A 144,179-nucleotide genomic window follows, 5' to 3' on the forward strand; every position below is an offset into this window, starting at 1 on the left:
TTTCCGCCCCTTAGGGTTTTCCTCCACCTAGGGTTACCGCCCCCTAGGACCTAAGGTTACCACCCCTTAGGGTTTTTCACCTGCCTAACCGCAACTAGGACTTTCCTGAAACACTTATTCAACACGTTAGATCACCACAAACTTAACTTTGAATCCTTTGCCATTATCAAAACTAAGGTTCGATCGTCGGATGCTTCCCGCACCAATATGAATCAATTCAAGAACTGCACCGATCGATTCAAACTCAAGTGAAGCAATCTAAGTCGTTGATCGTGACGCGATGGTTTCCAACGGATACTTATGAATCGATCCAAATATGACTCCGATCGATTCACGGCGACGACTACGTGAGAAACGACTAGTTTTCTCAACGTTTAAAGGCATGGAAGAAAAAGAAAAGATACAAGACAAAGAAACATATACTGTTCCATTACTCTCCAAGGTCTCAACTCTCTCAAGTGCTCAAGATCTTCAAAAAGTGCTCAAGTTCAAGATCTCCATCTCGCTACTTTCTCAAATCTCACTCTGCGAAGAAGAAGCATTTTTAAAGCCTGTAATCTTTCGTTTCTTCTTCATTGTGGTGAGTGTGATCCTTTACTTTGGAGAGGGAGAGTTGTAACCTTGTAAGGTTTCTTTACCTTCGGTGTGATTCCGAGAAGGAAGGTTTTGATAGTGGAAGAGTGGTGAGTGGTGTGAATCCTTGGACTAGTCACCTCCTTGAGGAGGTGGATACCAAGTAAATACAAGAGTTAGCATTGCCTTCAAGTGTCCGCTGCGAAAGAGTAAATTGATCAAGAAAATGAAGTGAGCCATTCACCCCCCCTTCTAGCTCAACCGATCCTAACACTTCAAAGCCAAGTTTCATTGTTAGAGTTAATTCAATATCAGTGGTAAAGAATACATGCATATGCTTTTTCCAAGTGGCGAAATCCCCTTCGAATTTTGGCGGGTGGATGCTTGGTCCGGCCATCTCTTTGTTGTTTCAGATGGCAGTTAGTCCTTCTGAGGCGTCTCGGCTCTGATACCACTTGTAGGACCGTTGGGCCAGCTAGAAGGGGAGGGGGGGTTGAATAGCCCTGAATTAAACAAAACCCTTTCTTGAACGATTAAACTAACACTTCAAAAATAGATTAAGCAGAAAATAAAGCATAAAGACGAGGCACCGGATTTGACTTGGTTACAACCAGGGAGGTTGTTAATCCAAGGAAGATGGTCGCACTAAGAACTCCTTCAGGCGGAGAAGCCTTGTTTACAGTAGTGTAGGCACAGAAAGAGAGAAGCTAATCTAAGTAGTGGAAGCACACAAGTGTTGTAACAATTTCTAAACTGATGAAGAGCTTCTGGACCAAGGCTATATTTATAGCCTTGGTCGGGGCGCCTAGAAGGGGTTCCGGGTGCCTTGGGGGGGGGGGGGGGATAAAACATTATCCCCAACGTCCAGATCGCGTTTGACGCGATCTGGTCAACAAAACAGGTCCGGGCGCCCCGGGCGCCCCGGAGCTGAAAGTCAACAGTGGTTGACTTTTTCGTCCGTGACCTCTGCTCTGGTTCGGTTCAGCTCGGTCCGGGTCTTCTACTCCGGGTCCATTCGCTTGGGTGATCTCTGTCATCCGGAAAAGGCTCACCCGAACCCAACTTCCGGTCTTCTCGAGCGGGCTTCCCTCCGGCTTCTCGTCCCTCGGAATCACCGCGTATTCCCTTCTCGTCCGCCGGCATATTCATCCACAGTCTTCGTCCCTCGGACACACCGCGTGCCGTCCTTCTCGCTAGCTGCGTCTCTTGCTCCCTGAGCAATCTTCCGCTCCGGCTTTCGTCCCTCGGAACCGCTGCGCGCTTCCTTCTCATCCGTCGGTGTACTCTTCCGCAGCACCTCGTCCCTTGGACTGTCGTCCTTCTCGCTAGCTGCGTCTTCTGCTCGACTACCTGTGCTCCTAAGCTCCTGCACACTTAGACACAATGTTAGAAACACACAGGACCTAACTTAACTTGTTGAACACACCAAAATAACCTTGGGGTTCCAATCATATGATGTTGTGAACAACATATGAGTAACTCTTCAGGGGGAGAGTTTTTGATGTCTGCCAAAGGGGGAGAATGTAAGGTTTAAGTTAGGCCCTCATTACCTAAAGAGGGAGTTTATCCTCTAGGAAAGAGGAGAGAATGAAGGAAACTCTCATTTATGCTTTGGCATGAAAAAGAAGTTGAGGCTATGAGATTAGCCTAACTTAAAGGTATTGTCAAATATCAAAAAGGGAGAGATTGTTGGTGCAATATCCCTAGGTCTGGGTTGACCAAGTTGACTAAGTTTGAGTTGGCTCAAGCTTGAGTCTTGATGTGTGAATTTCGATGTTTGACAATATATGGAGATTGCAGGTGCAATCGTCCAATTGGGGAGATTGTTGGTGAAATTCCCTTCTAGTCAAGGATTGACCAAGTTTGATGTGAATAAAAGTCAACTAGGTCAAGATTGATCGATTACTTGACTGGAAAAGTCCTAACTGGAGGTTAGGCGAAGGTAAGTCCAACAAGAAGGTTGACATCAGTAAAAATCTAAGTGGGTTAGTGTTGACTGGACACTTGGTGATGAAAGTTCCGGTGAATGTAGCCGGGTAGTGGGAAAATCCTGGTGAGTGAAGCCAGGTTAAAATCCTAGTGAGTAAAACTAGGTGAAAGTCCTAATGAGTGAGAAGCTAGGTAGGTGAAAGTCCCGGTGAGTGAAGTCGAACAGTGGAAAAATCCTAGCGAGTGAAGATAGGTAAAAATCCTAAAGATAGGTGAAAGTCTTGGTGAGTGTTGCGAGGCAGGTAAAAGTCCCAGTGAGTGAAACCGGGCAGTGAGAAAATCCTAGTGAGTGAAGCTAGGTTAAAGCCCTGGTGAGTGAAGCTAGGTGAAAGCCCTGGTGAGTGAAGCCAAGCAGATGGAAAGTCCTGGTGAGTGAAGCTAGGTAGATGGAAAGACCTGGTGAGTGAAGTCAGACACGTGGAAATCCAGGTGGATCAAGGTTGAACGGACACCTAGTGTTGGGAAATCCAAGTAGGTCAAATGTGTGACTGAATACTTGGCACAAGAAAATCCAGATGGGTCAAGGATGACAGTACATCTGGTGGAAGGAAGTCCAAGTGGGTCATGGAGGGCTGGACACTTGGCATGAGACGGTAATTCCAAGTGGGTCAAGGTTGACCGATCACTTGGCACGAGGAGAAAAGTCCAAGTGGGTCAAAGAATTAACCGAACACTTGGTGAAGAAGTCCCAACAGGTCAATGTTGACCGGATGTTAGGCATGAAGAGTTCCAACAGGTCACGGTTGACTGGATGTTGGATTTGGGAACTCTTGAGCTTGAGTTAAGAAAGTCAAGGGTGTCTAATCTATCAGCTGATCGATTGGGAGAGTATTGCGATAAACAGAAGCCCAATCAATCAGTCGATCGATTGGGAGTGTTTATTGTGAGCAAAGAATGTAGCCCAATCGATCGGCCAATTGACTGGGCACCGCCAATTGATTGGTTGATTGATTGGGAGTTGGAAATCCTGTGCGACGCGAGAAAGGTTGAATCGATCAGGCTATCAATTCAGGCCTTTCCTGCAAGAGTACAGAGATACTCTGAATCGATCAGCCCATCGATTTAAGCTCCCCAATCGATTGACCAATCAATTGAGATATGATCATTGCGCAAGTAGCGAGTTTTGGACAGCTAGGATGGCGTGGATTTCACGTGGCAATCGATTGGGAGCAAGCTCAATTGATTGGGATCCCTAGAGGCGTAGTGTATAAAGCCAGGCGAGCTTTCTTCTCTGTAGTTCTTCACTTGATACTTTCTTCCAGCGCATGATCTTCTCCGACACTCTTCGCTAGTTCTTGGAAGCTCTTGTGGACAAGTGCAGCTGCACTTCCAAGGTTCAAGAGGCGTTCTTCAACAACAAGGTCAAGCAAGAAAATGTTTTTCTTTTGTATACTTGTATTTTCTTCTTGCATGTGTTGTATCTTGTTGTGTGAGTGTTGCACGAGGTTTCTCCACCTCCGGTAGTTACCAAGAAGGAGTATTTTTCATAAGGCAGAGTGTGTTGTGTGTGGATCCTTGGATTAGTCATTTCTTCTTGAGGTGAATACCAAATAAATCCTTGTGTTAGCATTTTCTTGAGTGTCTTCCACTGTAACAACATGCGAACGAAGCTATTCACCCCCCTTCCCCCCTCCCCCCCTCTAGCTACAAATCGACCCTAACAATCTATTAAATCAAAATCTGAATCGAATCAATTAAATTGATAATCCATTTAAACTATATTTTTATTGGAGTTGAGAATTTTTCTCCTTAATAGGTAGCACACATGATGATATTGGCTGTAAGGATGAGCCTTCATGTTTATTTTCCCAATTTATAAGTAGTTAGTAAAAAATTTTGGTAGGACCGGATCAATTACTCTAGATTCAATATTACTTGATCTAATTAATTATTAATTTTACATATTTTAATTTGATTGGATCAATTAAAATCTAGATCCTACCAATCAAGACATTAATCAAAAAGATAATTGATTTAATTTAATAATTTAAAAAATTAGATAAAATAAATATTAGTTTAACCAAGACTTTGATCGAGTTAATCAAAATCTTGATAAGATGAATTAAAATCTTAATCTATTCAATCAAAATCTTAATCGGATCAATTAAATTGATAATCCATTTAAACTATATTTTTATTGGATTGAGAATTTTTCTCTTTAATAGGTGGTGCACCTGACAATACTAATAAGTTTATAAAAAAATTTCATAAGACTGAATACGTCATTGTTTATTTGACCTAGATAAATATATTTTTTATATATTTTGATTGGATCAATTAAAATCCAGATCCGACAAATCAAGATATTAATCAAAAAGATAATTCAATTATTCATATTCAATTACTAATAATTAAAATTTAATCCAAAATAATAAGATTTATAAAAAATCAAATAAAAGGTTTTCGATATTTACAAAATAAAAAAAAATAGTTTTTAAAATTTAAGAATTTTAAAAATTATTTGAATTTTGAGAATAAGTTTCCAACTTTCAAAAATAAGAATTCAAATTTAAGAAAAAAAATGATAAGTTTTGAAATTTAAAAAAAAAAAATTTAATTTAAAAATAAAGAAAACAAATTTTCAAACTTTAAAATTCATGATTTGAATTTTAAAAATTCCAATTAGAATTTTAAAAATAATAAAAATTAGTTTATAAAAATTTTAAAAAAAATTGAAAATCAAAATTTGAAATTTAAAAATTTAAAAGATAAGTTTTTAAAGTTTAAAATTTGAGAAAATATAAGTTTCAAAAAATTGGAAAACCAAATTAAAACATAAACTAATTTATAATAAAAAAATGATAATTCAAGTTAGCCTCATTGATTATTTCTGGGGTGACAGGTTTGGTCTCACAAAAATTTTTCACCGATCACTAGGGTAAATTAGGAAGCGCACGCAGTGGCTAGCCCAGAAGTCCAACATCATTTGGTTACACCCTCCATTTGTAGAAAAAATTCCTACAAATACGTCGTAGTTGGAGTTCGAATTATGAGTACCTGAATGACAATCTGAATATCCTACTATGATATCATGACCTCGGGGACAACTAATTTATACTAAGTACCTTATGATTATAGAACTAATTAATAAAATATACTTGAGAAAATAATAAAATTAATAAAAAATAAAATATGTTAATATGGGTTGGCACATTCGAAGGATAACATGAATGTATCAAATCAACAATTTCATATATTATTAGAAACTAATTTTTTAATTGATTTGCTTTTATATATTTACTTGATATGCATTACATGTTTGGCATGATACGTGCTATAATCATGCATATTTTAAATTAGTTACTATATGTCATGATACATGCATTCTATCCATATGTTAAATGTTTATCTTAGAACAAATAGTTAGTGAAAAGAGGTTTAACCTTGATAACATGATATCAATAGAGGTTGAGATGATAAGGAAGCTTGTCGATGCATGTCTAAGATGAATGATGAATACTTTACATGGTGCAATCAACTTTGTGGATCTAGCTAGAACTACCTCAGTCCAATTTGGACTAGTAAAACCAATACTTAGTACTAAGTCCCTTAGGCTAGTCATTTTGGAAAAACTTTATCTTAGGCACGTGGTTACTTTAATGATATCCCCTATAATTCATCACAACCTAGAAACTTATTCTAAAAACACTAGGTTTGAGGATCCAAAGTTAAATTTGAACCTAACACAAAATCAAACTTCCTTGGACAAATAATTTAATTTAATCAAATAATAAAAACTCATCTCACAAGACTTATTAAGCTATTGTGTATTGTATATACTGAGACATATATAATGAATGAAATGTGTATAAGGTCAATACATTTAGATGTAAGGGATCGGTCACATGCAGAGGAGGTACATTGGATTGTAAGACTATGAGACCATGTGACAGAGGGAACCCTTACATTCTATGGCATTCCCTTTAAATAGGGATCAATTCTCTACTAGGGAAATTAATTAGAGTTTTAGGAGTTGTTTTTTCAAATTAATATTAGGAAATGACTGACAGAGGGTATTCCTTTAACTGCACTATTTAGGTTATATCTTTTACTTAATTACATTAATCTATCATTAAAAAGTAAATCAGATAAATATAGTGATTGTATGACTAGGGGGCCCTCGGGTATCCCTTTAACTGGACTTTCTAGAGTTATTTCTTTACTTAATTATGCTAGAACTTGGGTAAACTCTGTGGTGTGACTTGCATGGGGTTGTGTCAAGCTTTAGTTAGAATCCCTACATGACTGTAAACATAGAGTTAGGTAGATGGACAATGTATAAGGACATTAACTAGTATCATAGTGAAACCGACATTCTAGAATCTATCATCCTTCACTCACCTACGCTTATTCTCTCTCCATCTCTCTCTCTTTTCCTTTCTCTTTCTCTTCTTGTGTACATGACCATAAACCACCTTCTGATTGTATAGATAATTTACCGTGTGAAGTCAACTAGTACTTAATCAACAATCCCTGTGAGATCGATATTTTTATTGTTGGTACCCAAGGTAGTTTTGATGTGATAAAACAAGTTAAGTTATACCTGTTGTGTTTAATCCTGTGTCTAAGTGTGCAGGAACTTAGGAGCACAGAAAGTCAAGCGAAAGACGTAGCTAGCGAGAAGAACAGCATGGGAGAGAGCTGACGAGCTCGGTACGTCTAAGGGATGAGGTGCTGCAGAAGAATGCACCGGCGGACGAGAAGGGAGCATGCGGTGTTTCCGAGGGACGAGAAGTCGGAGTGGAAGATTGCTCGAGGAGCAAAAGAAGCATCTGTCCGAGGGATGAAAAGCTATGGAAGAGTATGCTAGTGGATGAGAAAGAAGCAAGTAGCGATTCTGTGGGACGAGAAGCCGGAGCAGAAGTTTGCTCGAGAAGGCCGAAAGTTGGGTTCGGGTGAGCCCTATTCCTGATGGCCGAAATCACCCAAGCGAGCGGAGCCGGAGTAGAAAACCCGGACCGAAGCAAGCGGAGCCGAAACTAGAGGCCCAGAGAGAAAATCAACAAAATGTTGGCTTTCAACCTTCGGGGTGCCCGAACCAGTCTGGGGCGCCCGGTCTAGGCCGGGGCACTCGGACAAGTCCGGGGCGCCTGGAACCCAATTCTTAGCCATTTCAACGTGGTGTTTGAACATTACATCAGGGATAGAATTCTATCTCATTCCAGGAGCCTGGAACCCTTCGAGGCGCCCCGAGCAGGGCTATATAAATAGCCCTGCTCTCAGAAGCTAAAAACAATGAAAAATAGTGAAACGACACTTATAGACACTTTCTATTTTTGTGCTGTCATTACTGTAAAGAGGTTTCTCCGCCTGAAGCAGAAATTATTACATTTTACTTCCTTGGATTAGCAACCTCCCCGGTTGTAACCAAGTAAATTCTCGGTGCCTCTGTCTTTTAATTTCTTTATCCTTCTTATGCAAGTATTCTTTTGATTAAGCTATAAGTACGAGAAAAGTTTTGTTTTGTTTTCGTGTAGAGGCTATTCACCCCCTCTAGCCGACCGTCAAGGGTCCTAACATTTATTACTTAATAACAACCGTGCACTTGTGGGTTGCACAATAAATTTTTAGCACTGTTACCAGGGATTATTTTTTATTAACATTAGTTTATTAGCATTTGAGTTACTCTAGACATTTTTCTTTATTTTTTTTTTAGTTTTGTAATTTTTTTTACTTCTACATGTCTATTTTGTTCTAATTAGTATCACTTAGATGGACATGTTCTCCTTGAACTCAAAGATGAATGTTCAAACTCAATAGTTCGACCAATCAGATGCTATGAATTCTACTAGTGCTTATTTTGAACTTTGTGGTGTAATATGGAATGTAATAGAAATTTTCCCAATACTTATTACCCTACATATAGAATAAGGGGAGAAAAATGAGGTGTCCTTCCCGATTACAATGAGTGGGTGCAAAAATAGCAATATTGTGAGGTTTGTGAAGAAATGAGACATATAGTTGAAATTGTAGCAGGATTTGCAGGTTGGAAAATTTGATGAATTTTTTTTTTCTAAAACTCAAAACAACTAGGACATAGAGAATGAAGGCAATATAGAATCAATTGAAGAAGAAGATTTAGTTGTGTCTACCAATGTTGTTGATACTCATGTTGCTAATTTTGATGTTGATATTTTATATCATACATATGGTTTTGTTATGGATGGAAGCGTAGGAACTTGTGATGTGGAGTAATGGCCCAAGAATCATTTTCTTTGGTCGCACAACCACTTGACATAATGGATGTATTAAGATTTGAACAAGTTGATAATGAAAGTGTAGGGACTTATGCATTAGAGGCAAAGCCCCAAGAATCACCTCTTTTTGTGAGACCTCCACTTGAGCCAGAACCTTTCTTATCAAAATGTAAAACCATGTTCGATGATTTACTTACTCTAGTGATTGGTAAAATTAAAGTTAAATTTCATTTGATATATCTACTACTACTACTAATCAATTCTTTTTCGAGCATGTTGGTGGTAGGATATATTTTGCATAGCATTCAACTAGACGACCTCATGACGAGCTTTTGAAGGAGAGCATATTTATTAAAAGACTAAGAACCCTTGACAAAATGGTTCTAAAATATTTGATGCCTCCTAGAGCGTGATTTAGATATGCTAAAAAAGAGGTCAAGCTAATGACCTTAAACAAGCACTTCTAGGAAGGCAACCCAAGTTCAATCTTGTTTTCATTTTTGTTTTAAATTCTTTCTAGTTTCTTTACTTTTTTCATAACAACCCTAATCCCTCTACTTAATTTTTCTTGTATATTTCTTTATGTAGGGTTTGAAGTTATAGAGGAGTGTAAATCACAGATAGGGAAGTATCCTCAGAACATGAATGTCTCAACCATTCAGAGCTCATTGCTTGGTAACTTCTCTAAATTCAAAATCTCCTCCATACTATATTTTATGTTTTCATTGGGACAATGAAAATTTTAAGTCTGAGGGGATATATTATATTTATATTAGTTTTTGTCATATTTATTTTTGCATAATAAATTTTTTTCTAGTTGCTTCATTCATCACATCATGATTGTTTGTTCCATAATGAAAAATAGTAGCATGCTTGTTCTAGATTTCATGTGATTTATCTTTTCCTATCCATGATAGCATGAGGTGATCAATGTTTTTACTATAAGAGTTTAAGTATGAGTCTTATTTTAGGATATCTATACACTATACCTAGTTTGATGGCAGATAACTCTGAAAATAGTCATGATTCATAGAATTTGATTAGTACTAGCATTTCTGTGGTGATTTCTCAAACTATATTTTGGCTACTAGATGAGGCTCAAATCATATCAGTTCATTTAGAAAAATCAAAATATCCCTACATTTACTTTCATATGCATTTGTATTCAAGTGTTGCATCTTGCAATCACTTAGAAAACAATTTTAAAAAATGAATAAGGAATATAAAAAAAAAGTTATCATGAGTGAAAGCTAGCAAGTTATCCCTTTGAGACTGAGTTAGGTTACTAGGGAAATAGATGTTATGTTTATCTTAATATCGAACATATCTTTGAGACTCTGGATAGATTGAGAAGGATGAACCATGCATGTGACAAGTAAGTGGCTATCGCTGGATGCATAAGGTGTAAGTGCCCTAGGTTGGTTTTGATATAATCACTCGAGTCAAGTTAGGTCATATTTTGTATTTAATCCTTGTATCTAAGTGTATAAGAGCTTAAAAACACAAGAAGTTGAGCAAAAGATGCAGTTAGCGAGAAGGATGGCACGAGAAAGGAGCCGACAGGCTTGGTGCATCTAAGGGATGAGGTGCTGCGTAAGAGTACACTGGTGGATGAGAAGGACGTGCATGACATTCGAGGGACGAGAAGCTGGGAAGGAAGCTTGCTTAAGAAGAAGGCCAGACTTAGATTTAGGTGAGCTCAACTCTGATTAGTCGGAGCACCACCCACACAAAGAGATCAGTTAAGGACCTTATCTGCCTCATAGAAGGCACCTTCCATGGGTTGGAAGGTGCCTTCGATAAATAGTATTAAAGGTGCCTTCCAACTTATAGAAGGCCCCTTCTAGTGACTATTAGCTGAAGATAAAGTTTTATCTTCGGTGATAAGATTTCTCTGATTGTAGGCACCTTAAACCCTATTAAAGGCGCCTTCCAATTTGAATATAGTTTTCCAGGGGATATAAAAATACCCCAATAGCTAGGAAATATTTAACAACTTATGTATTAATCTCCTAGCAACTTTCTGAGCTTTTCAAAGAGTGCCATCAAAGGAGATATTTTTAGTGGAGGTATGCAACTGCCTTAGATTAATAATCACCTACATTGTAACCAAGTAAAAATCTTAGTCTCTTACTTAGTTATTTTTAAGTTATTATTTATTATGTAATATTTGGTTAACTAACCCACATATGCTAATAAGTGGTATCAGAGTTCAACTACCTAAGAAGGACTAACCGCCAACTGAAGCACAAAGATGATGACTAGATCTAGCATCTACCCACCTAAGTTCAAGGGGGAGTTTGAGATATGGAAGAAATGCATGGAGGTATTTTTCAAAATAGACTTTGAATTTATTTTAATAATTAAATATGGTTTTGTAGCTCCTAAGGACCAACAAGGAGCTAAAAAAGAGGAATACTAATATATCAAAAAAGAATAAGCTGATTTCGTAGCAAACGGATAAGTCGAGTTTCACCTGCTGAGCGTACTTCCACCCTAGGAAGTCAATCAAATTGGAGCTTACAAATCAACAAAAGAACTTTGGAGGAAGTTCCTAGAGCTACATGTAGGAATGTCTAAAGCAAAGCTTGTGAGACAAGACCTGCTTCGGAACCAAACCAACAATTTCTGGATGGAAGAAGGTGAAATGTTTGCTCATCTATACGAAAGAATCAAGGAGCTAATTGTTGGTGCAATATTCCCTAGGTCAAGGATGACTAGGTTGACTAAGTTTGAATTGGGTCAAGCTCGAGTCTTGATGTTTGGGTTTCGATGTTTGACAATACATGGAGATTGCAGGTGCAATTGTTCATGTGGGGAGATTGTTGGTATAATTCCCTTTTTGGTTAAGGTTGACCAATTCAGATGTGAAGGAGAGTCAAGTAAGTCAAGGTTGACTGGATACTTGACTGGAAAATCCTGATGAGTGAAGCTATGTGAATGTCCTAACTGGGAGGTTAGGCAGAGAAGAAAATCCTGGTGAGTGAAGCCAGGTGAAAGTCCTAACTGGGAGATTAGGCAGAAGGGAAATCCTGGTGAGTGAAGCTAGGTGAAAGACCTAGTGAGTGAAGCTAGGCAGAAGGAAAATCCTAGTGAGTGAAGCCAAGTGAAAGTCCTAGTGAGTGAAGCTAGGCAAAAGGGAAGTCCTGGTGAGTGAAGTCAGGCAGATGAGAAGTCCTAGTTAGTGAAGCTAGGCAGAAGGAAAATCCTGGTGAGTGAAGCTAGGCAGAAGGGAAGTCATGGTGAGTGAAGCCAGGCAGATGAGAAGTCCTAGTGAGTGAAGCTAGGCAGAAGGGAAGTCCTGGTGAGTGAAGCCAGACATGGGAAATCTAGGTGGATCAAGGTTGATCGGACACCTAGTGGAGATAAGTCCAAGTGGGTCAAGGATGACCGGACACTCGGCACGAGGAGAAAAGTCCAAGCGGGTCAAAGGCATTGATCGGACACTTGGTGAGGGAGTCCTACCAGGTTGAGGGTGACCGGATGCTAGGCATGATGAACCAACAGGTCATGGTTGACCGGATGTTGGTTTAGGGGACTTTGGACTTGATTTTGGGCAAAAACCATGAGCTGGATCGATCAGCCGATCGATTGGCTCATGCCTAATCAATCGGCTGATCAATTGGGTGAGTCCCCATGACAGGCCTCCTACCAATCGATCCACTGATCGATTGGGAGAAGCTTTCAATCGCACAGAACAGCTCTGAATCAATCGGCCGTTCGATTCAGAGCCTCAAATCGATCGGTCGATCGATTGGGAGCTATGATTTCACGCAATAAGCCCTGGATCAATCGGCCGATCGATCCAGGAAATTCCCAAGAGCACAGAGGCACTCTGGATCGATCAACCGATCGATCCAAAGCCTCCCCAATCGATTGGGAGTAATCCAATCGATTGAGATTCGACCATTGGCACAGATTTTAGCCGTTGGCGTGCGATTCCTTTGGCACTTCTTCGATTCCACTCCACGGGCGATCACCGCAGAGCTCCACAGCGATCTTTTCTTCCTCACCGCCGGTTCTTGAAGATTCTTGGAGGCTCATCCAAGTCAAGAGGGGAGTTGCAACAAGAAGAAGAATAAGCTAGGGTTTTCATTGTAATATTGTAAGATTCATTTGTATTTTGCTTCTTTCTTTCTCATTGTTGTATTGTGAGGTTGTAAGGTTTCTCCGCCTTCGGTAGTTACCGAGAAGGAGTGTTTTTATAGTGGAGGGTGCGTGAGTATGTAGATCCTTGGACTAGTCTGTTGGATCGAGACGCGCTAGAGGGGGGGTGAATAGCGCTCGCGGCTATTTCATTTTTTGAATCGCAAAACTATCGGAGTAATTAAAACGCAACGGAATAAAATAAAGAAACACAAACAGAAGGACACAGAGAATTTTACTTCGTTCGGAGCCTTGATCGACTCCTACTCGAAGGCCCGCGATTCTTGATCGCTTTGCGTGGGCAACAACTATAAGCTCGATAAAAGGATTACAAGATGAAGTACAAGTAAATGCAAAAACTAATTATACCGATGACAAGAATAGAATCTCGGAGCTTCGGGTCGTCGTAAACTTGTAGCAGTAGTTTCAGGCATCTTTCAGAGCAGCACGTTGGAGACAGAAGGCTTGGAAATTGTTGATTTGAGCTGCTGGTCGAGATCCCTTATAAAGGGTATTCAAGGCGCCTTCTACTGTTCACCAAGGCGCCTTGAATGAGCCGAGTCAGCCGCGGAGATAAGTGCTGAACTAGTCGAATCTTATCAGGTTCAAGGCGCCTCCAACCTCTCCAAGGCGCCTTCATCAAGCTGTCCAAGGCGCCTTGACTTCCTTCAAGGCGCCTCCAAGCTTGCTTCGCAGCCAGCTCAGGTTTTGCACCCGAGGCACCTCCAAGCTCCTTGGAGGCGCCTCGGACACTGTTCATCCGAGGTTAATCTTTTCACTTTGGTCCCTACAAGATACATTAGTCCCAAATATACCCTGCAACACAAAGTTAACACATAAAACATAATAGATGTGATAATGACAGTCTTTGGACTGTCCGAGTCTGACTTCGGATTTCCGACCGGAAACCCTAGGTCGACCCGACGCCTACTGTTCCCTTTACGGGGAACGCGTCCTCACCTACTCCACTCAGGAGATTTACCTGGTGCCAGTGTGATCCTCCAGATTGACTGGACTTTTGCTCAGCACTCGACGCTTCCGGACTTTCTGCTGGACATCCGCTTCTCGGCTAGTCCAGTCTTTCACCTGGTTCGCGACACCAGGACTTTCCACCTAGGGTTACCACCCCCTAGGACTTTTGCCTGAAGCCATCGACCTGCCAAGACTTTCCGCATAGGGTTACCTCCCCCTATGACCTAGGGTTACCACCCCCTAGGGTTTTTCCCTTTGCCTAACCGCAGTTAGGACTTTCTTGAAATACTCAAGCAGACTTGTTAGATCACAAGGTACCTTAACTTTGAATCCTTGGCCATTATCAAAACACGAGTTCGATCGTCGGATGCTTCCCGCATCAACATAGTCACCTCTTCTTGAGGTGGATACCAAGTAAATCCCTAGAGTTAGCGTTGTTGTGTTGGTTCTTGTATTTTCCGCTGCACATCTTCACAAGAAGCGAGCAATGACGAGCACGAGATCGCAAGAGCTATTCACCCCCCCCCCTCTAGCTACTTTTTGACCCTAACAAGTGGTATCAGAGCAAGGTCGCTCTTCACCGGAATCATCGCCGAAAGGGGCAACAAAGCTAGTGGGTGAAGAAGTTGAAGCAAATTCATCAAAGTCAAAGAATTCAAGAAGCTCAACTTCAAGATGAAATTTTAAGATGGACTCGGATTCAACACGAGGGTGCCTCTACCATTCACAATAATGAGCTTCGATCTTTGGAGATCAAGGATAAAAAATTTCTTGATGGTGGAGATAGAGCAATGATTTTCTCTCATGGAAGGCTTCGACGCTCCAACAAGTTTAAAAGACAAAATTCTCAAGAGGAGCAAGTGGAGCCAAGAACAAATTCAAAGGAGCGAGGCCAATGATAAAGTGACTAAGCTTTTGGTCAATCTATTGCCTAGCCACATTATGGAGCAAATTGGAGAATTCAAGGATGCCAAGAAGCTTTGGAGAAAATTAGCAACGATTCATGAGATCCCCTCCACTGTACCAAATCAAGAAGAATCCAAAGAGGGTGACTCATTGGATCAAAATCAAGAGGATTCTGAAGTTGAGAGATACTCAACTTCCGAAAAAGAAGTCCAAGAAGCTTCATCGTCAAAGGAATGCAACGAAAAGGACAAAGAGGGAGCATACTCCTTGTTCCGTGTATAAGATGAAGATGAAGAAGTCTCCACCTCTAGGATTGAGGGGGAGCAACCCTTGTTGACATCGGATCAAGAAGAAGGAGAAGCTTCTACATCCGGGTCAAATGGAGAAGAAGACAATGCATCCTCTAAAAATCAAGAAACATCAAAAGGAGGAGCAAGTATCATCCCTACATGTGAAGGTATAAGTATTTCAATTAAAAATAAAAAATCATAGCATATGTTTTGAGTGTTGGGAACACGGGCACTACTAAAGTAAGTGCCCTAACTTGGTAAAAAAGAAGGGCCAAGTGACACTAAAGGGCAAGGAGAAGCCTAAGGAGACTGCCCCCGCTACAAAGAAGAGCAAGAAGCACATTGTGTGCTTCTCATGCCATCAAAAAGGACATTACCGGAGCTAATGGTTTAAGGGGAAGAAAGCGGTCAAAGCTAAAGGAGGAAGCATGGATCAAGGGGGAGCTTTAAAGGTAAAACGCAAGGTATCATTTATTGAACCTACCTCTTTAAATTATGGTAAAAAACATGCTAGTTCTAATTTTTATCATTTTAATACTATTTACCACAAAAATAGGAAGCATGATAACATTAAGGAAAAACATGTAGCTTTTCATACTAAAACCACTCAACCTAAGGTTAGGAAGGTAGATAACCAACTAGGAAATAATTCTAAGGATTTTAAGCATATGCCTAAGAAAAGGAAAAATCAAGATTTTAGTGAAAAATCTAAGGTTGAGGAACTATGGAGGGACAATCAAGTCTTGAGGTCAAGACTTGATAAAATGGAAAGGATCCTTAGGAAAATCACAAATGAAACACAAGGGTCCAAAAATCATAACCTAGGTCTAGGAGTACAAAAGTCATCCAATGACCATAGGGGTTTGGGATACAAACCTAAAATCAAAAAGGATGTGCCTTCTTACAATATGGCTCTATATAATTATGGAACCAACCCTAGGTCAAATAGTCAAGTTAAAAAATACTAGGGAGGTTATCCCTAAGAGTATTTTTGCAACAAACGTGATTAAGACTTCTAAGAAGTCTAAGAAAGTCACAAAGAAGGTCACAAAGGAAGAAATCCCTAGAGTTGACCAAGGAAATGTGACCAAGGCTTCTAAGAAGCCTAACAAGGTCACTAGGAAGGTATCTAGGGAGGTTATCCCTAGTGAGTACCTAGAGCATCCAAGGAGCACCAATAGATTTTGGGTTCCTAGGAGCATTTTCTCTAACTCTTAAATGGGTTAGAGAGTGTCAACTCTAATTGAAAGGGTAGTTAACCCAATCATGATGAAGTTGACACTCAGAGAGCATTTTTAAGGTTATTTTTAATCTTTGAAAATGAAGTGGACTTTCATCTACTCTTGAAAGAGTAAAATGTACCATGATTTAAGAAAATTGATTTTAAATTAAATTGGCACAATTGGGAAAATCATAAGAACTACCAAGCACAAAGATCTATAAGGTGACTTGTATGTGATTTAGTGTGCATTAGATACAAATGAGATATTACGATGGTGAACAAAACTCAAGATGTTGATTCAGTGCATCTTGTTGAGTTTTAGGTTCATCAAAGTACATGGTCATGTGACTTCCAATCATTGGGAAAGTTAATGTAGAAGTCATGTGCATTGAGCCCAAAGAACATGATTGGATATTGGTTTTGAAAATAATTTTAAAATGCTTTTGGAAAACCTTGGTGAAGACTATCTTTTGATAGTGATCATCATTGAATAGTTAGACACAAACTTGAAGAAAACACTAAGGTTTTTACAAGTTTTTAAATTTGTGACAATCTTTGAAAATAAGAAGTATTTTCATAGAAAACTATTTTTTCTTGATAAAGTATACCCTAAATAATATCTACATGAATTTTCATAATTTTTGGAATTTTGTAAAATTTTCTAGGGCTTTCTGAAGTTGACTGAAATGAAATTTCAGCAACTTCAGACCTTCAATCGATCACCCGATCGATTGAAGGGTCTCAATCGATCGGGCGATCGATTGAGAGTGAGCTTCTCGCGAACAGAAGCTCACTGGATCAATCCACCGATTGGTCCACACTAGCTGAATCGATCAGTGGATCGATTCAAGCAGGTTCAATCGATTGGGACCCAACTCCAATCGATTGGGGGTGCTAATTTTGGCTGGGAAAGCTTATGTTCAGCATTCTAAACCATTTTTAGTCTGTAAAACCATTCCCAACCCCTCAAAACACATTTATATACATTTAGGGGGAGTTTTCATGATGAGAACAAGGTAGGATTGGTTAAGAAAGACTAAGTAGAGGTTTAGGTTGAGGTTTAGTTTTATTATTGAATTTATGAACCTCAAAACTTCTAAATTTGGGTTTCCTATATGTTTAGGGATTCTAAGTCATTGTTGGTGTAATGACAGAAGTTACGTGCATGTCTTTAGGGGGAGTTACTCTTTAAGGACATGAAAACTATTTTTTCATACATCTTGGAAGGTGGTTAACCTTCTTTAGCGTAAATGTTCAAGGTTGAGCATTTTAAATACAATGGGGAGTGGATATCCTCATTGTTTGTTTGTTTATGCTCAAGGTTGAGCGTTAAGAATAATGAAGGGTATGTGACCTTCATTATTATGTTGTGAACAACGAGTGAAGTTGTGAACAACGTTGGGTAACCCTTCAGGGGGAGAGTTTTTGATGTGTGCTAATAGGGGGAGAATGTAGGGTTTAAGTTAGACCTTCATTACCTAAGAGGGAGTTTACCCTCTAGAAAAGCAGGAGAATGAAGGGAATCCTCATTCATATATTGGCATGAAGGAATTTGAGGCTATGGGATTAGCCTAACTTAAATGAGGTATTGTCAAACATTAAAAAGGGGGAGATTGTTGTTGCAATATTCCCTAGGTCAAGGTTGACTTGGTTGATTGAGCTTGAATTGGGTCAAGCTCGAGTCTTGATGTTTAGGTTTCGATGTTTGACAATATATGGAGATTGCAGGTGTAATTGTTTATGTGGGGAGATTGTTGGTACAATTTCATGATTGACCAGTTCAGATGTGAAGGAGAGTCAAGTAGGTTAAGGTTGATTGGATACTTGACTGGAAAATCCTGGTGAGTGAAGCAATGTGAAAGTCCTAACTCGGAGGTTAGGCAGAGAAGAAAATCTTGGTGAGTGAAGCCAGGTGAAAATCCTAACTTGGAGGTTAGGTAGAAGGGAAATCCGGATGAGTGAAGCCAGGTGAAAGACCTAGTGAGTGAAACTAGGCAGAAGGAAAATCCTGGTGAGTGAAGCAGGTGAAAATCCTAGTGAGTGAAGCTAGGTAGAAGGGAAGTCCTGGTGAGTGAAGCCAGGCAGATGAGAAGTCCTAGTGAGTGAAGCTAGGCAGAAGGAAAATCCTGGTGAGTGAAGACAGGTGAAAGGCCTAGTGAGTGAAGCTAGGCAGAAGGGAAGTCCTGGTGAGTGAAGCCAGGAAGATGAGAAGTCCTAGTGAGTGAAGCTAGGTAGAAGGGAAGCCCTGGTGAGCGAAGCCAGGAAGATGAGAAGTCCTAGTGAGTGAAGCTAGGCAGAAGGGAAGTCCTGGTGAGTGAAGCCAGACATGGGAAGTCCAGGTGGATCAAGGTTGATCGGACACCTAGTGGAGATAAGTCCAAGTGGGTCAAGGATGACCGGACACTCGGCATAAGGAGAAAAGTCCAAGTGGGTCAAAGAAATTGATCAGACACTTGGTGAGGGAGTCCTACCAGGTCGAGGGTGATCGGATGCTAGGCATGATGAACCAACAGGTCATGGTTGACTGGATGTTGGTTTAGGGGACTTTGGACTTGGTTTTGGGCAAAAACCATGAGCTGGATCGATCAGCCGATCGATTGGCTCATGCCCAATCGATCGGCTGATCGATTGGGTGAGTCCCCACGACAGGCCTCCTACCAATTGATCCACTGATCGATTGGGAGAACCTCGCGATAGCACAGAATAGCTCTGAATCGATCGACCAATCGATTCAGAGCCTCCAATCGATCGGCCGATCGATTGGGAGCTGCAATTTCACACAATAAGCCCTAGATCGATCGGCCAATTGATCCAGGCAATTCTCAAGAGCACAGAGGCGCTCTGGATCGATCAACCGATCGATCCAAAGCCTCCCCAATCAATTGGGAGCAATCCAATTGATTGGGATTCGACCGTTGGCGCAGGTTTTAGCCGTTGCCGTGCGATTCCTTTGGCACTTCTTCGATTCCACTCCACGGGTGATCACCGCAGAGCTCCACAGTGATCTTTTCTTCCTCACTGCCAATTCTTGAAGATTCTTGGAGGCTCATCCAAGTCGAGAGGCGAGTTTCAACAAGAAGAAGAAGAAGCTAGAGTTTTCATTGTAATCTTGTAAGATTCATTTGTATTTTGCTTCTTTCTTTCTCATTGTTGTATTGTGAGGTTGTAAGGTTTCTCCGCCTTCGGTAGTTATCGAGAAGGAGTGTTTTTATAGTGGAGGGTTCGTGAGTGTGTGGATCCTTAGACTAGTCACCTCTTCTTGAGGTGGATACCAAGTAAATCCCTAGAGTTAGCGTTGTTGTGTTGGTTCTTGTATTTTCCGCTGCACATCTTCACAAGAAGCGAGCAACAACGAGCACGAGATTGTGAAGAGCTATTCACCTCCCCCCCCTCCCCCTTTAGCTACTTTTTGACCCTAACACTAATCACCAAATTAATGAACCTCAGAGAAATGGTAACTAATTGAGACTCACAAAGGTATACTTTAAATGCGTTCCCGAGAACACCAGAATAGACATCTATAGTAGACTCCTACTATATCTCCAAAGACCTCGAGCTACATACACTAAAAAATTATTTTTCTACTTTCTAATTACACGAGTCTCAATGTGTAGGAGAAAGAAAGGGGACAAATCAAAACCTAGCACTGTAAGCCTAGAAGAGAAAATCGGATTCAGACTCATCGATTAATGTAGACGAAGCAGCCTTGATGGTAAGAAAATTCTCTAAGTGTTTTAAGTCTAACAAATTTAACAAGTCGCAAGCTAAGAAGTTTATTCCAGAAAAATGGAAGGTAAGATGCTATAACTATCAAGAAGAATGACACATCAAGGATGATTGTTCGAAACTGAAAAAGAAGGAGAAAATCAAAGGACCAAGCAAACAAAAGCACAAAAATTTGAAGGCAACGTGGGATGAGTCATCATCGAAGTCTAAACTGGAGGAGTATGCCAGACTATTACTCATGGCAAGTCACCAAGAGGAGAGCATTGATGAAGAAGAAGTCATATCTGTGGAAAGCAACAACGAAGGGGGAGCATCCAACCTTGAACATGATATGATAAGTGGGGTATGCCTTCTACCCCGTGATCAACTTTATTCTGGAATAACATTAATGTTTAAATCCTTATATAAGCTAAAATTTAAGAATAATAAATTAAAGAAGGAAAATGTTATTTGAAAAGAAAATTAGCTAATGCATGTCCACTAGAATTGTTTGATAAAATCAAAAATGAAAATAAAAAATCAAGAGAAAAAGTAGAATCACTCAAACAAAATTCTGCATTCTTAAATACCTCTCAATATTCAAATGTTAGATATAATAGTAGGTTTAACTGGTATTTACGATTTCACAAGGGCCAAATTCTAAAAATAGTTAGAAATTATATTCCTAAAAATTATTTGATAAATCCAGTAGATAAAAATTTATATTAGATTCTCAAATCATGCTTAGTATAATTTAAATTAATTTTATGTGTGCTTTAAAATTTAATGTGTTTTATTTTCCACATTATTAAACAAATATATTGTTTAACATGTCTACAATTTATATTCAAAGTTAGAAATTTTTACCATACTATCTGATGATTTAATCCACTAACAAAAAATTATTTAAAAATATTTGACTATTATATATTTGTTTTAAATTTTTTAACGAAATTTGTATTATCTAAATTAAAAAGTGTTTCACATATCTATTTTTTAAAAAAATATTTTTATGATAAAACATGATATTCCCTATCACAAGAAATATTTTTGAGATTTTTTTATCATTATCAAAATTATTTTTAATTTTTTAACAAAAACTATGTTTTTATTATTAAAAAAATATTAATTCTTTATTTCTATAAAATTTATTTTTTCTAAAGATAAACATCATATTTTACATTATTCGAAAAATTAGCATGATTTTTCAACGTATTAAACCATTTTTAATTATTATATTTTTAAAAATTATATTTTTGAATCAAAATATTAATCTTGAAAATAAAATAAAATCATGTTCTCATGAAAATTTTTATACTAATCTGAAACCTTATCTTTGACATTGACAATAATTTTTATTATTTTTCAAAAAGTTACAATAGTTTTTAAAATTAATTTTGAGAAATCTAAAACTTAATACTTAAAAATTAATTTCTCAGTAAAATAATTTTGATGAAAATACAAATTTCATGGAATATTGTTTTAAAACCCCTAGCAAATTTTTTTTTTGACTTATTTATATTTGTTGTTATTTTCCCTAGTAATTTTTTTTGATGTGATAATGGTAAGTTTAGGGGGAGGTTTTATTGCTTTTAAATTGCATTAATTTTAGTACATTTCTACTTGCATTAATTTTGATGATACCATTATAATTTTGATTGTTATACTTTAATTCATGTTTGTCGAAACCCTAACTTAACTCGGATTAATGCATAAAGAGAGAGATTGTAAGTACCCCAAGTTGATTTTGATGTGATTAATAGAGTCAAGTTAGGTCTTATTTGTATTTGATCTTTCTGTCTAAGTGTGCAGGAGCTTAGGCATACAAGAAGTTGAGTGAAAGATGTAGCTAGTTAGAAGGATGACATGAAAAAGGAGTCGACGGGTTCGATGCATCTAAGGGACGAGATACAGCAAAAGAGTACAATAGTGGATGAGAAGGATGCGCGCGACATTCGAGGGATAAGAAACCAGGAAGGAAGCCTGCTTAAGGAGAAGGTTGGAGTTATATTCGAGTGAGCTCAACTTCGGCTAGCCAGAGCATCACTCACGCGAAGAGATTAGCTAAGGAGATGATCTGCCTCATGGAAGGTGCCTTCCATGGCTTGGAAGGAACCTTCGATGAACAGTGTTGAAGGCACCCTCTAGCCTATAGAAGGTGCCTTCCAGTGACTGTTAGCTAATGATAAAGTTTTATCTTTGGCGATAAGATTTCTCTAATTGAAGACACCTTGAACCCTATTGAAGGTGTCTTCAAGTTGTTGGGACCAAATATGGAGCTAGAGGGGGGGGGGTGAATAGCTCGGTGCGATCTTCGTGCTTGACGTTTCTTGTTTCTTCAAAGATGTACAGCGGAAATACAAGAAACAACTACAACAATGCTAACAAATGGATTTTACTTGGTATCCACCTCACAAGAGGTGACTAATCCAAGGATCCACACACTCACGCACCCTCCACTATGAATAACACTCCTTTATGGTAACTACCAAAGGCGGAGAAGCCCTACAATCTCTCTATACAAGAAGAAGGTAAAGGGAAAAACAAATACAAGAAATCTTACAGGTTTTACAACCGAAAACCCTAACCCTAGCTTCTCCTTCTTGTTGTGTTCTCTCCTCTTGACTTGGATGTCTCTCCAAGATCTGGCGATCTGAACCTCAAGAGATGCTGTGGAGTCACTGGTGAAGATCGGAGATGAATAGTGTAAGCACTACTGAAGGAAACGCTCGCCTGCAGCTAAATACGACGCCAACGGTCGGATTCTGATCGATTGGATTGCTCCCAATCGATCGGGGAGGCTTTGGATCGATCAACCGATCGATCCAGTGTGCCTCTGTGCTCTCTGGAATAGCCTGGATCGATCGGCTGATCGATCCAGGGCTTATCGCACACAAACAACAGATCCCAATCGATCCACTGATCGATTGGGACCTCTGGATCGATACATGGATCGATCCAAAGGGGTTCTGTTCGTGGGGACTCACCCGATCGATCAGCTGATCGATTGGGCATGATCCAATCGATCGGCTGATCGATCCAGATCTGCTGGATCAATCGACTGATCAATCTAGATCTTGGTTTTTGCCGGAAAGCAAGTCCAAAACCCCCTAAACCAACATCCAGTCAACCATGACTTGTTGGTACATAAAACCTAGCATCCGGTCACCCTTAACCAGCTAGGACTCTCTGACTAAGTGTCTGGTCAATCCCTTTGACCCACTTGGACTTTTCTCCTCTTGCCAAGTATCCGATCAATCCCTTTGACCTACTTGGACTTTCACCAGATGTATGGTCAACCTTGACCCATCTGGATTTCCCCGTGCCTGGCTTCACTCACCAGGACTTCCCTTCTGCCTAGCTTCACTCACTAGGACTTTCACCTGGCTTCACTCACCAGAACTTCCCTTCTGCCTAGCTTCACTGACTAGGTCTTCTCATCTGTCTGGCTTCACTCACCAGGACTTTCACCTAGCTTCACTCACTAGGATTTTCAGTCAAGTATCCAGTCAACCTTGACCTACTTGACTCTCCTTCACAATCTCCCCACATGAACAATTGCACCTGTAATGTTCATGTGTTGTCTACAAGTATTGTCAAGCATCGAAACCAAATCATCAAGACTCGAGCTAGACTCACTTCAAGCCCAGTCAAACAGGTCAACCTTGACCTAGGGAATATTGCACCAACAATCTTCCCTTTTTTGATGTTTGACAATACCACATGTTAAGTTAGGAAATTAGGCTAATCCCATAGCCTCAACTCCCTTCATGCCAATATCTGAATGATGGTTCCCTCCATTCTTCTCCTTTTCTAGAGGGCAAACTCTCCCTTTAGGTACTGAAAGCCTAACTTAACCATGCATTCTCCCCCTATTGGCACACATCATAAACATGCCCCCATCTTTGGGCACATATCAACCACAACCTCTCCCCCTGAAGAGTTGCTTATCGTTGTTCACAACTTCACTCATTGTGATCAACACGATAATAAAGATCGCATACCCTTCATTATCATCAATGCTCACCCTTGAGCATTAACCACTTGAATAACCCAAATGAAGGTCTCATACCCTTCATTTTTTATCAAATGCTCATCCATGAGCAAACTCAACTTAAACAATGAGGATATCCACTCCGCATTAATTTCAATGCCCAACCTTGAGCATTTTCTCTAAAAGAAGGTTAACCACCTCCCAAGGTGTATGAAAAATAATTTTCATGTCCTTAAAGAGTAACTCCCCCTAAAGACATGGTCGTACCTTCTGTCATTGCACCAACAATGACTTGGAATCCCTAAACCTTTAGGAAACCTAAATTTAGAATTTTTGAGGTTCAAACATTCAATATTGAAACCAAACCTCAACCTAAACTTCAATTTAGTCTTCCCCAACCAATCTATCTTTGTTTTCAACATGAAAACACCCTTTTTATGTATACAAATGTATTTTGATGGATTTGGAATGGTTACCTCGACTAAACCTGGTTTGGAATGCTGAAATCAAGCTTTCCCAGCCAAAATCAGCTTCCTCAATCGATTAGAGTTGGGTCTCAATCGATTGAACTGCTTTGAATCGATCCACTGATCGATTCAGCCAGTCTGGATCGATCGACTGATCGATCTAGCGAGCTTCTGCTCGCGAGAATGGCCTTCTCAATCGATCGGCTGATCGATTGAGACACTCCAATCGATCGGGTGATCAATTGGAGTTCTGATAGTTGCTGAAATTCCATTCAGTTAAATTCAGAAACCCCTAGAAAAATCTACAAAAATCCAAAAATTGTGAAAATTTGTGTAGACATTATTTAGAGCATATATTATCATGGAAAAATAATTTTATAAGAAAATACTTCATATTTTCCAAGATTGACACAAACTAGAGAACTTGCAAAAACTTTAGTATTTTCTTCTAGTTTGTGCTCAACTATTCAATGATGATTACTATCAAAAGATAATCTTCATCAAGGTTTGCCAAAAGCATTTTAAAATGATTTTCAAAACCAATATCCCACCATGTTCCTTGGGCTTAATGCACATGACTTGTACATTAGCTTTCCCAATGATGGGAAAACACATACCTATGTGTTTTGATGAACTTAGAACTCAAAAGAATGTACTAAATTAACATCTTGAGTTTTGTTCATCATCCTAACATCTCACTTGTATCTAATGTGCACTAAATCACATACAAGTCACCTTATGGGTCTTTGTGAGATGTAAAGTTTGGTTTTGCCCTAATCTAGGGATCATGCATATCTATCTAGGCATTTTTGAATACTAAACATCCATCAAGGATGTTACTTGTTAATTAATACCATTAGTCCTTAATAAACAAGGAATTCAAATGATGCATGATGATGTTATGACATACATAAAAAATAAATAATTTTCAAAAGAAAATTTCTTATAACTATATGAAGTATGGATGACATGACATGGTATTTTTGTGTTTTTCATAATAAGGCATGAGTGCAAACACAAATAAATAAATATGATGTCATGGCATTTGATGGGCAAACAAAGCATGACAAGTTACCATAGATAAAATACCTAGATTACCTACCTAAGTATTCTTAACACTATAGCTAATTTTAAATCTAACCTAGATTGCCTAAAGTGCTTTAAGACAATGCCAAAGTCTAAATTAGTATTTCTAATTCTCTTGATTAATTTATGCCAATTGAAATTAATCATATTCCTCGAGTGTTGGCATATTTTATTTTTCTACAAGAGTAGCACTTTAAATTAAGGCCCGGATTGCCTTTAATCTCTTAAGAACATACCAAACTCCCAACTTGGTAGTTCTTATGATTTTACTAAATTGTGCCAATTAAGATTAAAATCACTATTTCCAAAATTTGGCACATTTTACTCTTCCAAGGAGTAAATGATATATCTATTTCATTTTCAAAGGTTAATAATAACTTTGAAAATGCTCCTTGAGTGTCAACTTCAACATGATTAGGTTAACTACCCTTTCACTTAGAGTTGACACTCTCTAACCCATCTATGGGGTAGAGAAGATGCTCCTAGGAACCCAAAAGCTATTGGTGCTCCTTAGATGCTCTAGGTACTCACTAGGGATAACCTCCCTAGATACCTTCCTAGTGACCTTGTTTGGCTTCTTAGAAGGCTTTGTCACATTTTCTAGGTCAACCTTAGGAATTGCTTCCCTTGTGACATTCTTTATGATTTTCTTGGACTTCTTAGAAGTCTTAGTCACATTTGTTGCAAAAATACTCTTAAGGATGGCCTCCCTAGTATTCTTTACTTGACCACTAGACCTAGGGTTTGTTCCATAACTATATGAAACTCTATGATAAGTAGGTACATCCTTTTTGGTTTTAGGTTTGTATCCCAAAACTCTATGACCCTTGGATGACCCTTGTTGTCCTAAACCTAGATTTTGACTCTTGGACCCTTGTGTCATATTTGTTATTTTTCGAAGAGTCCTCTCTAATTCGTCAAGTCTTGACCTCAAGACTTGATTTTCCTTCCATAATTCTTCACCCTTAGGTTTTTCACTAAAACCTTGATTTTTCTTCTTCTTAAGCAAATACCTAGAATCCTTAGGGTTCTTGCCTAAATTCCTATCTACCTTTCTAGGCCTAGGTTGAGATGTTTTAGCATGATAAGCTACATGATTTTCCTTAATCTTATCATGCCTTCTATTTTCATGGTAAATAGCATTAAAATGATATAGATTAGAACTATCATGCTTTTTACCATTATTAAAGGGGGTAGGTTCAATGAACGATACCTTCCTTTTTACCTTGGAGGCTCCCCCTTGAATTGTGCTTCCTCCTTGAGCCTTGACCACCTTCTTCCCCTTAGGGCATTGCCTTCGGTAATGCCCCTTTTGATTGCAAGAGAAGCACACAAGGTGCTCCTTACTCTTCTTTGTTCTGGGAGTGGTCTCCTTAGGCTTCTCCTTGCCCTTTTGTGCCACTTGGCCCTTCTTCTTGACCAATTTAGGGAATTTGCTCTTGTAATGCCCATGTTCCCTACATTCAAAGCATATGATATGATTTTTATTATTAAATGAACTATTTATACCTTCTTGTGTAGGGTGGCTTCTTCTCCTTTGGATTTGGATGCGGAGGCTTCCTCTTGATCCGATGATGATTCTCCTCCAATAGATATGTCTTGATTTGTGGAGGTAGAAGTTTCTTCATCCTCTTCTCTTCTTGACCCGGATGTGGAGACTTCTCCTTCTACTTGATCCGGTGTCACCAAAAGTTGCTCCCCCTCAATCCTAGAGGTGGAGATTTCTTCATCTTCATCTTGTACATGGAACAAGGAGTATGCTCCCTCCTTGCCCTCTTCATTGCATCCCTTTGAAGATGAAGCTTCTTCTTGGACTTCTTCTTCGGAAGTTGAGCATCTCTCAACTTCGGAGTCCTCCTCTTGGTCTTGATCCAATGAGTCGCCCTCTTTGGATTCCTCTTGATTCGGTACAGTGGAGGGGATCTTATGGATTGATGCCAATTTGCTCCAAAGCTCCTTGGCATCCTTAAACTCTCCAGTTTTTTCAAGAATGTGGCTAGGCAATAGATTGACCAAAAGCTTGGTCACTTTATCATTGGCCTCACATCTTTGGATTTGCTCTTGGCTCCAATTGCTTTTCTTGAGGACTTTGCCCTTTGAATTTCTTGGAGCCTCGAAGCCTTCCATTAGAGCAAACCATTGCTCTATCTCCACCATTAAGAAGTTTTCGATCCTTGATTTCCAAAGATCAAAGCTAGTAGATGTGTACGGTGGAGCCACCCTTGTGTCAAATCCAAGTCCATCTTGGAATTGCATCTTGAAGTTGAGCTTCTTGAATTCTTTGACTTTGATGAATTTTCTCCAACTTCTTCACCCTCTAGCTTTGCATGTTTTGTTTGCCCCTTCCGGCGATGATTCCGGTGAAGAGCGGCCTTGCTCTGATACCACTTGTTGGGACCAAATATGGAGCTAGAGGAGGGGGGGTTAATAGCTCGGTGCGATCTTCATGCTTAACGTTGCTTGTTTCTTCAAAGATGTGCAGCGGAAATACAAGAAACAACTACAACAATGCTAACAAATGGATTTTACTTGGTATCCACCTCACAAGAGGTGACTAATCCAAGGATCCACACACTCACACACCCTCCACTATGAATAACACTCCTTTATGGTAACTACCAAAGGCGGAGATGCCCTACAATCTCTCTATACAAGAAGAAGGCAAAGGGAAAAACAAATACAAGAAATCTTACAGGTTTTACAACCGAAAACCCTAACCCTAGCTTCTCCTTCTTGTTGTGTTGTCGCCTCTTGACTTGGATGTCTCTCCAAGATCCTTCAAGAACTGGCGATCTGAACCTCAAGAGATGCTGTGGAGTCGCTGGTGAAGATCGGAGATGAATCGTGTAAGCACTACTGAAGGAAACGCTCGCCTGCAGCTAAATACGACGCCAACGGTCAGATCATGATCGATTGGATTGCTCCCAATCGATCGGGGAGGCTTTGGATCGATCAACCGATCGATCCAGAGTGCCTCTGTCCTCTCTGGAATAGCCTGGATCTATCCAGGGCTTATTGCGCACAAACAGCAGATCCCAATCAATCCACTAATCGATTGGGACCTCTGGATCGATCCATGGATCGATCCAAAGGGGTTCTATTCGTGGGGACTCACCCGATCGATCAGCTGATCGATTGGGCATGATCCAATCGATCGGCTGATCGATCCAGATCTGATGGATCAATCGACTGATCAATGCAGATCTTGGTTTTTGCCCAAAAGCAAGTCCAAAGCCCCCTAAACCAACATCCAGTCAACCATGACTTGTTGGTACATAAAACCTAGCATCCGGTCACCCTTGACCAGCTAGGACTCTCTCACCAAGTGTCTGGTCAATCCCTTTGACCCACTTGGACTTTTCTCCTCTTGCCAAGTATCCGGTCAATCCCTTTGACCTACTTGGACTTTCACCAGATGTCTGGTCAACCTTGACCCATCTGGATTTCTCCGTGCCTGGCTTCACTCACCAGGACTTCTCTTCTGCCTAGCTTCACTCACTAGGACTTTCACCTGGCTTCACTCACCAGGACTTCCCTTCTGCCTAGCTTCACTCACTAGGTCTTCTCATCTGTCTAGCTTCACTCACCAGGACTTTCACCTAGCTTCACTCACTAGGGTTTCCTTCTGCCTGGCTTCACTCACCAGGACTTTCACCTAGCTTCACTCACTAGGATTTTTAGTCAAGTATCCAGTCAACCTTGACCTACTTGACTCTCCTTCACAATCTCCCCACATGAACAATTGCACCTGCAATGTTCATGTGTTGTCTTCAAGTATTGTCAAGCATCGAAACCAAATCATCAAGACTCGAGCTTGACTCACTTCAAGCCCAGTCAAACAGGTCAACCTTGACCTAGGGAATATTGCACCAACACCAGCTTCTGATAAAGTTTTCTAAAGTCTATAAAAAGACCCCTAGAAGTAGGAAATATTCAATAACTTCTGTATTAATCTCCTAGCAACTTTCTGATCTTTTTAAAGAGTTTAAGAGGCTTCCTCGCCTTCATCAAAGGAGATATTTTTAGTGAAACTTTGCAACCACGTTACATTAACAACCACCTAGGTTGTATCCAAGTAAAAATCCTAGTCTCTTTCTTAGTTATTTTTAAGCTGTTATTTATTATGTCATATTTGGTTAACTAATATTGTATCCTTGCTAAAACTAGCTCAAGATTCTTCTAACTTATTTTCAAGACAATTCACCCTCCCTCTTGCCAGCCTACCTGCTCTAACATAAGGAACATGGTCCTACGATGACTTGACTAGGCTTAGGGATTGAAAACTTGAAAATTTTAGGCCACTATTGTACTGAGCATGGAGAACTATTAATTAGGACATATTAAAACTATTTTTGTATCTTACTCAATAATGAAATCATTTGATATGATTAAATTGATTCCCTAAAGATTATAATGCACTATTTAACCACATAAGTTTAGATGCAATTTTTGCTTGAGGACAAACAAAAGTTTAACTCTGAGGGTATGATGTGTGTGTGTGTGTGTGTGTGTGTGTGTGTGTGTATATAGACGTTCTTTAACCCACATTTACTTGTATTTCATAAATAAAATTTATATTTATTGTATCCTATTTCATTATTATGTTATACTTCTATCCTATTTTATTTGGAGATATACTTTTTACTTATTTTGATTGACAAGACAACATTTGAAGTAAAAATAGAGCAAAGACATACATTGAAGTAACTCGTGAAAATCCAGCAATCTAGCCATGCTCCTTATCATGGTCATGTGTTCTCTCCCATGGCAAAGTAGGGTTGGGTCGTGCCTTTAAGCACGACCGTGGCTCCCACCAGCAACCATACGAGGGGTGGCATGTGAAATCACATGGCTATGTCCCCTCTAGAGTTGAATTAGGGTCAGATTGTACCAAATGGCACAGCTATGCCAGGATTCTAAAGCCAAATTAGAGGCTGGTCATGCCTTTCTGGTTGAGGCTATTCACACCTAGGCCATGCCAAAAGACACAACCATGGTGGAGAAAACAAGGGGGTCATTCTTGTCCTATAAATAGGAATTTTCTCTCCTTTTCACTCATCTTTAGTTTGGGGTTGCGCCCTTATTTGTTGGGATAGGGTTCTCCCCCTTTGGGGGCCCTAGATCATCTATCTTCGTCAGTCCATCCACCTCTAGAGCAAGGATTGCAAGTAAGAAAATTGGCAACACATTGATAAACTTTCTTTCCTCTTTATCTTGTTTATTGAGTTGTAGATTGCTTAATTTTTTTTGTCTCTTGTTTGTAAATCTTTTATAATGGAGTAGATTCTCCATATTTAGGATATAGGAAGTAGTTGTGATATAATGTTGATGTATGAACTATGTATTTGGATATTTTCTTAAACTATAATATGTTTTATGACTTATTCTTATGTATTGTGCCTTGTATGTGTTTGACGAAATGTGTTTTAGATCAATACATTTAAATGTAAATGATTGGTCACTGTGTAGAGGAGGTACCTTGGATTGTAAGACCATGAGACTTTGTGACAGAGGAAACCCTTACTTTCTAAGGTATTCCCTTTAAATAGGGATCAATTCTCTACTAGGGAGATTAATTAGAGTTTTAGGAGTTTTTCTCTAAATTAATATTATGAAGTGACTAGTGTAATCTAGCGATTGTATGACCGAGCACTACAAGAAATTTTAGATTTAACCACACCTAATAGACAGCAGGTTTTCGAGAAATTGTTGTCTTTTTTCCATTTAACAATGGTTTTATTGAAAATCGTTGTTGTTCACTATAATTTTTTTTTAAATGACAACAATTTTTTTAAAAAACTATTGTCAAATGTATGTCAAACACAACAGTTTTTAAAAAACTATTATCTTTTAGCGTTGCTTACATGTTAATATACATGAGCTAAAAATGTATGTCCCTAGTGATTTTATTCAATTCTATCAAGCTAGTGAAACTAATGAGCATAATAAAAAAATGATCTACAATAAAGCACTTGATTGTTATCAAGTAAATTTTGTAGTCTAGAAGCATGTGTATGAGTAGATGCATCATAATCCATGGTGAATCAATTTAACTCTATCCAACCATTTTAATAATGAGCATGATCATAAATATATTTAACTAGCCTAAGAATGAGTTCTTCGTGCTCAGTGCAAATAATGAAATGAGCAAATTCATAGCACAACATTCACCATAACAATCTTAAAAATTTATAGTTTTTAAATTTTTAAGAAAGCAAATTACAGAATTAAAATGTAGTAATGAAAAGATAAAGAGTAAAGAATAAAGAATTAAAGAATTAAAGAATTAATGAATTAAAGAACTATTGTCTAGACAAACTCTAATGTTAGATTTAAACACTCAGTCTCCAGTAATAGTGCCAAAAACTTGATGTGTTACCGTAAGTGCATGGTAGTCATTAAGTAATAAAATTTATATAAGTCGATCCCACAAGAACTAAGGATTAAATGCTAATTAGCTTTACATGGTGAATTCAACTAGACAGAATTGATAATAGTTTGTTTTGGGTTTTCAACTAAGACATGAAAAGTAAAAGAAAAGAAAGATAACTGAGGAAGTCCTAAATTAAAAAGATGTTATAGGTCGTTGGTTTCATTGTAATGGTGAATGTTGTGCTATGAATTCACCCATTCCTAGTTCTCCACTTGTATGTTTGTAGGACAATCTAAATTATCACCGAATACCACCCTGTGATGGTGTATCAGAGTACGTCCTCTGCCAATAACTAAGTATGTCATAAAGTAAAAAAGTAACTTAGAGAGTCCGGGTTTCAGTAGAGTACCTCCTGTCACAAGGCCTCCCCCGGGTGTACGTCTCTTGATTACATAGGTCACTTCTGTAGCATAACATTCACCATTATAATCTTAAAAATTTGTGGTTTTAAATTTTTAAGAAAGAAAATTGTAGAATTGAAATTGTAGAATTAAAATATAGTAATGAAAAGATAAAGACTATTGTTTAACACATATCTTTTTATATTCATTGCCTACGATCTATGCTTTTGCACCTTTTATCATGATAATTTTAGCATAATTACTATTTTGCATCCAGAGATCTGTTGTATTATTTTCACTTTTAAGAGCAGTTTGGAGTGAAAAAAATTCTAAAGACACAAAGAAGATCATTTGAAGAGAACCATGACCTAGCCTTGTCTACCCCATGAAGAGAAAAGCAAGAATTGGAGTGGCCAAGTTATTCCAAATGCAAATTGGGCCTGGTCATACTTTGAGGCACGGGTAAGGAAACAGTAAAGACACGGGCCGTGCCAAATAGGCCAACCAAGAAGAAGAACTAGAGCAGAAATGGGCATGGTCATGCCAAATGGCACGTCCAGGAAACTGCCCATGCCTTTTTCCAGAAGAAAACTGGTTGGGCCTGTACCTGGAGGCACGACCATGTCTCCAAAAGTATGTTTGAAGATCAAGTCATGCCAAATGACATGGCCCATAAGGGTTAAATAGAGAAGACTCTATTTTGGCCATGCCATTTGGCATGGCTAGAAGCCAGAGAAAGCTTTGGCCTTGCCAAATGGCATGGACAGGTGCCCAGAGTAAGAACTAGCTTAGTTCTAGTCGTGCCAAATGGTATAGCCAGATAACCAAAGGGTGACCTGCCCAGTGCCAAATGGAACGAGTCGTGTCCCAAGGCATGGCGACCCTGTGCGCTCACCTCTATATAAGGGGCATTTCATCCCCTTACATTGGGAGAAAGATCCAAGGCAAGAAGGGACCATCTAGTTCGAATCCTTACACCTGGAGGCGTCATTTGGGCGATTCGAAGCGGTCCTACTTCTCCATCCTCATCAACACTCCAAGATCTGCATCTAAGGGCTTCACTTGACTTCAAGGATAAGTTTCTTCTCTCCTTCATAAGGATTCTTGAAATTCTTATGGATTTGAGTTCTTGGATTGTAGTTTTTCCAATTATGGAGCAGAATTCTATTGTTCTAGGATGTAGGAAGTAATTGCAATGTGTGGATGTTGTAAACTCTATTGAATTACCTATTTTCTTATTTGATGAAGCTTGTATGACACTTGTTTTGTTTGATGAAATGCTTGCAAGCAGGCTTTCCTTATGAACATGAATGTATCTATCTAGATTGCATTTCTATATCCTTTAGATCTAACTTCTGAGCTTAATACATTGCTATGTGTTTATATCTGTGTATGAACCTAAATTTTCATTGAATAAATGTATAAATTGTTGCCTCTTTTGAGTGTACATTCTGATATAGCTCGATATGACCTTAGGATACTTGTTTAACATTGAGTATCTAAGGTAACTATCCTTCTATATGGAATGTAACCTCCTAAGGGAGAACAGTTCTATGTATGAATAAATCTATCACTTGACCTAATGGGCTTTTCTTAATTATATGCTACATAAGTAACCTGTGTAATCTAGAGGCGTACACCCGGGGGAGGCCTTATGACAAGAGGTACTCTATTGAAAATCTAAACTCTCTAAGTTACTTCTTCACTTTATGGCATACTTGGTTACTGGCAGGAAAGTATACTGATACACCATTACGGGGTGATATTGTGTAGTAATTTAGATTGCCCTACAAACATATAAGTGGAGAACTAGGAATGAGTGAATTCATAGCACAACATTCATCATTACAATGAAACCAATGATCTAGAATATCTTCTGAATTAAGGACTTTCTCAATTATCTTTGTTTTCTTTTATTTTTCACATCTTAGTTGAAAACCCAAAACAAATGATTATTGATTCTGTCTAGTTAAATTCACTGTGTAATGCCAATTAACATTTAATCTTCAGTTCTCGTGGGATCTACTTATATAAATTTTATTACTTAATGATGACCATACGCTTGCGGTAACACATCAAGTTTGGTGACATTACCAGGGATTGAGTGTTTAAATCTAATTAGTTTACATTAGAGTTTGTCTAGACAACAGTTCTTTAATTCTTTAATTCTTTATTCTTTACTCTTTATCTTTTCATTACTATATTTTAATTTTGCAATTTCAATTCTGAAATTTGCTTTCTTAAAATTTAAAAAACTACAAATTCTAGCTTGCCTCTTATTTGTGTATGCGAATAAATACTATAGATCTTTTGCCCGTTGATCCTGAGATCTACTGGATATATCATAGAAGATTAAATCTACGGAAGAACCAACAAGAGCAAGAACAAAGAATCATGACGAATAAACCTTTGAAGGATTATGCCACTCCTTATGCAAGAGAGCCAAGATTCAGTATCTCAAGACCTACAATTAAAGCCAATCACTTTGAATTAAAGCCGACTTTTATTTCCATAGTTCAGCAACACTAGTATGGTGGTGGTCAGATGGAGGAACCACATCATTATCTTGACAATTTCAACGAATTATGTAGCACAATACATATTAATGGAGTTCCTCCATAAGCCATCAGATTATTACTATTCACATTTTCTTTGAGGGACAGAGTAAAAACCAGGCTAAATTCCTTGCCACTGAATGATATTACTTCTTAGGCCCAATGTGAGCAAACCTTCTTGGAAAATTTTTCCCACCAAGATAACACACCTACATAATCTCATTACAAGCTTCAAGCAAACAAACTCCGAATCTCTCTATGAAGCTTGGGATAGATTTAAGGGAATGATGAGAGAATGCCCACATCATGGATTGGAAAAGTGACTGGTGATCCATACTTTCTAAAATGGTATTTGTAAGCTAGAGCCCTAGAGCCAATCATTTGATGATTGTATTTTGGACTTATTGTATCATATTCTATATAAATAAAGGCATTTGGATTTTGCTTATTATACTTACTTGTATTGGTGCCAAATAAACTAAGTATAATAATGTCCTTGAGTAGATGGTTCTCACCTATATCAATCGGTTAGTTGAACCGATAGTGAGATGATATAGGGAACACTACTCTAAATCATTCCTAGTCGAGTATTAACGTTCAGGGACAATGTTAATGCAAAAATACTAGCATGTAGGTCAACTCGATGACTTGATCTCACAAGTCATGGATATGGAGATATCAAGTTGACACATGGGTATGCATTGGAGAATGTATACTGAATGACCCGCCATGAGAAAGTATCATGGATCGTTATATGAGTGTCATATACTTTCTCATGTGGCTATTAGTATGACTATTAGTCCTTAGACCTAAAGTCACCATGGATCCCTACATAAGGAGTTATGTACTTTGGTTTCGTCAAACGTCACCCGTAACTGGGTGGACTATAAAGGCGATTACTGGGTATGTAACGAATTATGCAGAGGGATGTGAGTGATGTAGATGGGATCTATCCCTCCTATATGATGGGAGTGACATCGATATTCTTGATAGAGTAAGACCATGAAGTGTATGACCATACCCAAATGAGTCAATATGAGATATTGAGCTCATTTGATTGAGTGAGTCTACTTGGAGTTCAAGATTTAGATTGGTCAGAGGATGACATGGTCTATGCCTCACATTGATCAATCTAGATGTCTAGGATAGAAGGACACTTGTCATATATTGTGAGGAGTCACAATTAATAGTCACAAGGTGATGTTGGATCTCAACATTCTTGTAACTTGGGTAGCAATGATGTATTTCTAGATACCGCTCATTTCTTATGTTTCTAAAGGAGTTTAGAAACATTGCCAACGTTACAAGAACATATTGGGTCACACACAAAGAACAAGTGGATGGAGACTAGGTTCATATGATGAACCAATTGGATTAGGTTCATATGATGCACCAAGGATTAGATTCGGATTAATTCAAATTAGACTTATTGAGTTAGACTCAATTAGATTCAATTGTTGAATGAGTCTAATTTAAATTTGATTCATTAAGTCAATTTATATTAATGAATTGAGATTCATTAAATTGAAATGGACTTGAATCAAAGGTTGGATTTGACTCAACAAGGAAGAGAATTGGTCAATTTGACTTGACCAAATGGAAGTTGAAACATCAAGTTTGACTTGATGCATTGCCACATCATGAAGGTTGAATCATCCTACATGGCATGACTAACTTTGCCACATCATCTCCACCTCATGAGGTGTGCCACCTCATGGAGGTTACAACACCTCCCATTCCATTTAATGTGGCCGTCCACATTAAATGAGGGAGTTATGTGTGTGGCCAGCCACACTAAAGGGTGAAATGGTTTTCATTTAGTGTGTATTGATGTGTGGTAATTGTATCATCTTCTTCCTTGCTTCTTTCTTCTCTTCTCTTGTGGTTGCCGAGAACTTTTGATGAAAAGAGAAGGTGTTTGAGTGGGTTCCAATACAAAGGAAGGGTGAAGGTCACAAAGGAGGATACTACTTCTTGAGTGTACTAGATTCTTTTGCATCCTCTCTATTTCTTCCTTTCAAATCCCATCCGAGAGCTCTAGGAAGTGATAGCACACTTGGGGCTCTCTTCTCCATCCTTTGAGTGTGAGAGACACTCCTTGTTCGTGTGGATATCATTAGAGGAGTGTCTACGTTGACACTCTCGAGATCCGGCGTACCGTTGGACGAGCGGGATTTGCGAGGGTACGCTTCAAGGGTAAAATTCTTAACATGTAGATCTAGGAGTAGATCTAAAGTTTTGAAACTCGTACTTGTATTTCATTCGGTTTTTCCTTGCACGGATCTACGGCTTTGGGTGATTCGGGGTTTCCGCGACGCGAAAAGCGGTTTTCGCGGCCCGAAAAACCCAACAGTGGTATCAGAGCCACGTGCAAGGCTTGTACGAGTTTAATTTTTTGGTTTTATGAAAACTAAAGTTTCTGTAATTTTCTGTAAAATTATGATTTTTGGGTTTTTATGAGTATTTTTCTCAAGTAATTGAAGCACAAGTGTTTAGACGCTTGTAGGCTTCGACTACCGGGAAGATTTTTCCAAAACGGTGATGTTTCGACCCAAATCCATTTTGGACAGCGAGCGAAGGCGCTGTAGGATCGCTTAGGAGCAACTCACGATGGTTAGATCGTGGGTAGGGGCACTCCCCCTAACCCCGCAAGGGGATTTGCTTCGCGATTGCGCCCGAAATCGCTAATCGGGACCGCCGGGAAAATTCTTCTCAAAGGTTTAGTCCCAAATTGTTTTGGGACAGCGGGCTAAGGCGCTGTAGGATCGCAAAGGAACCCTCGCGATGGTTAGATCGCGGGTAGGGGCGCTGCCCCTGGCCCCGCAAGGGGATCCGTTCCGCGATTGCGCCCGAAATCGCTAAACGGGACCGCCGGGAAATTTTACTCGTAAAAATTATAAAAATTAATTTTAAAATTATAGAAAATTATGAAAATATATAATTTTGAATTATATATTAATTTTGTGATAGTCATGGCCCAAAAACCCAATATGATTGGATTGTATTGTAATTCATAATACGACCTGTTATGTGTTTGCGCGTGTTGTATGTTTTTATTTTTCCGCGACCTGCGCGTCGTGCCTTTCTCATATATTCTGGTTGTAAATTAGATTTAGACTCGAATGTAACTCGAGTTTCAAATTTTAATGTACAAATTGGAGCGGTGGAGGGTCCACACGAGACGGAGTTCCGAGGCGGGCACGAGCAACACAAGGTGGTCAAAGGGAGGAGCTTGGAGAAGCTGTTGACCCTAGGTTGACCATTCGATCTTATCATTGGCTTGAGAAGATCGTAGTAGGGCCATGACTAAATCACAAATAGATTAATTAGTTAATTGCTTATGTATATGATGCATGTTTAATAAGTAATTAATTAATTAGTGCCTTACGATTAGATTAGATCTAAGTCGTGCACATGATACACCCTTGCGATTAGATTAGATCTAAGTAATGCACAAGATGCATCCTTTTCGATTAGATTAGATCTCGATCGAACCAACTCTAAATGCCTAACCGTGCCGTGATACCTATCACTACCTCGATCACATGTATTGTTGAATCTGCTAAAGCAGAGCAATACATATTATCTTGGTAGGGTACGGAGGGACAATCTTGGTCCCGCCTATCAACGCATGGGTGAATACAAACTCAATTAGATTGAGTATTCCTAGTTGCTCGGTTAGATCGAGTCAATTATAGGCATTCCTCCAACGGTTGGAAAAGATAGGTCAAAATCACATCTATATTAACTCTCGGGCGTATTAGCCAAAGCTAACTCGAGTTTTAATATAAATGCGGATATTGATTTTATAAACAAGAGTTGCATAGAGATGTAATTGGTAATCGTTACCTACCGATCATACTAAGCCTTGGCCGTATTAGCCAAAGCTAACTCAAGGGTTAGTATGATGTGGATCTTGTCCCACAAAAATTATAGAATTCAGTGGGAGCATCATTTAATTAAAGGCCTAATTAAATGATTTTAAAAGAATATGATATTTATTTCTGCAAATTTTCTGTTGTAGATAACCATGACGTCGAATACGAACTCTTTCTCCCTGCGTTCTGTCCTTGAGAAGGACAAGCTCAACGGAGCAAATTTCCTGGACTGGTACAGGAACCTGAGAATAGTTCTCACTCAAGAACGTAAGCTGTACGTTTTGGAGCAGCCCATTCCGGAGACTCCTCCTGCCACACGAGTTGACTAGGATGCTTACAAGAAGCATCAAGATGACGCATTAGATGTGTCCTGTCTAATGCTCGCAACCATGAACTCTGAGCTTCATAAGCAACATGAGTTGATGTGTGCTTACGATATGGTTGAACATCTTCGTCAACTATATCAAGGACAAGCAGGGCACTGGAAGAGGAACTTCACAGGATATCTGGAAGATCTTAACAAGAAGAGAAATAAGATTTCTACTTCAGGTATAAATGTTATAGAAGTCAACCTCTCTATTTTTTCGTCGTGGGTATTAGATACCGGATGTGCTTCGCACATTTGTACTAATGTACAAGCATTGAGAAATAGCAGAGCATTGACAAAGGGCGAGATAGACCTACGAGTAGGCAATGGAGAACGGGTTGCTGCTGTTGCTGTAGGGACTTATTTTCTATCTCTGGCCTCTGGGCTTATACTAGAGTTAGACGATTGTTGTTATGTGCCTGCATTGACTAAGAACATTATATTAGTTTCTTGTTTGGACAAGAAAGGATTCTCGTTTATAATAAAGAACAAATGTTGTTCTGTCTATTTAAACGATATGTTCTATTGTAGTGCACCTCTGATGAACGGACTCTATATTCTAGACCTTGAGAGCTCTATCTATAACGTTAGTACCAAGAGGTTCAAATCGAACGATATGAACCACACCTATCTCTGGCACTGTCGCTTAGGTCATATAAATGACAAGCGCTTATCCCAGCTCCATATGGATGGTTTGCTGGACTCATTTGATTTTGAATCATATGAGGTATGCGAGTCATGCCTACGAGGCAAGATGACCAAGACTCCCTTTAGTGGGCACAACGAGAGAGTAACTGATTTGTTAGGACTCATACATAGTGATGTGTGTAGCCCTTTCAATGTTGCTGCTAGAGGCGGTTATAGGTACTTCATCACATTTACTGATGATTTCAGTAGATACGGTTATGTGTACTTAATGACACATAAGTCCGAATCCTTTGAAAAGTTCAAAGAATTCAAGAATGAAGTACAGAACCAGCTTGGCAAGAGTATTAAGATACTTCAATCCGATCGAGGTGGAGAATACCTTAGCCATGAGTTCCGTGACTATCTAGCTGAATGTGGGATTCTATCCCAACTCACTCCTCCTGGAACACCACAGTGGAATGGTGTATCCGAATGGAGGAATCGTACCTTATTAGATATGGTACGATCTATGATGAGTCACACAGATCTTCCGACATATCTATGGGGATATGCTCTAGACACGGCAACTTTCATACTCAACCGAGTTCCATCAAAGGCCGTGATAAAGACACCATATAGGATATGGACTGGGAGAGATGCCCAGGTGTCTTTCATGAGGATTTGGGGTTGTGAGGCTTACGTACGACGTCAAGTCTCAGACAAATTAGGACCCAAATCCGACAAGTGCTTTTTCATTGGATATCCCAATGAAACTAAGGGATATTACTTCTACATTCCCAGTCAGCACAAGGTAGTTGTGCCAAAGACTGGGGTCTTTCTAGAAAGGGACTTTGTTTCTAGAAAGACTAGTGGGAGCGCGTTCGATATTGAAGAAGTTCAAGATGCGAACAATAGCACTGATGCCTCGATGGAAGTTGAACTAGAACCACAAAGTGTTGTGGATGATGTTGTTCCACAAAGAGTTGAGGAACAACAACCAGTTCAAGTAGACATACCTCTTCGCAGGTCTGATAGGGTACGTCGTCAGCCTGAGAGATACTCATTTCTCGTGTCTGACCATGATGACGTTATGCTCATAGAGGATGAGTCTACCACCTATCAGGAAGCTGTGATGAGACCAGATTCTGAGAAATGGCTAGAAGCCATGAGATCCGAGATGGAATCCATGTACACCAACCAAGTATGGACTTTGGTTGATCCACCTGAAGGGGTAAAACCCATAGGGTGCAAGTGGGTCTTTAAGAGAAAGATTGACTTGCATGGACTTATCTATAATGGTCACTTGGTAGCTAAAGGTTTCAAGCAGATTCATGGTATTGACTATGATGAAACCTTTTCTCCAGTAGCGATGTTTAAGTCCATTCGGATCATGCTTGCTATTGCAGCGTACCACGATTATGAGATCTAGCAGATGGATGTCAAAATCACATTTCTGAATGGAAACCTGCTCGAGGATGTGTACATGACACAACCTGAGGGTTTTGTAGATCCACAGCATACTGGCAGAGTATGCAAGCTGCATAGGTCCATTTATAGACTAAAGCAAGTTTCTCGGAGCTGGAATCTTCGATTCGATAATGCAATCAAACAGTTTAGTTTCATCAAGAACGAAGATGAGCCTTGTGTCTACAAGAAGGTTGTAGGGCATATAGTTGTCTTCCTCATATTGTATGTGGATGACATACTACTTATTGGGAAGGACATCCCTATGCTTTAGTCTGTCAAGACCTGGCTAGGGAGTTGCTTCTCAATGAAGGACTTAGGTGAGCCATCTCGTATTCTAGGGATACAGATCTATAGAGATAGATCTAAGAGATTGCTTGGCCTAAGTCAGAGTACATACATTGACAAGGTACTCCTACGGTTTGCCATGCAGAACTCCAAGAAGGGATTTCTGCCGATGTCACATGGCGTGAGTCTTTCGAAGACTCAAGGTCCCTCTTCTAGAGAGGAGAGAGACCGCATGGATCAGATCCCTTATGCCTCAGCCATAGGATCGATCATGTACGCCATGCTATGTACTCGACCTGATGTCTCGTATGCTTTGAGCATGACGAGCAGATACCAGTCAGATCCAGGTGAAAGTCACTGGATAGCGGTCAAGAATATTCTTAAGTACTTAAGAAGGACTAAAGAATATTTCTTGATATATGGAGGCAGTGATGAGCTAGCTGTAAAGGGTTACAGTGATGCTAGCTTCCAGACCGACCAGGATGACTATAGATCGCAGTCGGGGTTCGTATTTTGCATAAATGGTGGTGCTGTCAGCTGGAAGAGTTCGAAGCAGGATACAGTAGCTGATTCTACAACAAAAGCCGAGTACATTGCTGCATCAGAGGCAGCAAAGGAGGCAGTTTGGATCCGCAAATTCATCACTGAACTTGGGGTGGTTCCTAGCATTGCTGACCCCATTGAGCTCTATTGTGACAACAATGGAGCTATAGCACAGGCGAAGGAACCTCGCTCACACCAGCGGACCAGACACATACTACGGCGCTTCCATCTCATTCGAGAGATCATCGAGAGAGGAGATGTGAAGATTTACAAAGTACCTACAGAGGCTAACATCACAGATCCCTAGACCAAGGCTTTGACACAGAAGAAGTATGATGGTCACACTAGGTCATTTGGGCTTAGAGCCTACACTGATTGGCACTAGTGCTAGTGGGAGATTGTTAGCTAGAGCCCTAGAGCCAATCATTTGATGATTGTATTTTGGACTTATTGTATCATATTCTATATAAATAAAGGCTTTTAGATTTTGGTTATTATACTTACTTGTATTGGTGCCAAATAAACTAAGTATAATAATGTCCTCGAGTAGATGGTTCTCACCTATATCAATCGGTTAGTTGAACCGATAGTGAGATGATATAGGGAACACTGCTCTAAATCATTCCTTGTCGAGTATTAACGTTCAGGGACAATGTTAATGCAAAAAGACTAGCATGTAGGTCAACTCGATGACTTGATCTCACAAGTCATGGATATGGAGATATCAAGTTGACACAAGGGTATGCATTGGAGAATGTATACTGAATGACCCGCCATGAGAAAGTATCATGGATCGTTATATGAGTGTCATATACTTTCTCATGTGGCTATTAGTATGACTATTAGTCCTTAGACCTAAAGTCACCATGGATCCCTACATAAGGAGTTATGTACTTTGGTTTCGTCAAACGTCACCCATAACTGGGTGGACTATAAAGGCGATTACTGGGTATGTAACGAATTATGCAGAGGGATGTGAGTGATGTAGATGGGATCTATCCCTCCTATATGGCGGGAGTGACATCGATATTCTTGATAGAGTAAGACCACGAAGTGTATGACCATACCCAAATGAGTCAATATGAGATATTGAGCTCATTTGATTGAGTGAGTCTACTTGGAGTTCAAGATTTAGATTGGTCAGAGGATGACATGGTCTATGCCTCACATTGATCAATCTAGATGTCTAGGATAGAAGGACACTTGTCATATATTGTGAGGAGTCACAATTAATAGTCACAAGGTGATGTTGGATCTCAACATTCTTGTAACTTGAGTAGCAATGATGTATTGCTAGATGCCGCTCATTGCTTATGTTTCTAAAGGAGTTTAGAAACATTGCCAACGTTACAAGAACCTATTGGGTCACACACAAAGAACAAGTGGATGGAGACTAGGTTTATATGGTGAACCAATTGGATTAGGTTCATATGATGCACCAAGGATTAGATTCAGATTAATTCAAATTAGACTTATTGAGTTAGACTCAATTAGATTCAATTGTTGAATGAGTCTAATTTAAATTTGATTCATTAAGTCAATTTATATTAATGAATTGAGATTCATTAAATTGAAATGGACTTGAATCAAAGGTTGGATTTGACTCAACAAGGAAGAGAATAGGTCAATTTGACTTGACCAAATGGAAGTTGAAACATCAAGTTTGACTTGATGCATTGCCACATCATGAAGGTTGAATCATCCTACATGGCATGACTAACCTTGCCACATCATCTCCACCTCATGAGGTGTGCCACCTCATGGAGGTTACAACACCTCCCATTCCATTTAATGTGGCCGGCCACATTAAATGAGGGAGTTATGTGTGTGGCCGGCCACACTAAAGGGTGAAATGGTTTTCATTTAGTGTGTATTGATGTGTGGTAATTGTATCATCTTCTTCCTTGCTTCTTTCTTCTCTTCTCTTGTGGTTGCCGAGAACTTTTGATGAAAAGAGAAGGTGGTTGAGTGGGTTCCAATACAAAGGAAGGGTGAAGGTCACAAAGGAGGATACTACTTCTTGAGTGTAAGAGATTCTTTTGCATCCTCTCTATTTCTTCCTTTCAAATCCCATCCGAGAGCTCTAGGAAGTGCTAGCACACTTGGGGCTCTCTTCTCCATCCTTTGAGTGTGAGAGACACTCCTTGTTCGTGTGGATATCATTAGAGGAGTGTCTACGTTGACACTCTCGAGATCCGGCGTACCGTTGGATGAGCAGGATTTGCGAGGGCACGCTTCAAGGGTAAAATTCTTAACATGTAGATCTAGGAGTAGATCTAAAGATTTGAAACTCGTACTTGTATTTCATTCAGTTTTTCCTTGCACGGATCTACGGCTTTGGGTGATTCGGGGTTTCCGCGACGCGAAAAGCGGTTTTCGCGGCCCGAAAAACCCAACAGTATTAATTATAAAACAAAGGTTTCCTTGAATTCTGCTGCCGGTGTCACATTAATGAACAAGTGCATATATGAGGCAGAAGACATTATTGAGAGTGTGACTTAGAACCATCATCAATGGGCTTTAAAAAGAAGTTCTGAAGTAATTAAAATAGTAGGAAAATACAATGTGGATCCCCTTGACTTAATAACTGCAAAGCTTGATTCATTATCAAAGCCAGTTGAGATTATGAATACACACCCTGTAAATGCATTTTCTATAGCTTGTGAAGTATGTGGTGTTAGGGTCGATTTGTAGCTAGAAGGGGGGTGAATAGCTCATTGTGCATTGGTGGCTTGCTTCGTGATGATGATATGCAGCGGATAGAACTTGAAGCAACACTCACAACGCTAACATAAAGGATTTACTTGGTATCCACCTCAAGAAGAGGTGACTAATCCAAGGATCCATATATGACATGCTCTCCACTATAAAAAACGCTCATTCTTGGTAACTACCAAAGGCAGAGAAGCCTTGTACAATGTCTCAATACAACAAGAAGAAAAAAAGAAGTGAATACAAAGAAAATCTTACAAGATTTACACAAATAAAACCTTAGTTAGCTTTTTTCTTTTGTGTGGAATTCCTCTTAACCTTGGAAGTGTAGCAACACTTTGCTCCAAGAAGTTTCATGAACTAGCGAGATTACCAGAGAGAATCGTGAGAAGAGGAAGTGGAGAATCGCTGAGGAAGAAAGGCTCACCGCGGATTTTTACTATGCACTTCCTTTGCAAAGGTCATATCCCAATCGATTGGTCAATTAATTGGGGAGGCTTGAATCGATCGGCTGATCAATTGAGAGCGCCTCTGTGCCTCGCTGGAAAAGGCCTGAATTTATGGCTCAATCAATTCAGCCTTTCTCGTATCGTGCAAGATTTCCATCCCCAATCGATCGCCCGATAGATTGGCGATGCCCAATCGATCGACCGATTGATTGGGGATGCTTCTGTGCTCATGATTCAAGCTCCCAATCTATCAGAAGATTGATTCGGCTACTATTTATCACAACACTCTCCCAATCGATCGATTGGGCTTCGGTTTAATCGATTGGTTGATCGATTGATCACCCTTTACTTGCTTAACCCAAGCTCAAGGGTTCCCAAATCCAACATCCGGTCAACCATGACCTATTGGAGCTCCTCATGCCTAGCATCCAGTCAACCTTGACCTACTAGAACTTCTTCACCAAGTGTCCGATTAATCATTTAACCCACTTAGACTTTTCTCCTCGTGCCAAGTGACCAATCAACCTTGACCGACTTGGACTTATCGTATCATGTCAAGTGTCTAGTCTTACATGACCCACTTGGACTTCCTTCCACCAGATGTCCGATCATCCTTGACCCATCTGGATTTTCTTGTGTCAAGTATCCAGTCACACCTTTGACCTACTTGAACTTCCCAACACGAGGTGTATGGTAAACCTTGACCCACCTAGATTCCACGTGTCTGGCTTCACTCACTAGGTCTTTCCATCTGCCTGGTTTCACTCACTAGGACATTCACTCACCTGGCTTCACTCACCAGGACTTTCACCTAGCTTCACTCACTAGGATTTTCACATAATTTCACTCACCAAGATTTTCCCACTACTCGGTTTCACTTACCGGGACTTTCCCTTGTCTGGCTTCACTCACCAGGACTTGCACCTAGCTTCACTCACCAGGACTTGCACCTATTTTCACTCACCAGGGCTTGCACCTAGCTTCACTCACTAGGATTTTCATCTGGATTTACTCACTAAGATTTTTCCACTGTCTGACTTCACTTACCGGGACTTTTCCCTACCTAGTTTTACTCACCAGGAATATTACCTAGCTTCACTCACTAAAATTTTCACCTTGCTTCACTCACCAGGATTTTCCCACTGTCCGGTTTCACTCACTGAGACTTTCCCCTGCTTGGTTTCACTCACCAGAACTTTCACCTAACTTATTAAAATAAAATAAAATAAATTAAATTAAATTAAATTAAATTAAAACAATCAAATCAAATTAAATTAAATTAATTAAAATAAATAACTTAAATTTAAATTAAATTAAATTAAATCAAACTTAAAATTAAAAATTAAATCAATTTAAAAACTTGACTTAAAAAAATTAACTTAAAAACTTAACTTAAATTTTTAACTTAATAAAATCTTTATCTCAAAATTAAAAATTAACCCAACTCAAAAAAAAAAAAAAAAACCCCAAGGCGCCCTCAGAGGGCTCCTTCAACATCGATAGAAGGCACCCTTAGGAGCGGCGGGAAAAATCCCATCTAAACGGTGGAAGGTACCTTCAGCCGATAAAAGGCTCCGTCCATAATCCATGGAAGGCGCTCTCTATTAAGATAGAAGGCGCCTTCAACTTCTTTTTTTCTAGCGAACAGAGGATTTCCCTGTTCGCGTTTATTCACGAATCCAGCCGCACCGAGGCGCCTTCTAGCCCAGATTTCTCATATTCTTCCTCGTTAAAACCTCAAGATGTCTCCTCGGTATACCCTACCTCATTATATTGCTTCAATATTTAATTTCTGTGTTTTTTATATATTTATGCCTATATGTGTGTATAAAATTAGAAAAAGACAACATGTTGCCCAAACTCCTAGTAATGCCCCATCCACTGATGTTAGATTTCCTACTGAGCGACATAGGATAGATTTTACTAAGCATTCATATGTTCCATTAAAATGTAAATATTTGAGTAGACCCTTTTTTACTTAGTATTGTACACACACCCCCCCCCCCCCCCCCCAATTACACAAGTGATTGAGCATTACCAGTTAGACAAGCTGATTTACTATAGTCATGCAGTAAATCATGATTTGTGCGCTCAATTTTATAATAACTTAGAAAAAATAGATGACCTGATTTACTCCACTAGAGTTGGTGGAAAGAATTTTTAGTTTTCCCCTACCTTATTGCTAGTTAGAGCCCTAGAGCCAATCATATGATGATCGTTGTATGGACTTATTTTATCATATTCCTATATATATAAAGGCTTTTGTTTTGGTTATTATACTTACTTGTATTGTTTCCAAATTACTAAGTATAATAGCGTCCTTGAGTAGAAGGTTCTTACCTATATCAATCGATTGGTTGAATCGATAGTGAGATGATATAGGGAACACTACTCTTAATCATTCCTAGTCAAGTATTAACATTTCGGGACAATGTTAATGTGATGAGACTAGCATGTAGGTCAACTCGATAACTTGATCTCATAAGTCATAAATATAGAGATATCAAGTTGACACATGGGTATGCATTGGAGAATGTATACTGAATGACCCGCCATGATAAAGTATCATGGATCGTTATATGAGTGTCATATACTTTCTCATGTGGCTATTATTATGACTACTAGTCCTTGGACCTGAAGTCACCATGATTCCCTACATAAGGAGTTGCATACTTTGGCTTCGTCAAACGTCACCCGTAACTGGGTGGACTATAAAGGCGATTACTGGATATGTAACAAATAATGCGGAGGGATGTGAGTGTAGTAGATGGGATCTATCCCTCCTATATAACGGGAGTGACATCGTTATTCTTGATAGAGTGAGACCACTAAGTGCATGGCTATGCCCAAATGAGTCAATATGAGATATTGAGCTCATTTGATTATAGTGAGTCTACTTGGAGTTCAAGATTTAGATTGATCAGAGGATGACACCGTCTATGTCTCACATTGATCAATCTAGATGTCAAGGATAGAAGGACATTGTCATATATTGTGAAGAGTCACAATTAGTAGTCCACAAGGTGATGTTGGATCTCAACATTCTTGTAACTTGGGTAGTAATGATGTGTTGCTAGATACCACTCATTACTTATGCTTATAAATGAGTTTAGGAGCATTTCCAACGTTACAAGATCTTATAGGGTCACACACAAAGGACAATTAGATGGAGATTCGGTTCATATGATGAACCAAGAGGATTAGGTTCATGTGATGAACCGAATTGGATTAAGAGTAATCCAAATTAGATTAATTGAGTAAGACTTGATTGAGTTAGACTTGCGTTAGACTCAAGTGAGGCTAGACTTGAGTTAGACTCAAGTGAGGCTTAATGATGATATTCATTGAATTTTGAATTCAATGATAAATGGAATTCAATTTGAATTTTGGATTCAAATTTCGAATGAGTTTCAAAAGGCCATTTAATGAAGAATGAATATTAATTAAATATTCATTAAGGCTCATTAATGAGGCTCATGAATGGTGTTAATGAGCATTAATTATTTTCATTAGATGAAAATACTTAAGCCATTTTTTACTCTTATTTTCATAATCGATCATTATTATTCCTCCTTGCTTCTTCTTCTCTCCCTCTCCTCCTTCTTGGACGAAACCCTCAAAGAGTTCTAGCACACTCTAAGGTTTCCTCTCCACCTAATTGTTCGTGTGGATTCACATAGAGGGGTGTTCACTTGACACCCTTTGTAACACCCACGAATTTCTATAAGTACATGAGTAATTATTTCCACTAGAACTCAGAAATAAGAGAAGGAGAAAGAAAAAAGAAGAAGAAAATAAAATAATGATATATAATAATAAGATAAGAGGAGAAGGTCAAGGATTGAATCTTGAACCTCTCACAAACAATGTAGAAAGATTTATGGCATGATCACCACTAGGATAGAGAGTAACATATGGATAGAAAGAGATGAAAATGTTAGTTAAAGGAGAGAAAAAGAAAATAAAGCAAGAAGCAAGAGAAAACCAAATTTGCTTACCTCTTTTTCCTCTTGGTTAAGAGAAGGAACAAGAAGAAGACAAGTTGCCTTCCTCACTTCTCCCTCTTCTCATTTTCGTGAGAACCAAGGGAAGTGACATGGGAGAGTTAAGAAAGGGAGTAAATGAAGGCATAAATTCCCCTCATGGTGAATAAATAGAAAAATGAGAAAGTAAATCCCTCATTTTCTCCTTCTTCCTCCTCCTTCCTCCTTTTCTCTTCTTCACCAAAACTAAGAGGTCTTCCTTCTCCTTGATCCGAACACTAGGTCAAGTTTCTTCTCCAAGAAAACTAATTTTCAAGAAGAAGTCTTCAAGTTCTAGCCCTTCCAAGCAAAGGAAACCAAAGGAGACACAAGAAGAAGAAGCTCCTTCCTTGCTTAGCTCCTAGGATATTCTTCTCTTAAGAAAGAAAAACCACAAGCGAAAGGATGTAAGTTCCCCTCACCTGTGGTACAATAGCTCTACGATTGTCATGTAAATATATTGCTAGAAAAAAAAACCTATGTTTGTTTCATGAGGGTTTCGGCCAAAACAAAAATAAGAAAGGTTTTAAGAACTTGAAAACCAACTAGGTAAGTTCATGATGTTTCCTATGATATGTAATTAATGATAAGGGGGTTAGACTAATATTTTCATGCTGGAATGTTTTGTTAGAACATAAGTTTATGGGCTTAGACTTTCGGCCAAGAAAGAACAAAAGAACTAGAAAAAAACTCTAGACCTAAAACAAAACATGTTCTCTTATCCTTATGATATGTACCTTATGGAAGATGGTGTTGTTGATGTTTTTCCCACTTGTATGTTAATTTAAACTTGATTCCATCTTCATGAACTTTCGGCTATGATAAAGTTGAGGGCCTAAAAGGGCTTAAAACCTAAAAGTTTAGCATGCTATGATTTTCATAAGACAAGATAGGAAGCTAATATGGCTTGCCATGATCTTAGGTTAAATTGAACTATAATTTTTATGTATATTATGTTTCGGCCATGTTAAGACTTGAACCCTAGGAAAGTTTAAATCAAGCCTAAGATACTTATGATCTTCTTGAAGAAAAGATATGAAGTAAACTAATGTTCTTATGTTGCTTGAAACTTGAACTTGCTTAGTCTACAACTTTCGGCCACACTTGGTTCTTTGACCTAGGATGCTCAAATTCTAAACTAAGTGGTCCATGTTATTCCTTGAAATAAATGCTAGGAAATTCTTATGGTCTTCATGCTATTATGCCACTAGAAACCTAATTTCCATGCTTAACAAGATTCGGCCACATTAGGTTAAAAAGTTTGAGAAGCTTGACACTTAGACTAAAAAGTACTTATGGTGTTTCTCATGATATGTATTGGAATATTGGTATGAAGTTCAATCTTTTTATGTTACATGTAACCTAGAAACATGTTGCTAGGGTTTCGGCCATGTTGGGGTTAAAGGCTTAGAGAACTTAGAACCTAAATCAAACATGCTCAAGTTGTTTCTCATGAAATGTGATGTGACAATTGTTAGGGTTTTCATGCTTGTATGATGTTTATAGCCAAAATAAAGGCTTAATGGGTTTCGGCCATGTTATGAAAAAGGAAACTAGAAAGCTTGGAACCTATACCTAACATGCTTAAGATATTCCTTATGTTCTAAGAAATGATAAATGTTTAAGGTTCACTTGTTCTTTTTGTTGTTTACTAACCCAAACCATCTTACATGTTTCGGCCACCCCTTGTTACTAGGGTTAGAGACCTAATTAGATTCTCCCATGAACTTCACATGCGATGCTTTATGATATGTTAAGAGTATGACATGTTGTGATGTCTATTTATGTATGCTAGGTCAAATTTCATGATATGCTATGTACTTGAGTTCATGATATGCTGTGTGCTCAGTTTCATGATATGCTATGTATTTACTTTCATGATATGCTGTGTGCTAAATTTCATGATATGTTATGGGCTTATTTTCATGATATGCTTTGTGCTCAAAGTCATGATATGTTATGTGCTTAACTTCATGATATGCTGTGTGCTCAAATTCATGATGTACTATGTGCCTAAACTCATGATATGCTATGTGCTCAAATTCATGATATGTTATATGCTGTGTGCTTAAACTCATGATAGGTTGTATGCTTAATTATGCATGTGTTCATGATATGCTGTGTGCTCAAAATCATGATATGTTGTGTGCTCAAATATACATGCATTAAGCTATGCCTAAAAGAGTTGCTTCCCTATAAGTGGGATCAAGAGCACTCTTCATGATATGAATATGACATGAGTAATATGGACTATGTAAATATGACATGCTATTTTACTTTTAAGGCTTGTACCAAGGGTGGGCTCCATAAGCGCCCCGGGGTCGATGGACTAAGAAATGGGCCTCGTTAGGGATGGGCTCCTAAGTGCCCCTAGGTCGATGGACTAAGAAACGGGCCTAGTATATGTATGCCTTGTAGGGTTCAAGACTTGCTACTTTGAACCTACTAGGACACACACATTTATGTACGTGGTACAAGCCGGGATCCCCTCTTATGTTGAGATTATGTTTAAGTATCTATGCTATACGTTTTAAAAAGACATGATACATATGTTTCATGATGTATGTTTAAGAGTTCACCCTGCATATACCTTAGAAATATGCCATGATAATTATGATGATCATGTTTATGATATGCCATGCTACCTTGTGTTTATGCCATGATTATGCCATGATATCTATGATGATGCTTATAACATGTATGATGATCATGTATGTTATGCCATGATACCTTATGCTATGATGTATGTTTTATGATTGATGACATACTATACGGTTTCTGTGAGTAGGAAAGGAACTTACTGAGCCATGAGTGCTCACAGCTTACTTTCTTGTACCACAGATAAGGGCAAAGGATGGATGAACTAGGAGAGCAGCAGGAGGGGCTAGCAGGATGTGTGTGGCAGTGGCTGGCTAAAGAAGAGACTTGCTTTCTGTTTAATGGAAATTATGCCTAGTTTATATAGGACTCTATGACATTTTATCATGTTTACTCTATATGTCTTGAAATAATGTTAAGTAAGACATGTGGACTCTATGTTTAAAAAAAATTTACAAGTAAGACTTCCGCTGTAATAAGTTATTAAGTTGATAAGTATGGTAAGTAACCCCCGTCGCCTTAGCAGGAGGGGCGGGGCGTTACACCCTTGAGATCCGACATCTTCTTAGACGAGCGGGATAAGCGAAGGGCTCGCATCAAAGGTAAAAACTCCTAAACATGTAGATCTAAAGTAGATCTAGGATTATAAAACACATACATGAAAAATTTAATATTCGCACGGATCCGGTGGCATGGGATTTCGGGATTTCCGTAATGCAAAAAGCGGTTTTTGCGGCCCGAAAGACCCTACAGTGGTATTAGAGCCACGTGCGAACATGTACTTGTTTTTATTTTAATTTTTATGAAAAATTACAGATCTGTAAGTTTCTGTAAATTTATGATTTTTGTGTATTTTATGGGTATTTTTCTCGTAGAAGCAAAGCAACAAGTGTTTGAACAGTTGTAGGCTTCGACTATCGAGAAACATCTTCCGAAACGGCAAGGTCTCGCCCAAAATGTTTTGGGACAGCGGGTCAAGGCACTGTAAGATCGTCATAGGACACTCGTGAGACTCATATCGCGACAAGGGGCGCTGCCCCTAACCCCGCAAAGGGCATTTTCCAGCGATGGCTCCCGAAAATCGCTTTACGGGACCGCCGGGAAGTTACGACTCATAAAATCATTAAGATCAGTAGTAAAATTATAGAAATTATGGAAATTACATAATTTAGAATTATGTATAATTTTTGTGATGGTCATGGCCCAAATACCCAATAAGATTGGGCAAAATGTGTTGTAATTCATAATATGGCCTGTGTGTCATTTTGTGTGTTTGTGCGTGTTGTATATGATCGCGACCTGCGCGTCGTGCCTTCCTTTATTTTATATTCCCGTTGTAAATAGTTTAGAATCGAATGAAACTCGAGTTTCAAATTTGTAATGTACAAAAATTGAAGTGGTGGAAGGTCCACTCGAGGAGGAGTTACGAGGAGGGTGCGAGCAACACATGGTGGTCAAAGGGAGGAGCTTGGAGAAGTTGTTGACCCTAGGTTGAACATCCGATCTTCTCATTGGCTTGAGAAGATCGTCGTAGGGTCATGACTAATCACAATTTAATTAATTGCCTGTGTGTGTATGTGATGCATGCTAGAGTAGAGTAATTAATTAGTGCCTTAACGATTAGATTAGATCTAAATCACGTATATGATGCACCACGATTAGATTAGATCTAAATTGCGTATATAATACATATTAACGATTAGATTAGATCTAAATCATGTCAACTCAAAATGTCTACCATGCCGTGATACCCATCACTACCTCGATCACATGTTGTTGTTGAATCTGCTAAAACAGAGCAACGCATATTATCTTGGTAGGGTGCGGAGGGACAATCTTGGTTCTGCCTATCAATGCATGTGTGACGACAAACTCAATTAGATTGAGTATAACTAGTTAAATCGGATTTAACTGTAAGCATTATCCAATAGTTGGAAGATAGGACAAAAACACATTTATATTAAATCTTGGGCGATTCAGCCAAAGCTAACTCAAGTTTTAATATTCATGCGAATCTTGATCCTATAAACAAGAATTGCATAGAGATGTAATCGGTGTTTAGTTACCTACCAATCATACTAAATCTTGGGCGATTTAGCCAAAGCTAACTCAAGGCGTAGTATGATGTGGATCTTGTCCCACAAAATTATAGCTAGTTGGTTAGAATCTAGTAAGTGTGGTTTGACCACATCCCTGACTTGATTCTACAAAAGTTCTATAATTCAGTGAGAGCATCGTTTAATTAAAGGCCTAATTAAATGATAATTGGAATATGATATTTATTTTCTACATTTTTTGTTATAGATTTCCATGTCGTCAAACACGAACTTCTTCTCCCTGCGTTCTGTCCTCGATAAGGACAAGCTTAATTGAGATAACTTCCTGGACTGGTACAGGAATCTGAGAATAGTTCTCACATAGGAAGGAAAACTGTACGTCTTGGAGCAACCCATTTCTGAGGCACCTCCTGCCACTGCCACGCGAGCTGACCGAGATGCTTACAAGAAGCATCAACATGATGCATTTGATGTGTCCTGTCTCATGCTCACGACCATGAACTCTGAGCTTCAGAAGCAACACGAGTTGATGGGTGCTTATGATATGGTTGAACATCTTCGTCAACTATATCAAGGACAAGCAAGGTACGAGAGATTCAAGATCTCTAAGGCACTGTTTTAGTGCAAGATGCAAGACGGGACTCCCGTAGGTCCATATGTACTCAAGATGATTGGGTACATAGAAAACCTACAAAGGTTGGGATTTCCCCTTGGCCAAGAGCTGGCCACTGACTTGATCTTGCAGTCCTTGCTAAAGAGCTACAGTCAATTTGCCATGAATTACAATATGAATAAAATTGACAAGCCACTGCCCGAGCTACTTAGCATGTTGAGAACTGCTGAACTCAACCTTAAGAAGGTTAAGCCTATCTCCATTCTGATGATGCAAAGGCACAAAGGCAAGGGCAAGCCTAAAGGTAAGGGAAAGTCCCAAGCCAAGGGCAAAGGCAAGACATTGAAACCCAAAGGAGGGGTTGCCAAGGATGCTACTTGCTTCCACTGCGGTCAGACCGGGCACTGGAAGAGGAACTGCAAAGTGTACCTGGAAGATCTTAAGAAGAAGAGAAGTGAGACTTCCACTTCAGGTATATATGTTATAGAAGTCAATCTATCTATTTCTTCATCATGGGTATTAGATACCGGATGTGCTTCTCACATTTGTACTAATGTACAGGCGCTGAGAAATAACAGAACATAGACGAAGGGCGAGGTGGACCTACGCGTAGGCAATGGAGCACGGGTTACTGCTGTTGCTGTAGGGACTTATTCTCTATCTCTGCCCTCTGGGCTTGTACTAGAATTGGATGATTGTTGTTATGTGTCTGCTCTTACTAAGAATATTATATCAGTTTCTTGTTTGGACAAGAAAGGCTTTTTATTTATAATAAAGAACAAATGTTATTCAGTTTATTTAAATGATATGTTCTATTGTAGTGCACCTATGATTAACGGACTCTATATTCTAGACTTAGAGAACCACATCTATAATATAAATACCAAAAGGTTCAAATCAAATGAAATGAACCAAACCTATTTCTGGCACTGTCGCTTAGGTCATATAAATGACAAACGCTTATCCCAGCTCCATAAAGATGGTTTGCTGGACTCATTTGATTTTGAATTATATGAGATATGTGAGTCATGCCTACTGGGCAAGATGACCAAGACTCCCTTTAGTGGACACAGCGAGAGAGCGACTGACTTGTTAGGACTTATACATAGTGATGTATATGGACCTTTCAATGTCACTGCTAGAGGTGGTTTTAGGTACTTCATTACATTTACTGATGACTTCAGTAGATATAACCATGTGTATGTAATGCCCGAAAATTCTCAAAACTATTTTTAGAAATATTCTATAATTTTTCTGGAATTTTAGATATTTTTTCAGAATTTTTAGAGTAGCGGAAGTAGCAAAAATAAATATAAGCGTAAAACGGCCTTCGCGGGAATTGAACCCATGACCTCTAGCCGAGCCAAGACTTAAGTGAATCCGGCTAGCCAGGAGCCCAGCAGGGGTGTGCTGAAAGAAGAGGGAATCAATAATAGTTATATTAGAGTTGGGCCGAAATACCCACTTACAATAAATAGAAAACTTGAGTGGGTTTGGTTTATTTTCTTTGGTTCGGGAATTCTCCACCGAGCCCTCACCTTACACGGCGCCCCTCTCCTTCTCCTTCTTCCTCTCGGCGCCAACCCTAGGGTTCTCTCCCTAGGGTCCTAAGATCACCTTCCGGCAGTAATTCCAGCACAAGAACGTTCCCCCGCGAGAAGGACGCGTTGGAGCTAGGAGATTGTCGAAAGGATCGTCTCCACCGGAATTCTAGCGAATAGAGTTGTAAGGAAATTAGCGTACGAGGTAAGAAACCCCTCACCTGCAGTATAAGTAGCTTTTCATACGATTGAATGCTTCTAATTTAGCCATATGTAGATTTTTTGACGCATAGGGTGTATTTAACCCTCCTCGCAGATTTAGGGATCTAGTGGAGCACCTCTAGATGGGCCAGACACGTTTTCTCCTTCCAGTTGGAGATTCTAGACGATGTCGGGTGCCTAGAGGTGATCTCCCTAATAGAGAGGAGAGTTGGAGCACACTAAGTGTTCGATAAAATGCTTAGCTCAGTAAAGTGCTACAGTAGGCATTTTTAATAGCTCAGTAAATGCAATAGAAGCATTTAAAATAGCTTAGTTAGTCTTGCTACAACATATATGGGACTACGGTCCAATGGGTGGGCACCCATAGTCGCCTCTAGGTTCAGATAACCTAGTAAAAGCAAGATAAATTAGTTAGCTATGATCCAGTATTTTACTTTCAGTAGGGGCACTGTACAGGATTAGATATCCATTGGGCTGGGCTCCCATAGTCGGTCCCTAGGTTTAGATAACCTAGTAAACCTTACCAAATTCGGGACTTGCAACCCCGGGTCTAGTTAAGGATGCGTGCATAGCATGTACAGTTGCCGAGCCCATTAGCAGTATGATTATGTATTTTAATCTATTACCTTATTAGCTTTGTATGCCATGATTTAGTGTTCATGTTCAGTGATTTTAGTATGCCATGTTTAGCAAGTTTGACATATGTTTAATAGCATGTTTTAAAAATCATAAATGTATCGTATGCATGTTTTAGTGAGGTAGATAGTTTCTTACTAAGCGAAAGCTTATAGATACTTTCTTTTCCTTATACTGCAGATAAAGGTAAAGGAAAGATGGACTAGCGGAGGCTGGGGAACAATGCGGTGAAGATGTGTGTGGATGGAACTTGGAATGGAGATCTTAGGGACTTAGCACATTGTTTTAAGCATTAGAACTTTTTCGTGTTTACTATTTTGCACTATAGTATGTTACTTGGTATAAGTTCGTTAACTATGCATTCTATCATGCCTAGAACACCTATTTCAAGATTTTAGAATGTTAGTTGTTATTGTTAGAGTGTTTTTCGTCATTTTTAGAACTTGTAATGTGATTGAGGCATGAAACAGTGCTGAAATCAGAGTTTAGCTGCAAAATCAGAAACTTCAATCGATCGGTGGATCGATTGGGGGTTCCCAATCGATCAGCTGATCGATTGGTCAATCTGTTCCGCGAACAGTAGGCTTCTGGATCGATTAGACGATCGATCCAGCCAATTACGTCGCGAACAGAGAGCTCTGGGATCGATCAATGGATCGTTTGACCAGCCTGGATCGATCAGCCGATCGATCCAAATTATTGTCCCGAGCACAGTAGCGTGCTGGATCGATCACTGGATCGATCCGACATTCCAATCGATCAATGGATCGATTGGGAGGTCTGATATCAGCGGGAAAATGTTTAAGTTCAGTTCCTTGACCATGGGGAAGGTAAAACATGTCATGAATAGTTAGTTTACCTACCTTAGCATGTATAGAACCAAGAAATGATAACAGCTTAGCAAAATTTTAATTAGTACAGCTTCCGCATCTAGATTTAGTGATGGTCAGGGAATAGTTAGCACAGATTAATGTGACGATCAGCCTTACAGCCTAGTTAGTAGAAGGTGGGTCGTTACAGAGTGGTATCAGAGCAGTGTTCCATACTTCCTACACACACATCAGCATTGAACCTGCAGCTTCCAAGTATGAAACGTCTCTCACTTCATTATGTTCTTTCTTTCATGTTTATAGATACTATGACATGTTGATTGATGATAGTACCTAACATGTTAGTGATTGTAGTTACATACACATGATGGTATTAATTATGTATGTCCTCTATGTCTTTAGAAATGGCACGAGGACGCCCAGCTAGAAGGGCACCAGCTACTGAGCCCCAGCATGAGGCAGGCAGTTCAGTGCCTCCCCCAGACCTTACAGCACTAGTGGCTCAGTTACAGCAGCAGCTAGTTGAACAGCAAAAGGAAATAGCCACCTTAAAGGCTAGTCAGCAGAACACTCCCACTGTCACCCCGGAGCCAAACTTGGCAACACTAGTAGTCTTAGAGGTTCCACCAGTCCAGCCTACAGCACCAGTAGCCCCAGCAGCAGTAGAGGCAAAGAGAGAAGCCTATTTGATCCAGTGGCAGAGAGTCAAGCCCGAGAACTTCTCAGGCACCAGTGAACCATGGGATGCACAAGCCTGGTTCAAAACACTAGAGAGTACGATGGAGCTTCTGGACTGGCCAGAACATGAGAAGGTGAAGTGCGCCTCCTTCTGTCTGACAGGAGATGCACGCATGTGGTGGGAGATAATCAGAGCGAAGCGCCCAGTAAATCAGATGACATGGGCAGACTTTGAGAAAGAATTCTTTGAGGAGTCCTTTCACACGCGGGTCACAAACCGCCACTACGACGAGTTCACTGAGTTTCACCATGGCAACCTCTCAGTGGAAGAAGGCGTGAAGAAATTCAACAGATTGGCTCGTCTATGCCCTGAATTAGTCAGCACAGAAAGGGAACGAATCTGGTTGATGCTCAAGATGCTGAGGCCGGAAATAGCAATGAACGTGGCTGGTGGCGTTCATAGGCCACAAACCACAGAAGAGCTAGTGAGCAGTGCTCTAATCACTGAGCATTACCAGAATAACATCAAGCAGCAGAAGCAAGTCCTCTCAGAAGCTAAAGGTCAAGGAGACTCAGGCACTCAGAAACAGCAGGGCCACAGCTCCCATGGCTCTAACTGGAAAGGGAACTCCAGCAACAAGCGCAAACCAGGGAGTTACCCAAAAGGAGGGCCAGCCAGCAAGCAGCCCAGTTATCCAAAGTGTGCTACTTGTGGGAAATTCCATCCTGGAGTTTGTCGTAAGGGCACACGAGGATGCTTTGAATGCAGACAGGAAGGGCATATGGCCAAGCAGTGTCCGAACAAGGCCAGCTTTCCTCCACCACAGCCGATTCAGTATGGAGGCCAGCCAGCTCAGTTACATCAGATGCAGGCCATGTTAGATGGTCCGCACATCAGTCAGGGCAGATTAGAAGCCCCTCCAGCTACGACCAATGCGAGGATCTACTCACTCACCAGAGAGGACGCAGCAAATGCTTCGACAGTTGTTACAGGTCAGATTAGTATTTTACAGCAAAGTACAACTGTCTTATTCGATACGGGGGCAACCCATTCATATATATCCAGGGCATTTGCTGAGAGGTTAGCAAGACCTCCAGAGGTACTCAGTAGTCAGTTCCTGATGACCTTACCTTCAGGAGAAATTATGGCATCTACGCACTGGCTCAGAGCAGTGCCGGTCACTATAGCAGACAGAGAGCTCTTTTGCGATCTGATAGTGATTAATATGACCGACTACGACGTTATCTTTGGGATGGACTTCTTGATCAAATACGGTGCCTCCATCGAGTGTCGTAAACAGAAAGTCATATTCCAACCTGAAGCGGGAGCACAGTTCAAATTCGTCGGAGAACCCAAGAGAAAGGCCAAGAAGTTTCTCTCAGCTATGAAGGCACAGAGGTTGATGGATTCAGGATGTACGGGGTTCTTAGCACACGTAGTCAGTACCAGTCAAGACAAGGACCAACAGTTAGCAGAGGTCCGAGTCGTATGTGACTACCCAGCAGTCTTCCCTGAAGAGTTACCAAGCCTAGCACCAGACAGGGAGATCGAATTTAAGATAGAGCTCATCCCCGGTACAAATCCTATCTCCAAAGCACCTTACCGCATGGCTCCTGCAGAACTAAAAGAACTTCATGAGCAACTACAGGAGCTGCTTGACAAAGGCTTCATACGCCCTAGTCACTCACCATGGGGAGCACCTGTATTGTTCGTGAAGAAGAAGGACGGGAGCATGCGCCTGTGTATAGATTACCGGGCACTGAACCAAGTCACAATCAAGAACAGGTATCCTTTTCCCAGAATTGATGACCTGTTCGATCAGCTAAAGGGAGCAGCAGTGTTCTCTAAGATAGACCTCAGATCAGGATATCATCAAGTGAAAGTCAAGGAAGGGGATATACCCAAGACAGCATTTAGGACTAGATACGGACATTACGAGTTCGTAGTCATGCCCTTTGGCGTGACAAATGCTCCAGCTACTTTCATGGACCTCATGAACAGGGTATTCAGAGAATACTTAGATAAATTTGTTATCGTATTCATCGATGACATTCTTATCTATTCAGGAACTCAGGAAGAACACGCAGAGCACCTGAAAACAGTATTGTAGACCCTTCAGCAGAACCAGCTGTATGCCAAGTTCACGAAATGTGAATTTTGGTTAGATCAGGTGTCCTTCCTGGGTCACATCATCTCGAAGGATGGTATCATGGTAGACCCCAGTAAGATAGAAGCTGTGAGCAACTGGAAAAGACCCGAGAACGCTAGTGAGATCAGAAGCTTTCTGGGATTAGCAGGTTATTACAGAAAGTTTGTAGAGGATTTCTCCAGGATAGCCTCCCCACTGACAGCTCTTACCAGAAAGAACAGGAAATTTCAGTGGACAGAGGACTGTGAGAATAGTTTCAGCGAGTTGAAAAGGAGGTTGACCAGTGCACCTATTCTGACTCTACCAGAAAATACAGACAGCTTTGATATATATAGTGATGCCTCTAAGTTGGGACTAGGAGCAGTGCTGATGCAAGACGGCAAGGTAATCGCCTACGCCTCCAGACAACTCAAGGATTATGAGAGGAATTATCCTACTCATGACCTTGAGCTTGCAGCAGTAGTGTTCGCTCTCAAGATTTGGAGACATTACTTGTATGGAGCTCAGTGTAGAGTGTATACAGATCATCAGAGTCTGAAATACTTCTTCACTCAGAAGGATCTAAATATGCGACAGCGCAGATGACTAGAGCTGGTCAAAGACTACGATATAGACATCCTCTACCACCCAGGAAAAGCAAATAGGGTAGCAGATGCACTTAGCAGAAAGTCCAGTGCTGCCCTATTATCTCTAGTAGCCATGTCACCGCCCCTACAGAAGGAGATCTCAGATTTCAGTCTCGAACTCATAGTCAGACAGCTCTCTACTATGACGTTAGAGTCCACCTTGCTTGGTGACATCCAGACAGCCCAGGAGCAGGATCCTGAAATTCAGAGAATCAAGCAAGGTTTAGCAGAATCAGTAAGTGGAGAGTTCAGAATATCAGATAGCGAGGTGTTGTATTTTGGTGACAGGCTATGTGTTCCAGATCAGGAGGAACTCAAAAAGAAGGTTTTAGATGAGGCTCACAAGACTCCCTATGCGATGCATCCTGGCTCCACCAAAATGTACCAGGACTTGAAGAAACATTTTTGGTGGCCTGGGATGAAGAGAGACATCGCTCGATATGTCAGCACCTGCCTAACCTGTCAGAGGGTAAAGGCAGAACATCAGCGACCAGGAGGAGTCTTGCAGCCTATTCAGATTCCAGAATGGAAGTGGGAAGACATTTCTGTGGATTTCATCGTGGGATTACCCAGAACCACGAATGGTTTTGATACCATCTGGGTAATAGTCGACAGATTGACTAAATCATCCCACTTCTTAGCTATCAGGATCTCCTACTCCATGGAACAGCTAGCTCAGTTGTATCTCAAGGAGATCGTTAGACTACATGGAGTCCCATGAACCATTATATCAGATAGAGATAGCAGATTCACATCACACTTCTGGGAGTGTGTACAGTCAGCTTTGGGCACAAAGTTGAAGTTTAGCACAGCTTTCCATCCTCAGACAGATGGACAGACGGAGCGGGTAAATCAGGTACTCGAAGATATGCTCCGAGCATGTGCCCTAGATTTCAAAGGAAGTTGGTGCAAATATCTGAGTCTAGCAGAATTTGCATACAACAACAGCTATCAGGCCACTATCGGTATGACACCTTATGAGGCTCTCTATGGGCGGAGGTGTAGATCTCCAATCTGCTGGTATGAGAGTGGTGAACAGAAAGAACTAGAACTTCAGACAGATCTAGTGGCAGATACCACAGCAGCTATACAACAGATCTGCCAGAGGATAGAGACAGCTCAGAGCCGCCAGAAAAGCTATGCTGATACACGGTGCAGACCTTTAGAGTTTTTAGTTGGGGATTCAGTGTTCCTCAGAGTAGCTCCCATGAAGGGAGTAATGCGTTTTGGGAAGAAGGACAAGCTAAGTCCCAGATATGTGGGACCATACCTCATCAGTAGAAGAGTGGGCAAGGTAGCATATGAGCTAGAGCTACCCCAGGAAATGTCAGCTGTCCACAATGTATTTCATGTCTCTATGCTGAAGAAGCATATCCCAGATGTCACCCAGGTGATTGAGCCCCAGTTGGTACAGATCTGCGAAGACCTCAGCTATGACAGACGGCCTGTTCAGATAATAGACCGAGCAGTTAAGAAATTGCGGAACAAGGAAGTACCATTAGTCAAGGTTATTTGGCACAGTCACACAGCAGAAGAGGCAACTTGGGAGACAGAAGCCAGCATGAGACAGAAGTACCCAGAATTATTCTAAGTTCGAGGATGAACTTTTTATAAGGTATGGGGGATTGTAACGCCCGAAAATTCTCAAAACTATTTTTAGAAATATTCTATGATTTTTCTGGAATTTTAGATATTTTTCCGGAATTTTTAGAGTAGCGGAAGTAGCAAAAATAAATATAAGCGTAAAACGGCCTTCGCGTGAATTGAACCCATGACCTCTAGCCGAGCCAAGACTTAAATGAATCCGGCTAGCCAGGAGCCCAGCAGGGGTGTGCTGAAAGAAGAGGGAATCAATAATAGTTATATTAGAGTTGGGCCGAAATACCCACTTACAATAAATAGAAAACTTGAGTGGGTTTGGTTTATTTTCTTTGGTTCGGGAATTCACCACCGAGACCTCACCTTACACGCCGCCCCTCTCCTTCTCCTTCTTCCTCTCGGCGCCAACCCTAGGGTTCTCTCCCTAGGGCCCTAAGAGCACCTTCCGGCAGCAATTCCAGCACAAGAACGTTCCCCTCCGCGAGAAGGACGCGTTGGAGCGAGGAGATTGTCGAAAGGATCATCTCCACCAGAATTCTAGCGAATAGAGTTGTAAGGAAATTAACGTACGAGGTAAGAAACCCCTCACCTGCAGTATAAGTAGCTTTTTGTACGATTGAATGCTTCTAATTTAGCCATATGTAGATTTTTAGACGCATAGGGTGTATTTAACCCTCCTCGTAGATTTAGGGATCTAGTGGAGCACCTCTAGATGGGCCAGACACGTTTTCTCCTTCCAGTTGGAGATTCTAGACGATGTCGGGTGCCTAGAGGTGATCTCCCTAATAGAGAGGAGAGTTGGAGCACACTAAGTGTTCGATAAAATGCTTAGCTCAGTAAAGTGCTACAGTAGGCATTTTTAATAGCTCAGTAAATGCAATAGAAGCATTTAAAATAGCTTAGTTAGTCTTGCTATAACATATATGGGACTACGGTCCAATGGGTGGGCACCCATAGTCGCCTCTAGGTTCAGATAACCTAGTAAAAACAAGATAAATTAGTTAGCTATGATCCAGTATTTTACTTTCAGTAGGGGCACTGTACAGGATTAGATATCCATTGGGCTGGGCTCCCATAGTCGGTCCCTAGGTTTAGATAACCTAGTAAACCTTACCAAATTCAGGACTTGCAACCCCGGGTCTAGTTAAGGATGCGCGCATAGCATGTACAGTTGCCGGGCCCATTAGCAGTATGATTATGTATTTTAATCTTTTACCTTATTAGCTTTGTATGCCATGCTTTAGTGTTCATGTTCAGTGATTTTAGTATGCCATGTTTAGGAAGTTTGACATATGTTTAATAGCATGTTTTAAAAATCATAAATGCATCGTATGCATGTTTTAGTGAGGTAGATGGTTTCTTACTAAGCGAAAGCTTATAGATACTTTCTTTTCCTTATACTGCAGATAAAGGTAAAGAAAAGATGGACTAGCGGAGGCTGGGGAACAATGCGGTGAAGATGTATGTTGATGGAACTTGGAATGGAGATCTTAGGGACTTAGCACATTGTTTTAAGCATTAGAACTTTTCCGTGTTTACTATTTTGCACTATAGTATGTTACTTGGTATAAGTTCGTTAACTATGCACTCTATCATGCCTAGAACACCTATTTCAAGATTTTAGAATGTTAGTTGTTATTGTTAGAGTGTTTTTTGTCGTTTTTAGAACTTGTAATGTGATTGAGGCACGAAACAGTGCTGAAATCAGAGTTTAGCTGCAAAATCAGAAACTTCAATCGATCGGTGGATCGATTGGGGGTTCCCAATCGATCAGCTGATCGATTGGTCAATCTGTTCCGCGAACAGTAGGCTTCTGGATCGATCAGACGATCGATCCAGCCAATTCCGTCGCGAACAGAGAGCTCTGGGATCGATCAATGGATAGATTGACCAGCCTGGATCGATCAGCCGATCGATCCAAATTATTGTCCCGAGCACAGTAGCGTGCTGGATCGATCACTGGATCGATCCGACGTTCCAATCGATCAATGGATTTATTGGGAGGTCTGATATCAGCGGGAAAATGTTTAAGTTCAGTTCCTTGACCATGGGGAAGGTAAAACATGTCATGAATAGTTAGTTTACCTACCTTAGCATGTATAGAACCAAGAAATGATAAAAGCTTAGCAAAATTTTAATTAGAACAGCTTCCGCATCTAGATTTAGTGATGGTCAGGGAATAGTTAGCACAGATTAATGTGACGATCAGCCTTACAGCCTAGTTAGTAGAAGGCAGGTCGTTACAGTGTATCAGATGACACATAAGTCTGAATCCTTTGAAAAGTTTAAAGAATTCAAGAATGAAGTGCAAAACCAGCTTGGCAAGAGTATTAAGATACTTCGATCTGATCGAGGTGGTGAATACATTAGCCATGAGTTTCGTGACTATTTAGCAGAGTGTGGGATTCTATCCCAACTCACTCCTCCTGGAACAGCACAGTGGAATGGTGTATCCGAAAGAAGGAATCGTACCGTATTAGATATGGTGTGATCTATGATGACTCACACAGATCTTCCTATGTCTCTTTGGGGCAATGCTCTAGACACAAAACCTTCATACTCAACTGAGTTCCATCCAAGGCTGTGATAAAGACACGATATAGAATATGGACTGGGAGAGATGCCCAGGTGTCTTTTCTGAGGATTTGGGGTTGTGAGGTGTACGTTCGACGTCAAGTCTCAGACAAACTGGGACCAAAATATGATAAGTGCTATTTTATTGGATATCCCAAGGAAACTAAGGGATATTACTTCTACATTCCCAGTCAACACAAAGTAGTTGTGGCTAAGACTGGGGTATTTCTAGAAAAGGATTTAGTTTCTAGAAAAACTAGTGGGAGTACGTTCGATCTTGATGAAGTTCAAGATATTGACCATAGCACTGAAGCCTCGATGGAAGTTGAACTGGAACCACAAAGTGTTGTGGATGATGTTGTCCCACAAGGAGTTGAGGAACAACAACCAGTTCAAGTAGACCTACCTCTTCACAGGTCTGATAGGGTATGTTGTCAGCCTGAGAGATATTCATTTCTCTTGTCTGACCATGATGACGTTGTGCTCATTGAGGATGAGCCTACCTCATATCAGGAAGCTGTGATGAGACCAGATTCTGAGTCATGGCTAGAAGCCATGAGATCCGAAATGGAATCCATGTACACCAACCAAGTATGGACTTTGGTTGATCCACCTGAAGGGGTGAAACCCATTGGGTGTAAGTGGGTCTTTATGAGAAAGACTAACATGGATGGACTTATATATAAGGGTGGTCTGGTAGCTAAAGGTTTCAAGAAAATTCATGGTATTGACTATGATGAAACTTTTTCTCCAGTAGCGATGTTTAAGTCCATTCAGATCATGCTTGCTATTGCAGCGTACCACAATTATGAGATCTAGCAGATGGATGTCAAAACCGCATTTCTGAATGAAAACCTACTCGAGGATGTGTACATGACACAACCTGAGAGTTTTGTAGATCCACAGCATACAGGCAGAGTATGCAAGCTGCATAGGTCCATTTATGGACTAAAGCAAGCTTCTCGGAGCTAGAATCTTCGATTCGATGATGCAATCAAACAGTTTGGTTTCATCAAGAATGAAGATGAACCTTGTGTCTACAAGAAGATTGTAGGGAGCATAGTTGTCTTCCTTGTAATGTATGTGGATGACATACTACTCATTGGGAACGACATCCCTTTGCTGCAGTCTGTAAAGACTTGGCTAAGGACTTGTTTCTCAATGAAGGACTTAGGTGAAGCATCCTGCATTCTAGGCATAAAGATCTATAGAGATAGATCTAGGAGATTGCTTGGCCTAAGTCAGAGTACATATATTGACAAGGTATTACTACGGTTTGCCATGCAGAACTCCAAGAAGGGATTTTTGTCAATGTCACATGGTGTGAGTCTTTCGAAGACTCAAGGTCCCTCTTCTAGAGAGGAGAGAGACCGCATATATCAGATCCCTTATGCTTCAGCCATAGGATCTATCATGTATGCCATGCTATGTACTCGTCCTAATGTCTCGTATGCTTTGAGCAAGACGAGCAGATACCAGTCAGATCCTGGTGAAAGTCACTGGATAGCGGTCAAGGATATTCTTATGTACTTGAGAAAAACTAAAGAATATTTCTTGATATATGGAGCCGATGAGGAGCTAGCGGTAAAGGGTTACAGTGATGCTAGCTTCCAAACTGACCAGGATGATTATCGATCGCAGTCTGGGTTCGTGTTTTGCATAAATAGTGGTGCTGTGAGCTGGAAGAGTTCAAAGCAGGACACAGTCGCTGATTCTACAACAGAGGCCGAGTATATTGCTGCATCAGAAGCAGCAAATGAGGCAGTTTGGATCCGTAAGTTCAATACTGAGCTTGGGGTGGTTCCTAGCATAGCCGATCCGATAGAGCTCTATTATGACAACAATGGAGCAATTGCACAGGCTAAGGAACCTCACTCATACCAGCGGACCAAACATATACTACGGTGCTTCCATCTCATTCGAGAGATCATCGATAGAAGAGATGTGAAGATTTACAGAGTACCCACAGAGGCTAACATTGCTGATCCCTTGACCAAGGCCTTGGCACAGAGAAAGCATGATGGTCACACTAGGTCATTGGGCCTTGAGCCAACACTGATTGACACTAGTGTTAGTGGGAGATTGTTAGTTAGAGCCCTAGAGTCAATCATATGATGATTGTTGTATGGACTAATTGTATCATATTCCTATATATATAAAGGCTTTTGTTTTTGATCATTATACTTGTATTGGTGCCAAATAACTAAGTATAATAGCGTCCTTGAGTAGAAGGTTCTTACCTATATCAATCGATTGGTTGAATCGATAGTGAGATGATATAGGGAACGCTACTCTTAATCATTCCTAGTCAAGTATTAACATTTAGGGACAATGTTAATGTGATGAGACTAGCATGTAGGTCAACTCGATGACTTGATCTCACAAGTCATAAATATAGAGATATCAAGTTGATACATGGGTATGCATTGGAGAATGTATACTGAATGACCCGCCATGATAAAGTATCATGGATCGTTATATGAGTCTCATATACTTTCTCATGTGGCTATTATTATGACTACTAGTCCTTGGACCTAAAGTCACCATGGTTCCCTACATAAGGAGTTGCATACTTTGGCATCGTCAAACGTCACCCGTAACTGGGTGGACTATAAAGGCGATTACTGGATATGTAACAAATAATGCGGAGGGATGTGAGTGTAGTAGATGGGATCTATCCCTCCTATATAACGGGAGTGACATCGTTATTCTTGATAGAGTGAGACCACTAAGTGCATGGTCATGTCCAAATGAGTCAATATGAGATATTAAGCTCATTTGATTATAGTGAGTCTACTTCGAGTTCAAGATTTTGATTGATCAGAGGATGACACCGTCTATGCCTCACATTGATCAATCTAGATGTCAAGGATAGAAGGACATTGTCATATATTGTGAAGAGTCACAATTAGTAGTCACAAGGTGATGTTGGATCTCAACATTCTTGTAACATGGGTAGTAATGATGTTACCGCTCATTACTTATGCTTCTAAATGAGTTTAGGAGCATTGCCAACGTTACAAGAACTTATAGAGTCACACACAAAGGACAATTAGATGGAGATTCGGTTCATATGATGAACCAAGAGGATTAGGTTCATGTGATGAACCGAATTGGTTTAAGAGTAATCCAAATTAGATTAATTGAGTAATACTTGATTGAGTTAGACTTAAGTTAGACTCAAGTGAGGCTTAATGATGATATTCATTGAATTTTGAATTCAATGATGAATGGAATTCAATTTGAATTTTAGATTCAAATTTCGAATGAGTTTCAAAATGGTCATTTAATGAAGAATGAATATTCATTAAGGCTCATTAATGAGGCTCATTAATGAGGCTCATTAATGGTGTTAACGAGCATTAAGTATTTTCATTAGATGAAAATACTTAAGCCATTTTTTACTCTTATTTTCATAATTGATCATTATTATTCATCCTTGCTTCTTCTTCTCTCCCTCTCCTCCTCCTTGGCCGAAACCCTCAAAGAGTGCTAGTACACTCTTAAGGTTTCCTTTCCACCTAATTGTTCGTGTGGATACACATAGAGGGGTGTTCACTTGACACCCTTGAGATCCGGCATCTTCTTGGATGAGCGGGATAAGTGAAAGGCTTCGCATCAAAGGTATAAACTCCTAAATATGTAGATCTAAAGTAGATCTAGGATTAGAAAACATGTACATGAAAAATTTAATATTCACACGGATCTGGTGGCATGGGATTTTGGGGTTTCCACAACGCAAAAGGCGATTTTTGCGGCCCGAATCACCCTACACATATTACTTACCACCCTAGGACTCAGGCCATATACATGCCCATTTTTGTGTTACCCTAGTAGGGATCTGCCATTTAGCGAGCCTTACTCCCACATTACATTAGATACTATCTATATGCATTTGTTTTGGGAGGAGAGACCACCTGTAGTGACTGACTTCAGGTCACTCTCTCTTAGGGTCCAGGACTATATCTTGTATCGAGTCCTGAATACTTGCATTTTGCTGATCACATCTTGCAACGTTGCGATGATGCATCCTTCACACTCTTTCTTTTCGTATGCCCTATGTTAGCATCTAGATATACACATTGCATTACATATGTTCCATAATGTCATTCATGCATCTGGTCTTGTCACTAGACTTGAGGTGCACATGCCCTATTGTTATAATTTGACATATATTTTTTCGACCTTAGAGATAGACACGACCCAGGGGAGGATCACTTCCCTTAGTTTATATGACGAGATCGGTCAGCATCAGCTAGCGTTAGTACATATAGACATTACCGCTCAGGGGATCCTAGCCTGGAGAGGTGGCCAGCAGCCAACTGTTCCAGTCGAGGTTGAGGATGAGTTTTTTGTTCCAGCCGAGGGAGAGGAGTGGCTAGAGTTTATGAGCCAGGATCTTCTTGGATATCCTCCCACTTCAGCACAACTCTCAACTTCGACCCAATCCTCGACCTCACTATCTGTCGAAGATCGACTCACTCATCTCGAGGAGTCCTCTGCGTAGATACGGCAGTCAGTCTCAGATGATTTCAGTGCACCCTGGGGGGAGATAACTTTCAGATTCACTTCTCTCTGAGATGACATGACCACCAGATTAGCTGAGATTCTTCAGACTCTGTGCGCACCCGAGCGACCCCTTCCTCCACCTCCAGCTAACGATGATCAGACTTGATCATCTCGCATACATTACTATTCATTATATATATTTGACTTACTATTTATAGACAGTTTTTTGGTCTATTTGAGAAATTAGTAGTGTGTTTAAATAGACTATAATTCTTAATTGTAAAATTATTTTCAAAATTTTCTTTAAAATTCTAGGATAAAACTTTTATTTATATTTCTCAAAATTCCCTATTTTTAGAAATTTCAAAATCAGTTTTAGCCTTAGTTTAGATCAAATCCTTATAGAATGCATGCTCCTATAGATCTAGGACTTGAACATCTCACCAACATATTAGAGCTACCTTGTTTGTGTATTGTTGTACTTAGAAAGGGGTGAGATGGATAGGGAGATTGCCTGGACTTAAGATGCTTACATCAATGCATCAATACAAGTTTGGGAGTTAAAAACCAAACTAACAGAAATCAGGTTAAGTTTTTTAGCTTAGTCAAACACTAACTGAATAAATTAACTTAACCTGAATAACCAAGAGAAAACTATTATCTTTTGATAGTCAGTAAGTAACTAATGGTTAGACAGTTAAGGACACTTTCTAGTTATTTTATTTTATAATACTGTTAGGTTTAGGGGGAGTATTAATAGTTTGCAAACTGTTTGCATTTTTTTTTAAAAAATATTTTGTAAAATTATTTTTGATACCTACTTCCAATTTTTTGAGGGGGATTACTAAACTCCTATCTTTAAATTTTTTTCGTTTACCTTCTTAGCCTTAAAAGTTTTAAAAATATATTTTAAAAATTAGTTTGACAAATGTCTAAATTTTTTGACATAGCCTTCAAAAGGTTTTCTTACTTAAAATTTTATCATCTTATTTTGAAAACCTTAAATTTTTGAAAACATCCCTTATGTCTTTTTTAAAATTCAATTTTTAAAAATGTTTTTCAAAATGGTTTGAAAGTTATATTAAAATGTTTTCAAAATTCAATTTTCAAAATGTTTTCCATTTTTTTAACATGTTGTTTATGTAATCTTCTAACTCTGTTCTAGCATTTTTTTAAGTTTATATCCTTTGGAAATCTAAAGAAAAGATTATAAATTTTGAAAATTATGTGACGTTAGTAGACTCTAAAAATCATTTCAACTTTATTTTTAGAAATTCTACAATGAAGATTTAAGACATATTTGAAATTTTTTTAAACTTCTTTATTGAAAATCATTATTTTTTGAACAACTTATTAACTTTTTTTTTGTAAGTTTAACTTCCCCCAGTAATCCTAAAATTTTTTTGTTGTTGAAATTTTCCTTCCTTTACTTAGCCAATTTTCCAAAACTTGTCTATGCTTATTATTTTTGATGAATGCCAAAAGGGGAGGGTTAGGTGGATTAAGTTAGCAAAATACTGGACAAAACACCAAACGCAGACTAAATCAAAATCATCTCATTGGTCTAGTTATTTTTACATATTTTTCACTAACTTAACACAGGTTGTCATTGCTTCAAAAAAGGAGAGATTGTTGGTGCAATTGAACTAACAGTCTAATTCAGGTTTTGATGAATGACAAAGTAAGTTAAGTTAGGTTTATTCTGATCTAACAATCTGATTGAGTGTGTAGGAGAAATCTAGCTAGGTCAATGGGTTGACTAGATAGTTGGTACAAAGTCCAGCTAGCTCGACGGGCCGACCGGATAGCTGGCATGAAGTCCAGTTATGTCGACGGGCTGACCGGATAGCTGGCATGAAGTCCAAACTAGTCGACGGGCTGATCGGATGTCTGGCAAAAGGTAAGTAAAGGTAAGTCATTAGAGGAGAGTGACTCTATGAGGATGCATCCCAGTTGAGGGATAGTAGGCGTCGGTCCAGTTTAGATCCATTTGGAATCCTTAGACTGAGACCTTGACTAGTTCCTGATCCTAGGAGGAAAGGAACTAATTACTACTATTTATATTTGTGCTGACACTTATCTTGCAGGGTATTTGGACTAACACATTTTGTGTAGGGCAAGCAAGAAAGTAAGTCGGCCTTCGAGTGAACGGTACCCGAAGGCGCCTTCCATGGCTATGGAATGCACCTCGGTACTATTCATGGTGCCTTCCATGGCTATGGAATGTGCCCTCTGCAAGATGATTTTTGGAATCGGTCGCAGATAAGTGACGATTTTCTCCGGATCGGATTTGCCTTATTGGAGGCACCTTCCATACTTATGGGAGGCACCCTCCAAGCCCTTTATAAGGTAGTCTCGAGTAGACACTTAGATATCAAGTACATACGAGCTACTATGTGTATTAAAGCTTCCAATTACTTTCGGTTCTTACCGCAACTCTACTATAAACCTGCTGAGCCCAATGACTGCTTCGAGGAGTTCCGATCGTGCCCGGCAAATAGACATCAACACAAAGTGCCTCATTTTGATTCCTAAAAACTATTGGTAAAATCTTGTTATTACATACTTAATATAAAGGACAAGTGTAGTGTGTTGCACTTGACCTAACTTCTCTTGTACTCGATTCTCTCTTCCAGGGGTACCGAAAGAGGTTTTTAGTGAATTAACCATCGATAGTTTCGCAAAACTTGGGCCTTAGAATAGGAGTCGCCAAAGGCTCCGAACTAAGTAAAAACCACTTGTGTTCTTCTCTTTTATTTCTTACTTTCTGCTGTGTACTCGTGTTTTCAAAAATCAAAAGAGAAGCATTTTGAAAACCACGTGATTCAACCCCCCTCTCACGTGCATCATGATCCAACAGTTTCTCCACCTCCGGTAGTTACCGAGAAGGAGGGTTTTTATTAGTGGAGTGTGTGTCACGTGTGGATCCTTGGATTAGTCACCTCGTCTTGAGGTGGATACAAGTAAATCTACGTGTTAGCATTGTGAGTCTTGTTTCATGTTCTTTCCGCTACATATCAACAACACCGAAGTAAACCAATGGAGCGCGACGAGCTATTCACCCCTCCCCTCTCTAGCATCAATCGACCCTAACAAGTGATATCTAAGAGAGGTCGCTCTTCACCAGAATCACCGCGGAAAGGGCAACAAACTAGAGGGAGAAGAAGTTGAAGCATCAAATTCAACAAGTCAAAGATTTCATCAAGGCTCAACTTTAAATAGAATTTCAAGATGGATTCAAATTCAACACGAGGGTGCCTCCACCGTACACATCAACAAGTTTCGATCTTTGGAAATCAAGGATCAAAAATTTCTTCATGGTGGACATAGAGCAATGGTTTTCTCTAATGAAAAGTTTCCAAGATCTAACAATTTCAAAAGGAAAATTTCTCAAGAAGAGTAAGTGGAGCCAAGAGAATTTAAAGAAGCGAGGCCAATGACAAAGTGACCAAAATATTTGTCAACATATTGCTGAACAATATTTTAAAGCAGATAGGAGAATTTGAAGATGCCAAGGAGCTATAGAGAAAATTGGCTAAACTCCATAAGGTCCCCTCCACTATACCAAACCAAGAAGAATCCAAAGAGGGCGACTCATTAGATCAAGATCAATAGGAAGACGACTCCGAAGTTGAGAGATGCTCAACTTCTAAAGGGGAAGAACAAGAAGCTTCATCCTCAATGGAATGCAACAAAAAGGGCAAAGAGGGAGCATACTCTTTGTTCAATGAACAAGAGGATGAAGATGAAGAAGCCTCCACCTCTAGGATTGAGGGAGAGCATCATGTATTAACACCAGGTCAAGAAGAGGCTTCCACTTCTAGGTCAAATAAAGAAGAAGAAGATGGTGCCACCTCCACAAATCAAGAAAAATCAAATGGAGGATCATGTGCCACCCCCTACAAGCAAAGATATAACAATTTCAAGTTTAAATAATAAAAATCATATTATTTACTTTGAGTGTAGGGAAAGAGGGCACTATAAGAGCAAGTGTCTAAAATTGGCCAAGAAGAAGGGCCAAGTGGCACCCAAGGTTAAGGAGAAGCTCAAGTGAGTCGGTCCTGTGGAACATAGTGGCAAGGAGCATATTGTGTGCTTCTCTTGCAATCAAAGAGGACATTATAGGAGTCAATGCCCTAAAGGGAAAAAGCTGACCAAAGTCAAAGAAGGAAGCACAAGTCAAGGGGAAGCTTCCAATGTAAAATACAAGGTATCATTCATTGAACCTATTCTTTTGACCCATGATAAAAAGCATGCTAGAAATAATTTATATCATTTTAATGCTATTTATCATGAAAATAGGAAGCATGATAGAATTAAGAAAAATCATATGGCCTATCATGCTAAGACTACCACACCTAAGGCTAAGAAGGTAGACAAATTAGACAATAACTTTAAGGATTTTAGTTATAGGCCTAAAAATAGAAATTCTCATAGAAATCAAGAAAAAACAAAATTTAAGGATTTAAGGTTGGAAAACCAAGCCTTGAGGTCAAGACTTCATAAATTAGAAAAGACCCTAAAGAAAATAAAAAATATTATTAAGGGTCAAAATGAGCGTAACCTAGGAAGAGTTAGACAAGAACCGTTATAGAGGTTTGAGATACAAATCCAAAGCCAAGAAGGATGTTCCTTCTTATCATAGGGTTCCATATAGCTATGGAACCAACCCTAAATTTAGGGGTCAAGTCAAAGATACAAGGGAAGTTATCCCTAGAAGTATATTTTGCCAAGACCAATGTGACTAAGACTTTTAAGAAGTCTAAGAATGTCACCAAGAAGGTCACAAGGGAAACAATCTCTAGAGTTGACCTAGCAGAAGTGACCAAGGCTTCTAAGAAGCCTAGTAAGGTCAATAGGAACATATCTAGGGAAGTTATCCCTAATGTATATCTAGAACATCCAAAGAGAGCCAATAGGTTTTGGGTTCCTAGGAGCATTTTCTCTACACCTTAGATGGATTTTGAGAGTGTCAACTCTAATTGGAAGGGTAGTTAACCCAACCTTGATGAAGTTGACACTTGGAGGCAATTTCAAGGCTTTGTTAAACTTTGAAAATGAAAAGGATTAATTGGTTATTCTTTGGAAGAGTAAAATATGCCAAAATTTGAGGAATCGAACTTAATTTTAATTGGCACAACAAATCAAGAGTAAAAGAAATGTCAAGTTGGGTGTTGACATTTTCTTAAAAAATGAGGGCAAATCTAGGATCAATTTTAGGTTTAGCTAAGGATTAAGGATATTTAGATAGATTATCTAGGTATATTTTATTTATGCTAACTGCCATGATTGTTTGTCCATCATATACCATGACATCATATTTTACATTCATTCTTATTATGAAAAATAAACAAAAATATCATGTCATGTCATACATACATAATGTTGTTATAGTATGCTTTCTTTTGAAAATTGTTTCTTTCTGATGTATGTCATAACTCATCATGAATTACTTCAATTTCCTTGTAATTAAGGACAATGGCATTTACTAACAAGTGACATCCTAGGTGGATGTTCATAATTCCTAAAATGCCTAGATAGATATGCATGATCCTTAGTTTAGGACAAAACCAAAATCTACATCTCACAAAGACTATAATTTGACTTTTATGTGTTTTAGTACACATTAGATACAAGTGAGATGTTAGGATGATAAAAAGACTCAAGATATTGATTTAGTGCATCTATTTGAGTTTTGATTTCATCAAAAACACATAGTTATGCGTACTCCAATCATTGGAAAAGCTAATGTACAAGTCACGTGCATTGAGCCCAAAGAACATGGCTGGAAATTGGTTTTGAAAATCAATTTAAATATAGTTTAGGAAAATCTTGGTGAAGACTATCTTTTGATAGTAGTCATCATTGAAAAGTTAGTCACAAACTTGGAAGAAACATTGAAGCTTTTGTAAGTTTCCAAGTTTATGTAAATCTTTGAAAATAAGATGTATTTTCTTAGAAAACTATTTTTTCCATGCTAGTGTATACCCTATATAATGTCTATAACAATTTTCATGATTTTTAGAATTTTAAGGAATTTTTAGGGTATTTTTGAATTTTAGCTGAAATTCAATTTCAGAAATCAAAAACCCAATCAATGGGCGATCGATTAGTCAGGATCAATCAATCGGGCGATCGATTGTTCAGGATCAATCGATTAGTCGATCGATTGAGAAGAGTATTCTCGTGAGCAGAAGCTCGCTGAATCGATTAGCTGATCAATTCACTCAAACCTGGATCGATCAGTGGATCGATTCACGCAGTCTTTCCATGAACAGAAGCTTGTAGAATCAATCGGGTGATCGATTGAAACATGTTCAATTGATTGAGTCCCAATGCAATCGATTGAAAAGGCTGATTTTGGCTGGGAAAGTCTAATTTCAGTACTTTAAGCCATTTTTAGCCTCTTTAACCACTCCTAACCCCTTAGAATATATTTATATACATTTAAGAGTAGTTTTCATGATGAAAACAAGGATAAATGGTTAAGGAATACTAAATTGGAGTTTAGGTTGAGGTTTGCCTTCAAATATTGATACTTAAACCTCAAAACTTCAAATTTTTGGATTTTCTAAAGGTTTAGGGATTCCAAGTCATTATTGGTGCAATGACAGAAGTTTGGAGTATGTCTTTAGGGGAAGTTACTCTTTAAGGACATGAAAAATATTTTTCAAACACCATGGAAGATGGTTTAACCTTCGTTAGAGTAAATGCTCAAAGTTGAGCATTAGACACAATGAAGGGTATGAGACCTTCATTATGGTGTTGTGAACAACGAGTGAAATTATGAACAATGTATGAGTAAATCTTCAGGTGAAGAGTTTTTGATATGTACCAAGGGGGAGAATGTACGGTTTAAGTTAGGCCTTCATTACCTTAAGAGGGAGTTTACCCTCTAGAAAAGGGAGAGAATGAAGGAAACCCTCATTCATGATTTGGCATGAAGAGAAGTTGAGGCTATGGGATTGACCTAACTTAAAGGTATTGTCAAATATCAAAAAGGAGGAGATTGTTGGTGCAATATCCCCTGGGTCAAGGTTGACCAGGTTGACTAAACTTGAGTTGGCTCAAGTTTGAGTCTCAATGTTTATGTTTTGATATTTGACAATATATAGAGATTACAGGAGCAAACATCTGATTGGAGAGATTGTTGGTACAATTTTCCTCTGGTCAAGGTTTGACTAGTTTGATGTAAAGAAGAGTCAAGTAGGAAAAGGTTGATCAGATACTTGAATGGGAAAGTCCTAACTGGAGGTTAGGCAAAGGCAAGCCCAATAGGAAGGTTGGCATAAAGGAAAATCCATGTGGGTCAGTGTTGACCGGACACTTGGTGGTGAAAGTCTCAGTGAGTGAAGTTAGGCAGTGGGAAAATCCTGGTGAGTGAAGCTATGTGAAAATCCTAGTGAGTAAAGCTAGGTGAAAGTCCTAGTGAGCGAAGCCAGATAGGTGAAAGTTCAGGTGAGTGAAGCCAGGCAGTGTGAAAGTCCTGGTGAGTGAAGCCATGCAGATGGAAAATCCTAATGAGTGAAGCTAGGTAAAAATTCTGGTGAATGAACTAGGTAAAAGCCCTAGTGAGTGAAGCTAGGCAGATAGAAAGACCTGGTGAGTAAAGCCAGATACATGAAAATCTAGGTTGGTTAAGATTGACCGAACACCTGGTGTTGGGAAGTCCAAGTAGGTCAAAGAAGTGACTGGATACTTGGTACAAGGAAATCTAGATGGGTCAAGGGTGATCGGGCATCTAGTGGAAAGAAGTCTAAGTGGGTTATGGAAGACCAGACACTTGGCACAAGATGATAAGTCCAAGTGGGTCAAGGTTAACTGGACACTTGGCACAATGAGAAAAGTTTAAGTGGGTTAAAGGATTGACCGGACACTTGGTGATGAAGTCCCAACAAGTCAAGGTTGACTGGATATTGGGTTTGGGAGCCCTAGACTTGACTCGGGCAAGCTAGGGTTGGTCAACTTGATCAAGTGATCAAATTGGACCAAGCATAATCGATTAGCTGATCGATTGGGCATAATGCTGTGATAAACAGCAAACCAATCGATTGGGAGCTTAAATTGCAAGCACAAAATACAACCCAATCGATCGGCCGATAAATTGGGTACCGCCAATTGATCGGTCGATCGATTGGGAGTTGGTTTACTTGCATAATTGCAAGGAAGCCTGAATAGATCGGTTGATCAATTCAGGCCTTTTTCCAGTAGAGCACAGAGGTGCTTTGAATCTGTAAAATACCGAAAAAATGGTGAATAGTGATATGGGAATTTTCAGGAATTTTTTAGAAATTTTCTGGGAATTTTTTGGAGCTCGTATGGACGAGTTTACGGGGACAAAAACAGGGACCGGGAAAGCCAGTTTAGGCTACCCTATTTTAGCGAGGAAATGTTTATTTTCTTAAATCCTTTTTCTTTTATTTTATTTTTCTTTTTTTTCTTATTTCCTCTTCTCACGCCATTTTTCTTCTTCCCTCCCCGCGTGCCCGACACCAAAAACCTAACCGGAGGTGGTTTCTTTCCTCTCCTCTCGTGATTAAAACCCAAGCCGAGCCCTTCCTCTCCTTCTTCTCTTTCCCGAGTCGCACCAGGAGCCACCACCACCTGAGGCCAAACGGAGCAGCGCCGATCCACCGTCGGCGCACTTGTGCCCTAGCACTCTTTGTCCCTTCTTTCCTTGTCGAGGAGATCCTTAAATCGCGCCGACCATCGCCGAAGGTTCCTGTTCCCGTGCCCTAGTTTTGGGTTCACAGTCGTTGGCACCGCACCTTTACCTCTCACGGCGACTGCATCTCATTGTTTCCCATCGGCCGATCTCCTACGCCACTGCCGTCGGCCTACTCCACGATGTACCCTAGTATGGATCAACTGCTCTCTTCGTCATCGTTGACCTAGGGTTCCGATGGCCAGTATTGAGGTAAGCTATGTTTTGTGAAGTAGAGTACGATTTGGTGATGATTGGGTACGATTAGCAACTCTGATGTACAATCCATTTTGTAAATCTCAGACATCGCCGCATTGCATCCTTCGCCGGGAGTGCATCGCAGCCATCGGCGCTAGAACTCATAGTGTTTCCTTGCTGGCACTCATAAGGTATATTGCTGCCACTCATTTTGTGGAGGTTTAAGTATTTACTTAGTACTGATCTAGGTAATCTGGTTTGGGAATTAGCTGCAGCTTATTGCGCTAGCCACAAGGAGGCAGCATTAAATTGAATTCCAGCAGCAGTAGACACACTGGTGATTTCCAGCTGTGGGTTACACTCTGATCACGAGGCATTAGTGGTTATCATCAGATTTGGTGAGTTTTAAGGTTGAAGTTATTGCTAGGATTAAAATGTTGGATTGTTGTTTAGAGGATTGATTAAGTTATTTGGGGAATTATGTGAGTTGGGTTCATCATATGTTGAATATTAAGTGATTGATTTTTATGAGGTAATTGATTCATGATGAAAATCTTATTGATTGGTTGATGTAGAAGGTTACATGATCAATTATAGGATTATGGGATTAGTATCATGATTTGTTATGATGGATTGTTAATTAAATTGACATTGTGATTAATAGAAGAGTTTATGAACAATATAATCATTGGATTGATTATAAAATGTGGAGTGTCTTGGAAAGATTAAAGGATTCATAGATGATTTGATTAGGGTTTTCCCTAATTAGGTTGAGTTGAGATTTAGCTAATTGTTGCATATGTAATTAGCTAAATTATAATCATGTGATTTGCAGGACGTTGATTCGGGACGAGCACTTCAACATAGAGGTTGATTAGCTCGATCTACATTGGAGGCGGGTACCTTGACTTATCTTTTTGATATGTCTTGTTGAAATGTCTAATAGGTTATAACCTTTAGTAATAATTATGTTCGTCCTTGTTTCGGTACGTCACTACCGGATACCTGTTACATGCTTGTTTGCTCACTTGTTATGCATTTTATGCTAGTACCCATATGATTATATATATATTCAGTGAGGTAGTGACATACCATGCTTGTTATGTTCAGGACCTAGGTTTTTGATATCCTATCTGACCTGTGTACTTTAGTTCTTCGTATTTGACCATCGATATTACGATACTCATTTTATATATATGGATATGGTTATGCTGATCAGTTTATTGCTATGCTTAGTGTCATGCATCATGATTGCATGCTGCACGATTGTCGGCTCCACTATGGTTGAGCACATCGCCAGTTACATGTACTGCACACACCACCACTCATGGGTTAGTGGTATATCAGACAGGTGTGTGGCGGTTCTGTTGTTTGGCTCCGTTGGTCTGAGGACTCAGCGTGGTAGCCGGCAGACAGTTCCGCTCTGTTTGGCTCCGCTGGCATTTAGTGTAGCAGCGTGGTAGCCGGCAGACGGTGGACTCTGTTTGGCTCCGTTGGTCAAGTGACTCAGCGTGGTAGCCGGCAGAGATACCTCCCCGTCATCGTGTACCGGGAGATGAGAGCATTGAGCTCCCCCATTTATGATTTGGGGTCAGAGGACAGGAGTACTCCGACAGCATCCCGTCCACTCAGTCACTCATCAGGATGTAGTGATGGTAGAATGCACGGTTGTCACAGCCCTACCCACTCGGTCTCACCAGTGTGCATGAGATGACTGACTGGCGTCAGGGGTGACCAGGACGCATCATTGGCATCATACGTATTTATGCATTTACTGCTTGTGTTTGCTGCACTTATATGCTGCATTTGGATGGAAGCATATGTTTGACATGCATACATGATTTATGACACTTCCGGTCTGACGACCTGATTATTCTGATAGGTGGCCCTGGTGAGTACAGTACTCTTCAGCCTTTTTTATTATGCATTATCTTCTTTTGTTCATGAGACTGTACTCCATAGTTATCACTATTTGTTATAGTTTACTATACATGTCAACTAGGTATCTGCTGAGTTGTTGAACTCACCCCCGTGGACACTATCTTTTTCAGGTACCAGGTTGGTTTTGGTGTCGCTTGGATCCTGCTTGCCGGTCCCCACGTCACATCAGAAGACCTGTCTCTGCCTTTGTTTATTGTTATTTTTGGTATATGTATTTGTGTACTTAGCTTTGTGTTCCGGTTTTGTGTTCGGAGTGTTGTTTTGGTTGTGTGGTGTAAGCCTAGCCGGCTAGCAGTGTTTTATTTGGTTTTGTATGGGCTTGTATTTTATGTTTATCTGCTGTATTGGTTTTGATTCCAGTCGAGTGGGCTGTTTTAAATATATAACTACGTGGTTGTTGTTATACTTGTCTAGCCGTGTAGGCTGAGATTATTAACTGCGTGGTTTTGTATATATTCCAGCCGCATGTGGCTGATGTATATTATGCCTGTAGAAATGCTTCAGATTGTCACCCATACAGGGGAGGTGCTGTCGAAATTTCTTCGGACAGGGACTCCCTCGAGGCGTGACAATTTAGTGGTATCAGAGCAGGTATACGATACTTGCTATGTGTTCTAGATTTTCAAGATTTATCTGATACCAATTTATTTGGTATCAGAGCTCGGTTTATGAGTTTTGTTTCTCGTGTTTCAGATTTCGTGTTTTGGTCTTCTCGATGTGACTTTTCGGGTTTTGGGACCTGGCAGCATCAGGACATCTCCAAGCTATAGGAGGTATGTTGGTATATGTTATTCTACCTTTTTGGTTAGTATATGCACTGTTGACTATTATAGTTATGACATGTATTATCATCTTTTATTTAGTACCTATCTTGTTGTTGTAGCACCTATTGCGTGTGTTAGGTAAACCCTGATTGTGGTAGACCTTAATAGAGATCAAGGATTATAGTCTCCGGTGATTTTTCATACCATACACCAGTAGTTTTTAGCTTCTAGTACTACTAGTAGGAGATGGAGGTACATACCTGCCTCTGCTATTATTAGCTGTGTAGTGGATAGTATCTACCTATTTATGTTGACCTAGCCAGTAGTATATCATGTTATCTTAGTTAATTTCATCAGTAAATATTGATTTATATTTGTTGATTCGAGTAGTCGTATATTGATATACCTTAGTTGCTTGTGGAGAATTAAGGTATTCTTGATTAGTTAGTAGAAGACTGATTTAGTTTTGTTGGTTTGATCAGTAGAGGACAGTCATACTCTATTTTTAGAGGTTCGAATCTTTTGATTATTTGTGCTTAGTTAGATATCTAGAGTACATTTGGGTACATGACTCGTACTGACGTGGAAAAGACTGAATTAGCCGTATACCATTATCGGTTTGGTCAGTCTATAGAGGATCGATGTATCCTATTCCATGTGGATTTTTTTTTATTTTAGACTGTATGCACCTGGTTGGATAACATAGAAGGTAGCATATGGAATATCAGGTTGATTGGATTAAATATGCTGATTCTGCATATCTATGTGGTGTACAAATGATTATTATGTGTTGTAGGAGTGTTATGATGGACGGTTTAAATTGCATGTAGTGGGTGTATATTTGTCCAGATGATGATTATTGTGGGTATACTTTTCCAGTTCTGATTGTTGTGGGTTTCTAGTAGATTTTACCCGTGTCTGATTGTTTTATGGGAGGTATCTTATCGATTTAAATCTGTGTTGTGGTATGTGCACATGGGTGTGAGTGTCTTATTGGAAGTATCTTGTTGATTAAGTTTGATTGGTGAGTGCACCTGAGTTTAGTATGCTTTACTAGAAGTATATGTTGGTTATACTCTTGGCATAGGTGTATATATGTCAAGTAAATGTTAGTTAAGGTGTATTGTCGATTATACCTATATTGATATGTGCACACGGGTTCAGTATGCATTGTTGGAGGTATCACGATGGTTTATACCTTTGTTGTGAGTATGTTTGGTGTGTACTAATTGGAGGATTATATCGATCATACATATGTTGTGTGTGCACGTGTGCCAGGTGTATGGTGGGTAGCATCATGATGATTCTACCTATGTTGAATGTAGAATGTTGAGTGTCTACATTATGTAATTGGTTGTATTACCCTGTCAACTAATTCTCCTATTAGTGGGTGACCGACCAACTAGGATGATGATAGAGTTGACTATGGATTTGATTTGTTTACTGGGTGTTATACCTTAGGCTACCTACAGTGATTTGTGGTAGAGAGATCTCGTGCAGTCTCTAGCTGGATAGTTAGGTGCCTTGGACACTTATGTATTGGTTGTGGTGGAGCGTTGCTCCCACACATGTGTATGGATTGTTTGTGGTGGAGCGTTGCTCCCACATATTGCGGATTGTTTGTAGCGGAGCATTACTCCCATATTTATTACAGATACCTATTTCAGATTATTTGTGGTTGAGCGTTGCTCCCACATATAGAGGATTTCTTGTGGTTGAGCGTTGTTCCCATATATGTGGTATTTTGTGTGATGGAGCATTGCTCTCACACTAGAGGATCTATTCTTAGGTGATTTATGTTGTTGGTGATTAGATTTCCGATTTATTATCAGAGATCTTATAGTTAGGAATGTCTGTTAATACGGACATTATGTGTCTCGGTTTTACTATTAGGGCTTGTGGAGCCTTGATGTTTTCAGAGACTTGTTGATTTTGGTATTCCCAGAATGTTTGGATCGGTTTCCATTGTCTTTGTTGACGATGTTGTGAACTATTTCGGATCCGCGGTGAGTCACGCACACTATTTTGCATAGTTCTAGATATGTTTCGATGGGAACATCTATATGCGAAGTTCAGTAGTGCATTTTGGGATTGTTTACTGTGAGATTTTTTTTGGAACACATGGTGACCAGTAGGAGTATACCGTGGTTCCACAGGAGATAGAGGTTGTTATCGTTGGGAGTAGTCGTAGTCTATACAGGAGACTCGCAACTTTCTTTGTTTGACTCGATATTTCCGTAGATACATTGAGGGTTTCTCACGGATTGCTATGCTACTTACATGCCTGACCAGGAAAGACGTGAAGTTCACTTGGACTGTGGATTGCAAGACCAGCTTCTAGGAGCTGAAGCGGAGACTAGTGTCGGCTCCGATTTTGGTTTTATCTTCTGAAGAGGACGGATATGTCCTCTATACCGATGTATCTATTCAGGGTTTGAGCGCTGTTCTGGTGCAGCACGATAGAGTAGTCTCCTATGCTTCTCGTCGATTGAAGGAGCACGAGAAGAACTACCCTATACATGATCTGAAACTAGTCGCCATTATTTTTGGCATAAAGATTTGGCGACATTATTTATATGACGTTACATTTGAGATTCTCACTGACCATAAGAGTTTCAAATATTTGTTTTACTTAGAAGGAACCTAATCTCCGACAGAGGAGATGGATGAAATTCCTGAAGGATTTTGATTGTACCATTAGCTATCACCCAGGGAGAGCTAATGTGGTTGCCGATACACTTAGCAGAAAGTCCAGAGGGACTTTATCTTGCCACCGAGTTGTGGTCACAGACTTAATTCAAGGTTTCTTCGAGTTGGGCCTTGAGGGATAAGGACGGACAGAGCAGGGTACTCTGGTTACCCTGGTTGCTCAGTCGTCAATCAGGACGAGGATCCGAGAGCCCTAGGCTGCTGATTAGTATTTGCAGTGTATTTGCAGCCAGATAGCTTCCGGGCAGCAGACCGAGTTCACACGAGACGAGGAGGGTGTTATACACTTCCAAGGCAGATTATGCGTACTTCAGTCTCATTCGGTCTTATAGGAGTTACTTCCGGAGGCTCATCGCTCTCTTTGTGATCCATCCAAGCGGGACCCGTATGTATAGGGATTTGAGGCGTTCCTACTGGTGGAACGGCATGAAGAAAGACATCGCGGATTTCGTAGCTAGATGTCTTGTTTGTCAGCAGGTGAAGGCTGAGCACCAGAGACCTGCAGGATTACTTCAGCGGATTCCTATTCCTGAGTGGAAGTGGGATCACATTACCATGGACTTTGTGGTGAGTTTGCCGAGGGCATGACGAGGCCATAACGCGATTTGGGTAATCGTTGACCAATTAACCAAATCCGCGCATTTCTTAGCGATCCGAAAGACTGATTCCCTGGATCGATTGACAGATCTATATTGCCGGGAGATTATCCGATTACATGGTGTTCCGTTGAGTATCATTTCGGATAGAGATCCACGGTTTACGTCACGTTTCTGGCAGAGTCTGCAGCAGGCCTTGGGTACACAGCTCCGTTTCAGTACAGCTTTCCATCCACAGACAGATGGACAGTCAGAGCGGACCGTTCAGACTTTAGAGGACCTACTAAGGTCATGTGTTATGGATTTCAGAGGCAGTTGGGAGGACCATCTGCCGTTAGTAGAGTTTGCCTACAACAACAGCTTTCATTCAGCTATCCAGATGGTACCGTTTGAGGCATTGTATGGTAGACCTTGTCGGACTCCCTTCCTTTGGGATGAGGTTGGAGAGGCCCAGTTGTTGGGACCTCATAGGGTTCAGCAGGATGCAGAGTTGGTCCGTACCATCAAACGGAGGATACCAGAGGCGCTGGACCGCCAGAAGAGTTATGCTGATCGGAGACGCAGACCACTAGAGTTCTCTGTTGGCGACCATGTATTTCTACGAGTTTCACCCACGAAAGGGGTGAAGAGATTTGGCCTCAGAGGTAAGCTAGCTCCGCGATACATTGGCCCTTTCGAGAACTTGGAGAGGATCGGAGCGGTAGCTTACCGGCTAGCACTACCACCGTCCCTGGCAGGTGTCCACGATGTATTCCACGTATCTATGCTGCGGAGATACGTACCTGACCCAACGCATGTGCTGACAGATGTTTCAGTCCCTATTCAGCCTGACGTCACTTATGAGTAGATTCCGGTACGGATTCTAGACCGGAAAGAGCGTCAGTTGTGGAACAAGACTATCCGGCTGGTAAATGTTGGATGACGGCATCATTCGGATGAGGAGGCTATTTGGGAGCTCGAGGATACGATCCGAGCTCGATACCCCTATCTTTTCACTTGAGATATGTGATTTAATTTGCCGTTCAGCATTTTATACTATCTATTTGTTGTTAGTACTTGATGATGGTAGATGATGAAATTTGGAGACCAAATTTTTATTAGTAGGGGAGAATGTAAAATACCGAAAAAATGGTGAATTGATATGGGAATTTTTCGAAATTTTTTAGAAATTTTCTAGGAATTTTTCGGAGCTCATATGGACGAGTTTACGGGGATAAAAATAGGGCCCGGGAAAGCCACTTTAGGCTACCCTATTTTAGCGACGAAATGTTTATTTTCTTAAATCCTTTTTCTTTTCTATTCTTTTTCTTTTTTTTTTCTTATTTCCTCTTCTCACGGCGTTTTTCATCTTCCCTCCCCGCGTGCCTGACACCAAAAACCTAACCGGAGGTGGTTTCTTTCCTCTCCTCTCGCGATTAAAACCCAAGCCGAGCCCTTCCTCTCCTTCTTCTCTTTCCCGAGCCGCACCAGGAGCCGCCACCACCTGAGGCCAAACGGAGCAGCGCCGATCCACCGCAGGCGCACTTGTGCCCTAGCACTCTTTGCCCCTTCTTTCCTTGCCGCGGAGATCCTCAAATCGCGCCGACCATCGCCGAAGGTTCCTGTTATCGTGCCCTAGTTTTGGGTTCACAGCCGTTGCCGCCGCACCTTTACCTCTCACGGCGACTGCATCTCATTGTTTCCCATCGGCCGATCTCCGACGCCACTACCGCCGGCCTACTCCACGATGTGCCCTAGTATGGATCAACTGCTCTCTTCGTTATCGTTGACCTAGGGTTCCGATGGCCAGTATTGAGGTAAGCTATGTTTTGTGAAGTAGAGTACGATTTGGTGATGATTGGGTACGATTTGCAACTCTGATGTACGATCCATTTTGTAAATCTCAAACATCGTCGCACTGCTTCCTTCGCCGGGAGTGCATCGCAGCCATCGGTGCTAGAACTCGTAGTGTTTCCTTGCTGGCACTCATAAGGTATATTGGTGCCACTCATTTTGTGGAGGTTTAAGTATTTACTTAGTACTGATCTAGGTAATCTGGTTTGGGAATTAGCTACAGCTTATTGCGCTAGCCACAAGTAGGCAGCATTAAATTGAATTCCAGCAGCAGTAGACACACCGGTGATTTCCAGCTGTGGGTTACACTTTGATCACGAGGCATTAGTGGTTATCGTCAGATTTGGTGAGTTTTAAGGTTGAAGTTATTGCTAGGATTAAAATGTTGGATTGTTGTTTAGAGGATTGATTAAGTTATTTGGGGAATTATGTGAGTTGGGTTCATCATATGTTGAATATTAAGTGATTGATTTTTATGAGGTAATTGATTCATGATGGAAATCTTATTGATTGGTTGATGTAGAAGGTCACATGATCAATTATAGGATTATGGGATTAGTATCATGATTTGTTATGATGGATTGTTAATTAAATTGACATTGTGATTAATAGAAGAGTTTATGAACAATATAATCATTGGATTGATTATAAAATGTGGAGTGTCTTGGAAAGATTAAAGGATTCATAGATGATTTGATTAGGGTTTTCCCTAATTAGGTTGAGTTGAGATTTAGCTAATTGTTGCATATGTAATTAGCAAAATTATAATCATGTGATTTGCAGGACGTTGATTCGGGACGAACACTTCGACATAGAGGTTGATTAGCTCGATCTACATTGGAGGCGGGTACCTTGACTTATCTTTTTGATATGTCTTGTTGATATGTCTAGTAGATTATAACCTTTAGTAATAATCATGTTCGTCCTTGTTTCGGTACCTCACTACCGGATACCTGTTACATGCTTGTTTGCTCACCTGTTATGCATTTTATGCTAGTACCCATATGATTATATATATGTTCAGTGAGGTAGTGACATACCATGCTTGTTATGTTTAGGACCTAGGTTTTTGATATCCTATCTGACCTGTGTACTTTAGTTCTTCGTATTTGACCATCGATATTACGATAGTCATTTTATATATATGGATATGGTTATGCTGATCGGTTTATTGCTATGCTTAGTGTCATGCATCATGATTGCATGCTGCGCGATTGTCGGCTCCACTATGGTTGAGCACATCGCCAGTTACATGTACTGCACACACCACCACTCATGGGTTAGTGGTATATCAGACAGGTGTGTGGCGGTTCTGCCGTTTGGCTCCGTTGGTCTGAGGACTCAGTGTGGTAGCCGGCAGACAGTTCCGTTCTATTTGGCTCCGCTGGCATTTAGTGTAGCAGCGTGGTAGCCGGCAGACGGTGGACTCTGTTTGGCTCCGTTGGTCAGGTGACTCAGCGTGGTATACGGCAGAGATACCTCCCCGTCATCGTGTACCGGGAGATGAGAGCATTGAGCTCCCCCATTTATGATTTGGGGTCAGAGGACAGGAGTACTCCGACAGCATCCCGTCCACTCAGTCACTCATCAGGATGTAGTGATGGTAGAGTGCATGGTTGTCACAGCCCTACCCACTCGGTCTCACCAGTGTGCGTGAGATGACTGACTGGCGTCAGGGGTGACCAGGACGCATCATTGGCATCATACGCATTTATGCATTTACTGCTTGTGTTTGTTGCACTTATATGCTGCATTTGGATGGATGCATATGTTTGACATGCATACATGATTTATGACACTTCCGGTCTGACGACCTGATTATTCTGATAGGTGGCCCTGGTGAGTACAGTACTCTTCAGCCTTTTCTATTATGCATTATCTTCTTTTGTTCATGAGGCTGTACTCCATAGTTATTACTATTTGTTATAGTTTACTATACATGTCAACTAGGTATCTGTTGAGTTGTTGAACTCACCCCCGTGGACACTATCTTTTTCAGGTACCAGGTTGGTTTTGGTGTCGCTTGGACTATCCTGCTTGCCGGTCCCCACGTCACCTCATAAGACCTGTCTCTGCCTTTGTTTATTGTTATTTTTGGTATATGTATTTGTGTACTTAGCTTTGTGTTCCGGATTTGTGTTCGGAGTGTTGTTTTGGTTGTGTGGTGTAAGCCTAGCCGGCTAGCAGTGTTTTATTTGATTTTTGTATGGGCTTGTATTTTATGTTTATCCACTGTATTGGTTTTGATTCCAGCCGAGTGGGCTGTTTTAAATATATAACTGCGTGGTTGTTGTTATACTTGTCCAGCTATGTAGGCTGAGATTATTAACTGCGTGGTTGTGTGTATATTCCAGCCGCATGTGGCTGATGTATATTATGCCTATAGAAATGCTTCAGATTGTCACCCATACAGGGGAGGTGCTGTCGAAATTTCTTTGGACAGGGACTCCCTCGGGGCGTGACAATTTAGTCATCTCACTTGGTTACCAGGATTCATAAACTCTAATACTTAAACCTGGAGGTTTAGAGTTCGAATCCTGGGGGAGGCAAAAATCCACTACCAGCGGTGGAAAGTCCTAGTGAGTAACGGCACGGCCAAGGGTCGTCGGTCGACGACATGAGAGGTCGCCAAATGGGCCGACGACATAAGGGCCGACGGTCGACGACCCAAGGGTCGTCAAATGGGCCAAGAGGGTCGAGTCGTTACAATAAAAAGGCGCCTTTTTATTGTAACGACCCGACCCTCTTGGCCCATTTGGCGGCCCATTTGGCCGTGCCGTTACTCACTAGGACTTTCCACCCCTGGCAGTGGATTTTTTCCTCCCCCAAGATTCGAACTCTAAACCTTCAGGCTTAAGTATTAGAATTTATGAATCCTGGTAACCAAGTGAGATGATCTCACCTGGTTACCAGGATTCATAAACTCTAATTCTTAAGCCTGGAGGTTTAGAGTTCGAATCATGGGGGAGGCAAAAATTCACTGCCAGGGGTGGAAAGTCCTAGTGAGTAACGGCACGGCCAAGGGTCGTCGGTCGACGACATGAGAGGTCGCCAAATGGGCCGACGACATAAGGGCCGACGGTCGACGACCCGAGAGTCGCCAAATGGGCCAAGAGGGTCGGGTCGTTACAGAATCGATCAGCCGATCGATTCAAGCTCCCCCAATTGATTGGTCAATCGATTGGGATGTGACCCTTGCATAGGTTAAAGAAGTTGGCGAATGATTTCTTCGTCACTTTTTCGCCAACTCTATCCTGATCGTCACGCGTTCTTCTCCACCGAGCTTACACACATACACACACGCACACCAGATCTTGGAGGCTTAGAGAGGAGTGTTGTTTCACTTCCAAGCAAGTTAAGGGGTGCATTCAAGTGAGAAGAAGAGCAAGCTAAAGTTTCTTCATTGTAAATCTTGTAAGATTTGGTATTATATTAGCTTGTATTTCGTTCTTCTTGTATATCTTGTTGTGTGAGTCTTGTACGAGGTTTCTCCACCTCCGATAGTTACCAAGAAGGAGTATTTTTATTAGTTGAGTGATCAAGGTTTCACAATGCTTACCAAGAAGGGTGATCGAGGAGTAGAAGTGATAGGAGATCCGCTCGGTTGGAAGACAACTTCACCTCAAACCGGGTTGCCAAAAGGGAGAGCTAAAGGCGTCCGCTCAGAAAATGGAGGGGAGTGCCCTCCCTGGATGGTGTAGGTCAGGGGGAAAGCGCAATAATTGGAGACATTTCCTAGCAACCCGCATGTTTGATCAGACATGTGTTTGATCAATCAAGCAAGTTCTTGACAAATCAAAGTGCACCTTGATCAAAGTACAAGATCGCTGGCCTCTTGTGTTGGTATTCAAAATCGATACGAAGAAAACTAAACTAATTACGCAACGGAATTAAAGAATTAGTTGTACCTTTCTTCATAACTAAAGACCTCTTGATCTACTGCCATATTCCTCTCCTCTTCTTGGACATCGTGTGGGCGACGATCTACCAAGACAACAACCACTCTTCCTCTCGTTTCTCCAAACCGCTGGTTACAAAAGGAGGCTCTAGGATGGGGCACCTTCTAATCTTCTTCCTTCTCTTCTTCTTCTTCTTCTTCTTCTTCTCCAATTTGTCAGCCACCAAGGAGGAGGGGGCACAAACTACTAAGGAGGAGGGGGTGCCGGCCACCAAGGAGGGGGGGGGGGGCACCGACCACCAAGGAAGAGGTGGGATGCTGCCGGGCCTAGGTAAGGAGGAGAGGAGGCTTGTGGAAAAATTAGGTTTTAGGGGGCACCACCTACTCCTTTTATAATCATTGTCGTCGATTACAAAGAAAGAAAAATAACAGAATTCTGTTTAAAAAAAATCTCCCTTTCTATAACCTTGTCGCCGGCCCTAAGAGGACGGAGAAAACCAAACCAAAACCAAGTTAAATCAAACCAAGATATGAATGGGTGGATGTGAGGCTTTATATAGAGGCTACAACAGGGACCTAGAGGAGGAATTGGTTTAGACCTCCTGATGGATTTGGGCTTCCTGTGTTCAGCCCAAACACCCAACCCAAGTCCACCAATAATAACCCATACCAATAATAACCCGCACCAATCCCATATTACAATATGGGTTCCTTCTTATCATGAGTGCGTTAATCTCCCGGTGTTTAAGATATCGTATGTCCATTAATTAAATGAGTTACTAACAACTCAATTAATTAACATCTGATTCTAAGAGTAATACCACTCAACTTTATTATCATGCTGGACTAAGTCCACCTGCAGGGTTTACATGATAATCCTTATGAGATCCTCAAGGGGGCATCATCAACCCAAATAATTAGGACATAGATTCCTTCTATAATCAACAACACACCATATAAATAATACTATCTCCCAACTCATCGGGCCTATTGATTTAATGAATAAATCTCACCAATTGATAAGTTAAAGAAATAAATACTAAGTATACGTACTTATTATTATATAGGGATTAAGAAGACGCACATCCATAATAACAGAGGTTCTGTTCTTTTATATAATCAGTACAAATCAAACAACCTCAAATGGTCCCGCTCAATACACACATAGTGTACTAGTGTAATTTTATAGTCAAGACAGATTAATACCAAATTATACTACAACCGTTCCAATGATTTTTCCCAATCCATCTTGGTTGTGAACTACTATTTATAATTTATAAGGAACCGATAACATAATCTTCTGTGTGGCACCACACACCATATTATCTACAATATAAATTAAATGGACAACTGCATTGACACATATATAAATATAAAATGAAAACATTTGACCAAAGCGATTCTCATTTCAAAATATTTCAAAACAGATGTTCATACAAAAGCTAGGCTTATAGTATACATCCCAACACGACCAACTGATTTTCCCATTTGGATAAAAGAAGTTGGTCATGCCGATCCAATTTAGCTTCCTCCAACTGAAAAGACTCAGAAGCTAAAGCTAGGAGAAAGGTATCCACTGCATAAAATAAAGAGGACCTTAGTTAGTGATAACATGGGGCTAAGTTATCAATTCATATCGAAGGAGGAAGGGAAGCGTCGCTCGAACTGGGCTCAGTCCAAACAGGTAGATGAGGCTTTCATGCAGTAGTTGGGAAATGTTGAATTGAAGGTCAGTCAACCTCTTCGGAGCAAAAAAATAAAGGTCAAATCATGTTTGTTATCCCCTAACTCGGGAAGAGGAGGAAGGTTCGATCGTCATTCAGTCGGCCAGGACATAGAATCAGACATTATATGAACAAAAAGTAGGATTTCCATCCCTTATTGGACAAGGGAAGCTTCTTGAAGAAAACAACCTTGGGGCGAGATTGGAATAGGAAGAGTTCGGGTTCCAATTTCTTAGGATAGGAAAAATAGTAAAAGTTATGCGGGGTCAAAGGGATGTCATATAGGTGGAACAAGATAGTCATTCTACACATGGACTAGAAGGCATTATGTGCGAGTTGCTAGAAGGGAATATTATGTTGGTGCGAGAAACATCCGATGATCAAACTAGTGTTTTGATAATGGCAAAGGATTCAAAGTTAAGGTTATGTTGTGATCTAACAGTTTGAATGAACTTGCTGGAAAGTCCTAAGTCTACTTAGGAAAAAGTCCTAACTGAGGTTAGGCAGGTGGAAAACCCTAAGGGGTGGTAACCCAATGTCATAGGGGGCGGTAACCCTATGAGGAAAGTTTTGGTGGGTCGAGGGCTTCAGGCAAAAGTCCTAGGGGGTGATAACTGATAGTTAGAGCCCTAGAGCCAATCATATGATGATTGTTGTATGGACTTATTGTATCATATTTCTATATATATAAAGGCTTTTGTTTTTGATTATTATACTTACTTGTATTGGTGCCAAATAACTAAGTATAATAGCGTCCTTGAGTAGAAGGTTCTTACCTATATCAATCGATTGGTTGAATCGATAGTGAGATGATATAGGGAACGCTACTCTTAATCATTCCTAGTCAAGTATTAACATTCAGGGACAATGTTAATGAGATGAGACTAGAATGTAGGTCAACTCGATAACATGATCTCACAAGTCATGGATATAGAGATATCAAGTTGACACATGGGTATGCATTGGAGAATGTATACTAAATGACCCGCCATGAGAAAGTATCATGGATCGTTATATGAGTGTCATATACTTTCTCATGTGGCTATTAGTATGACTACTAGTCCTTGGACCTGAAGTCACCATGGTTCCCTACATAAGGAGTTGCATACTTTGGCTTCGTCAAACGTCACCCGTAATTGGGTGGACTATAAAGGTGATTACTGGGTATGTAACAAATTATGCGCAGGGATGTGAGTGATGTAGATGAGATCTATCCCTCAAATATGACGGGAGTGACATCATTATTCTTCATAGAGTGAGACCACTAAGTGCATGGTCATGCCCAAATGAGTCAATATGAGATATTGAGCTCATTTGATTAGAGTGAGTCTACTTGGAGTTCAAGATTTAGATTGATTAGAGGATGACACGGTCTATGCCTCACATTGATCAATCTAGATATCAAGGATAGAAGGATATTGTCATATATTATGAAGAGTCACAATTAGTAGTCACAAGGTGATGTTGGATCTCGACATTCTTGTAACTTGGGTAGTAATGATGTGTTGTTAGATACCTCTCATTACTTATGCTTCTAAATGAGTTTAGGAGCATTGCCAACGTTACAAGAACCTATAGGGTCACACAAAAAGGACAATTAGATGGAGATTCGGTTCATATGATGAACCAAGAGGATTAGGTTCATGTGATGAACCGAATTAGATAAAGAGTAATCCAAATTAGATTAATTGAGTAAGACTTGATTGAGTTAGACTTGAGTTAGACTCAAGTGAGGCTAGACTTGAGTTAGACTCAAGTGAGGCTTAATGATGATATTCATTGAATTTTGAATTCAATGATAAATGGAATTCAATTTGAATTTTAGATTCAAATTTTGAATGAGTTTCAAAATGTCCATTTAATGAAGAATGAATATTCATTAAATATTCATTAAGGCTCATTAATGAGGCTCATTAATGGTGTTAATGAGCATTAAGTATTTTCATTAGATGAAAATACTTAAGCCATTTTTTACTCTTATTTTCATAACCGATCATTATTATTCCTCCTTGCTTCTTTTTCTCTCCCTCTTCTCCTCCTTGGACGAAACCCTCAAAGAGTGCTAGCACACTCTAAGGTTTCCTCTCCACCTAATTGTTCATGTGGATACACATAGAGGGGTGTTCACTTGACACCCTTGAGATCCGGCATCTTCTTGGACGTGCGGGATAAGTGAAGGGCTTCGCATCAAAGGTATAAACTCCTAAACATGTAGATCTAAAGTAGATCTAGGATTAGAAAACATGTACATGAAAAATTTAATATTCGTACGGATCCGGTGACATGGGATTTTGGGGTTTCCGCAATGCAAAAAGCGGTTTTTGCGGCCCGAAAGACCCTACAGTGGTATTAGAGCCACGTGCAAACATGTACTTTTTTTTATTTTAATTTTTATGAAAAATTACAGATCTGTAAGTTTCTGTAAATTTACGATTTTTATGTATTTAATGGGTATTTTTCTCGTAAAAGTGAATCAACAAGAGTTTGAACACTTGTAGGCTTTGACTACCGAGAAACACCTTCTAAGACGGCAAGGTCTCGCCCAAAATGTTTTGGGACAGCGGGTTAAGGCGCTGTAAGATCATCGTAGGACACTCGTGAAACTCATATCGCGATAAGGGGCACTGCCCCTAACCCCGCAAGGGGCATTGTCCAGCGATCACGCCCGAAAATCGCTATACGGCACCGCCGGAAAGTTGCGACTCGTTAAATCATAAAAATCAGTACTAAAATTACCAAAATTATGGAAATTACATAATTTAGAATTATGTATAATTTTTGTGATGGTCATGGCCCAAATACCCAATAAGATTGGACAAAATGTGTTGTAATTCATAATATGGCATGTGTGCCATTTTTGTGTTTGTGTGTGTTGTATATGATGGCGACCTGCGCGTCGTGCCTTCCTTTATTTTATTTCCTATTGCAAATAGTTTAGACTCGAACGTAACTCGAGTTTCAAATTTGTAATGTACAAATATTGAAGCGGTGGAAGGTCCACTCGAGGAGGAGTTACGAGAAGGGTGCGAGCAACACATGGTGCTCAAAGGGAGGAGCTTGGAGAAGCTGTTGACCCTAGTTTGACCATATGATCTTCTCATTGGCTTGAGAAGATCGTAGTAGGGCCATGATTAATCACATTTTAATTAATTGCTTGTGTGTGTATGTGATGCATGCTAGAGTAGAGTAATTAATTAGTGCTTTAACGATTAGATTAGATCTAAATCACGTATATGATGCACCATGATTAGATTAGATCTAAATCGCGTATATGATACATATTAACGATTAGATTAGATCTAAATCATGTCAACTAAAAATGTCTACCATGCTGTGATACCCATCACTACCTCGATCACATGTTGTTGTTGAATCTGCTAAAGCAGAGCAACGCATATTATCTTGGTAGGGTGCGGAGGGACAATCTTGGTCCCGCCTATCAATGCATGGGTGACGACAAACTCAATTAGATTGAGTATAACTAGTTAAATCGGATTTAACTATAGGCATTATCCAATAGTTGGAAGATAGGACAAAAACACATTTATATTAAATCTTGGGCGATTTTGCCAAAGCTAACTCAAATTTTAATATACATGCGAATCTTGATCCTATAAACAAGACTTGCATAGCGATTTAATTGGTAATTAGTTACCTACCAATCATACTAAGTCTTGGGCGATTTAGCCAAAGTTAACTCAAGGCGTAGTATGATGTGGATCTTGTAACACAAAATTATAGCTAGTTGGTTAGAATCTAGTAAGTGTGGTTTGACCACATCCCTGACTTGATTCTACAAAAGTTCTATAATTCAGGGGGAGCATCGTTTAATTAAAGGCCAAATTAAATGATAATTGGAATATGATATTTATTTTCTGTATTTTTTTGTTGTAGATTGTCATGTCGTCAAACACGAACTCCTTCTCCCTGCGTTCTGGCCTCGATAAGGACAAGCTCAGTGGAGCTAACTTCCTGGACTGGTACAGGAATCTGAGAATAGTTCTCACACAGGAACGAAAACTGTACGTCCTGGAGCAGCCCATTCCTGAGGCACCTCCTGCCACTGCCACGCGAGCTGACCGAGATGCTTACAAGAAGCATCAACATGACGCATTAGATGTGTCATGTCTCATGCTCATGACCATGAACTCTGAGCTTTAGAAGTAACACGAGTTGATGGGTACTTATGATATAGTTGAACATCTTCGTCAACTATATCAAGGACAAGCAAGGAACAAGAGATTCGAGATCTCTAAGGCACTGTTTCAGTGCAAGATGCAAGACAGGACTCCCGTAGGTCCATATGTACTCAAGATGATTGGGTACATAGAAAACCTACAAAGGTTGAGATTTCCCCTTGGCCAAGAGCTGGCCATTGACTTGATCTTGCAATCCTTGCCAGAGAGCTACAATCAATTTGTCATGAATTACAACATGAACGAAATTGACAAGCCACTGCCCGAGCTGCTTAGCATGTTGAGAACTGTTGAGCTCAACCTTAAGAAGCTTAAGCCTAACTCTATTCTGATGGTGCAAAGGCACAAAGGCAAGGGAAAGACCCAAGCCAAGGGCAAAGGCAAGGCATTGAAACCCAAAGGAAGGGTTGCCAAGGATGCTACTTGCTTCCACTGCGGTCAGACCGGACACTGGAAGAGGAACTGCAAAGTGTACCTGGAAGATCTTAAGAAGGAGAGAAGTGAGACTTCCACTTCATGTATATATGTTATAGAAGTCAATCTATCTATTTCTTCATCATGGGTATTATATATCGGATGTGCTTCTCACATTTGTACTAATGTGCAGGCGAAAAGAAATAGCAGAGCATTGACGAAGGGTGAGATGGACCTACGCGTAGGCAATGGAGCACGGGTTGCTGCTGTTGTTGTAGGGACTTATTCTCTATCTATGCCCTCTGGGCTTGTACTAGAATTAGATAATTGTTGTTATGTACCTGCTCTTACTAAGAACATTATATCGGTTTCTTGTTTGGACAAGAAAGGCTTTTCATTTATAATAAAGAACAAATGTTGTTCAGTTTATTAAAATGATATGTTCTATTGTAGTGCACCTCTGATTAACGGACTCTATATTTTAGACTTAGAGAACCCCATCTATAACATAAATACCAAAAGGTTCAATTCAAATGAAATGAACCAAACCTATCTCTGGCACTATCGCTTAGGTCATATAAATGACAAGCGCTTATCCCAGCTCCATAAAGATGGTTTGTTGGACTCATTTGATTTTGAATCATATGAGACATGTGAGTCATGCCTACTGGGCAAGATGATCAAGACTCCCTTTATTGGACACATTGAGAGAGCGACTTACTTGTTAAGACTTATACATAGTGATGTATGTGAACCTTTCAATGTCGCTACTAGAGGTGGTTATAGGTACTTCATTACATTTACTGATGACTTCAGTAGATATGGTTATGTGTATCAGATGACACATAAGTCTGAATCCTTTGAAAAGTTCAAAGAATTCAAGAATGAAGTGCAAAACCAGCTTTGCAAGAGTATTAAGATACTTCTATCAGATCGAGGTGGTGAATACCTTAGCCATGAGTTTCGTAACTATCTAGCTGAGTGTGGGATTCTATCCCAACTCACTCCTCCTGGAACACCACTGCGGAATGGTGTATCCGAAAGGAGGAATCGTTCCTTATTAGATATGGTGCGATCTATGATGAGTCTCACAGATCTTCCTATGTCTCTTTGGGGCTATGTTCTAGATACAGCAGCCTTCATACTCAGCCAAGTTCCATCCAAGGCTGTGATAAAGACACCATATAGGATATGGACTGGGAGAGATGCCCAGGTGTCTTTTATGAGGATTTTTGAGGTTGTGAGGCTTACGTTCGACGTCAAGTCTCAGACAAACTGGGAACCAAATCCGATAGGTGCTATTTTATTGGATATCCCAAGAAACTAAGGGATATTACTTCTACATTCCCAGACAACATAAAGTAGTTGTGGCTAAAACTGGGGTAATTCTAGAAAGGGATTTTGTTTCAAGAAAAACTAGTGGGAGTACCTTCGATCTTGAAGAAGTTCAAGATATTGACCATAGCACTGAAGCCTCGATGGAAGTTGAAATGGAACCACAAAGTGTTGTGGATGATGTTGTCCCACAAGGAGTTGAGGAACAACAACCAGTTCAAGTAGACCTACCTCTTCGCAAGTCTGATAGGGTACATCATCAGTCTGAGAAATATTCATTTCTCTTGTCTGACCATGATGACATTGTGCTGATTGAGGATGAGCCTACCTCTTATCAGGAAGTTGTGATGAGACCAGATTCTGAGTCATGGCTAGAAGCCATGAGATCCGAAATGGAATCCATGTACACCAACCAAGTATGGACTTTGGTTGATCCACCTGAAGGGGTGAAATCCATTGGGTGTAAGTGGGTCTTTACGAGAAAGACTGACATGGATGGACTTATATATAAGGGTCTTCTGATAGCTAAAGGTTTCAAGAAAATTCATGGTATTGACTATGATAAAACCTTTTCTCCAGTAGCGATGTTTAAGTCCATTCGGATCCTGCTTGCTATTGCAGCGTACCACGATTATGAGATCTAGCAGATGGATGTCAAAATCACATTTCTGAATGGAAACCTGCTCGAGGATGTGTACATGACACAACCTGAGGGTTTTGTAGATCCACAACATACTGGCAGAGTATGCAAGCTGCATAGGTCCATTTATAGACTAAAGCAAGTTTCTCGGAGCTGGAATCTTCGATTCGATAATGCAATCAAACAGTTTAGTTTCATCAAGAATGAAGATGAACCTTCTATCTACAAGGAGGTTGTTGGGAGCACAACTGTCTTCCATGTATTGTATGTGGATGACATACTACTCATTGGGAACGACATCCCTTTGCTGTAGTTTGTAAAGACTTGGCTAGGGACTTGTTTCTCAATAAAGGACTTAGGTGAAGCATCCCGCATTCTAGGCATAAAGATCTATAGAGATATATCTAGGAGATTGCTTGGCCTAAGTTAGAGTACATATATTCACAAGGTATTACTACGGTTTGCCATGCAGAACTCCAAGAAGGGATTTATGTCGATGTCACATGGTGTGAGTCTTTCGAAGACTCAAGGTCCTTCTTCTAGAGGGGAGAGAGACCGCATGGATCAGATCCCTTATGCTTCAGCCATAGGATCTATCATGTACGCCATGCTATGTGCTCGTCCTAATGTCTCGTATGCTTTGAGCATGACGAGTAGATACCAGTCAGATCCAGGTGAAAGTCACATGATAGCGGTCAAGAATATTCTTATGTACTTGAGAAGGACTAAATAATATTTCTTGATATATGGAGGCGATGACGAGCTAGCTGTAAAGGGTTACAGTGATGCTAGCTTCCAAACTGACCAGGATGATTATCGATCGCAGTCTGGGTTCGTGTTTTGCATAAATGGTGGTGCTGTGAGCTGGAAGAATTCAAAGCAGGACACAGTCGTTGATTCTACAACAGAGGTCGAGTATATTGCTGCATCAGAAGCAGCAAAGGAGGGAGTTTGGATCAGCAAGTTCATTACTGAGTTTGGGGTTGATCCTAGCATAGCCGATCCGATAGAGCTCTATTGTGACAACAATGGAGCAATTGCACAAGCTAAGGAACCTCACTCACACCAGCGGACCAAACATATACTACGACGCTTCCATCTCTTTCGAGAAATCATCGATAAAGGAGATGTGAAAATTTGCAGAGTACCGACAGAGGCTAACATCGCTGATCCCTTAACCAAGGCTTTGGCACAGAGAAAGCATGATGGTCACACTAGGTCATTGGGACTTAGAGCTAACACTGATTGGCACTAGTGCTAGTGGGAGATTGTTAGTTAGAGCCCTATAGTCAATCATATGATGATTGTTGTATGGACTAATTGTATCATATTCCTATATATATAAAGGCTTTTGTTTTTGATCATTATACTTACTTGTATTAGTGCCAAAAAACTAAGTATAATAGCGTCCTTGAGTAGAAGGTTCTTACCTATATCAATTGATTGGTTGAATTGATAGTGAGATGATATAGGGAACGCTACTCTTAATCATTCCTAGTCAAGTATTAACATTCAGGGACAATGTTAATACGATGAGACTAGCATGTAGGTCAACTCGATGACTTGATCTCACAAGTCATGGATATAGATATATCAACTTGAGACATGGGTATGCATTGGAAAATGTATACTAAATGACACGCCATGAGAAAGTATCATGGATCGTTATATGAGTGTCATATTGTAACGACCCGCCTTCTACTACTAAGCTGTAAGGCCGATCGCTACAGTTATGCTGAGCTAACTGTTGCGATCGTCCTTACAGCTTAGTAGTAGAAGGCGGGTCGTTACAGAGTGGTATCAGAGCAGTGTTCCATACTTCCTACACACACATCAGCATTGTACCTGCAGCTTCCAAGTAAGAATACCTCTACTCTCTTTATTGTTCTTGCTTTCTAGTTACAGTTCATGTTTGTATGCCTACTGCTTGTTAGTATGTGATAGTTTTAAACATGATATCAGTAGTTATATAACTGTAATTACCTTAGTTATGTTATGTTCTCTATGTCTTTAGAAATGGCACAAGGACGCTCAGCTAGAAGGGCACTAGCTACTGAGCCCCAGCAAGAGGCAGGCAGTTCAGTGTCTCCTCCAGACCTTACAGCATTAGTGGCTCAGTTACAACAGCAGTTAGCTGAACAGCAACAAGAAATAGCCACCTTAAAGGCTAACCAGCAGAATACCCCCACAGTCACCCCGAAACCGAATTTGACGACTCCGGTAGTCTTAGAGGTTCCACCAGCTCAGCAGCTAAGCCAAGAAAGGAAGCCTATCTGATCCAGTGGCAGCGAGTCAAGCCAGAGAACTTCTCAGGCACTAGTGAACCATGGGATGCACAAGCCTGGTTCAAAACACTAGAAAGCACGATGGAGCTTCTGGACTGGCCAGAACACGAGAAGGTGAAGTGTGCCTCCTTCTGCCTGACAGGAGACGCACGCATGTGGTGGGAAAGAATCAGAACGAAGCGCCCAGTGAACCAGATGTTATGGGCTGACTTCGAGAAGGAATTCTTCGAGGAGTTCTTTCACATACGGGTTACAAATCGCCACTACGACGAGTTCACTGAGTTTCGTCAGGGCAACCTTTCGGTTGAGGAAGCCGTGAAGAAATTCAACAGGTTGGCTCGTCTATGCCCGGAGCTAGTCAGCACAGAGAAGGAACGAATCCGGTTGATGCTCAAGATGCTGAGGCCAGAGATAGCAGTGAACGTGGCTGGTGGCGTGCATACACAAACCCTGAGGTTAGTGAGCATTCATTACGAATAAAGAATCACATTCATCAGCAGAAGCAAGTCTCCTCAGAGTCCAAAGGCCAAGGAAACTCTCACACTCAAAAACAGTAAGGCCACAGCTCTAACTGGAAAGGGAACTCCAACAGCAAGCGCAAATCAGGGAGTGACCCAAAAGGAGGACCATCTAGCAAGCGACCCAGCTATCCAAAGTGTGCTACTTGTGGGAAATTCCACCCAGGGGTTTGTCGCAAGGGCACACGAGGATGCTTTGAATGTGGACAAGAAGGGCACATGGCCAAGCAGTGCCCAAACAAGACCGATCTTCCTCAGCCACAGCAGATTCAGTATGCAGGCCAGCCAGCTCAGTTGTATCAGATGCAGGTCGCTCTAGAAGGTCCACTTACTAGCCAGGGCAGATTAGAAGCCCTCCAGCTATGGCGAATGCGAGGATCTACTCACTCACCAGAGAGGACGTAGCCAATGCCTCGACAGTTGTCACAGGTCAGATTAGCATTTTTCAGTATAGTGGTACTGTTCTATTTGATACTGGGGCAACCCATTCATATATAGCTAGGATGTTCTCCGAAAAAGTAGAAATACCCTCAGAGGTACTCAGTGGACAGTTTTTGACGGCACTACCTTCAGGAGAGATCATGGCATCCACGCACTGGCTCAGAGCAGTGCCGGTCATTATAGCAGACAGAGAGCTCTTTTGTGATCTGATAGTGCTAGAAATGACCGACTATGACGTTATCTTTGGAATGGACTTTCTGATCAGATACGGTGCTACCATAGAGTGCCGTAAATAGAAAGTCATCTTCCAACCTGAAGCGGCAGTGCAATTTGAATACAGCGGGGAACCAAAGAGAAAGGCCAAGAAGTTTCTCTCAGCTATGAAAGCACAGAAGCTACTGGATTCAGGATGTACAGGATTCCTAGCACACGTAGTCAACGCCAGCCAGGACAAGAACCAACAGCTAGCAGAGGTTCGAGTCGTATGTGACTACCCAGCAGTCTTCCCTGAAGAGTTACCAGGCTTAGCACCAGACAGGGAGATTGACTTTGAGATAGAGCTCATTCCCAGTACAAATCCTATCTCCAAAGCGCCTTATCGCATGGCTCCAGCAGAACTGAAGGAACTTCAGGAGCAACTACAGGAGCTGCTTGACAAGGGTTTCATACGCCCGAGTCACTCACCATGGGGAGCGCCTGTATTGTTCGTGAAGAAGAAGGATGGAAGCATGCGACTGTGCATAGACTACAGATCACTGAACCAAGTCACGATCAAGAATAGGTATCCCCTTCCCAGAATCGTTGACCTGTTCGACTAAGATAGATCTCAGATCAGGCTATCATCAGGTAAAGTTAAGGAAGGGATATACCCAAGACAGCATTCAGAACCAGATACGGACACTACGAGTTCGTAGTCATGCCCTTTGGCGTGACCAATGCTCCAACTACATTCATGGATCTCATGAACAGAGTATTCAGGGAGTATTTGGATAAGTTTGTTATTGTGTTTATCGATGACATCTTTATCTACTCAGAAACTCAGGAAGAACACTCAGAGCACCTGAAACTAGTGTTGCAGACCCTTCAGCAAAACCAACTATACGCCAAGTTCATGAAATGTGAATTTTGGCTAGATTAGGTGTCCTTCCTGGGTCATATCATCTCGAAGGATGGTATTATGGTAGATCCCAGCAAGATAGAAGCAGTAAGTAACTGGAAGAGACCTAAGAACGCCAGCGAAATCAGAAGCTTTCTGGGATTAGCAGGCTATTACAGAAAATTCGTAGAGGACTTCTCCAGGATAGCCTCCCCACTGACAGCTCTTACCAGAAAGAACAGAAAGTATCAGTGGACCGAGGACTGTGAGAACAGTTTCAGCGAGCTGAAAAGTGCTCCCATTTTGGCTCTACCAGACAACACCAGCAGCTTTGACATCTATAGTGATGCCTCTAAGTTGGGATTAGGAGCAGTACTGATGCAAAACGGCAAGGTGATCGCCTATGCCTCCAGACAACTCAAGGATTATGAGAAGAATTATCCTACTCATGACCTTGAGCTTGCAGCAGTAGTGTTCGCTCTCAAAATTTGGAGACATTACTTATATGGAGCTCAATGCAGAGTGTATACAGATCATCAGAGTCTGAAGTACTTCTTCACTCAGAAGGATCTGAACATGCGACAGCGCAGATGGCTTGAGCTGGTCAAAGACTACGATATAGACATCCTCTACCATCCAGGGAAAGCCAATAAGGTAGCCGACGCACTTAGCAGAAAATCCAGTGCTACCTTATTATCTCTTACAGCCATGTCACCGCCCCTACAGAAGGAGATCGTAGAATTCGGTCTCGAGCTCATCGTTGGACAGCTCTCTACTATGACCTTAGAGTCTACCTTGCTTGGTGATATTCAGTCAGCTCAGGAGCAGGACCCTGAAATTCAGAAAATCAAGCAAGGGCTAGCAGAATCAGAAAGTAGAGAATTCAGAGTGTCCGATAGAGGGGTGTTGTATTTTGGTGACAGACTCTGTGTTCCAGATCAGGAGGAACTACGGAGACAGATTTTAGATGAGGCTCATAGGACTCCCTATACGATGCATCCAGGTTCCACCAAAATGTATCAAGACCTGAAGAAATGTTTTTGGTGGCCCGGGATGAAGCGGGACATCGCCAGATATGTTAGCATCTGCCTCACCTGTCAGAGGGTCAAGGCAGAACATCAGCGACCAGGAGGAGTTCTGCAGCCTATACAGATTCCAGAATGGAAGTGGGAGGATATCTCTATGGATTTCATAGTGGGACTGCCCAGAACCACGAATGGTTTTGACGCCATCTGGGTAATAGTCGACAGGTTGACTAAATCAGCCCACTTTTTAGCTATCAAGATATCCTACTCCATGGAGAAGCTAGCTCAGTTGTATCTCCAGGAGATCGTCAGACTTCATGGAGTCCCACGTACCATTATTTCAGACAGAGACAGCAGATTTACATCACACTTCTGGGAGTGTGTACAGTCAGCATTGGGCACGGAGTTAAAGTTCAGCACAGCATTCCATCCGCAGACAGATGGTCAGACAGAGCGAGTAAACCAGGTACTCGAAGATATGCTCCGAGCGTGTGCCCTAGATTTCAAGGGAAGTTGGTGCAAATATCTGAGCTTAGCAGAATTTGCATACAACAACAGCTATCAGGCTACTATCGACATGGCACCTTACGAGGCTCTCGATGGGCGGAGGTGTAGATCTCCAATCTGCTGGTATGAGAGTGGTGAACAGAAGGAACTAGAGCTTCAGACAGATCTAGTAGCAGATACCACAACAGCTATACAGCAGATCCGCCAGAGGATAGAGACAGCTCAGAGCCACCAGAAAAGCTATGCTGATACACGGCGCAGACCCTTAGAGTTTCCAGTTGGGGATTCAGTGTTCCTCAGAGTAGCTCCCATGAAGGGAGTAATGCGTTTTGGGAAGAAGGGCAAGCTAAGTCCCAGATATGTGGGACCATACCTTATCAGCAGAAGAGTGGGCAAGGTAGCATATGAGCTAGAGCTACCCCAGGAAATGTCAGATGTCCACAACATATTTCATGTCTCTATGCTGAAGAAGCATACCCCAGATGCCACTCAGGTGATTGAGCCCCAGTCGGTACAGATCCGCGAAGACCTCAGCTATGATAGTCGGCCTATTCAGATAATAGACCGAGCAGTTAAGAAATTGCAGAACAAGGAAGTACCATTAGTCAAAGTCATTTGGCACAGTCACACAGCAGAAGAGGCAACTTGGGAGACGGAAGCCAGCATGAGACAGAAGTACCCAGAGTTTTATAAGGTATGGGGGATTGTAACGCCCGAAAATTCTCAAACTTGCATTATAAATATTCTACGATTTTTCTGGAATTTTTAGATATTTTTCCGAAATTTTCCGAGTAGCGGAAATAGCAAAAATAATTAGAAGAATAAAAAGGCTTCAGCGGGAATCGAACCCGGGACCTCTCGGGTCCGCTAAACCTTTAGTTAGCCTTAGTAACCGGTAAACCCAGCAGGGCCGTGCTGAGAGAAAGGAGAACCAAATATAATTATAATTGAGTGGGGTCAAAATACCCACTTATTATATATAGGAAACTTAAAGAGGGTTTGGTTTATTTTATTTTGGTTCGGCACATCCTTCTCCACCGAAACCCTCTCACGCCACCTCTCCCTTTTCTTCCTCCTTTCGGCACCACACCAAGGAAGACCTAGGGTTCTTTCTCTAGGGCCCCAAGGACACTTTCCGGCGATGATTTCGACACGAGGGCGCACTCCTTCGCGAGAGGAACGCATAGACGCGAGAAGTTTCTCGAAAGGGGCACCTCCACCGGAATTTCTAGCGATTAGATTTGTAAGAAATCTAGCACACAATGTAAGAAACCCCTCACCTGCAGTATAATAGCTTTCGTTTGATTGCATACTTTTAGCTTTAGCTATATGCAGGTTTTTCGGCACATAGGGTGTGTTTTAACCCTCCTCGAGGATTAGGGATCTAGTTGAGCACCTCTAGACGGGTCGGACACGTTGTTCTCCTTTAGTTGGAGATTCTAGACGTTGTCGGGTGCCTAGAGGTGATCTCCCTATTAGAGGAGAGAGTTTGAGCACACTAAGTGTTCGGTAAAATGTTAGTGTAGCTAAATACCACCTCAGTTATGTTTAATAGCTCAGTTGAATGCATTAGAAGCATTTAAAATAGCACATTAGTTTAGTTCAGTTTTATGGGACTACGGTCCAATGGGTGGGCTCCCACAGTTGCCTCTAGGTTCAGATAACCTAGCTCTAGGTTCAGATAACCTAGAAACAGCATGTTAAAACAGTTAGTTATATTCAGTATTTTATTTTCAGTGGCACTGTACTGGATCAGATATCCATGGGTTAGACTCCCACAGTCGTCCCTTGGTTTAGATAACCTAGTTAACCCTACTAAATTCGGGACTTGCAAATCCAGGTCTAGTTAGGGATGTGCGCACAGCAAGTACAGTTGCCGGGCCCAAACAGCATGACTATGTATTTTCACTTATTATGAATTAGTTTTCAAAGCTCAAACTAGTTATGTTAGTTGAGTTGGAATTCAGTATCAGTTAGCTACAGTTTAGCTTATTATATGTTCAGTTCCGTCATTTTCATTGATTCATATGATTGGTTTCCATGCCATGTTCAGTATGCATGTTCAGTTATTTCAGTTTATGCTTGCAACCATAGTATGTCATGCCAGTACATGTTTTCAAATAGCATTCTTTAAAAGCATGTTTGCATCGTTGCATGTTTTAATGAGGTAGTTGGTTTCATACTAAGCTTTAAGCTTACAGATTCTATTTTTCCTTATACTGCAGATAGAGGTAAGGGAAAAATGGACTAGCAGAGGAAGCTGGAGGCCAATGCAGAGATGGTGTGTGTGGCAGGAACTGGAATAAAAGATTCTTAGGGGACTTAGCAAGTTTAAACCGTAGAACTTTTTAGTGTTTTTACTTTCATGCACGTTTAGTTGTGTAATGCTATGAATCAGTGAACTATGTGTCATGTTAAGTTTAGAATACTAGTTTTATGTCATTAGAATGTTTCTCATGTATGGTAGAACTCATATGTGAGATTTTGGCACGAACTAGTGCAGAAATCAGAGTTTCAGTGCGAAATCAGAAACTCAGAACGATCCATGGATCGATCTGGGGTCCCCGATCGATCCATGGATCGATTGAGGGCTGATTCCGCGAACAGAAGGCTTCTGGATCGATCATCCGATCGATCCAGTCACATTCTGTTGCGAACAGAAGGCCTCTGGATCGATCGGTCGTTCGATCCAAGCTATTCCCCGCGAACAGAAAGGTTTTTGATCGATCATTGGATCGATTGACCTATGTTGGATCGATCAGCCGATCGATCCAAATAAAGTCCCGTGCACAGAAGCACGCTGGATCGATCAGTGAGCCTGGATTGATCAGTCGATCGATCCAGATTATCACCCGAGCACAGTAGCAGTCTGGATCAATCCATGGATCGATCCAACAGAGAGCAATCGACCCAGTTCAGTCTGGATCGATTGGGAAGTTCAGTTTCGACCAAGAAACTTAGCAGATCAGCTTCTAGTTCATAGGGGATGTAGGATACACCTGGTATTCCTTAGAGTACATCCTTCAGTACATGTAGAACCAAGAATAGTTATCAGTTAGCAACTAAAATTTAAATTAGATCAGTTTTCCGCACAGTTAGCTCAGCATAACTGTAGCGATCGGCCTTACAGCTTAGTAGTAGAAGGCGGGTCGTTACACATATACTTTCTCATGTGGCTATTAGTATGACTACAAGTCCTTGGACCTAACGTCACCATGGTTCCCTACACAAGGAGTTGCATACTTTGACTTCGTCAAACATCACCCGTAATTGGGTGGACTATAAAGGCGATTACTGGGTATGTAACAAATTATGCGGAGGTATGTGAGTGATGTAGATGAGATCTATCCCTCCTATATGATGGAAGTGACATCATTATTCTTGATAGAGTGAGACCACTAAGTGCATGGTCATGCCCAAATGAGTCAATATGAGATATTGAGCTCATTTGATTACAGTGAGTCTACTTGGAGTTTAAGATTTAGATTGATTAGATGATGACACGGTCTATGCCTCACATTGATCAATTTAGATGTCAAGGATAGAAGGGAATTGTCATATATTGTGAAGAGTCACAATTAGTAGTCACAAGGTGATGTTGGATCTCAACATTCTTGTAACTTGGGTAGTAATGATGTGTTGCTAGATTCCGCTCATTACATATGCTTCTAAATGAGTTTAGGAGTATTGCCAACGTTACAAGAACCTATAGGGTCACACAGAAAGGACAATTAGATGGAGATTCGGTTCATATGATGAACCAAGAGGATTAGGTTCATATGATGAACCGAATTAGATTAAGAGTAATCCAAATTAGATTAATTGAGTAAGACTTGATTGAGTTAGACTTGAGTTAGACTCAAGTGAGGCTAGACTTGAGTTAGATTCAAGTGAGGCTTAATGATGATATTCATTGAATTTTGAATTCAATGATAAATCGAATTCAATTTGAATTTTAGATTCAAATTTTGAATGAGTTTTAAAATGGTCATTTAATGAAAAATGAATATTCATTAAATATTCATTAAGGCTCATTAATGAGGCTCATTAATGGTGTTAATGAGCATTAATTATTTTCATTAGATGAAAATACTTAAGTCATTTTTTTACTCTTATTTTCATAATCGATCATTATTATTCCTCCTTACTTCTTCTTCTCTCCCTCTCCTCCTCCTTGGCCGAAACCCTCAAAGAGTGCTAGCACACTCTAAGGTTTCCTCTCCACCTAATTTTTCGTGGGGATACACATAGAGGGGTGTTCACTTTACACCCTCGAGATCCGACATCTTCTTGGACGAGCGGGATAAGCGAAGGGCTTCGCATCAAAGGTATAAACTCCTAAACATATAGATCTAAAGTAGATCTAGGATTAGAAAACACGTACATGAAAATTTTAATATTCGCACGGATCCGGTGGCATAGGATTTTCGGGTTTCCGCAACGCAAAAAGCAATTTTTACGGTCCGAAAGACCCTAAAGTAACCCTAGGTAGAAAGTCCTGGTGTCGCGAACCAGGTGGAAGACTGGACGGGTCATGGAGCGGGCGTCCAGTAGAAAGTCCGGAAGCATCGAGCGCTGAGCAAAAGTCCAGTCGATCTGGAGGATCACACTGGCAATAGGTAACTCCCCTTAGTGGAGTAGGTGAAGACGCGTTCCCCGCAGAGGGAACTGTAGGCGTCGAGTCGACTTAGGGTTTCCGATCAGAAATCCGAAATCAGACCCGGACAGTTCAGAAACTGTCAAACACTATTCTTATCATATTTATGTGTGCTAACTTTGTCTTGCAGGGTATATGTGTATTTTGTGAACTAACACATAATGCAGGGACAAAAGAGTACACTTAGCCTCAGATGAATAGTGTCCGAGGCACCTCCATGGAGCTTGGAGGCGCCTCAGGTGCAAGCCAGAAGAAGTCAGCGCAGTAAAGCTTGAGGCACCTTGGACTAGGCTGGAGGCACCTTAAAGCTCATCCGAGGCGCCTCCAACCCACCGAGTCAGCCGCGTGGATCAGCACTGATTCGGTCGCACCTCATCCACTTGAAGGCGCCTCCAAGGCTGGTCCAAGGCGCCTCCAAGACCTGGTTCAAGTTAACTTAAATTGAAAATACATTAATTCAATTCAATTAAATTGAAAATCGTTTAAATTAATACTCTTTTAAATTTAATTAACTTAAAACTTTTTCAAAATTAATTAACTTAAATTTAACTTTTTAAATTTAATTAACTTAAAAACTTTTTCAAAATTAATTAACTTAAACTTTTTAAATTTAATTAACTTAATCTTTTTCTAAAATATTCAACCATCTAACAATCACCCATAGAAATAACTGATTGCTAACCTAGAGTGGGTGAGATGGAAAATTAGGGAGCTTATTTCAATCTAACTATCTTTTGATCCATCTAAAAGAATCCAATTCAAAATACCTTATGTGTAGGAATTGGATCAATGGATGTTGGATAGTGGATGCTCCAGACATATGACTGGAGATAGGTTGAAGTTCACTAAGTTTAAATACAAGAACCTAGGATCAGTTGCATTCGGCAACGACGGTAAACTTAAGGTAATCGGAAAAGGTAATATAGAACTTAGTTCCGATTTCATTATTCGAAACGTTTTATTAGTTGAAAATTTTAACTTTAATTTACTAAGTATAAGTCAATTGTGTGATAATGGCTATTTATTTATTTGTAATAATTCTGGGTGTTTAGTTAAAAATATTGACAACCCCGAAGTCATACTTAAGGGACTCAGGAAAAACAACATCTACACAATTGACCTGCCTTTATCCTCAGTAGATTGTCTTTTGACACAATAAGAGGAAACCATCCTGTGGCACAAAAGACTGGGTCACACTCATGTCAAACTCATTTCAAAAATGAGTCAAAATGGCTTAATTAGAGGGCTACCCAAATTAAGGAACTTAGAAAATACAATTTGCCAAGCTTGCCAATAAGGTAAGCAAATCAAATCAACTCACAAATCAACCAACCTAAATAGAACTAACTCCTTACTTGAGCTCCTACATTTAGACCTATTTGATTCACATGGAGCCAAGTCACTAAGCAGGAACCAGTACTGCTTAGTTATAATTGATGATTACTCTAGGTTCACTTGGGTAAAGTTTCTAAAAACAAAAGATGAAACCTTTGAAGCTTTTAATAATTTTTGCAAGTTAACAGAAAATGAAAATGATACCAAAATTAAAAGGATAAGAAGTGATCATGGGGGTGAATTTGAAAATCATAGGTTTACCCAATTTTGTAAAATAAATGGATACAAACATGAATTTTCTTGCCCTAGAACTCCCCAATAGAACGGGTTGGTGGAACGGAAAAATAGAACCCTACAAGAGGCCGCTAGAACCCTACAAGAGGCCGCTAGAACCATGCTAAATGAGTACAACTTAAATCATCAATTCTGGGCTGAAGCAATAAATACAGCAAACTACATTCAAAATAGAATTCTGATTAACAAATTACACAATAAAACCCCCTATGAAATATACTATAATAAAATTCCCAACTTGAACTATTTAAAAGTGTTTGGATGTAAAGTTGACATTTTAAACACTAAAGATTACTTAGGAAAATTTACACCCAAATCAGTCCAAGGAATATTTTTAGGGTACTCCACAACCAGTAGGGCCTATAGTGTCTATAACCAAAATACCCTAAAAGTTGAAGAAACAACAAATGTAATCTTTGATGAAGAAAATAATCTACCTAATATAAATGAAAGTATTGACAATAACCCAAGAATTATAGAAGATGATGAAATTCAATCCAACACTAGTAAACCAGAGGAATCAATGACTAACCTGTTACGTTCCGCAAGTGTACAGAAATGTCACAAGTAATATAAAAGATTATCGTATCCACAGGGACTGGAATAAGCACTAGAAATATCTCAAAGTGAATTAGCTAAACAACTAATCAATTGATTTCAAATGCTAAGGATAAAAAACAAATCTAAAATGAAAGATTAACAAACAAGACTTTGGGGTTTGAGTTATGATAAAGGGAGGTTCTAGGAGTTTTGGTTTCTTTGTAAGATCTCTTGAATGTATATGGTTTACCAATTCTTATTTCTCAATTGTCTAATATTTGTAGAAGGTTGTCGGTTCTCTCTTGCAATAGATAACCGGCTTAGGACTGAAAAATATACCTAAATGTGATCAATTAGATATGAACCTACGTTGTCCTTACACAAGATTGCACCTATTACTATGCTTCCCTCGGATATCAACATAGAAATTCATAGCTTCTTAACCCATAAAGATACAAGGATTGAATCATAAAATCTATCCTACCCTCTTGAATATTCTCATTTCCCCTTCAAGGTTATTCCTCAAACGTCCTTACACAGGCTTGCACCTGTCACGTGGATCCCTCGGAAAATCGAGTGAGAGTTAATCTCTACAAAGTCTATAAGATATCCAAACAATCAATCAAGAATGAGAATTAAGCCCTAATCACAATTAATCATTCAAGATCCAATCGATACAAACTAGGCAACATCATAGAAACAAAGAAATAGCAAATCCACAAGAGTTTACATCAATTTATCTCACAAATACTCCATCCATCCTAAAACAAAAAGATCTACTCCATAAAACGAGAAAGAAAACCAAAGATAAGAAGATTACAAGCATTTCTTTAATCCCAATCCAAGAAGAGGAGAGAAAGAAAACTTATCTACAATATAGCTCCATCTTCGGATCCAATCCTCGCTCCCGGAGTCGAATTCGCCAAGATCTCCCTTTAGATCACCCAAAAATCCTCCCAAGAATGGGAGGAATCCACCAAATCTTGCTTTCTCCCAAGGGGAGAAGATCCCCTTTTAAATCTTCAAAGAGGCTTTAAATAGAGGGGGGCTTTCGGGGACCACACGACCCCGAGGCATGGACGTGTGAGGTTCACACGGCCAGAGCCTTTCCCCCCTCTGCCATCCATACACGGTCGTGTGGTGTACACGGCCATGGACAACTCCCATCAAGACCTCCAAGCACGGCCGTGTAGATCCACACGGCCTGGACTGCCCCAGCTTCTGGAAACCTAGCACGGTCGTGTGGTGCACACGGGCAGAACACTTTTAAGCGCTCGGAACCCTGCACGGTTGTGTGATGCACACGACCAGGGCATTCTTGGTCTCTGGAAACCATACACGGCCATGTAGATCCACATGGCCATGTAAGGATTGAACTCTGATTTGCTTCAAAACTTGGCACGGCCGTGTGAGGTTCACACGACCAGGCCAAGTTCCTTGTCTGTTTCTCCTGGTTGACCACACGGCCAGAGCACTCCACCCAGGCAGAGCCGTGTGTAGCACACGGCCAAGTGCTTTCTCCAATGCTTTGCTCATAAGTTTGTCCAAGAATGTAGAATCTTCACCAAATTCGACCCTGTGTACAAAAATTGCACAAAAAGTAGATTTCCGAACAAAAAGAGTAAATATACTAAAAGAAAAGCTGGAAGTATAAAAATGCATAGATCAAGCAAGCTCAAAGTATGTAAATGTCCGTCAAAACATGCATAAAAGTATATAAAATCTACGCACATCACACCCCCAGACTTAAACCTTTGCTTGTCCTCAAGCAAAATGCTGCAATCTAAATTCATATATTCTACAACACATTCATAAACCCTAATGTACTTTCCTAACTCTATCAAAGAGTTCCAATAACAAGCATAATCATGGAAACAAATCAAGTATGACTCAAGCTTAAGTATCCTGTGCACGGTGTAAAAGTAACTCAAAAACCCTTCAAGTTTCAATCTATGTCCTAGTCAAGTCGTCATAAAATTTGAATTCCTAATGTTTCCGGTGAGAGACAAGTAACCAGTGATAGGAACTTGCTTGTCACTCACTTGGTTCATATTTCTCAACCAACCCAAGGTCTCAAAGGTGTGCTCAATCTCAAGAGAAGCTAAGCAGTCATTTCCCCAGTAACCTAACTCAGTCTCAAAGGGGTGACTTGCTAGATTCCACTCACGACAACTGTTTTTTATATCCCTTATTTTTTTTCATTGCTTTTCTTTTTCAATTTTTTTCATAAGTATTTGCATTGGGCAAATCTTATTTCACAAGTGTACTTTTAGCCCAAATGTTGGGATATTTTGATTTTTCCAAATGAGCTTTCATGAGTTGATCCTCATCCAGTAACCAAACTGAAGTTTGAAAAATCACCATGGAAACCAAGTACTAAGCAAACAAGATGAATCATGACTATTTCAATGATATCAACCATTCAAGCATCAAGTCAAAGTGTAGTGAAAGTAAGATTCTTAAGGTCAAGTCAAGACTAAAACTCATCTCCATATGATTCTTAGCTTATTTCATGCTACCCAAGATAGAGAAAAGAAGTACATAAAGCTTACTACTAGCATCATTTACAACATCATGAATCTAGATAATGAACGTGCTAACATTTTATCTTGAATCCAAGAAAGTATAGAAGTGAAGATTGATGTTCTCAAAATGTTTGCCAAAGAATTTCAAAAGATAATCAAATGACTATCAAAACAAACACTCAAGCAAGACAATCAAAATAGAATGCAAAACAAAAACTACACATGCAGAAAACAAGAAAATGATAAAAAACTGAAACAAAAAGAAATCAGGTTTGACACCCCCCCCCAGACTCAAACTTTTCATCGTCTCGATGAAATCAATATGGTAGAGGTGGAGGTAGATCAGGAAATTCAGACAGAATAAAAGGGAAATAATCCATAAACCACCTTACTTCATTTCTAACAAACATATGATACTCGAAAAGTTTGTCAACATCATCTTGGAAAATCCTTATATACCCCCGAAAATCTTCATTAAACTCAAATGGGTCCTATAGGAATTCATAAATTGAGAAATCTTTTCACACAATTCCCTCTCACTCCTAAAACAATCTTGTAACTTTTTAAATTGTTCCTCTTCCATGTGTTCCTTACTTGTAAGGAATTCATTAGTCGAGTCTAGATGATTATGAATATTGTTCAAAACAGAGTGAAGTTCTTGGAAAATAAAACTATAGACATCTTGACTAGCCTTTGGAACATTCCTTGGAGTAAAAGATGACAAAGTTCTAGATTGTTGCCTAGCTAATTTCAAACACCAATTTTCTTTATCATGGATGGTAGTAAGATCATGATTTGGCAAATTCAAAGGAAAACCATTTTTAATAATTAGACTGAATCCATGTTTTTCACGCTTAACCATTTTAATTGCTAAACATGAATCTAAATCCAATCCACAAGAATTTTCAACCATTTCCAATTCACTTAAATCACACCCTAATACTAAAGCCAATTGAGTAAGTAATCCTCCTAGAACAATAGGTGTAGTAGAATCCGATTTTTCTAATTTCACCAAATGTTTAAGAAAGAAGTAACCGGAATTAATTGGTACATTTTCAACCATTGCCCATAAGCAATACAAATCCATAAGTCTTACCAATCCGTCTTTATCTTCTCTTCCAAATATGGTATTCTTCATGACTAAATAAGCATATTTAAAAATCGGATTAATAATATGAAGAGCTCTGGAATTATGAGGGTTAAAATGTGATTGTTCAGAAATGTGTTGCCAAAAACGTGAATTTTCAAACTGAGGTAAAATTGTACACAAATCATTCTGAGGAAACTCATAACAAGTGTTAAAATCACTTAATGTCCATGCATAATCATCATTAAACAGCCGAAAACTAAGTTTACCCCCACCTTGAACATTATCAACTACTATAGAACTTAAAAATTCAAAAACAATTCTAGGGTAGGTAGGGTATTTCATATTCATTAAACCATTACAACCTATTCTTTCAAATAACCAATTCAAATCATCCCTAAACCCTAGAGTTTCCAAAGTTACTTCCTCAATAAACTTAGTGCTCACAAGAGGACGTTTACATAAAGAAGTATATCTAAGTTGTTGTTCTTCGCTAGATAAAATGATATCAAAGTTATTAGAGATACCTTTAAAACAAGAGTTCCTCCCTTTTATTGCAACCATCTTCTCTTTTCCTTTTCCCGTGGATGAAATCTCCTTAATCACATTTGCCATGAAGAAACGATTCTATCTTCTCAGGAAGAATGAGAAAGAAAAGTTAGAAGAAGTAGTCTGAAACCTTAGAAATAGAAAAATGAGAAAAGAGGATAAAGAAGAGGATGTGCGGTGGCACACAACCGTGTACCGCCCACACCCTTTGCCCTAACCCTTTTAGAGGGTATAGACTGGGCCGTGTTTCATTACACGACCTTATTCACGTCCCATCACATGGCCGTGTCTAAGACACGGCCATACCCATCTTCTTTTTTGGAATTCTTCACATGGTCATGTCTGGGACACGGCCACATCCTTCTTCTTCTCGGCTTTCTTCACACGGGCGTGTCAGAGACACGGCCTTCCGAGTTCACTTCTCTGGTTTTGGCACACGGCCGTGTTTGGTACACAGTCAATGCAGGTTCTTACTCGGACTTCTTCACACGGCCATGTCTGGAACACGGCCGAAGAACTCTCCTTCTATAGATTCTTCACACGGCCGTGTCTGGGACACGACCTTACCCCTTTCCTTGTCTGTAGACTTTACACGGCCGTGTCTGGTAGACACGGCCAGGTCATCTTCCTTCTCTGCATTCTTTGCCTGGCCGTGTACAGCACACGACCATTCCCTGTTTTATTCCATTTGATGTTTAATCTCCTAATCCACTTCTCTAATACTTCCATGCCCGTGAAGAAGTCATGGCCAACTCATGGAAGTAGATTTAAACCTGAAAACAAAACTAAAACATAGTGAAAACAAAATAAAGATGAAAATACAAAATACAACTAACTAAAAGAACCCTTGGGTTGCCTCCCAAGAAACGCTTGTTTAGGGTCTTTAGTTCGACCAATCCAACTTATTCTTCTCGTTTCCTTGCCCTTGGAGGGCAGACATATTTTTCATTTTTGTTGGGAGGTCTCCTCCCAACATCCTCCACCAAATTGTTCTTTTCATTAGGTGGCCTTCCATGAGGATGGAAATTCCATTCCTCAAGTTTGTAAATGCTTGCCCTGCTGCAAGCATTTAAAAGACAAGAAACATGGTTAAAGACATTAGATAAATAATACTCCAACCGTTCCTTACCAATTACCAATGATAACTTATGATTTTTAACATCAATAATTGCTCCAGCTGTAGCAAGGAATGGTCTTCCTAATATGATAGGAATTTTAGGGTCCTCTTCCATGTCCTACACAAAAAAATCTGTGGGAATAATACTCCCACCAACTTCTACTGGCACATCTTCAATAATACCCATAGGGTACTTGCAGGAATGATCAGCAAGTTGTAGTGCCATAGTAGTAAGTTTAATGTTTTTGAGACCTAACTTATTACAAATTGAATAGGGAATGAGGCTAACACTTGCCCTCAAATAACAAAAAGCTTTTTCAATAAATTATGTTCCTATATTGCAAGGAATATAAAAGCTCCCTGGATCCTTCAATTTCGGGGAAGTGTTCTTCACCAAAAGAGTGTTGCATTCCTCAGTTAGTGCAATGGTCTCTACATCTCCTCTCTTTCTTTTATTTGACATGATGTCCTTCAGGAATTTGGCAAACTTTTGCATTTGAAGAATAACATCTATAAGAGGAACTTCAACGCATATCTCTTTAACCTTCTCCAAAAATTTACCAAATTTTTCATCCTTTTTAAGCATATTGAGTCTTTGGGGAAAAGGGATAACTTTGCTCTGATGGTTTAGTGGAAGAGTCTCTTCAACCTCAATGGTATTCTCCTCATTATTAAAAATTTGACTAGGTGTAGGAGGAGAGAGTTCTTCTTCATTTTGCATCCCTTTTTGAGCAGTCACTTGGGGATTTCCCAAGGTCCGTCCGCTCCTAAGCTCAATTATGTTGCAATGCTCCATAGGATTTACATCAGGTTTTCCAGGAAGTTGTCCTGGTGCTCTAGAAGATGAGGAAGCTAGCTGGGCAATTTGGCTATCCTGAATCTTTTGAAGCTTTTCAGAATTATCCATTCTCTGAGTAAGTGTAACAACCCAAATTTCCTTATTTTGAGTCCTAATAGTACTTAAAAATATTTATAAATGATTTAGAAAAATTCTAGAGATTTTTAGAAATTTTTAGAGTATTTTTATGTAATTTTTGGAGTTCGTTTGATATTTTTATCAAAAGAAAACAGTTGCAAAAAATAAAGAAAATTAGCCGAGATTCGAACCTGCAACCTCTGGCCGAACCAAGCCTTAAGCAAATTCGGCTGACCAAGTGGTCAAGCAAGCGGTTCTGTTTAGAAAAGGTAGCAAAATTTATTTAAGATAGTTAACAGAATATTGGATTATAAAAGTGATAGGTTGATGTTGGATTTGTCTATTTAGAAAAGGTAGCGAATTTATTTAAGATAGTTAATAGAATATTGGATTATAAAAGGGATAAGTCGATGTTGGATTTGTCTGTTTAGAAAAGGTAACAAATTTATTTAAGATAGTTAACAGAATATTGGATTATAAAAGGGATAAGTTGATGTTGGATTTGTCTGTTTAGAAAAGGTAGCGAATTTATTTAAGATAGTTAACAGAAATATTAAGTTATAAGAAGGGAGAACTTAGGGATTATTTTCCAAAAAACAAAAACCTCTCCTCTCCTTTTCTCTCTCGACGGCATAGCGTCTCCTGTTTGGGCGAAAAAAAAGGGGGGGGGATCTAGGGTTCCTCTCCGGCGGCCGATCAAGGGAGATTTCCGGGAGATCTTCACATGGTTGTGATCCTCTCGTCAAGGGGAAACCGTGAGCACGAAGGAGGGGTCGAAGCTTGCAATTCCCGCAAACCCTAGAAGTTTTCTTTCCGGTTGTAAGCCCAAGAACACAAAGGTAAGTGCTTCTCACCTGCAGTAGGAGTAGTTTCGGACCTTTGTTCTTCTTGAATTCGAAGCATGAGAAGCGCTTATAGTATAGATTTTTAATTAAGCCTATAGTGCAGATTTTAATTAAGCTTATAGTGCAGATTTTATGTAGGCTTATAGTGCAGATTTTAATTAAGCTTGTAGTGCAGATTTTTAATTAAGTCTATAGTGCAGATTTTAATTAAGCTTATAGTGCAGATTTTTATGTAGGCTTATAGTGCAGATTTTAATTACACTTATAATGCAGATTTTTATGTAAGCTTATAGTGCAGATTTTAATTAAGCTTATAGTGCAGATTTTAATTAAGCCTATAGTGTAGATTTTAATTAAGCTTGTAGTGCAGATTTTTAATTAAGCTTATAGTGCAGATTTTTATCTAAGCTTATAGTGCAGATTTTAATTAAGCCTATAGTGTAAATTTTTAATTAAGCTTATAGTGCAGATTTTTATGTAAGCTTATAGTGCAGATTTTTATTAAGCTTATAGTGTAGATTTCTTAGAGCTTAAAATGCAGATTTCTTTAGAGCAGATTTCTTTAGAGCTTGTAGTGCAGATTTCTTAAGAGTTTATGGTGCAGATTTCTTTAAAGTTTATAATGCAGATTTTTGGTGGAACTTGTAGTACAGATTTTTGGTGGAATTTATAGTGCAGATTTTTGGTGGAACTTGTAGTGCAGATTTTTGGTGGAACTTATAGTGCAGTTTTTAAAGAAAAAGATTATAGTGCAGTTTGGTTAAGTACTATAGTGCAGAATTTATGTTTGCATAATATGCAGAAATAGTGTAGCATAGAATGCAGAATCTTGATTAGTATAGTATGCAGAATTTTGATTAGCATAGTATGCAGATTTTTGTTTATGCATTTCAAAGTTAGAATTTTTTAAACATTTCAGTTTTTAAAGAAGCATTCTTTTATTAGAGGTATTAACAAGTATAAGAAAGATAAAAAAAAGAAAGAAAAAGGCCAAGGCCTTAAGTAGATCCCAAAGTCAAGAATTTAGGGATTTTGGCACACAAGGTGCTCGTTAAAATGCCAAGGCATTTAAAGAAGAAGTAATTAAGATAAATCAGCTTATAAATCAATATTTTACATTTATCAGTGGCACTGTGTTGGACTCTTAGTTGTCCTTGGGTTGGGCTCCCATAGTCGTCCCTAGGTTTAGATAACCTAGTAAACCCTACTAGATTCGGGACCAGCTATCTCGGGTCTAGTTAGGGATGCGCGCATAGCAAGTACAGTTGCCGGGCCCATCAGCAGTTTGATTATTATTTTTATCTATTATGAAAATAGTTTTCAAAACTTCACAAATCAGTTTTAGATTTATTTTATTCACATGCATATTCGAGTTTTGTGAGTTAGATAGCGCTTACTAAGCAATTTTGCTCATTTCCTCTTATTGCAGATAAAGGAAAGGAAAAGTTATAGCAAAGGAAGGCGATAAGGAGGTGCGGATGGATGTGTGATGCCTGGACTATAGAAGCCTTGGGACCTAGGATAAGAATTTATTAATATTGTTATTTATTAAGAATGTATTAGATGAGTCATTTAGTCTTCCGCTGCTAGTTAATTGTATGTTTTGAGTTCTCCGAGAGTTTTAGGAATTTCTATCAACATGTGAATAAGGATAGTTAAGATAAGTTAGTAGTCCAATAGCGCTCCGCCCTCACAGTCCAGTAGTGAGGAGGGTGGGGTGTTACAGTTGGTATCAGAGTAGTTCCTATTCTCCAGCATCACACATCAGCACCAACCTTGCCGTCTTCAAGTAAGAAAGTATTTAAATTTTTTTTTAGTATGCTTTCTTTATTCCTTACAGTAAAGAGAAATCTTTAGAAGTATTTGTTTATATGTGCTTAAGCTAGATAAAAGTTCTTGTGTGTGGAACAGCATGAGGCAAGAATATCCAGAATTGTTCTAAGTTCGAAGACGAACTTTTTATAAGGTATGGGGAATTGTAACAACCCAAATTTCCTCATTTTGAGTCCTAATAGTACTTTAAAATATTTATAAATGCTTTAGAAAAATTCTAGAGATTTTTAGAAATTTTTAGAGTATTTTTATGTAATTTTTGGAGTTCGTTTGGTATTTTTATCAAAAGAAACAATTTGCAAAAAATAAAGAACATTAGCCGAGATTCGAACCTGCAACCTCTGGCCGAACCAAGCCTTAAGAAAATTGGCTGACCAAGTGGTCAAGCAAGCAGTTCTATTTAGAAAAGTTAGCAAAATTTATTTAAGATAGTTAACAAAATATTGGATTATAAAAGGGATAGGTTGATGTTGGATTTGTCTGTTTAGAAAAGGTAGCGAATTTATTTAAGATAGTTAATAGAATATTGGCTTATAAAAGGGATAAGTTGATGTTGGATTTGACTGTTTAAAAAAGGTAACAAATTTATTTGAGATAGTTAACAGAATATTGGATTATAAAAGGGATAAGTTGATGTTGGATTTGTCTGTTTAGAAAAGGTATCGAATTTATTTAAGATAGTTAATAGAAATATTAAGTTATAAGAAGGGAGAACTTAGGGATTATTTTCCAAAAAACCAAAACCTCTCCTCTCCTTTTCTCTCCCGACGGCACAGCGTCTCCTGTTTGGGCGAACGAAAAAAGGGGGGGGGATCTAGGGTTCCTCTCCGGCGGTCGATCAAGGGAGATTTCTGGGAGATCTTCACATGGTTGTGATCCTCTCGTCAAGGGGAAACTGTGAGCACGAAGGAGGGGTCGAAGCTTGCAATTCCCGCAAACCCTAGAAGTTTTCTTTCCGGTTGTAAGCCCAAGAACACAAAGGTAAGTGCTTCTCACCTGCAGTAGGAGTAGTTTCGGACCTTTGTTCTTCTTGAATTCGAAGCATGAGAAGCACTTATAGTACAGATTTTTAATTAAGCCTATAGTGCAGATTTTAATTAAGCTTATAGTGCAGATTTTATGTAGGCTTATAGTGCAGATTTTAATTAAGCTTGTAGTGCAGATTTTTAATTAAGTCTATAGTGCATATTTTAATTAAGCTTATAGTGCAGATTTTTATGTAGGCTTATAGTGCAGATTTTAATTAAACTTATAATACAGATTTTTATGTAAGCTTATAGTGCAGATTTTAATTAAGCTTATAGTACAGATTTTAATTAAGCATATAGTGTAGATTTTAATTAAGCTTGTAGTGCAGATTTTTAATTAAGCTTATAGTGCAGATTTTTATCTAAGCTTATAGTGCATATTTTTATCTAAGCTTATAGTGCAGATTTTAATTAAGCCTATAGTACAGATTTTTAATTAAGCTTATAGTACAGATTTTTATGTAAGCTTATAGTGCTGATTTTAATTATGCTTGTAGTGTAGATTTCTTAGATCTTAAAATGCAAATTTCTTTAGAGCAGATTTCTTTAGAGCTTGTAGTGCAGATTTATTAAGAGCTTATGGTGTAGATTTCTTTAAAGTTTATAATGCAGATTTTTGGTGGAACTTGTAGTGCAGATTTTTTGTGGAATTTATAGTGCAGATTTTTGGTGGAACTTGTAGTGCAGATTTTTGGTGGAACTTATAGTGCAGTTTTTAAAGAAAAAGATTATAGTGCAGAATTTATGATTGCATAGTATGCAGAAATAGCGTAGCATGGAATGTAGAATCTTGATTAGTATAATATGCAGAATTTTGATTAGCATAGTATGCAGATTTTTGTTTATGCATTTCAAAGTTAGAATTTGTTTAAATATTTCAGTTTTTAAAGAAGCATTCTTTTATTAGAGGTATTAACAAGTATAAGAAAGATAAAGAAAAGAAAGAAAAAGGCCAAGGCCTTAAGTAGATCCCAAAGTCAAGACTTTCGGGATTTTGGCACACAAGGTGCTCGTTAAAATGCGAAGGCATTTAAAGAAGAAGTAATTAAGATAAATCAGCTTATAAATCAGTATTTTACTTTAATCAATGGCACTGTGCTGGACTCTTAGTTATCCTTAGGTTGGGCTCCCATAGTCGTCCCTAGGTTTAGATAGCCTAATAAACCCTACTAGATTCAGGACTAGCTATCTCGGGTCTAGTTAGGGATGCGCGCATAGCAAGTACAATTGCCGGGCCCATCAGCAGTTTGATTATTATTTTTATCTATTATGAAAATAGTTTTCAAAACTTCATAAATCAGTTTTAGATTTATTTTATTCACATGCATATTCGAGTTTTGTGAGTTAGATAGCGCTTACTAAGCAATTTTGCTTATAGTTGTATTTCCTCTTACTACAGATAAAGGAAAGGAAAAGCTATAGCAAAGGAAGGTGACAAGGAGGTGCGGATGGATGTGTGATGCCTGGACTATAGAAGCCTTGGGACTTAGCATAAGAATTTATTAAGATTGTCATTTTTTAAGAATGTATTAGATGAGTCATTTAGTCTTCCGCTGCTAGTTAATTGTATGTTTTGAGTTCTCCGAGAGTTTTAGGAATTTCTATCAACATGTGAATAAGGATAGTTAAGATAAGTTAGTAGTCCAGTAGCGCTCCGCCCTCACAGTCCAGTAGTGAGGAGGGTGGGGTGTTACAGTAAGTTTCAATAGATCCCGCTTCATTTCATTTTGAGTGGAGATAATTTCTTCAAGCATGTTTTCAATTTTAGATGTAGGAAAGCCTTGAAAAGATTGTTGCTGAAAATTTTGTTGCCCAGATTGAAAATTTGTTCTTGCCCCCATAGATGGTCCTTGATCCTGATTATTTCTGTAAGAGAAATTTGGATGATTTTTCCATCCAGGGTTGTAAGTATTTGAGTATGGGTTGTTCTGTCTTTGATTGAAACCCATGATTGCATCGCATTGCTCCAATTGATTAATTTGTGCAGTGATAGCTCCCAATGGACATGAGTCATTTGAATGTTATGAACTCCCACATACTTCACAAGATATAGCAATGACATTTACTATATTTGAACTAGTCCCCATATTCTCAAATTTTTTTGTAAGAACATCAAGTTTTGCAGCCAATAAAGTCACTGCATCAACATCAAACTTTCCTGATGCTTTTGTTATTGGGTTTATTGAAGGATGACCACCACTTCTTTCACTTGCCCATTGATGATGATTTTGTGCTACACTCTCTATGATTTCCTCAGCTTCATCCAAATTTTTATTCATGAGTGCCCCTCCAGCAACTGAATCAAGGGACACTTTGGTATGATAATTAATACCATTATAGAAAGTATGCAACACTAACCATCTTTCCAAACCGTGGTGAGGGCATTGTCTAAGCATACTATTGTATCTATCCCAAGCTTCAAATAGAAATTCTGAGTCAGCTTGTTTGAAACTTGCAATCAAATTCCTCATATGAGCAATTTTACTTGGGGGATAGAATTTATCAAGGAATTGTTGCTCACATTGTTCCCAAGTGGTGATACTGTTGGGAGCCAAAGAATTTAGCCATTGCTTGGCCCTATCTCTCAAAGAAAACCCAAATAATAATAACCACACTACTTCTGAAGGAACACCATTCATTTTCATTGTCCCAGATATTTCATAAAAGACCTCTAAGTGTTGATTAGGGTCTTCATGTGGTCCTCCACCAAATTGATTTTGCTGCACTATGGAAATAATTGCAGGTTTGATCTCAAAATTATTTGCCTCCACTGAGGGTCTTGAAATACTAGATCGAAAACCCCTAGCATAAGGTGCTGCATAATCCTTTAGTGGTCTATTAGCCATGTTCAAATGCTCTTGTTCTTCAATTTGTCTCTGTAGAATTCTTCTTCTATGAAATGTTCTATCAATTTCAGGGGCAAGAGGAAAAAATTCTCCTGCAAAGTTAGATCTTCGCATACACAAGAACAAGATTGCAATAGAAACTAAATCAAACAAAGAAATTAAAAATAGAGAAAGGTAAGATTGGAATGTTAGAAAACAAAAAAAATTGCAGAATTAAAATTGCTACAAAAGAATTTCCAAGAAATTAGAAAGTATACAGGAAAATGAAAATAGAAAACTAGAGATTAGTTACAAATATGCAAATGAAAAGAAATAGAAATGTTATGTTTAGTCTAACTCAATTGATAATCTCCAATGTTATAGCGCAGTCCCCGGCAACGATGCCAAAAACTTGTTACGTTCTGCAAGTGTACGAAAATGTCACGAGTAATATAAAAGATTATCGTATCCACAGGGACTGGAATAAGCACTAGAAATATCTCAAAGCGAATTAGCTAAACAACTAATCAATTGGTTTCAAATGCTAAGGATGAAAAACAAATCTAAAATGAAAGATTAACAAACAAGAGTTTGGGGTTTGAGTTATGATAAAGGGAGGTTCTAGGAGTTTTGGTTTCTTTGTAAGATCTCTTGAATGTATATGGTTTACCAAGGTTGCAAACAATAGTACTCTGACTCGAAATCCACCCTACTCAACTACACTCGTAAAGCTCAAATCCGACGAACTCACCTCTTCTGCCGTCTAGGCAGGCATGTAGTAGAATAAAATCCAAATCATACCAAAAGTCCATCAAACGAAAGGATTCCATACAATATCCATATGTAAAATCCAAAACAAGACTAAAACAAAGTCTGATAGAGAAAAGCTAAAATAAAATAAACAACTAAAAACTAGCAGAGGACTAGCACTATGTGCTGTGGGAACCAGCGACTGGAACTGCTCCTGACAGCCTCAACCTGAAAATATATCAACAATGGAAGCGGGGTGAGTCCAACACTCAGCAGGTACAACTGATATGTATAATAAAACAAATAACAGACAACACTAATCATGCGTACAGTCTCCTGAATACGAGAAGGATAAATGCAACTGAAATGAAATCAGGAGATAACTGTACTAACCGGAATCAAAGTACAAAGGTAACAGGGTCGTCAGACCGGGGAAGTCATAATCCTGTATGCATGTCAATCATATGCATCCATATAAATGTAGCAAGTAAATGCAGCAATCACAAACAATAAATGCAATAAATGCATATGGTGACCGTGCACTCTGACATCACTGCTCCTGATGAGTGACCGAGTGGACGGGATGTTGTCTGAGTACTCCTGTCCTCTGACCCCAAATCATAAATGGGGGAGCTCAATGCTCTCATCTCCCGGTACACGATAACGGGGAGGATATCTCTGCCAGCTACCACGCTGAATCATCTGACCAATGGAGCCAAACAGAGTCCACCATCTGCCGGCTACCACGCTACTAGACTAAATGCCAACGGAGCCAAACAGAGCGGAACTGACTGCCGGCTACCACGCTGAGTCACCTGACGAACCGCCACACACCTGCCTGATATACCACTAATCCATGGGTGGTGGTGTGTGCAGTACATGTAACTGGCGATGCGCTCACAATAATGGAGCAGACAACCGCACAGCATGCAATCATGCAAGATGATGCATGACTCTAAACATGGCAATATCATGAATAGCATAGCAAGATCCATACATAAATAAAAGGTGTACCACAAGTCAATGTATCAGATGGAAGGTACACAAACAGATAGGGTATCATATAAACCCTAGGTCCTGATCATGATGTATCACATGGTTGGGTCACTACCGAAAGCATGTATGGTCAGATAAATAATAACATGCAGTGCATAATAAATAAACAAACAACATGTAACAGATCATGTAGTGACCAACTGAATCAAATGGAAAACACAATCATTGCTATATGTTAAACACTTTATTATGCATATCAAAAGACATAAGTCAAAGTACCCGCCTCCAATAGGAAAATAAGATCGGTCTGGTCCAACTCGGACGTCGAGATGCTCGTCTCGCGTCAAAGTCCTGTGTATTAAACATAAGGTCTAGTTTAGCTAATTCTATCATACCAAAATTAGCCAAATTAAATTCTAATCCAATTTAAGAAGTTATAAATTGGATCCAACTAATCCATCTAACACAATTAACGAACTTTAATTAAATAAAATCAATTGGTCAACTAGGGTTAGTTCCTTAACCCTAATCATTTCCTATCGCCCCAATAACCCTATCCTTTTCATAGCTAGAATTAAATCTAGTTCGTATTCAAAATTACCTCCTCCACTTCCTAATTCTGAAACCTCAACCGGTAACGTTGCTGCCGGAGCAGAGGTAGTTGCTGGAACCCAAGCAATAACCTACGGTTCACTGTCTATATCAACATAGAGCTTAAGAAATCATCACACTAATGATAACATAATTCTAGATCAATTTGTGCACCTCACCTTCAATCATAGCCAAGGCAATCTACTGTTGGAGAGGATTAACGCCTGGAAATCAGGTACTCCACCGCACAAAATCCTGGTGGCCGGTGAAGGTGGGTCGGCGTCGGCTCACAGCTCCAAAGAGGGAAAGGGCCTCGACACTGGAGTGGTCGGCACTAGGGCTCAGCACTGTATGGTGGTCAGCTTCAGTGCTAGGGCACAGAGGAAGGGGCTCGGCTGGCGATGTGCGGATCGAAAGCTAGGGCCCGGCGGTGATTCAGAGATCTCGATGGTGAGGAGGTGACGAGGGCGGAGGAAACGAGGGCGTTGCGGGTGATCGGCGCAGCTCGTGCAGTGTCGCCGGTGGTGGTGGCTCGGGAAGGAGGAAAACAAAATGGAGAAGAAGAAGAGAGGGCTTGGCGGAGGGGTTGTATGCTTGAGGAGGAGTAACCGCCGCCTGCGGTTAGGGCAAGGAGGAGAAGGGAAGGGCGGCGTCGGGATAGCTCGGGTGCGCAGGGAGAGGAAAAGAAACGGAGAGGAAAAGGAAAAATAAAGGAAAAATAAAAAGGAAATATAAAATAAACATTTCCTCGCTTAAATGGGTCGCCTAAATAGGCTTTTCCCCGGGCCTCGTTTTCATCCCCGTTAACTCGTTCGTACGAGCTCTGAAAAATTCTTGAAAAATTTCCAAAAATTTTGGAAAACTCCCTTATTAATATTCGCCTATTTTCGGTATTTTACACACGTGGCTCACTCGGTGGGTTGGAGGTGCCTTGGATGAGCTTTAAGGTGCCTCCAGCAAGATATAAAAGAAGCTCTCGAGGTAGCACTCAGGACAACACCTTCTAAGCCATCCTTGTGCAACAAGCTGCTAACGAGACCTTCCGACAAAGCCATAACTTGACGCCGACGACTCAGAGCTCAGAATCTTCAGTTTTCTATTGTCGTTGGTATAATTTAGTTGTTTCTTTTTAATTATTGTACTTCATCTTGTAAAGACTTTAACAAAATTATAGTTGTTGCCCAATGTAAGCTCTCAACGAGCGTGGGCCTTGGAGTAGGAGTCGCCACAGGCTCCGAACCAAGTAAACGACCTGTGTCTTTCTGTGTTAGTCGTTTATTATATTCCGCTGCATTATTCGAGTTTTATAATTCCGAAATGAGTGAAAGTCACGAGCGCTATTCACCCCCCCCTCCTCTAGCGCTTTTTCGAACCTACATTCGGTATCAGATCCCGGACTACCAAAAGTTTAACCGCCGACTGTGCATAAGAGATATGGTTTGATTAAGCCATGTGGGTACAATATTGACCATGAACAAAGAAAGTGGGGGCTCCTATGTTCAGATCAAGAGGACCAGACACCAAGTAGGAAGTCCTAGTAGTGACTAGGCAAGGAAGTCCTAGTAGGTCGAGTGGACCGAGGGGCAGGAAGACCTGGTGGGTCGAGGATCGAACGTGGGAAACTTGTGGTCCTTTATTTGAGGGGGGGGATTGTTGGGGTTGCAAGGTTGCAAACATAGTCCCACATTGAAAATACATGGGAAAGATCATGGATTTATAAGAGAAAAAGATATCTCCATTAGCATGAGACCTTTTGGGGAGAGCCTAAAAGCAAAGCCATGAGGGCCTAGGCCCAAAGTGGACAATATCATGCAATTATGGAGATATCTAAATTCTTTTATAAATTCATGATTTTTCCCATGTATTTTCAATGTGGGACTATGTTTGCAACCTTGCAACCCCAACATATTAAAGTAACAGCTTATGTCAGATATAAAATAGGGGATTGGAAAGCGTATATCCACATATAGCTGATCCTTGAAGAAAGCCACGTAGCCCGACGGAGGATGGTGGGGATGGTATAAGGGTTTGGCATGTGGATGTGAAAGTTCTTAGGGATTTCTAGAGACAAATGGATTATCTCAAGGTTGCAGTTGTCAAAATTTGATCGAGTGAAAATATACCAAGAGGAAAAGGTTTCTTCATGGATGGACGAAGGAAAAATAAAGAAAGATCGGAGAAGGCATTTACTAACACAGGTTGTGAGGAAGGGAGCATAGTTGTTAAAAATCACTAGAGGAGAGGACTGAAGAAGATGAAGCACGAGCAGTTTGAAGGCGTTGGAATTCCATTCTGTTACAATTTCCCTATATAAAAATTGTATAAGTACAGAACTTTTCCTATCAACCAGCATGTTCGATCAGACATGTGTTTGATCAATCAAGCAAGTTCTTGATGGATCAAAGCACACCTTGATCAAAGTACAAGATCACTGGCCTCTTGTGATAGTATTCAAAATCAATACAAAGAAAAATAAACTATTACACAGCGGAATCAAAGAACTAGTTGTACCTTTCCTTTATAGGTAAACACCTCTTGATCTTCTACTGTATTCCTCTCCTCTTCTTGGACATCTTATGGGTGACGATCTACCAAGACAACAACCGCCCTTCCCTTCTTTTCATCCAAACCACCGGCCTCCAAGGAGAGCTTTAGGATGGGGCACCTTCTCCTCTTCTTCCTCTTCTCCAATCTGTCGGCCACCAAGAGATCCTAGCAAGGAGGGGCACCGTCCCTAGCAAGGATGGGTGCCCACCCTAGCAAGGATGAGGGGGCGCCGACCCTTGGCAATGAGGAGGGGGCACCGACCCTAAGCAAGGAGGAGGGGGCGCCGGCTCTTGGCAATGAGGAGGGGGGTGTCGGCCCTAAGCAAGGAGGAGGGGAGAATTATTGAAATTCAGTTTTAGGGGGCACCACCTACTCCTTTTTATAACTCTTGTCGCTGGCCCTAGGAAGGTAGAAAAAACCAAACCAAAACCAAGTTGTAGATGGGTGGATGTGAGGCTTTATTTAGAGGCTACAACAGGGACCTAGAGGAGGAATTGGTTTAGGCCTCTTGATGGGCTTGGGCTTCCTATGTTCGGCCCGAACACCCAACTCAAGTTCATCAATAATAACTCATACCACTAAAGGGTTATTATTGAACTACCGCACCAATCCCATATTACAATATGGGCTCCTTCTTATCATGAGTGCGTTAATCTCCCTGTGTTTAAGATATTGTATGTTCGTTAATTAAATGAGTTACAGACAATTCAATTAATTAACATCTGATTCCAAGAGTAGTACCACTTAACTTTATTATCATGCCAGACTAAGTCCACCTGCAGGGTTTACATGATAATCAACAACACACACTATAAGTGATATCATTTCCCAACTTATCGGGCTTATTGATTTATCGAACTAAATCTCACCCATTGATAAATTAAAGAAATAAATATCAAACATATGTGCTTGTTATTATATTAGGATTAAGAGCACACACTTCCATAATAACAGAGGTATTTGTTCCTTTATAAAGTCAGTATAAAAAGAAACGACCTCTAATGGTCCTACTCAATACACTCTAAGTGTACTAGTGTAATTATATAGTTAGGATAAACTAATACCTAATTACACTACGACCTTCCAATGGTTTGTTCATTTTTATCTTGGTCGTGAGCTACTATTTATAATTTATAAGGTGATGATAACAAGATCCTTTGTGTGTGACACCACACACTATGTTATCTACAATATAAATTAATTGAACAATCTACATTTATCATAAATGTAGACATTTGACCAATGTGATTCTTATTTCTAGATAAATGTTTATTCCAAAAGCTAGGCTTTAAGGGCTAAGCTACCATATCTACTGCCATACATCTGATTCCCAACCCTTCAACATGCCCATCAAAAGCTCTTGCCTTAAGGGCTTTAGTGAAAGGATATTCCAGGTTATCACTTGATGCAATCTTGGCGACAACAACTTCTCCTCGTTATACGATTTCTTGTATTGGGTGGTACTTGCGCTCTATTGTGTTTACTTGCCTTATGGACTTATGGCTTCTTCGAGTTTGCTACTGCACCACTATTATTACAATAAATTGTAATAATTTTGGGCAGACCAGAAATCATGTCGAAGCCCATCATGAAGTTTCTGAGCCATATAACTTCTGTGGCTGCCTCAAAGGTTGCCATATACTCAGCTTCTATGGTGTAGTCCGAAAAAGCACCTATGCTTATCACTCTTCCATAGTTATGACTTCACCTCCAAAAGTAAACACAAAACCCCGAGGTCGACTTACTATTGTCCCTATCTGATTAGAAGTCAAAATCCGTGCAACCCATAAGGACCAAATTATCTGCCTTGTAAGCTAGCATATAATCTCTAGTGCCTCTAAGGTACTTTAATATATGCTTTACCGCAGTCCAATGTCCTTGTCCAGGGTTACTTAGATATCTGCTAACTATGCCCTCGGCAAAACAGATTTCTGATCTCGTGCATAGCATACATTAGGCTTCCGACAGCCGAAGCATAAGGAACTGCCTTCATTTCCTCTATCTCCTTTGATGTCTTTGGAGACATCTCTTTAGATAAAGCTACTCCATGCTGAAAAGGTAAGAAACCTTTCTTGGATTTTTGTATGCTTAAAACGAGCAAGGATTGTTTCAATATATGAAGCTTGGGATAAGTAAAATATACTCTTTTCTTGTGATTCCTTTGATCCCAATAATATATGCATTCTCCCAAGTCCTTCACATCAAATTGTTTGGACAACCAAACCCCTACTTTTGACAACACTTTGATATTATTTCTAACTACCAAAAATGTTATCTACGTATAGTACAAGAAATACCACTACGTTTCCATCACACTTCTTGTATACACAAAACTCATTCGGTTATAAAATAAATCCATAGGTCTGGATTACTTTATTAAATCGGATGTACCAAGACCTTGAAATTTTACTTCAGTCCATAGACTGATTGAGCTTACACACAAGATGCTCTTTTCTCTTTGTAATGAACCCTTCTGGTTACTTTATATCGATGTTTTCTTCAATACTTCCATTAAGGAAAGCTGTCTTGACATCCACTTGCTAAATCTCATAGATAAAAGAATCTGGATAGACTTATGCATGGCTACCGGTAAAAAAGTTTCCTTTTCCAACAAGCCTTGCTTTGAAAGTTTCTACTTTCCTGTCTATCCCTCTTTTCCTACTGTAGACTTATTTTCACCCAATGGCTTTTTCACCATTTGGTGATTTTATAAGCTCCCAGACTCTAATACATATATTCTAATTATGTATTCTTTGCAAAGATGATGTATCTTTATCTTGGAGTGCTTCGTCATATGTCCAGATATCAGGTTCATGTCCACCAACGATCGAGTCCAAAGACTCTCCCAAAACATGAATCTTTTAGGTTGCCTAACAACCCTCCCACTACGACAAGGTACTTTCTGTAATTGTGTATCATTTGTGATACGTGTTGCAGTTTCTTGTGATATTTCATCTTGTACAGTTGGTACTAGGTTAGATGTGTCCTTTACTCATGGGCTTGTTGTTCATAATATAGTCTAAAATCGAGCTTTGGTGCCAATAATGACCTTCCGATTTTAAGGACTATAAACCTCTTTTCATTTTTCTAGGATAACTCAAAAACAAGTGAACTCATGTCCAGCTTATCAGTGTCTCTCACGTGCTAGACCACCTAAATCCGAATATGCTTCAGACTAGGCTTATGCTCATTCTACAATTCTGTGGGAGTAGAGAGTTCTTACTTAGAAGGTATTATGTTCACTTCCGTTTCCAGTGTATATCTTTAAAATGAATTTGGTAATTTTCTGAATAACTCATCATCGATCTAATTATTCCATAAGAGACTTATACCTTCTTTCTACTACATCATTCTATTGGAGTGTACCAGGTATAGTTAATTGGGATTGAATCCCGACTTCTGATAAATGACTTCTAAATTCTCCCAAGAGGTACTCGCCACTACGATATTACCATAGTGACTTGATACTTTTAATTTTATGTTTCTCCGCATCAGCCTTGTACTCTTTGAACTAATCAATGCACTTAGTCTTGCGGTGCATCAAGTAAATGTATCTATATCTCAAATAGTTGTCTATAAAATAGACAAAATATTCGAACCTACCTCTTGTCTGGATAGTCATAGGACCACACAAATCAGAATGAACCAATTCCAACACATCCTCGGCTCTATACCCCTTAGACTTTAAAAGTTTCTTGGTTATTTTTCCTTCCAAGTAAGACCCGCAGGATTGGAAAGATTTCCACTACCAATGAACCTAAGAGTTCATTGGTTTTTATCCTTTGAATCCTACTCAAATTAATATAACCTAGCCTTAGACATCCAAGGATGTGATTGGTTCATTTCCGAAGGTTCCTTTCTCTTATTAAGGTTAGAAGATGTGTTACTAATTTCCATTTATTGCATTGTGGAAGTTATTGGATTTATAAATTGTCAACCAACGTACCAGAACAGATATCTTTCCTATTTTCTTGATAATAAGTTTGTTATCAAAATAGTTAGAATATCTATTCTTCTATTGTTTAGAAACCAAAATCATATTCTTTCTAAACTTGGTACGTAAAGATAATTTCTTAAAATCTATATTTTATTCCTATCAGAGGATAAGGATCTCCCACTGCAACAGCTACCACTTTTGCAGCAATGCCCATTTAGACGGTGACTTCCCCTTCATATAGTTATCGAGTTTCCTGGAACCTCTGCAATAAATTACAGACATGATTAGTGGCTCCTGTATCTACACACCAAGTACCGACAGATAACACCACTAATCATGTATTAACTAATGAATGAAATACACCTATTTTGTTCTTAGTTCTAAGAGGACGGTCTACCTAAATGTCCAAGTCCTATTTCCAATCATTACAATTGGGACTACTAAGTCTATTCTATAGTATAACAACTAGGGGATTGTCAAACATTTTAAATCCAAAGAATCACAAAAATATTTGGTCAAGACCAACACCTTAAAATCACCATGAATTTTATCCATTAATGTGGACGTATACAAAATCAAAAAGGAGATTTTATCCATGAATTTTATCCATTATATGCCACGATAGTGTGGACGTATACAAAATCAAAAAGGAGATTTTATCCATTAATTTTATTATCTCGTCATCCTAACTTTATGACAAATAAAATTAATAGTTGGTCTATCAAATATTTGGTCAAAATCTTTGAATTTGAAATAATATTGATTCCTCAAAACAATATCATTTAAATTCACCAACACCTCAAACACTGTGAATTTTGCATGCCACGATAGTGTGGACATATACAAATTCAAACATTTGTAAGAGGAGGGTTTTACCCATTAATTATCTTGTCAATAAGTCTTTATGACAAATAAAATTACCTCAAACATCGTGAAATTTGGATGCCACGATAGTGTGGACGTATACAAAACCAAACATTTATTAGAGGAGTTTTTCCCATTAATTTAATTTTCTTGTCAACCTGACAAATAAAATTACCTCATACACCGTGAATTTTGTATGCCACGATAGTGTGGGCGTATACAAAAACTCGACATTTGTAAGAGGGGGTTTTAATTTTATTATCTTGTCAACTAATCTTTTTGACAAATTAATAGTTGGTTTTCCTTTAATCACACAAATAATAGCAGTGACTCCGATGGGGAGAATACTATTAGACGTGCCTAAGTGTGTACCATTACTTGACACTAAGTTCATTAATAAGATTATGCCCCTTCCGATGGAGAAGATCACACGCTCTTAATTAATTTCCTATAGTCATCCTAAATGGAAGTTTGATCGAGTGATCCACAAACAAACTCATCCGATATGGAGGAAGGCACTCAGAGCCAACACGCAAGTTTGTTTGCATCACTTACAAACCAGTAATGGAGACCGTGGAATTTATTAAAATAAATCCCTCTCCCACTTAGTTATTTAAAGTGAGGAATTTTAAGTTATCCTAGCATACATCACATGCATACACACACATCACAGTAAATAAAAGCAATAAATATGGAAATTATTTTCCAACTATAATGGCCTTTTCCTGTTACTGTCCTCCATGTGCACCAACCCTAGCTGCTGCCATCTTTAGCCACCGTTATCAGGTCGAGTCGTCGCATCCATCTTTCTTCTTATTCCGCTACACCTCTGGTGCTCCAAAAGTACCACGCCTCTCAAGAATCCGATCCGCGACAAAAATAGAATTTTACATATATCGATCCTATATTCCACAAAGGAATGCACATGTAATTTAGATTGAAAATAAAATTCTAAAATCCTAGGGCTAATACAGCTCCTTCTTTATTAGTTACATACAATCATGCACACACAAAATAATCCCCTTGACATGTCCAAGGGTCCAATCACACACAACATCTATAAGCCATAATAGTTGGAGCCTGCAACCACAAAGTTAGCGCATCCTACTATTATCCTGCCTAAATTATGTATGACATGTGCATAACCTAATTTGAAAACCAAACACACAGAGGCAAACTCTATCTCTGATACCAATTGTTGGTTAGTCCTAGGAAAACGTACTGGTTCCACTATACAAAAATTTTTGTACAAGTGTCGAACCTTTCCTTAAATAACCTATTGTGTTCTTTAGAAGTTAAATTAGGAATCGCAGACGGAACTTAACATCATTGATTCCAAATTTAACTTATCTGTTCTTAGTGGTTTAGATTTGAATCGCAAGCGAAACTTAACACTATTGATTCAAATCCACCTATGTTATTAATTTCATTAAATATTAATTTCCAAAATTAACTTCCAGGACTGCATGTCGAGGCACATGGCCTTCTTGGATATGGGAGCAACCACCACCGCCTAGACAAAGCCTAAAGCTAATATTTAATTTCCTTAAATAACTCTAGGTTAACCAAAAAGAACAATCGAATCACAAATTCGAAAAAGAAGAAAACACAAACTCAAAAAATAAATTTGAAAAACTAGATCTAATTGCCTCATGTGTTTGGAATTCATACAAAAGAAATACAACTAGTATGATGCGAAAATTAATTACTAATTATACCTTCCTTTGTAAACTTTAATTACCTCTTGATCTTCTACCGTATTCCTCTTCTTATCCTCGACGTTGTGTGGGAAACGATCTACCGAGATGAGAATCCACCTAAGCCACCTTCTTCTCCAAGCATGATTCGGCCACCACAAATATTCCATGAATAGATGTGGTTCGGCCACCACCACCAAGCTCCAAGGAATGCTTCCTTTCTCTCCTTCTTCTCCATGTTAAAATCTGGCCATCTTCAAGCTCCATGAGATTACAAGGTCCGGCCAATGAAGAAGAAAGAAAAGGAAGAAGGAAACATAATAGGGTCGACCACCATCAAGGAAGAAAAGAGAGGAAGAAAAATAATAGAGTTGTTCGCCATGAAGGCACCTCTACCTCCTCTTTTATATTCCTTGATCTTGGCAAATAAGGAAATTTAATTAAAAACTTCCTTAATTCTTTTTCAATTAAAAACAATTTTCCTTTTCATTATTACATGGCCGGCCACTTATTTCCCCAAAACAAGGAGAGTTTTAATTAAAACAAAAATTAAAACTTCCTAATTTATTTCCGGAAATTTATAAAAAATTTCTCCAATAATTTTTCCCTTCATGGTGGGTTATAAAAAGGAAATTTTATAAATAAAAATATTTTTTTAAACATGTGGATAATTTTCAAAAAGGAAAGTTATCTCTAAAAATTAAAATATCTTTTCAATCTACAAATAAGGAAAGATATCAAATCTTTTCTTAATCTTTTGTAGAAACTAATAAAAGAGAATATTTAATTTTTAAAACACTCTTTTAAATTATGATCATGGTTAAAAAGGAAAGTTTTCTCAAAATTAAAATCTCCTTTCAATCTACAAATAAGGAAAGATTTCAAAACTTTTCTTAATCTTTTGTAGAAAACTATAAAAGGAATGATTTAAATTTTAAACTCTCTTTTAAAACCATGATATCTACATAAGAAATAATTTTAATAAAAATCATTTTTAATATTCTAGTGGCCGGCCACCTAAGCTTGGGACCCAAGCTTTGGCCGGCCACCAACTTGGCATATCCACTTGGTCTTGGCCGGCCCTAGCTTGGGTTCCAAGCTAGCTTGGCCGACCCCATTAGGATGGATAAGAAGGTGGGTATGTGGTGGGTATAAATCTCTATATATAAGAGGCTACGATAGGGACCGAGAGGAGGAATTGGTTTTGGTCTCCCGATGAAATTAAGCTTCCCGTGTTCGCCCTGAACACACAACTTAACTTCATCAATAATAATTCATACCACTAAAGAATTATTATTGAACTACCGTACCAATCCCAAATTACATTTTTAGGCTCCTTCTTATTATGAGTGTGTTAGTCTCCCTGTGTTTAAGATATCAGATGTCCATTAATTAAATGAGTTACTGACAACTCACTTAATTAATATCTAGTTCCAAGAGTAGTACCACTCAACCTTATCGTCATGTCGGACTAAGTCCACCTGCAGGGTTTAACATGACAATCCTTATGAGCTCCTCTTTGGGACATTATCAACCTAGATCACTAGGACATAGTTTCCTTCTATAATCAACAACGCACACTATAAGTGATATCATTTCCCAACTTATCGGGCTTATTGATTTGTCAAACTAAATCTCACCCATTGATAAATTAAAGAAACAAATATCAAACATATGTGCTTGTTATTATATTTGGATTAAGAGCACACACTTCCAGAATAACTGAGGTCTTTGTTCCTTAATAAAGTCAGTATAAAAAGAAATGACCTCTAATGGTCCTACTCAATACACTCTAAGTGTACTAGTGTAATTATATAGTTAGGATAAACTAATACCTAATTACACTACGACCTTCCAATGGTTTATTCCTTTCCATCTTGGTCGTGAGCTACTATTTATAACTTATAAGGTGCTGATAACATGATCCTCTGTGTGTCACCACACACCATGTTATCTACAATATAAATTAATTGAACAATCTACATTTATCATAAATGTAAACATTTGACCAATGTGATTCTTATTTATAGATAAATGTTTATTTCAAAAGCTAGGCTTTTAGTATACATCCTAACAATCTCCCACTTATACTAAAAGGCTAAGCTGCCATATCTGCTGCCATACATCTGATTCCCAACCCTTCAACATGTCCATCAAAAGCACTTTCCTTAAGGGCTTTAGTGAAAGGATTTTCCAGGTTATCACTTGATGCAATCTTGGCGACAACAACTTCTCCTCGTTATACGATTTCTTGTATTGGGTGGTACTTGCACTCTATTGTGTTTACTTGCCTTATGGACTTATGGTTTCTTCGAGTTTGCTACTGCACCACTATTATTACAATAAATTGTAATAATTTTGGGCAAACCAGAAATCATGTCGAAGTCCATCATGAAGTTTCTGAGCCATATAACTTCTGTGGCTGCCTCAAAGGTTGCCACATACTCAGCTTCTATGGTGGAGTCCGAAAAAGCACCTATGCTTATCACTCTTCCATAGTTATGACTTCACCGCCAAAAGTAAACACAAAATCCCGAGGTCGACTTACTATTGTCCCTATCTGATTAGAAGTCAAAATCCGTGCAACCCACAGGGACCAAATTATCTACCTTGTAAGCTAGCATATAATCTCTAGTGTCTCTAAAGTACTTTAATATATGCTTTACCGCGGTCCAATGTCCTTGTCCAGGGTTACTTAGATATATGCTAACTATGCCCTCGGCAAAACAGATTTCTGATCTTGTGCATAGCATACATTAGGCTTCCGACAGCCGAAGCATAAGGAACTGCCTTTATTTCATCTATCTCCTTTGATGTCTTTAGAGACATCTCTTTAGATAAAGCTACTCCATTCTGAAAAGGTAAGAAACCTTTCTTGGAGTTTTGCATGCTTAAAACGAGCAAGGATTGTTTCGATATATGAAACTTGGGATAAGTAAAATATGCTCTTTTCTTGTGATTCCTTTGATCCCAAGAATATATGCATTATCCCAAGTCTTTCACATCAAATTGTTTGGACAACCATACCCCTACTTCTGACAACACTTTCATATTATTTTCAACTACCAAAAATATTATCTACGTATAGTACAAGAAATACCACCATGTTTCCATCACACTTCTTGTATACACAAAACTCATTCGGTTATCAAATAAATCCATAGGTCTGGATTACTTTATTTAATCGGATGTACCAAGACCTTGAAACTTTACTTCAGTCCATAGACTGATTGAGCTTACACACAAGATGCTCTTTGCTCTTTGCAATGAACCCTTCTGGTTGCTTTATATCGATGTTTTCTTCAAGACATCCATTAAGGAAAGTTATCTTGACATCCACTTGCTAAATCTCATAGATAAAAGAATCCGGATAGACTTATGCATGGCTACCGGTAAAAAAGTTTCCTTTTCCAACAAGCCTTGCTTCGAAAGTTTCTACCTTCCTGTTTATCCCTCTTTTCCTATAGTAGACTTATTTTCACCCAACGACTTTTTCATCATTTGGTGATTTTATAAGCTCCCAGACTCTAATACATATATTCTAATTATGTATTCTTTGCAAAGATATTGTATCTTTATCTTGGAGTGCTTCGTCATATGTCCAGAGATCAGGTTCATGTCCACCAAGGATCGAGTTCAAAGACTCTCCCAAAACATGAATCTTTTAGGTTGCCTAACAACCCTCCCTCTATGACGAGGCAATTTCTGCAATTGTGTATCATTTGTGATACGTGTTGCAGTTTCTTGTGATATTTCATCTTGTATAGTTGGTACTAGGTTAGATGTGTCCTTTACTCATGGGCATGTGGTTCATAATATAGTCTAAAATTGGGTTTTGGTGCCAATAATGACCTTCTGATTTTAAGGACTATAAACCTCTTTTCATTTTTCTAGGATAACTCACAAACAAATGAACTCATGCCCAACTTATCAGTGTCTCTCACGTGCTAGACCACCCAAATCTGAATATGCTTCAGACTAGGCTTATGCTCATTCTGTAATTCTGTGGGAGTAGAGAGTTCTGACTTAGAAGGTATTATGTTCACTTCCGTTTCCAGTGTATATCTTTAAAATGAATTTGGTAATTTTCTGAATAACTCATCATCGATCTAATTATTCCATAAGAGTCTTATACCTACTTTCTACTACACCATTCTATTGGAGTGTACCAGGTATAGTTAATTGGGATTGAATCCCGACTTCTGATAAGTGACTCCTAAATTCTCCCAAGAGGTACTCGCCACTACGATATTACCATAGTGACTTGATACTTTTAATTTTATGTTTCTCCGCATCAGCCTTGTACTCTTTGAACTAATCAATGCACTTAGTCTTGCGGTCCATCAAGTAAATGTATCTATATCTCAAATAGTTGTCTATAAAATAGACAAAATATTCGAACCTACCTCTTGTCTGGATAGTCATAGGACCACACAAATCAGAATGAACCAATTCCAATACATCCTCGGCTCTATACCCCTTAGACTTTAAAAGTTTCTTGGTTATTTTTCCTTCCAAGTAAGACCCGCAGGATTGGAAAGATTTCCACTACCAATGAACCTAAGAGTTCATTGGTTTTTATCTTTTGAATCCTACTCAAATTAATATAACCTAGCCTTAGACTGCCAAGGATGTGATTGGTTCATTTCCGAAGGTTCCTTTCTCTTATTAAAGTTAGAAGATGTGTTACTAATTTTCATTTATTGCATTGTGGGAGTTATTGGATTTTTAAATTGTCAACCAACGTACCAGAATAGATATCTTTCCTATTTTCTTGATAATAAGTTTGTTATCAAAACAGATAGAATATCTATTATTCGATAGTTAGGAACCAAAATCAAATTCTTTCTAAACTTGGTACTTAAAGATAATTTCTTAAAATCCATATTTTATTCCTATCAGAGGATAAGGATCTCCCACTACAATAGCTACCACTTTTGTAGCAGTGCCCATGTAGACGGTGACTTCCCCTTCATATAGTTATCGGGTTTCCTGGAACCTCTGCAATGAATTACAAACATGATTATTGGCTCTTGTATCTACACACCAGGTACCGGCAGATAACACCACTAATCATGTATTAACTAATGAATGAAATACACCTATTTTGTTCTTAGTTCTAAGGGGACGGTCTACCTAAATGTCCAAGTCCTATTTCCAATTATTACAATTGGGACTACTAAGTCTATTCTATAGTATAAAAACTAGGGGATTAACAAACATTTTAAATCCTAAGAATCACAAAAATATTTGGTCAAGACCAACACCTTAAAATCCCCATGAATTTTGTATGTCACGATAGTGTGGACGTATACAAAATCAAAAAGGAGATTTTATCCATTAATTTTATTATCTCGTCATCCTAACTTTATGATAAATAAAATTAATAGTTGGTCTATCAAATATTTGGTCAAAAACTTTGAATTTGAAATAATATTGATTCCTCAAAACAATATCATTCAAATTCATCAACACCTCAAACACCGTTAATTTTGCATGCCACGATAGTGTGGACGTATACAAATACAAACATTTGTAAGAGGAGGGTTTTATCCATTAATTATCTTGTCAATAAATCTTTATGACAGATAAAATTACCTCAAACATCGTGAATTTTGTATGCCACAATAGTGTGGACGTATACATAACCAAACATTTGTTAGAGGGATTTTTCCCATTAATTTTATTTTCTTGTCAACCTGACAAATAAAATTACCTCATACACCATGAATTTTGTATGCCACGATAGTGTGGGCGTATACAAAAACTCGACATTTGTAAGAGGGGGTTTTAATTTTATTATCTTGTCAACTAATCTTTTTGACAAATTAATAGTTGGTTTTCCTTTAGTCACACAAATAATAGCAGTGACTCCGATGGGGAGAATACTATTTGATCCTGTGTGAGAAGCTGACCGTGAAGGAGATCCGGGAGAAGGAAACCCACGATAATGACGAAGGATAATGACGGTGAAACCTCAACCCGAGAAACCCAAAGCGGATCGGGAGAAAACCCAAATCACGAAGGAGATCTGATAGATAGGAAGAAATCCCCGTCCAAATAAGAGAAAACCAGACCTTCAAGCTCCCGAGGCTCCCTGCGCACAAGAGACCAATCAACACTATCGTCAGTGACCAAAGACCGGGGTGGGAATCCCGGGCTAGGCCCTCCGACGCTCAAGTTAGGGATCTCCCTTGATGCCGAGGAAAGGAAGAAGAAAGAAGATGAACAGTAGTCTCAGAATTAGAGATGTGAACTTACCCAGCCAACGGAGAGGATTCCCCCTTTTATACCACTTCATATAACCTCCGTAGTCATGAAGTGGACCCCGGTTTGTTAGAGTTCGTTATGACATCAGCTGCGTACTTGAGGAAGATGATTTTTAAGGAATCTTTTTTGTACCCCAGATGTACCTTCTTTGTCGTTTAATGCCTGCAAGACAATCTGAAAGCATATTTCCCGCCAAAATATATATTCTCTATCATGAATTATTCCATTCGGTATATTCATGTATGATTCTTCTTCATGTGACTTTTTGTATCTTTATTGTGTCAAAATAATATTCTATCTAACATGTTTCTGAGGTATTCATTAACCCTTTTGGCCAATATTGGTCTATCTTTGCTTTAGAGTATGTATCGGTCTTTATTGGCTTACCTTCATACGACAATCATGTATTGGCAGCTATTGGCCTACCTTCGTTCGGCAGGCATATGTCGACCGATATTGGCCTACCTTCGCTCGGAAGGCACATATCGACCGATATTGATTTACCTTTATGCGGCAGGCATGTATCGACCGATATTGGCCTACCTTCGCTCGGAAGGCACGTATCATCCGATATTGATTTACCTTTATACGGCAGGCATGTATCGACCGATATTGTCCTACCTTCGCTCGGAAGGCATGTATCGACCGATATTGTCCTACCTTCGCTCGGAAGGCATGTATCGGTCGATATTGGTTTATCTTTGCTCTGGAGTGTGCATCGGTCGTTATTAACTTACCTTCATATGGCAAGCATGTATCGACCGATATTGGCCTACCTTCGCTCGGCAGGCATGTATCGGCCGATATTGGTTTATCTTTGCTCTGGAATGTGCATCGGTCGTTATTAACTTACCTTCATATGGCAAGCATGTATCGACCGATATTGGTCTACCTTCGCTCGGCAGGCATGTATCGGCCGATATTGGTTTATCTTTGCTCTGGAGTGTGCATCGAGTGTTATTAACTTACCTTCATATGGCAAGCATGTATCGACCGATATTGGCCTACCTTCGTTTGGCAGGCATGTATTAACCGATATTGGCCTACTATACCTCCGTTCGGCAGGCATGTATCGACCGATATTGGCCTACCTTCTTTGACTTTTTCTTCCTTTTCTTTCCTCATCTGAAGGCCCATAAAACCTAACCCATATCACTAGCCTTCCCTTCAAGTCTAGTCGAAGGAGGTGTAGACGACTGACTAGACAGAAGTATGATCTTGTCTTTTCCTACCCGTGACTCTGCTCCAGATTTTGAAATGACCTCACAGATTTTGTGTACCACTATCTTAGCAGATTAAGTGTGGCCATACTGTAAGCCTTTTTCTCCTTTAAATAGGGTTACAACCTTCTCTTCACCCACAACCTTTCTTAGTTCTTTTTCTTCCTTGCCACTTTTTGTTGCTAAGGCCATGGTCGTGGATCCTCCTCTTTGGAGGCAACTTTTGTTGGACCAGGTGAGATCTATATATGAGTTTATTGGGCTTTTTGCTCCGGTTATTCCAAGGGTACAAGGGATCGTCTTAAGAGATGAAGCTTCACAGTTCAAATCTTCTATCCAAAGATGTAGGTGCTCTGAAGGAGTCAAGAAACTTCAGAGAAATTTTTTCTACTTATAGAGGGGCAGCCAAATGACCTAGGGGTGTTGTGTGAAGGGCACAACACATGATACCCTTGGGCTAAGATTGGTTGCTCCACTTGCTGAGCTCATACGGCTTGAGAGGGGAAGTGGTCTCTATACTTATTTCTCCTTGATGGAATGAATCCATGTTTCCCCTTCTTATCGCCCTTGAGCTTTTGTCTTTCGTTGCTTTCTTTGTCCCGGGCAAAATATTGCCTCTTGTGCGCCTTGACAAGCTCGGACGAAGTGGGCTATTTCCCTCTCCGCTCCATGGTAAGTTTGAATCCAGTGGGACTAAAATTTTCTAAGTGCCCTAAGAGTTTATGTTTGTAATATTTGTTATCTATTTGAGGTTTGCTGTTCCTGAGGAAATGTGACGCTATGTATTTGATCAGATTCTAAGTGTAAAGACAAATTTTGTATCTAATGAAAGACTTTTATGGAATCCTTCTATCATTTACAATGTGGTGTTGTGTTCATCATTTCTTCATGTATCCTATACATCATTTATCATAGCTAAGGTTATTTTAACTATTTGTATAGCTTGATATTATAACCAATGTTATATCAACTGATGTTGTCTTATTGACTGAAGTCCATATCATATTTATCCAACATAACCACACTTGCCCTCGTTAATAAAAATATTTTCAATAAATACTAAGTCATATTCT

General features: G+C 39.6%; 1 pseudogene; it reads right to left on the minus strand.

Annotated features, from left to right (window-relative positions):
• Positions 1-35,091: 35,091 nt before the first annotated feature.
• Positions 35,092-35,189, minus strand: LOC121983463 (annotated as a pseudogene).
• Between the last annotated feature and the right edge of the window lie 108,990 nt (positions 35,190-144,179).

Source organism: Zingiber officinale, chromosome 5A, assembly GCF_018446385.1.
Source record: "Zingiber officinale cultivar Zhangliang chromosome 5A, Zo_v1.1, whole genome shotgun sequence".
Lineage (NCBI taxonomy): Eukaryota > Viridiplantae > Streptophyta > Magnoliopsida > Zingiberales > Zingiberaceae > Zingiber > Zingiber officinale.